At 43.8% G+C, this 144,179-nt stretch overlaps 1 protein-coding gene across 1 annotated transcript; it reads left to right on the top strand.

Annotated features, from left to right (window-relative positions):
• Positions 1-24,312: 24,312 nt before the first annotated feature.
• pudp (pseudouridine 5'-phosphatase) lies at positions 24,313-92,144 on the top strand. The gene is made up of 4 exons (XM_084335940.1): positions 24,313-24,401; positions 26,847-27,065; positions 40,195-40,424; positions 89,698-92,144. Exons 1-4 carry the CDS (start codon positions 24,332-24,334, stop codon positions 89,893-89,895), a joined length of 717 nt encoding a protein of 238 aa, XP_084192066.1. The 5' UTR covers positions 24,313-24,331; the 3' UTR covers positions 89,896-92,144.
• The last annotated feature ends 52,035 nt before the right edge of the window (positions 92,145-144,179 follow it).

Below are 144,179 nucleotides of genomic sequence, written 5' to 3'. Positions count from 1 at the left end.
ATATGGAATGACTCTGAGATCGCAACAAATACAATACAGCCGCCTTTCGGGACGCCCGATCCATTATGCTGTTGGGGGTTATGTCGTGGCCCAAATGGACATACGATCTAGCAGATGGCAATCAAATTATTGGAATATTCTTTTTGGAATCTCATCGGCCACAGGTAAGAGCAATTTAACGTAAAGTTCAGCTTGATTGTGCTTTGTTTTCATAGCCATCGCCCTGATTAGCGTATGCTATTGTATTAACGAATGCCGTTATTGACAATCAATTAATCAGAAACGACCCCCCCCCCCCAATTTCATGCATGCATGATGGAACATAATATACCGTGTATAGGGACTAAATGCCAATGTATAATATGTATCGCAGCCTAATACTAGCCTCCCAGGAATTACCCTAAACAAACCATACTTATATTCACCACGGTATAAAATGGGAATGTATGGATGGAAAAAATATTCCTTTTTCACATCTTGAACGATAGATAACTGCTGTCAGGAGAACAGCTCAGATCACCAGCGTCTGCACGTGGACATGGTCCTCGCCTGGACTGCTGTCAGGAGAACAGCTCAGATCACCAGCGTTTGCACGTAGACATGGCCTGAGCAGGCGGAGACACAGGTGGGATTTTATGCCAAAATGGAAACCAAGATTGTGCCCCGCCGGCAGAGATCTGTGTTGACACTGCAGACGTTTCAGAGTGCTGTGGTGTTCTACTCATACAGGTACATGAATATGTTAAAGGCCTGTGTTGAGGACTTTACCCGGATCAAAGATGTACTCAGTTAAATATAGACTTAGTTAAACACAGGTTTATTTAGCTTACAAATCAGGAGAATTGGCTTGAGATACCCGGCGAAACCCCTGACCGGGGGGGTCTCATAACGGGCTTCCTGAGACAAGGGAGACGCTGATCTTTATAGTCAAGGATGCGCCGTGCCCAGGTGAGATAGGACAGATTGGATTGGAGGAGTCAAGGAGTCAAGGGGGGTGAGTTAGGAGGAGGAAGGGGTAAACATGGGATGGGGGAGGCTGGAGAGGGTTGAAAGGGGTGGGGGAAGGTGAGAGACAAAGGGTGGATACATGGGGGAGGGTAGAAAGATTGGAGAGGTGTGGGGGAGAATAATAAGAATGGAAGGGGGGGTTGGAATGACTGGAAAATGTTTGTGGGGGGGGGTCATTATTTCACACCTGCTTAGGGGTCACTGTATGTCAGTCACGACACGGCGGGGCATCAAGCCAAGGGGCATAAAGAGCAGGCAAGTGTTTGTTTCTTCTGAGGCATAGTGGGCTGTTTATTGAGCAATGATTACCCTCTATTTTCTTTGTGACACACTGAAAGGTAATACATTGCACGCAGGCACATGCACGTGCACACTCACCTACACACACACAAATAAAGAGAGAGACGGTTGTCACAGTCTCTCGTACAATCCTCTTTGTCTCTCACACACACTCACACACACACACACACACAGTTTAAAATTGCGCTCATGAATAATGAGTTACATTTTGGCCATTGACTTTTGAAATTAGTATGGAAATATAAAGGTGATCGGTGACTTGAGAAAAGTTATGCTATAATATGAGTTCAAATCATATATATGATTTTGATCTGTTTTGTTCTTATGGACTGAATATGTAATTTGTATTTTATGGTTGAGAATTGTGATATCTAACTTATGAATATTGAATGAGCTTTTATTCACTGTTTTGTTCGTTGTGATGTTTTCTTGTGAGTACTTCAATGTTTGTGGTTTTATATTTTTATGTTATTTTTTTTGTGTGTGTTTGTATTTTTTATGTTTGGACCCCAGGAAGAGTAGTCTCACTTTGGTGTAGACTAATGGGGATCCACAATAAAACAATAAAAAAAAAAAAAAACACACACACACACAGTGTCAAACATTTCATGCAAAGTATTCTGTATTCTGTATGACAACTAATAAAGAAACTTGAACTTGAAACACACACACACACACAAAGAGAGGCGGTTGTCACAGTCTCTCGTACAATCCTCTTTGTCTCTCTCACACACACACACACACATACACACACTCACAGACACACATACACACATGAGGTGAAAAACGCTGACGGTTTCCCCTAAAGAGACTGTCAATGGAACTAATGTTTTTTCCCCCAGATTAATGATGAATGATAATGGCCCCTAATTAAACTGATTATGCCTCAAAACTACTTACATTTGGAACGTCTGCGTTGGAGCCGCTGTCAGAGACGAGCGCATGGGAAGCATTGTTTTTTTTTCTTTTCCGTGTTTTTGATCACGCGGCTCCTGATTTGTATTCATGGGACACATGGCCTCCTTGCTGCTGGCGGCTCACCTGCACGACTCAAGAACGCAATACTTTGTGTTTGTGTGCTGCGCTGCTCTTACCACACGTGTTTCCTTTTCATGCGACTGCCAGGCCCACAATCCTCCTCTGAAAGTGTTAATGAACTAACTACAGGCTTATAACACACACACACACACACACACACACACACACACACACACACACACACACACACACACACTCTAAAGGCTTAAAGGAACACGCCAACATTGTGGGAAATATACCCTTACTCTCTTCTCCAGACTCCAGAGTCAGACGATAGATACAAGAAGATAGATACCAATTTCCTTCCTGTGCCTTTAGTAAAAAGCTATCCGGCTGCAAGCTAGCCTAGCTTAGCACAAATTAATGGAAGCGGATACGGACTGGCTAGCCTAGCTGTTGGCCAAAAACATTCCATTAATTTGTGCTAATCTAGGCTAGCTTGCAGCCAGATAGCTTTCTACTGAACGTCGTTGCCTGGATACAGCCGTAATATAATTCATTGTTGACTCTTATTATCTCCATCAGGCAGTAGCGTCTGTCTGTCTGTCTGTCTGTCTGTCTGTCTGTCTGTCTGTCTGTCTGTCTGTCTGTCTGTCTGTCTGTCTGTCTGTCTGTCTGTCTGTCTGTCTGTCTGTCTGTCTGTCTGTCTGTCTGTCTGTCTGTCTGTCTGTCTGTCTGTCTGTCTGTCTGTCTGTCTGTCTGTCTGTCTGTCTGTCTGTCTGTCTGTCTGTCTGTCTGTCTGTCTGTCTGTCTGTCTGTCTGTCTGTCTGTCTGCCTGCCTGCCTGCCTGCCTGCCTGCCTGCCTGCCTGCCTGCCTGCCTGCCTGCCTGCCTGCCGTCCGTCCGTCCGTCCGTCCGTCTGTCTATCTATCTATCTATCTGGAGCTAATCTCGCCAAATACGAGTGGATGAAACGTGCCACATAGGCTCACAGCAGGCCAGGGACGTGAATGGTGAATTCTTTTTCACATCAGTCAATTACAAGTATTTTATTTGAATTAATTTCCATCACTCTCCAATGAAATACGTATGCAGGAATGGTTACACCTCCTGAACCCAAGGGGGCGATACTACACAGGTTTGCTGTTTCCATTCATTTGCAATAAGCTAGGCTAGCTTGCAGCCAGATAGCTGCATACTGTACAGTAGATTTTGGCGTGTTCCTATAAGTACAGTACGTTAGCTTGGTCTGTACACAGTACATTGTCGTGGGAAATATTATCATGTCATTATACATCTGTGTTACAATGAGTATTCTATCATAAAGGCCCAGACTATAGGTCACGGGATGTGTGTCTCTGCAGAGCCATAACCCAAGGTTATGGGAACTGTTAGACAAAGCTGTTTTTCTTCCAGGCTATAGCCATAACATAGTCGTATTATTAATTTATCTAACCAGCCCATTTTGTTCTTCTCCTTCATAGACGTCATTTCATGTATTTAATTGTATGTCTGACCAAAGCTCGCTCTCACTTCTTGGTCAGACACTTGTGTACACTGTTTCTGATTATGAACTGAACATTCCTTGTATGGCCATATGGGTGTAGCCACCTGAATATGTCTGGCTATTATTCAGGGTGGCTAACGTTAATCTTTTGCATTTCCTGTGTTCACGAGGACGTTGTAACCAGTTGGCCGCTCTTGATCATACCTACCTGGACATGGACACTTAACGTGCGGTTCTCTTTGATTACCACTACCCCGACATTGACTATTAACTTGCTGCTCTTTGATTCTCTTTCTTCAAAACATTGACGTTTCATAGCGAGACAGGACTGCAGGTGCCGGCAGGGGGTGGTGGTGGTCGCTGGGCAGGAAGGACATCAGGCAAAGAAGAATGGGTTCAACGCCAAGTGCAGCAGAGAGGAACTTCCTCTTTGACGTTCTACACAGAGGAAGAAGGACGTCTAAAACGGGAGCACCAGCGAGTCAGCATGCGAGGAACAGACTCAGCTTTCACTCAGGGTTATCCTAGAAATACATGCGGTAGTTGAGCGTTTGATTAATGCGCCAGATGAACTCAGTTACACAACGGGTTATCCTAGAAATATCTGCGGTAGCTTAGCGTTTGGTTAATGTGCCAGAGACACTGTGAATGAATCGACAGGCGAGCATCGCCGAAGACCAGGTGGTAGACATTGGCCACCTTGCGTTAGCTGTGTATAGGCGTCATAGCAGGAGGGTTCAACACGACCCACAGTTTAGCTGTGTTTAGGCGAGTACCACAGTTTAGCACGCGCGCCGGCCCACCTCTTCAGCCCAGCAGAGGACGCCACTACACTGCACGCTTCTCCAGCCCCTCCAAGCCGTTGCCCAGCAGCACCTGCCCCGGCGTCTACTCCGCCCCGCTGGCTGTTATCGTGGGATCTCTGACGGCCATCTTAGCACCCGGACTAGTGGTGCTGAGGTTGGGCCCGCCATCTTGGATAAGTACCCGCGGTGCTATGAGTGTTGAAACGTGTTCGGTAGACAGTCCACTGTGTGGCGCAGGCTCTGTAAGTGTGAAGATAAACGGTGCTTTGAACGAACGCTGGAGAGCAGTGTATAGGGGAGCCCCAACCATTTCAAGCCAGCTTTAGATAGGACTTTATTTGCTAAATGTGGGCCCACTGTTAATTTCTTTTGAGTGTAATAATAATTACATTGAACTCCTTTACTCTTTACCTGGTTCTCCCCTACCGCGAAGCGGAGCAGTAGATAACCCTTAAAGGGAAGAGGTTCTTACTGTGTCTGTAATATAGAGTGAGAGCACTAGGTGCCATTGAGGAAATAGCTTTTCTAATTGAGTGATCTTGTTACCTTGAACCAGGTTATATAAAAGGAGATGTAAATGGGAACACTGTGTGTGAGTCTTTAATGTGCACTTTGCCTAACCCTTTTCTCTCCGGGTAATGCTCATTATTATTTAACCCTTTCCCACCCCTGCCTATAATTTATGGTTAAAGGTCTCTACAGGTCATTAAGGAAGGGTACTGCTTTGGGGAGCGAATACATCATCCATCTTACTGCCATCAGGTGTGGGAGGGCTGAGGAAGTATTGGGGAAGTGGGGGTGTGTGGGGAGCTACTGCTGATCGCCCTGGAGGGCAAGAAGGACCAGAGTACCATCCCTAGGTCAGTGAATCCTAGGCCCCATCCGCTCCTGCTGCTCGACCTCCACTTTGACATTCCTGGCCTACAGTCGGGGATCCAGCTAGACTCAGCTCTGCTGTGTCCCGCTACCAGGTGGCCATGTACAACCACTCCCATAAAGCAGGGATAATCCACCCTGCTACATGGGGAAATAAATCTATGATCATTTTTATTCAGCTTTGGACTCAGAAATTGTTTACTGTCGCTCACTTTTCTGCTCTTATAATATTTTCCACCACAACATCAAACACGTCGCTTCAGACTCAATCAATATTTCATCTGGCCAAAAATTCTAAAGAAAACAAACAAAAAAGACAACTATTACAGAAATATAGCACAATAAATACAAAAGTGCAGAGGAAACTATCCTTTCAAACTATCAGTAAACAAGTGTGTCTTCAAGGTGCACTTCCTGTTTCTCCATTGTGTGGGAAATAAAATGCATCTTTTGCTAATTATGCCCCAGTAATTATACCACTTACAAAGATCACAATATAGACTCATAAACTTACTTACTTACTCATTCCATGATCACACCTTCTAATTTAAAATCAAGACGCTGCCAAACGAGCACTGTAATTACCATTATCATCAGCAAGGGAAACCACTTTGAAACCACTTCAGTTACGAGTGCTCACAGCCTCTCCGTGGGTAATTGGACCGTCGAAGAGAAACACAGGAGGGATGATGTTCACTCATCATCATCGTCGTCATCATCATCATCATCATCATCATCATCACCATCTTCATCATCATCATCATCATCATGGTCAAAGTCATTGTCGTCTTCATTTTGGTTCTAGTCTGACTGCAGGGATGTTGGTCGTGAATACACGCCTCTCATTGGCTGATTATTTCAGTCAGAATTATCCTCCCTTCTTGCCCACTGTATTTTATTTATTTATTTGTTTTTAACCGTTTACAGAATCCTTGTCCATAGGATAAACGACAACAAGTCTTCTAGCTGCTATGTTCTCACGATGGAAAACTTTGACAAAGAAACATTTCTCACCCCGACACTATTTTGCCAGGTCGATCTTGGGCTCAGTGCCTGCTTTGACGACTATCGTCGGGTTGAGAAATAGACCCATGAGTGCCAGATATCTGTCCGATTAACCAGCTGGCCGATGCATCGGTCTACCTCTATCAAATATGGATATCAAATAAGATCTTATAGTATGATTATGGTGCAAACTCATATATGAATGTATGTATTTATTTTAGGGCTGTCAGTTTATCGCGTTAATTAGATTAATTAATTACACAGCAAATTATCGCGTTATTAAAATTAACTAAAAATTAATTATAAAAAAAAGTTTTTTTTTTCTTTTTTTTTTATAATATTTTTTTTGTATCTCATTCATTCCATAAGAATGTAGAATACACATTTACAGATTTTTTTTAATATGGTCCATTTGCATGTTCTTGGTATCTGATTCTAGGGACATCTATGAATCTCAGGGAATGTATTCCCAGTGTCAGAAATACTGTGGGCTAGATCCACAAAGAATGGATTGCACAGTGCAAGTTGCACCCTTACTTACAATTCATTATGAATTGAAAATGGGGGACCCTGATGTAAACAAGACGAAAGTCTTTCTCTGATCTGCATCCCCTTAACAATTGTGTGTATTGAGCCGTACTGTATTGTACCCATTCTGCAATCTGTTAATAACATTTTCATTCAATCACTCAATCTGCGCTGTGATTGATTGAATGAAAATTTTATTTTGAGTAAATTGTAATGAACCAAATGAGAATATCAATATTTTTTTTGTTATCTTTGATTGTGAATAACACCATGCTCAAATTGACCAGACCTGAAAAATCGAAGCAAATTAATAGATGGAAGATGATTAAACAGAAGGTTTTGTAGATACAGTACTGAATTCTGCCATCCGGACACATGCAATTTGAAATATGATTATAGAATATAGAATATCAGGCATAAAATGGTTATGCGATTAAAATGCGATTAATTAGATTAATTAATTACAAATCCTGTAATTAATTAGATTAATTTTTTTAATCGCCTGACAGCACTAATTTATTTATATATTAATTTATTGTTTCATTTCCATGTTTTCCCCCCCTGTATTGCTGTCTACGTTGTTGTCGTATTTGTTTGTTGTGTATGTGTGTTTCACTAGAGATAAATTATTCTATCCCGGTTGTACTGAAAAAAAGCCAATAAAATACTAATTATAAAAGAAAATCCTGAATTGTAAAAAAAAAAAAAAAACTAAACAAATAAATGCAAAGTCCCAGTGCCATTTTGTTGTGCCTATGCAAAAACAAACATTGTTTACCTTTCCTGTATACCAGTAATGCTGTCCTTTCTACTGCATTTGACGTGTCTTTATCCCCTCCCTTTTGCAAAACCTCCAGTTTATGGTGCCCCCCCTCCCCTCTCCTGTGTATAAGTGGCTGAGGGAGGGGGTCGCTCTCTTCCTTCTTGGTGATAGAGCTGGTCACTGGGACGGGGGCCATCCAAGCCATATTGTCTGACTTTGTATTCGATACTTCCATTCTGAGTTAATAAATTGTATTAACCGGATCCATCGACTGAGTAAGTTATTATGTTTCTCAAATGGTAAATGGTAAATGGCTGCATTTATATAGTGTTTACTTTTTATCCAAAGCGCTTTACAATTTGTTCCTCACATTTGACCCATTCACTCACACATTCACACACCAACGGCGGAGGCAACCATGCAAGGTGCCAACCTGCTCATCGGGAGCAATTAGGGGTTAAGTGTCTTGCTCAAGGACACTTCGACACACTGCCCGGGAGGAGCGTGAATCGAACCGGGAACCTCCGGATTACCAGACAACTGCTCTACCTCCCGAGCCACTGTCGCCTCACAGGTGAGAGGTAAAAGTGACATTTTTACAGGAAGATTACGTTTAGCCAACTAGCCTATTTTTTCTCATGGTGCACAGGACTGACAAACTGCGGTCACTCACTCGCATGCGGACGTTCTGTAGAGGGGCATTTAGTGAGGGACAGGAACATAGATAATGTAGGCGGCTTCTAGCAACGTAAGCAGCAACTGGCAGCTCCTACACGTAACGTTAGCTGCGCTAGCTTGAGGTAGGTTGTTATGATTACCGTGTAAGGCCGTTGTAGACAGTGAAGGCAGTAGATAGATATAGATTAGTTATAGATTAGTTAGATTATGTATAGAGTATAGTCTTTGTAGGGCAGTATAGAAACAGCTCAGAATGTTTTTTTCATGATAGTGCTCAGTGTGGAGGTCTAGCAACAAGAGAGCGTTTTATTCCTGCCATCATTTTATCACCACATCCTGTTTGTTTGAGATGTTCTGATTACCTGACTGAAAAAATACATTCTCTTGTTCCCGGCACTTTCAGCAGCGCTCACATCCTCGGTGTATGAAGAGGGTTAAGGGTTAATAATGTCGCAGACACCATTTCCTGTTGAAGGAGAAAGAAAAGTGAGAATGAAAGGTCTGCATGTGCGCCACATATGTCTGTGTTTATGAATCACTCGCCAAACATAAAAAATACTTGCATTTGGCTAGTAAAGTGGCCTAATTTCCTCCCCTGTTCCCTTATTTCAATGTCCTTTTTTCTTTTTCTTTTTCTTCTTTCTCTGTCAGGTGCATTTCCCATCTCACCCTTTTCAAGTGGGTCCCATCTTTTTTCAAACACCGCGCAAATGTGGCCTGTTCGGTGTCCACTGTGAAGGGCTGACGAAGCAGGTGAATTACCTGATTGATGAAGGGATGTCGACTGGTAAGGGCAGCAACGCCGTTATCAGCTATGTGGATCATTACTTCACCAACTATGGAGTTGGAGAAAAGTACGTCGACCTGCACTGCGACAATTGCTCCGGGCAAAATAAAAACAACTATGTCTTGTGGTATTTTGCCTGGCGCACGATTCACAAACTCCACCTGCAGCTTGGCCTCCACTTCCTGATTGCAGGCCACACTAAGTTTGGCCCCGACTGGTGCTTCGGAGCAAGCAGGTCTACAGGAAGACTGCGGTCGACACCCTGGCAGGCATCGCGGACATCGTGAGGAAAAGCTCTGCAGTGAAAGGAGTCAATATCCCCCAGCTTGTGGGACTGGAAGATGGCACAGTGCTACGACTGGCAACAGCATCTGGGTGGCTTCTTCAAAAGATTCCCACAAATAAAGAAATACCAGCACTTCAGGTAATTATCTATATTCTATTGTATTAGTCTCTCTCTCTCTCCCTCTCTCTCTCTCTCTCTCTCACATTACCACACTTGCTCCTCTGTCTGTCTGTCTGTCTGTCTGTCTGTCTGTCTGTCTGTCTGTCTGTCTGTCTGTCTGTCTGTCTGTCTGTCTGTCTGTCTGTCTGTCTGTCTGTCTGTGTCTCTCTCTCTCTCACATAATTTAAATGTGTTGTTTATTCTATTACAGCTTCGATGCCAACAGTCCTGGCATGGTGACGGCGAAATTACACCGTGACAATCCAGAGCCATTCACGTTTCAGCTGTTGAAAGACCCAAAATGCTACCCAACCATCTCTGGTTTTCCAGTCCTCCCCCCACCTGGACTAGACAACGACCGACAGGAATATCTTTTTAAGGAGATAAGACAATACTATTCTGATGCCGCAAAAGATATTACATGCCCGCTCCCAACGTCTAGAGCACCTCAGAACAAGACTGTACGATGTTAGATACCATGGAGAAGACACATGGATGTAGAGAGCATTCCGTATACACGCAAAAAGAGCAGAGAGACACACAAACACACCATAGGTCACTTTGAAAAAGACACTTTAAGAAAATAACTTGTTGTGATTGTTGCATAGTGCATACTTTAACATGAACACACACACACACACTCATGCTGCACACGCTCACATGTAAGGTCACTTTAAAAAAAATAAACAAGAACAGGAGTGGTTCTTGTATAGTAAAAGCTTTTGTAAAACTCATGTGCATACATTATGTCTTACTCTTATTACTTGTATTATTGCACAAACGTCGCATTCTACATCCTGAACGATAGATAATCGATGTTGAATGGGCCATAGTAATGTCAATTTAGCAATACAATTTAAAAAGTTATAGCCCTGCAAAGAAGGTGAACATCTCCATAGGCTTAGACTGGTGGCAGTGATCATACATTGATGGATAGAAGCGTGGCAGTCAATGTGTTAAGAGGTATCGCGTAATTTCAACATGGAATTAAGGAATATCAAAATAAAAGCACACGTTGTTGAACTTGATCATGCATATTTATTAGAAAATTTTATTACAGCACTATGTTATCAATACACATTTATAAAACGAGGCATATTTAGCCAAAATATGTTGCCAGAACATCTTGCCAATGCGTGTCCCCACTGTCACTTACCCACGACCCCACTTTGGGTCGCGATCCATAGTTTGAGAACTGCTGGCCTAGAGGGAACAACAGGAACACACTTGCAATGTAGCCTATAGTCTACACATTGAAATAAAAGAAATTCAAGAATGAAACAATAGAAAAGAAGAAGAGAATAACAAATAACTTAAAATCAATCATCTATAATAGACAAAACCATAAAATGTAGTCTAATATAAATTGCATCTTCATATTTTTTACCTTTACCTTGACCTCTTACATTTGTACCACTCCCAAAACACAGATTTTTTAACCTTCAATACCAGATGAGGGTTTCAGCATGGAGAGTGCTTTGCACGTATAGGCATTTAGTGTTTGAGGTCTTGCTGGACTCTTCTGCTTCTAGTAGAGCCTTCTGACTAAGAGCATGTTTATAAAAGTCTTGACATGTCTAGGAGAGCCTTCTGACTAAATGTAAATGTAAATGTGAGCATGTTTATAAAAGTCTTGACATGTCTAGGAGAGCCTTCTGACTGAGAGCATGTTTATAAAAGTATTGACATGTCTAGGAGAGCCTTCTGACTGAGAGCATGTTTATAAAAGTCTTGACATGTCTAGGAGAGTCAACTTGAATCTCGTTCTTCACAAGCTCCACACCGTGTCGGTTTCTCTGGTCCGCACTGATCAAGTTGCTGTGTGCATGCCGACAACACAGCTCTAGCCAGCATTGTGTGCGCTGGTGTGTAGACTAGGCTATTTGCGGTGCATTAGTGCAGGGATGGTGACTAATAAGAGAACAAAAACAATAAGAACTCATAAATGTACTGTAACATTTTAAGGAAGAGTTTATTTAAATGTGTTATTGAAATACATCTCTCTTCTGGGCTAAAATGCGGGACGGTCTGCGCTGGATTGGTCACCCTAGCCTCAGAGGTGTGAACGTCTAGTATGATGTCATGCCTTTGCCGAGTGCTCAAGGACACCTGGAACTCGACTTTGAACCTCCCCCGGAGGGAAAAACAGTATTGATCTTAGCTGCTGAATTTGCATTTCATATCACTTTTCCTCATTTAAAATGGTGATTGCCGATATCTCACCGGGACAAATGGTTGACTGGGGAATTGCGGCGCAGGGCTGATAGTGATCATCCACTCTGTGTTAAACCGGCTCACCGTCCAGATGTAAATAGAGTGCCGTGTTGACGTCGCTCTGGGGGCCTGTCACCCACCCCTGCAGCCCCCGGTGCATAAGAGCTGTGGTTGGTAATTGGAAGGAAACACTGGGGGAGAATTTTAAAAGAAGCTATCTCATCTGGACGTGACAAAAACAAACAAACAAAAGAAAACGGGGCTATAGTAATCGCACCTCATGTGGATCTGATTTGCTAGGGATTTAACCACAGAGCAGTGGCACTTAGGTGCCTCAGAGAGTGTAAATACTGATGTAGAATAATCTTTTCTGTGAATACAATTAACGAGGTGGGAGGGGGGGGGGGGGGGGGGGTTGCTACACATGAGTGCTCCCAAGTACATTTTTTCAATATTTTCCCATACAGGAATCGTGTTAAAAGTATATTTCTAACCATATGTACCTAGAATGTTCTTGTAATGTATTTTTGGTGCTTGTTATGTGCTCTCATGTACTAATTCAAAGCACTTTAGTACGATAGTCATTAATATGCAATAACGACGACAGATGTTTACCATACTTAAGTTATAAACGTATTGAAAGTGTACTATTTTGTTAAGGAAACGTAACAACAACAATGTTTTAATTATACTTCAAATACAGTATATTTATCATCTACAGTAAGTACAACCTTAACACACTAAGTACAACTTAACTGGTTTCAATTTAGCACAACTTTAGTATACTTTCTGAATACATAAAAAGTATACTAAAGTATGCTTTCAGAAAATATGCTTAAAGGTGCTATAGATAATATTCAGCCACTAGATGTGAATGAATGAATGAATTAATGAAAACTTTATTTAACAGATTGCAGAATGGGTACAATACAGTACGGCTCAATACATACAATTGCTAAGGGGATGCAGACCAGAGAAAGACGTTTGTCTTGTTTACATCAGGGTCCCCCATTTTCAATTCATAGTGACATTTATGACATACACAACATACATGACATCATGACATTTATGGCATAGGGACATACATGACATACAGGTATATAGTACTGTTACATTTGTGACATATATGATATGCAAATATACAGTACTGTTACCCATAGATCCTGACAGAGTATATACATTTGATGGGGAGGAGACTGTACATTAGGAGGGGGTGGGTGGGAGAGAAATATACATACGGTGGGGAGAGAATATATACATACGGTGGGGAGGAGACTGTACATTAGGAGGGGGTGGGAGGGTGGGAGAGAAATATACATACGGTGGGGAGAGAATATATACATACGGAGGGGAGGAGACTGTCTGTTAGGAGGGGGTGGGGGGGTTTGGACATTTACGGTGGCCAGTTTCGAATTGCAGCCTCCCGTAGGTGCTCTTTTAAAGCGGTTTTGAATGTGGGTAGGGATTCACATTCCTTTACAGCTTTGGGTAGGGCGTTCCACATTGATGTGGCATAATTGCGAAACGTGTTTAGTCCCTTGTTTGAGCCGAATCTGGGTTTAACATGATTTGTTGAGCTTCCTCTGGTGTTGTGGTCGTGGTATTCACTGACCTTTGGGAAGTATTTTGACATGTACATGGGTACCTTAGTCGTATAGTCGTGACTCGTGTATCTTGTAGACCAGGCCCTTGCAAGTTGATGTACTTTGTCGTCTACTCTAAGCCATCCTAGGCAGTCAAAGTGGGCAGGGGTGAGGTGGGTTCTAGGAGTAAGGTCAAGTAGTAGTCTGACCAGTTTGTTTTGTGATGTTTGTAATCTTGTTTTTAGCGCCTTTGAGGTGCTTTGGTACCATGAGTTGCAAGCATAGTCGTAGTACCCTTGAACGAGTGCTCCTGCCAGAGTCTTCAGGGTATTCTTGTTTACCAGAGAGGAGATCCGGTACAAGAATCTAGTTTGTGGGTTGACTTTTTTTATTACCTTGGATGCCATTTTGTCACAGGAAAGATTAGCCTCTAGTCACACTAGAGTACCAGCATGTCATTTATTCAATCAAGTGCATTCCACGTGGGGAAACAGGAAGTAGGGACAACAACATACATTTTGGAGCCGCCAATTTCTTTTTATTTAATAAATATTGGTTAAGTCTTTGTGTCGTCTCCCTCCTTAATGATATACCTTCCCGAATTTCCCCAAGGGGATCAATAAAGGAATATCTTATCTTTGGGTTTATAACCGTAGATTGTACTAAGCAGTTGTTGGCTCATTTGTTTGTGATTCTCATGCACTAAAATTCACCAGAATGCAGGAAATTAAGTCTTTGTAACTAACATGTTTCTAGTAACTGTGGCTGTATTTCGTGCTGTATTTTCCAGCCTGAATGATGTTCCCAGTCCAGCCCTTGGGGCTACAGTAGAGGGGCTCCATAACAATGCTTTTGTTGTTTTTGTGTTGATTTGTGTGAGAGGAGGCCTCATATACTATAATCCTACCTACTGCTGTGTCCTCCGCAGTAAGGATGGGAGTGAATGAAAATAAAGGTTTCACGTCATTCTTTTGTACAAGCCCGGGGGTTTTGCCAATGTGTTCAGAGCGTTCAGTCAGTCCGAGCAATTCCCTAAACTATGCAATTTGGTACAAAGCACACTCGGTATGACTCAAAGCCTCCACTTCACTCTCACAGCAACCCAATTAGACCTGAAATCCATAGGCTCATTAGGCCCAGGTTGGAGGACATTCTCATTCCCCAGATATCTCTCCCTCACACTAACAAGATAAACTCCGTTAACATTGAGGTTCCAATTATTCAGGAAACATGTGTCAGAGGTGGTAACACTTGTGGTGAAAAGTATTTTGCTAATAATTTGCTGCAGCCCCCTCCCCAACGCTAACACACTGTCCAGAATGAAGATTCAGACTGAATTATAATGGAATAAAGAAAACAATAACAGGTTTGTTGTTAAAGGGATATTTCACTTTAGTACAACTGTCATCTATGTAAGCTAGCGATCACTGCTGCCTCTGTTGTCTGCTGTCAACACCAACATTCCTCCCAGGTGTCAGGCTCCTTATTCACTTCCATTCATTTTGAGGACCTAGTCTAAATATCATACCACAAAAAGGATTGACTTTTCTCTTATTTTTTGGAATTATCTCCCACAAACCTGAACGTTATTGACATGAAACAGAATGCAGTTCCTTTCTCTACCTTTCTGTGAACGTCTAGCAAAAAACAGTGTTGCAATCTGATGAAAAATGGCGGAGAAATTTACATTATAAAAAAGGAACTGATAGCGTCACGCTGGATTCAACCGGATAAAATGTGCCGGAAGGTATGGGTTCTTACCTATCTCGATGTGATTTATCTAGAGATATCTACTGCACAAATTTTAGGTGTTAATGAAGCCAGCATAGCAGTCTGGTTAGCTGTGGTGGAGAAGATAAAGGGAAGCATATAAACTTGTAATTTTCTGATGTTAAATGAAATAGTGGATGTATAGTCCAAGTGGGGGTCCTGAGGGGGCGGTGGAGGGGGAGGGAAGGGGAAGGAAAGAGCGAGGAAGAGCGAGTAAGAGCACATGTATTGTATTTATTATTTTTATGTCTTTTAATCTACATTAATTTTGATTTAATTACTGGACTGTCATTATTATTTCTGTCATTGTCCTGTGATTTATCATTGATTATTACTGTTACTGTATTGTTTGTCTAGTTTCATGTTAAAAAAGGGAAAATAAAAAACATTTGTTAAAAAAAAAAAAAAAGGGAACTGATTTCATTCACGGTTTGTGAATCACGCCTGGTGATACTAAATCCAGATTGAACTCTGCCATTGGAAAGGGGAGATTTGGCCCGATCCATAGATGTGCGACTTGGCCATAATAAGGTAATTTATAGGCCTGATATTCTATATTTTATAATCATATTTATTAATTTAACTTTATTGCCTTTATTAATTTGCTTCGATTTTTTGTACTTGTGATCTCAAGAAGGTGCTGAATGAGCATGCATTTTTCATGTCTGGTCATTTTTAGCATGGTGTTATTCACCGTCAAAGATGAGAACAAATTTATATTCTCCTTTGGTTCATCACAATTTACTCAAGCCTATATACAATATTTATGACACTGGGAATACATTCCCTGAGATCCATAGATGTCCCTAGATACCAATAACATGCTAATGGACCTTGTAAAAGTGGAGCAATCACCATTTACATGTCAAAATACTTCCCAAAGGTCAGTGAATACCACGACCACAACACCAGAGGGAGCTCCACAAATCATGTTAAACCCAGATTCGGCTCAAACAAGGGACTAAACACGTTTTGCAATTATGCCACATCAATGTGGAACGCCCTACCCACAGCTGTAAAGGAATGTGAATCACTAACCACTTTTAAAACCACTCTCAAGGAGCACCTACGGGAGACTGCAATTTGAAACTGGCCCCTGTAAATGTCCTAACCCAACCCCCTCCAATGTACAGTAAATGTCCTAACCCAGTAATACACGAGACCCTCTTCTTGGACCAAGTAAGGTTTTTTCGATAATCCAATGTACAGTTACCCCCACCCTGTTACGATTGGGGGTGCTAATGAAGGTGAGAACACAGTTTGCAGACAAGGGAGAAGGAACGAGGCAGAGACGAGGGGTGAAGCTTAAAGAAGGGATATTTACTAACAACCAAACTACAAAACAAAGGAGGCACAGCCGGGCTGGCTCTGGAACAAACATGAACTTATCACGAAAAACAAAGACCACCTGTTGACAGAATCCGGCTATAGGGCGACAATAATGTGGTCAAGAGGCATGGTTTCTATCTTTAGCCTTTAACTGGCGTGGTTTATTTATTCACATGGCAGAGCAGCAGTTCTATAGTTCTCCTCTCACTGAGAGGCTGGGGGGGGGGGGGGGTGGAAGAGTGGGAGGAGACATCTATATTTATACTCGCCACCTGGTGGTGTTCCTGAGTGGCTCCGCCTAGAGCGCCCTCTAGTGGAAACAGTTATATATGCAGTTAGACAGTTACTAACAATCCTACACAGAGACTCTGACTTCAACACTCCCACTTAGGGTTTGTATTAGCATACTGGATAACTTCTTTGAAAAACATTTTACAAAGGAAATAATATAATCCAAAACAGGGTATGACAGTCAATATTTACACATTAAACATGCAAATCCCTTCAATTTGAATTTGGAACAGGTTTCCTCATAGTGTCTGCTACCCTGTCGTCCGTTGGACAGTAAACCAGTGTCATTCTTTCTTCTCTGATGACAGATCTGATGAGATGATATTTTCTATTTTGACATGTTTACATCTATGTTGACACACTGGGTTCCTAGCAATCACAATGGTTCCCTGGTTGCCCTCATAAACAACAGCATTCACAGTGTCCATCATTTTTAAATGATGTTGACAAAACGCCTCTCATCTTCAAAAATCACCATATTTGGTATAGAGGATACACTCCAATTACCTATTACATATTAAGCAATATACTCATAATCTTATCTCCATCACTTCTAGCAGTTGTTCTGGATAAATACACTCCTGTATGGTCATAGCTAGAACCATATATTCGGCTTCACAAGTTGATAGTGCCACTGTGGGCTGCTTCTTTGTTTTCCACGAAACCAGTGAGCTGTCTGTGTTCAAACTCACACAATATCCTGTGGTACTCCTTCTACATGTGGTGTCAGCTGCCTAGTCTGCATCACTGTGGGCTTTAAGTCCTAGACCCTCGCTGCTCTTTCTGAAACACAGTTGTTTATCTGCTGTACCTTTATGATAACAAAAGACATGTTTGGCTGTAATCCAAATGCTCCCCTGTGGGGTCAGCAAAATGCTGTGACAGTCTACTCACTACAAACCATCGGTCACGGCGGGTACACATTGTTAAATAAATGAGGCTACCCACAGCTTCTCTGTAAATTGTTACATCTGTCAGTTTCTGAGCATCCTCCTGATAGTCTAGTTTTTGATCACATGGTGTTTCCCTTGATCTACATTCTTACATGTCTAAACGTTTCAGGGTCTTTCCCACATAGTTACATCATTGAGAACAGTTTCAGGGTCTTTCCCACATAGTTACATAATTGAGAACATGGTAAGTCATCCACCTCTGTACTTAAACATGGGATTAAACATAGGATCTATTTCAGTATTTAGACATGGACACCTCTGTACTTTAACCTGGAATTAAACATAGGATCCATTTCAGTATTTAGACATGGACTCTTAATCAGGTATTTAAACCTGGATTCTACTCCTCCCGTATTTAAACCTAGAGTATCATCCTCCTGCATCTAAGCAGTGTAGCCACCCTCCTTCAGTATTTAAACATGGAGTACCCTCCTTCAGCATTTAAGCAATTAGTCACCCTCCTTCAGTATTTAAACATGGAGTACCCTCCTTCAGCATTTAAGCAATTTTCTACGAACCATACTTTGTATTGGTCGTGGCCTTCAATACCCTCCTGGATTGAATACACCCATTTCCCTCCCACTGTCTGTCTGCCCTCTGGTAACTTGGTTGAATACACCCATTTCCCTCCCACTGTCTGTCTGCCCTCTTCGGGGGACAATGTGACCTCTTTAAGGTCGGGGTTACCCCACTGACTACCCTGTAGCAGTAATCAACAGGGATAGGTGTACTGTCCTCCTCGTCACTCCCTTTCCGGGCATAGTCTGTCAGATACTTTGGGGGTTTGTGTTCCCTTGAGGGATACCTCCCACTGCTTGGGGCACTTGACGTCACCCTCAGGTGCTCCTCGTCATCGCCCTCTGGGGGTGGCTGACTGTCTGCCTGCACGACCGTACTAAGTACACTGGGCTGATGTGTCTCTGTTTCTACACACCTTACTCTGGAGTCCAGCTCTGGCTCCTCTGTCTGTGTTTCGCTCTCACATGTTGCCTTTGTGGCAAACTTGACTAGCATGTGTTTCTGCACTCTCCCTTTACCGGGATGATAAACTAGGAAAGCGGGGCTTCCCTTGTCGTGTCCTACAAAAAGTCCTTTTACACATCTGGACTCTGGCTTTCCCCTGTCCTGTAGGTACGCATAACACACTGATCCAAATCGGTGCATTCTGGCTAGATTACACTTCTTTCCTGTCAGTGCTCGAGTGCTTATTAAAGCACCTGTTTCTGGTGTAAGCGGCTTCTTGCACCGCATAATGCCATAGGCTCTTAGGTAAGTTACTATCTACTAGCTTACACCTAGCCATTTCGAAAAGGGTGCGCCATTCCCTCTCTGCCACTCCGTTCTGGTGTGGGGGATATGGACATGACGTCTCGTGTCTTATCTTGTACCTTCTCAACAGTGATTGGAACTCTCCGTTTGTGAACTCGGTTTCGTTGTCGGACCTCAAGCATCCTACGTTACCATAAGGGGCTACGTCTGCCAGGAATTTCTCCGTGGCCTGGAGTGTGTCACTCTTTGCTTTGAGAAAGTAAACAAACACTGCCCCTGTGCACACATCTGTAAAAGACTGTACATATCTAAAGCCTCCTATGGACTTGTTGCTTACTGGGCCGGCTAATGCAAGTGGTACACTTACTTTTTCTGTGGGATTTCTGTATCTTGGTTGAGTAAACTTCCCCGTTTTGCACACTGCACAATTTTTGTCAGGTCTACGCTTTTCACCTTCAATGTGCATGCCTTCTGTCACTGCTTGCAGTTTCAGTAAATCCTCGTAATTACAATGACCCATAATCTTGTGCCATGTCTGTATATCGTGACTGGCCGTCACGCTACACATATCATTATTATCATTACACTTGTCGTTGTCATTACACTCCGTTTGCAGATAATATATTCTCTGGTACAGGGGTTCCCAACCTTTTTTCCCCCAGGGACCCCCAAACATCTCTGATGAAATTCCTGGACCCCCCTCCTAATAAAATACCATAAAATACACTGCAGTAAAAATATCCTCACCTCGAGTGGTGGTAGTAAGGTTGACTGACATGAGAATGTCCTGCTTCAGATCCTCATTTTTGATATACTGCACATAAACGATGAGCACAGCCTCGTCTGCGACAGTTGTAGTTTCATCAAGTTGTATGGCAAATGGACCCTTTCTAAGCTTTTCTGACAGCTGCTGCTCGCAATCACTTGACATCTTATCAATTCGGTCTTTCACTACATTGTTCGAGAGTGGTACTGATTTTAGTTTATCCGCCACCTGTGGGCCGCACAGTTTCTAAACCATTTTGATGCAGGCTGGTTTGATGAGCTGCTCACCAATATTGTGCGGTTTCTTTGCTTTTGCAATTAAAAGCGAACACTCAAAGGAGGCTTCGGTAGCCTTCTGTAAATCACTGCCACCCCTGCTCCACGCTACTATAACATCAACAGGCTTGTTCGCCTTGAGAGACTGTTCTTTCCTCCGAAAAAAGTCCGGATCCTTCCCAACGGTTTCTGGGTGCTTAGTAGGGGTGGGAATCACCAGTTTCATCATGATACGATACGATATAGATTCTTTGGACAACGATACGATATTTGCCGATATCACAAAGTCTCTCACGATACAATACGATTAGATTAGATTCAGGTGCCTGCAATCGATATGAGATGATATCATATGCCCATTTAACACAATCGGTAAGATTTAGATCAACTAAAAAAAGGTAACGAAAATATCATTTGACATTTGTATTTTTGAGCTCTTCCAGACATTTAAAGGAAAATCAATCTATTGTTTTTAATACAAATAGACCTCCTGTTCACTGTAAAGTGCCACGTTTTGATATATTGAGCTTTAAACTTTAAGCTCCATTTTTTGGAACTCAAAACTCAACCTAAAACCCCTCCCTACCTTCCTCTCCCAAACCGTTCCTACAACAATTTGTTGATGTTGCATGATCATGTATAGGCCTACATTTATTATGTATTATATTGTTTATGTTTAAATAACATTTAAACATCAAACTCCTCTGACCTCATCTGGTCTTTCCAAAGACGCGCACACACACACAGAAAGGGAGAATGCTATGCTGTAACGTCTACACACACGGAGCTACTGCTGTTGTTCTTGGGCGGATATGAGACTCGCCACAGGATTTTCAAAATAAGAGTATCGATATGAATCGATCTTATTACATTGCATCGATCCGATTCGATCGTTGATAATTACATCGATGTATCGATCTGGATCGATGTATCGTCCCACCCCTAGTGCTTAGACGCCTGATATCTCTTCAGCTTGCTGGGCTTCAGGCTCGAGTTTGCCAACCTTTCTCCACAAATCACACACTCAGGTTGTTTGTCTGGTCCCTCAGTGCTAACCTAGCCTATACTTTAGCTAAGCTTGCTACCCTTATTATTTCGCCCCGGCGTTATCTGGGCCCATAACCTGTTGACAGAATCCGGCTATAGGGCGACAATAATGTGGTCAAGAGGCATGGTTTCTATCTTTAGCCTTTAACTGGCGTGGTTTTTTTATTCACATGGCAGAGCAGCAGTTCTATAGTTCTCCTCTCACTGAGAGGCTGGGGGGGGGGGGGGGGGGGGGAAGAGTGGGAGGAGACATCTATATTTATACTCGCCACCTGGTGGTGTTCCCGAGTGGCTCCGCCTAGAGCGCCCTCTAGTGGACACAGTTATATATGCAGTTAGACAGTTACTAACAATCCTAGACAGAGCCTCTGACTTCAACAGCACAAAACAAAGCTAACGAAACAAACAGAAGAACAAGCTCACTTGACTGGACAACAACTCACATGATAGGACACAGGCACAATACAGGAACAACATAGGGTACTGGAGGAAATGACGCCACCAGGAAGTGAGGACAGACCCACACTTAAATACAAGGACTAATTACAATGAGCAACACCTGGCAAGGCCAGGCCAAGACACAGAATCAAATAAACACCAAACTAGACACAAAAAAACAATATCACACACAACAACCAGACAGGGAGACGACATCAAACAAAGGCAGGGATGGCCCAAGACAACAAATAAGTGGAGATTAACTCTATTATTTTAAACAAGACCAAAATGGCTGCATGCACCATCTGGCTCATCTGGCCACTAGAGGCAGGTAGGAGACCAGGTAGGGGACCACTGTCAGGAGGTAGGTAACGTCCAATGTCTTTATCATAACTAGGGATAGGTACCAAATTCGGTACTTTTGAGGTACCGAACCGAAACACGTCGGTAGGCTACTACCGAGTATCGAATCAAGTGAGATACCAAAAAAAAAAAATGTCAACGTTCACACGCACAATATATGCTTACCTAGGATTGGACTTGATTCAACAACAAAGCAGTCGGAGCAATGACAAGCCGAAAACTGTCGAAATTGTAGTTATTTGAAGTTTGGATTTTTCTTTTTTTACGACTGAGGTAGGTAAATGAAATTTCTTGAGACTAAAGTACCGAAAAAAAGGTACCGTTGGGTACCGGTATCGATTCACAGGTACCGGTACCGGTTCAAATGTGAAAGGTACCCATCCCTAATCATAACACGTTACACCACCCCGCCTACCCATCCCCCACCCACCCCACCACCTCCAATGTACAGTCCCCCCCCCCCCCACCTACCCACCCCACCTACCCAATCTATGATGAATAAAAAATGGGGGACCCTGATGTAAACAAGACAAAAGTCTTTCTCTGGTCTGCATCCCCTTAACAATTGTGTGTATTGAGCTGTACTGTATTGTACCCATTCTGCAATCTGTTAATAAAATGTTCAATCAATCAATCACCCCCCCCCCCACCTCCTCCAATGAACAGTTTCTTCGTCAAATTTATATACTCTCCTTTTTTTTTATTCATTTTTTACTCTTTTTGTATCACAAACAGTACTGTATTTGTAAATCTGGTATGTCATAAATGTATAGATGTAGCAGTACTGTCTATCTGTCATATATAGACCACCGCAACACTTCCGGGATTCTGAAATCGGGGAGGAGATTGCGGGGGGGGGGCAAATGAATGAATGTGGATGAGAGCCTTGACATTAAGTGATTGCAGATACGGCTGTGGGGGTGCTAGAGACATGATCGAATAGACTTGTATGCGCCTGAATCTCCTGAACACGGCGCGAGACATTCCTAATCGATCAGAACTAAATTGGCAGTGAAAAATACCGTTTTTAAGCATCGGTTCCCCATGCACATGCGCAGATTGGCCACGGTCCACGGAGTGTGACGCAACGCACATCCACCCTGGAATGTTTCATTAGAGGGGGTGTTGTGTTGTGAGAATGTGAGCGGCAATCGGAGCATCAACTACTAACAACAGAACAACAATGAATGAATGTTGGCCGAACAATTAACAACACAGCAACTTTTAGGCATGGCTGCTTGTTGTTCTGTTGTTAGTAGTTGATGCTCCGATTGCCGCTCACATTCTCACAACACAACACCCCCTCTAATGGAACATTCCAGGGTGGATGTGCATTGCGTCACACTCCGTGGCCAATCTGCGCATGTGCATGGGGAATCGATGCTTAAAAACGGTCTTTTTCGCTGCCAATTTAGTTCTGATCGATTAGGAATGTCTCGCGCCGTGTTCAGGAGATTCAGACGCATACAAGTCTATTCGATCATGTCTCTAGCACCCCCACAGCCGTATCTGCAATCACTTAATGTCAAGGCTCTCATCCACATTCATTCATTTGCCCCCCCCCCCCCCCCCCCCCCCCCCCCCCCCCCCCCCCCCGCAATCTCTTCCCCAATTTCAATGTAACGCGTAGTGGTCTATATGTTATGATGAATTGAAATGGGGGACCCTGATGTAAACAAGACGAAAGTCTTTCTCTGGTCTGCATCCCCTTAACAATTGTGTGTATTGAGTTGTACTGTATTGTTGTACCCATTCTGCAATCTGTTAATACAATTTTCAATCAATCAATCATGTATTTTAGGCGGATTTTCAGAAAATAGCGTAGGTCTGACCAAATGGCACCGTATTTTACATGACACTCACCTAGGTCATCAGCAATACATCACCACCTCCTGTATAGTGTAGTCTACGATTATAGCATGCCAGAAGAACACCAACTCTAGTTATGCCATTTCCCTGTACTAAAAATGTGTCTCCATGTTAGTACGCCAAACTATTAATGGAGATGACTCCAATTACCATCAGCCATTGCACCAGGATAACGATAAACGTACACTGGGGAAACCCTCAATTGCTCTAGTTTCGAGTTCTTTCTCCGTTTAGCTTTTGTTTCAAAACGTTTATTGTGATGACGTACATTTAACAGATAATATTGTTTCCTAACAGAAGTGCGAATAAACGCGTTATTGGTTTGACTCCGTTGCTTTATTAATGTTACTGCGACTGTTTTTTCACTCTGTGTTAGTTTTTGCTTGTCCACCACATTATAAACGGCAAATTTTTCCTGTTTCAAAGCGCGAGCTCGCTCTACTGCTGTTAGCGACCGAACGCACTATTACAGCAGCAAACAAGCATGTCTCTCTCAAGCAAGTCTTACAAACCTGTGAGCCATGTACTGTTCGACATGGATGGATTATTATTAGGTTTAAAAAACACGTTCTTACTTGGCATCTTGCGTTGTAATTTTAAAAACAAACTAAAATGCATTTTTTTTGTATTAGCTGCAACCAACCTGAAGCTGTTATGATTCATTCAGTCAATCAATGACTTGTTTTTTTAAGCTAACGTTAGCAATTAAGTGCATGTTAATTGTACGTGATGTTTACTTAGTCACAGACAGTTGACTAGACTACTGGGTTGTGTTGTTGACATTGTACCAATGCATTCGTAGGTGTGTGTGTGTTTGAGAGAGATCGTGTGTGTGTTTATTTGAAAGAGTGTTTTGAGACACCCCCTGACTGTTTGCCTGTAATGTTATGACACATGACTTTGATTAAAGGGGAACTATGCCAAATTGAATAATTCATAAATGTTATTACTACAGTCAAAGACAGTCCAAACATATTAGTGAATATAGTTGACCAATAAGGTTAGTTGAGTACAGATGGTAAATGTGACACATATGAGAGCAGCCAGGGGAATGTTCTGAGTTTACAGGTACATTTCTGTTTCAGAACTGAGAATACTAGAATGAAGCTCATCTCAAACAAACATCCTGAGGGTACACAAAATCAGTCTCCCATCCGTTGTCAAGAGGAGGATCTCCAGACGTTTATACCTGATTGGGAGCCAGTGTTTTGATATTGGGTCTAGTGTTTCTATATTAGGACTAGTGTTTTGATATTAGGAATAGGACTAGTGTTTTGATATTGGGTCTAGTGTTTTGATATTGGGACTAGTGTTTTGATATTAGGACTAGTGTTTTGATATAAGGACCATTGTTTTGATATTGGGACTAGTGTTTTGATATTGGGACTAGTGTTTTGAAACTTTTGATATAAGGACGGACACTTCCAAAGCCACAGTGTTCAATCTGGCTCACCTACGGTGCTCTAGTCTAAAGGTTTGTTTGTTGTGACATCCAAAGGGATGTGGTTGCTCTAAATTTCTGTAAAAGTTCTACTACTATTTACTGTTGCGATTTAGTTGTAATTTGGTGAATAATGGTCTAGTTGTTCTGGCCATATTTTAGCCAGATTGAACGCTGTGGCTTCGGAATAACGCTGGTCAACACCGCTTTATTTCCGGCATCAGGCAGCTAAAGCCACCAAACACACTCCAAATACAACTCCAAAACGTTCATGTAAACATGTTGTGACCTGTGTATTTACCACGTGGAGAAATAAAAAATAATTTAATTAGACAATTACGTTTTCTAAGCAAATATACTCTGAACTATTTTTTGCCTAAGCACTCGTCTCTGCGAGCAGCCAGTGATTTCTACGTGAAGCCGTGTTTGTGGACATTCTCATTAATTCAAAGGATCCGAACTGATTGAAGTTTATGAGGAGCAAGGGACTGTGGATTCACTCAGCCAAACCTTGTTGGCGTGCATCACAGTCACGAAAGGGGCTACCCAAATATCAAAACACTACCTCCAAAGCTGCTCTTGGAGCTAATACCTGATCACAGGTTTGAATCTTCTCTATTTTCTGGCGTTGGGAGAGAGTAGCTCATGTTCACAAATGTTGATTCAGCTTTTCCTAGGCCATGAAAATAACAATGGAATTCTTGATTTGGGTGGTGTTCCCCTTTAACATTAATGGACCCTTTTCACAGATGTGTCACAGCAGGGTAAACACTAGCAGCTAATACTAGTAAAATAGTAAAAGTAAATCATTCTTTTAGTGATTGCTCTACATACAAAAATTATCTATAGCACCTTTCATTTAGGTGTTCGCATTTACAATATTATGGACTATTGCCAATGCTGGCTCACTGGCACACCCAAACAGACCAACCCATCATTAAAGGTAGAATCTGTAATGCCATCAAACAGCGCCCTCTAGACAAAAGAGCCCACACTTGGTATTGCACTTTGTCTGGGTCTGATGTGTGTGTAGCTGAGTGGGGTCAGGAGATTTTTTGCTACTGCTGGCCACACCTCAGGCTCTGCCAAGAGAGGTCTGAATAAATCCACAGTATAATACGTTACTAAACTCCAACCCACACATCAGACAAAAAAGAAAGTTTAAACAAAGTGCAATACCAAGTTTGGCTCTGGGTATGGGTGGGTTAATTTTCCATGATGGGGATTTGATAGGTTGTTTTTAAATAAAGTGCGGCTGCAGGGTTAATAACGTTAACGTTTGGCCAGAGAAACAACTATACTAATTGAAATGGTTGGACCTGTGAGATTTGTACTTTGTACTTTGTAGGTCTGCATTTTAAATGTAAGGACTAAAAAGTATGTTTGTTTTCTCTGAAATGTAATTGAGTAAAAGTACAAGTATACAAACCTAATAATACTTGAGTAAAGTACAAATCCCCAAAAACAGTACTTAAGTATTGTAACGAAGTACAATTACTCAAGTACTTTACACCCCTGTTGAATAGTAAGTATTGCTGTGTTTTCCTTCTCTTTGTAGATACAGAGAGGCTGTACACCGTGTCCTTCCAGAGGATATGTGACCGCTTCGGAAAGCAGTACACGTGGGACGTGAAGTCCAGCGTCATGGGCAGAAAGGCGTTGGACGCCTGCCAAGTTATCCGCGACGCCCTTGAGCTCCCCATGACAGCCGAGCAACTCCTGGCTGAAGCCAGAGACATTCAACAGGAGCTGTTTCCCTCCGCCCAGCTGATGCCAGGTGCACCTCCACTTGTGCCTAAAGGCTCTCACATAGTCAGGCGAAACGTACACGGACCGGACTCCCCGCGGCATGTCCGCAGTCGTTTGAGCTTTCATAGTTGAGTGTACCTCCGCGTACCAATTTCCTACATGTCTCGCGGCAGTTTACAAAAAAAAATTCACGCTGTTTACACTTCTGGCATGGCGTTGTCATCCGATGTCAAAATAAAGAGTCTAGGTTATCTCCGTTTCCAAGATTTCGAAATAAAAAGTTTTACACACTTCATTTAGAAAAGCCATTCATACTTTTCAAGTTTCTTCAGATGATGAAAAAAGACATGGTCGAAATGTATATGAATTGGAATGGATGACGATTAGTGATAGTAAAACTAAATTTAGCGCCATCTACCTGCCAACGTTTTACCGGACCAATCCTACCCATTTAACCATGATCCTGCCCTACTCTCTCTTGGCACGGAGTGGGTGTTCAGAGTAAAATGCAGATTGTGTCACATTAAAGGTCCCATGCATTATAAATGGCCTTTTCCAGTGTTTAGCTAATTTTCCTAGCAATTGGGGATTATATCAATGTGGTCTGTGTCGTTAATTATCATATTGACTCATCAGTCTAGTCTCGAGTTCACGAGATCTTCCCTCACTCAACTAAGCTGTTCTGATTTGACTCGCAATGCGACATAGGAAGTAGCTGATTAAGCATTACATCACGAATTAGAGCATGCCTAGGGGTGGTCGTTAGACCCCCCTAGGCATGCTCTAATTCTCATAACGCACGACTGCGCGTGGTGTAATGTCTTTTATACAATTGGCGCATTCATCTAACCTTATTGCTATACAATAAACACATTAATTGAAGATTTATTGACAAAACCATCCGCAGAAAAAGTTGTTCCAAAAAAATAAAGAGAAGTTGCCTTCGTGTGTAGAAGCAGCTCGGAGGTGCGCTGTTTCAAGGCATTCCATCTAAGAATGAAGTGAGTGTGTGTTATTGGAATGATTGATTGATTGAACATTTTATTACAGATAGACAGTGCTACATCTTTTTACAATTGCCGAATTCATCCAACCTTATTGCTATACAATAAACACACATTAAATGAAGCATAATGGAGATTTATTCACAAAACCATCCGCAGAAAAAGTAGGTTAAAAAAAAGAAGAGAATTTGCCTCCCTATAGGAGGCACATATTTTTTTTTAACCTACTTTCTATAGAAGCAGCTCGGAGGTGCGCTGTTTTAAGTGAGCGTGTGTTATTGGATTGATTGATTGATTGAACATTTTATTAATGTCCGCCTTGTTTCCAACTGGTTATGTTTAGGCCCTCTTTCGAAGTCGCCCTCTTTCGAAGTCGGTTATGCTAGAGTTTGGAATCAGGGCTGGTGGTCTATCGCCCTGCTCTAAAGATAAACTCTTAAGCATAACCGACTTCGAAAGAGGGCCTAAGCATAACCAGTTTGAAACAAGGCAGACGTTAATAAAATGTTCAATCAATCAATCAATCATTCCAATAACACACGCTCACTTCATTCTTAGATGGCATGCACCTCCGAACTGCTTCAAAGCATGCCGTCTAACAGTGAAGTGAGCGTGTGTTATTGGATTGATTGATTGATTGCTTGAACATTTTATTAACAGTGAAATGAGAGTGTCTTTTTGACGAATGGCATCTAACAACAGACTTCCCGCGATTTATATTTTGTTTCACAATGAGTCATGACCAACCAATTTCATAATCCAACATTGTTTAAGCAACTAACACATTCCACGTGACAGAATCGTTTTTGAATGAGTCGTTATGACGCTATCAACACATCCATTCGTAAAGATTATTGTACGCCATCTTGGTTTCATTAAAAAAAAATAGTGATTGTAATTCGGTTGTGGGCGGGTTCCGGGATCACGAGCATGTGTTATGAGAAATAACCACGTCTAACTTGACTGTTTCAGCCAATCAGAATCAAGAAATTTGCATGTTGTATAATCTGCTTTAACGCCCCCTCTATGATTGTAGCGCATAGTGTAACCCGACACTTCCTCAAACGGGTTTTGACAGAGAACGAGCGAGCGAGAGAGAGGGGGAGAAAGAGATAGAGAGGCAGAGAGAGAGGGACCGGTGGGACCGTGCAGAAGTGTGTGTAAAAATGTGTGTGCGCCATCTCTCTCCCTCGTCGGAGCATTTACACACAAACTTGACTGCGTGTGTGTCGGGGACGCATCTCTCCTCTCTCTCTCCCTCGTCGGAGCATTTACACACAAACTTGACTGCGTGTGTGTCGGGGACACATCTCTCCTCTCTCCCTCTCTCTCTCGCTTGCTCGTTCTCTCTCTCGCTCTCTCTCGTATGTATCACGCTGTGTGGGTGACTGTCAGAGCGCTTATGGGCGGAGCCCATCCAATAACAGCCTGAAATCCTGAGGCTGAAAAATTATGCTTTTGAGTACTTCATTAGAAATATAAAACAATGAATTTCTTTGAAAAAAACCTTACAGATATCTTCCATAGACTCACAGGAATTGTGTAAAGTTGCCCAAATAGTGCAAGGAATAGCAATGCATGTCCCCTTTAAATGCAGGTCGATGTCAACTAAAACGGCGATCAGCCTTTTGTGTGACACCAAGTGAGCGGCGCGGGCGTCCGCGCGGTTAGAAAATTGGACATTCGCGCTTGGAGTCCGCTTTGAGTACGCTTTGAGTATGCACGGACCTCCGCAGAGTCCGGTCCGCTTACGTTCCCCCCAACTATGTAAGGGCCTTAACACATTGGGCGCTGTGCATTGTGCCAATCATTATGCCCTCTCTGCCACCGCTGTAAGCATATGGAGATGTTTACCTTCTTTGCAGGGCTATAACTTTTTAAATATTATAGCTATATCTGCATTACTATGGCCCATTCAACATCGGGTATCTATCATTCCAGATGTGGGAACGTTATATTTTTTCATTCATACATTGTTGTGTTAATACCGTCAAGAATATAAGTATGTTTTTATGCTTTTCTGCTGTAATTCCAAAAATGCTAGTTATAGGCCCTGAAGCATATGATAGATTATCGATTGGCGTTTCTTTCCTATACACGCTATATTAAAAAATTCAAATGTATATGATCGGTATACATTATGCTTCATCATGCGTGAAGAAAAGGGGGGGGGGGGTCGTTTATAATTCCTTGATCGTCAGTAACGGCTTTATTTAGTATGGTATATTGATCAGACTGATTGCAAACAAAGAAATGGACAATCAAGCTGTAAGTAACGTTAGTGTCCTTACCGTTCGCCGATGAGACTGGAGGAAAAATATCCCAATTATTTGACGTCGATCTGCTAGATCCATTTCCGGTTTGTATGTTTCAAGTTTCAAGTTTCTTTAATAGTTGTCATACAGAAGTACAGAATACTTTTATACAAAATGCTTCTTACTGTTACGCTCCAGAGACTGTGCTAGACAAGATAAGTATGAAATAAAATAGTATAGCATGTAAAAATAGAAGTAAAAATAGAAGTCACAGTGTTCAGTATACACATATGTACAATGTTCGATGCAGAATAGAAGTAACTGAGTTACCATACAATATACAATATACTATGCAATGTACTAATATACAATACTATATAGTGCAAAGCAGAAATGGGATGAGGTACAATTTAGGTACAGTTTACAAGTTTCAAGTTTCTTTAATAGTTGTCATACAGAAGTACAGAATACTTTTATACAAAATGCTTCTTACTGTTTCGCTCCAGAGACTGTTAGACAAGATAAGTATGAAATAAAATAGTATAGCATGTAAAATAGAAGTAAAAATAGAGGTCACAGTGTTCAGTATAGACATATGTACAATGTTCGATGCAGAATAGAAGTAACTGAGTTACCATACAATATACAATATACTATGCAATGTACTAATATACAATACTATATAGTGCAGAGCAGAAATGGGATGAGGTACAATTTAGGTACAATTTACAGTAAGGTGTACGAGTTGTAGTGCAAATCCTATACCAATAAATATAAAGTGTAAAGTGTGTTTAGGTGTTCTAAAGTGTGTAAAGTGGGTGCTGCAGTGAGTTGTTTGTTTAAGTGAGTGTGTGCGTGTATAGACAGGTCATGTTTTGTAAACTGACGTTATGTTTAGAATGGAATGAATACATGGGTCGGGAAAGATAGTTAGCTCAAAGCTAATCCGGAAGGGCAGCTAACAGTAGCTACTGTCTAACTGTGATGCATTTTCTGTTTGCAGTCCAATGTTCACAAAAACACACACCCACACACTTATAATTTGTTCCTCAACGTTATATAGACAGGTCATGTTTTGTAAACTGACGTTATGTTTAGAATGGAATGAATACATGGGTCGGGAAAGATAGTTAGCTCAAAGCTAATCCGGAGGGCAGCTAACAGTAGCTACTGTCTAACTGTGATGCATTTTCTGTTTGCAGTCCAATGTTCACCAAAACACACACCCACACACTTATAATTTGTTCCTCAACGTTATATAGACAGGTCATGTTTTGTAAACTAACGTTATGTTTAGAATGGAATGAATACATGGGTCGGGAAAGATAGTTAGCTCAAAGCTAATCCGGCCTGTTTAACCACTAGCTTCTGTTAGCTAATGAAGGCTAATGCTGGCTGAGCAAGGAAACTAACAGTAAACGTTTTTACATGAAATACAGCCCAAAAACCCTGCTGACAAACGTTTGCTTATTAAATACATTCTATACTATAATAATACAAACGTTTCATTGCCTCTCTGTGCCGACAAAGTTGTTTAAATAAGGGGAGAAAAGTAGCTAAAACCAATGTATTTGGATGGGACAGGAAGTACTATTGGCAACCGGAAGTCAGCCGGAAGTGCCTACTTTCAATTTGTGCAAGTGGAGAATTGAATGCTGAGCTGTAGTCAATGAACAGCATTCTCACATAGTTCCCCTGCCTCTTGTCCAGGTGTGATGCTGCTGTGTGCAGCACATGGGCTATGGCATCCTCCGTGGATCTGTTAGGGCGGTATGCAAATTGCAGGGGGTCCAGGTTGATGGGGAGGGAGGAACAGATGTAGCCCTTCACTAGCTTCTCAAAGCACTTCATGGCTATGGAGGTGAGGGCTACAGGGCGGTAGTCGTTGAGGCAAGCGGGCGTAGATTTTTTGGGTACAGGGATGATGGTGGACTTCTTCAGACAGGTGGGGATGACAGCCTGTTCTAAGGACAGGTTAAAGATGTCAGTGAATACCGGGGCCAGTTGGTCGGCACAGACTTTTAGGACGCGGCCGGGGATGCCGTCCGGTCCTGCTGCCTTCCTGATATTCACTTTTTTAAAGGTCCGCCTCACCTCATGCTCTGTTACCCTGAACACTGAGTCTCCATCAGCAGACCCCCCCCCCCCATTGCCGTGGCTTGTAGGCTGGTGTTGTTATTCACAGCCTCAAACCTTGCATAGAAGGTGTTGAGATCATTTGCTAAGGAGATGTCACTGTTCAGTTTGAGGGGGGTGCCTTTGTAATCTGTCATTGTTCTGAGGCCCTGCCACATACCTCTAGAGTCAGCCTGTTCAAACTGAAGTTCAACTTTATCCCTGTAATGCTGTTTTGCCTCTATTACTGCTCTCCTGACGTTGTATCTTGCCGTCTTGTGTTCTTCCATGTTGCCTGTCATCAGCCCGGTGTTGTAGGCTGAGGTGCGCACTTTCAGAGCCTCACGGACGGATTTATCTACCCAAGGCTTTTGATTTGGGTAGATTCTAATTGTGGTAGAGGGGATTGTTTCTTCTACCAGAGTACAGACAAAGTCAAGCACCGTTTCAGTGTATTCGTTAATATTGGCTGTTATCACGGAATACACTCCAGTCTGTGCATTCAAGTGCAGCTTGGAGCGTCTCCTCTGACGTCACAGTCCAACGCTTAACCTCTCGCGATACTACCGGCGTTCGCTTGAGACTCTGTCTATACTTTGGCAAAAGAAATATGGCGGCGTGGTCCGATTTACCGAATGGACTAAGAGCCTGTGACTTGTACCCATTCTTAAATTGCGAGTATACATGGTCTTAGGGGTGGACGGTATGGTCTAAAATTTATATCACGGTATAATTTGAAGCATAGACGGTAACGGTATATATCACGGTATCATCGTTTTTGATTAAAAAAAAATTATTTTATATAATTCTTTTTTTTTATAAAATATATATATTATATAATTAGACTTGTACTTGTATTATCTGCGAGACATCGCCACCACGCAACAAGCTCCACTGTCTGTGTGTACTCTAGTAGCCTCCAGCTATGGCCAGGATTCTCCGGAGCTGCACCTGGACCTATACTCGAGTAGCCTCGAGCAGAGCTACGGCCAGGATTCTCCGGCGCTGCACCTGGACCCAATTGTATTGGTATAACGTTAGCAAGCCCTCAGCTCGAATACGCATCGAATCAGTGTTATAAGACATTGATATCAGGAGCTATCTGTAGCTACTGCATATATAACGTTAATACAACGCCTCAGTGAATTATTTAGTTCAATGGGACATTTCGTTTTGAACGGTGAACTAACTTGCGTTAACGTGAGCTAACAGGTAGCATACACGTCTCTAGTACTAGACTTTGTGGAGCGTTTGTTGATGTCAGGAGCTATCGGTAGCTGGCCGACTAGATACCGTTCGGTTAGACAATGCCCCATCATGTATTAAACTAAAAGTGAATAGTTGACTGGGTCATTTTGTAACGGTAGCTAAGCTAACGTTAGCTCAGGGAGACGCCATCGTCCTCCCGACAGCTCCCGTGTCCCGTCCCACTAGACTACTAGACCCGTGTTTACATGCGTGCGGTAGGGGCTGGCACGCCCACTGCGCGAAGCCTCCTAAATAACTTTTTCCAGTTCGCACATATCTATTATCTATGACTAATTCTATCTATTTTTAGGGGCAAATGCGAGTGAAATAGTCGCGCTGTGGTTACATGACGTCATTGCTATTTTAGAGCTGCACTACCGGTTACACGGTATAGTCAAAATCCATACCGTAGAGCAAATTCATACCGTTTATACCGTATACCGTTTATACCGTCCACCCCTACATGGTCTAATATGTTCTCGCCTCTGGTGGGAGAGTAAGGTGTACAGGTTGTAGTGCAAATTCTTTACCAATAAATATAAAGTGTGTTTAGGTGTTCTAAAGTGTGGAGAGTGGGTGCTGCAGTGTGTTGTTTGTTTAAAGTGAGTGTGTGCGTGTGGATGTGTGTGCTGTGTGCATTTGATGGTTTTTGCATAGTGTTTATTGTTCGTTGAGCAGCCTGATGGCCTGGGGATAGAAGCTTCTTCTGAGTCTTTCTGTGCTTGCCATGAGACTCCGGTATCGCTTGCCTGACCGCAGCAGTTCAAAGAGGCAGTTGTTTGGGTGGCTGGAGTCCTTGATGATTCTCTTAGCCTTACCCCTGCACCGCTTGTTGTAAATGTTCTGGAGGGTGGGAAGCCCCCCTCCAATTGTGCGTTCGGCTGAACGTGTCACTCTCTGTAGTCTGCTTCGGTCTTGTGCGGTGCTATTCCCAAACCAGGAGGTGATATTGCCAGTCAGGATGCTCTCTATTGTACATGAGTAGAAGTTATTAAGGATCTTCTGACTGACTTGGAACTTCCTTAGGCGCCTGAGGAAGTAGAGGTGTTGTCGTGCCTTCTTCACAACACTGTCAATGTGTGTGGTCCATGTCAAGTCCTCGGATATGTGGGCTCCGAGGTACTTAAAACTGTTCACTCTCTCAACCGGTGCCCCGTCGATGCTGAGGGGGCTGTAGTCCCTGACCCCAGACCTCCTAAAGTCCACAATCATCTCCTTTGTTTTGCTGACGTTCAGGGAGAGGCTGTTCTCCTGGCACCATCCCGCCAGGACCTTGACCTCTTCCAGGTAGGCCCTCTCGTCGTTTGCAGAGATCAGGCCCACCACTACTGTGTCGTCAGCAAATTTGATGATTGTGTTGTTATTCCGCTGAGCCACACAGTCATGTGTGTACATGGAGTAGAGGAGGGGACTCAGAACACAGCCCTGGGGGGCCCCTATGTTGAGGGTGATGGATGAGGAGGTGCAGTTGCCTGCTCTCACCACCTGGGGTCTGCCCGTCAGGAAGTCCAAGACCCACTGGCAGAGGTCATAGTTCAAGCCCAGGTCCCTGAGCTTGGCTATGAGTTTGGAGGGGACTATGGTATTGAATGCTGAGCTGTAGTCGATGAATAGCATTCTCACATAGTTCCCCTGCCTCTTGTCCAGGTGTGATGCTGCTGTGTGCAGCACATGGGATATGGCGTCCTCCGTGGACCTGTTGGGGCGGTATGCAAATTGCAGGGGGTCCAGGTTGATGGGGAGGGAGGAGCAGTAAACGCCGAAATCATATTGATTATTGCGTTTCTAAAGCGATCCAAATGCACTCGAGTGTGTATATTGATCCACGCCACAATATATCTCTGGCGGAGGAATTTCCTCGATGCACCGATCGCCACTTCCGGTTTGGCGTGAGTGTAACTTGCCCGACCATCCACCAGGCGGCGGTATTTAGGCGTTGCAATGTCAGAACAGGGTGCAGCTGCAGTCCGGAGGCAGGCTGGATGAATTATGAATGCCATGGCGAAAAAATGAAATATTGATCCCAAACACGTGATACGCCGTTGTTGGCCAACGCATGGCGGACAATAACGATTTACGCCGTTCTATGTGTTAAGAGCTGTTATGTGATAATATTTTGGTTATCCTTGGTGTAGGTGTAAAGAAACACTCCAGAGAAAAAACTCCATGCCCTAGTTGGTATAATCTTGAAAATAATTTTTTGATTTTAGGTTAGGGTAGGGCGTGAGGTCTCTCCACTGAGGTTACATTTAAAGAGGCACGTCAACATTATGGGAAATGTGCTTACTTCTCCAGAGTCAGACGAGAAGATAGAAGACCAAGCGCATTTCCCATAATGTTGCTGTGTTCCTTTAAGTTTAGGTTTATAAACATTCTAGGTGTAAATGATGATGACCTATGGCATTGCTGATTGGTGTTAAAAATAAAAAACACTTGGTTTATAAGTGTTCTTCACTAACTTCAGGCCAGATAAGACTTCCACGTTGGTTCTATATCTCCACTGGTTTGAACATTTATAGTTCCGCTTGACCTTTTTGCTAATCACTCATCCACACAATGCGTAATGCGCAAACATTGTTGAAGGATATAAACATAATCATACATGTTAATGTGAAATATGTTCCAATGCCACAGTGCATTGGCTATTGTACGATTATCATTTAATGATAATCACCTGCTAGTTGATTACAATCATATATTGATTCCCAGCCAAGATGTCTGTGATGGAACACTATGAATTGGAGCATTTAAGGGGATATTTCAGATTTTTGGAACCCTAACCCTATTTGCTACTTACTTAATGCTGTTGATTGGTAGACTCCTTTCTCAACACAATCCATGTTGTTCCCCGTACTAGCTCTGGATAGTTAGCCACAAACCAATGCAAAGTCAATGGGGTCGAGTTCCTGTCTGTACAAGCTGAATGGACACTGAAATCTACCCCATAGTGCACACAAAGTAGATTTCAGTCCGTTTGTACAGCTTCATGTGGGGAATAAAGACTGCCAAGCAGGAATAAAGACTGTCAGGTTTTAAACAATGTGGGTATCAAGCAGGAATAAAGACTGTCCAGGGCTGTACACTGCGACGAGATGATCGCAAATTGCCCCTTAATTTGGCCCGTGCGAGTGGAAAATAATATTTGGGGGCAAGCTTGCGAGTAGTGATTGAGCGTAGGTTGGTCTTAATGTTCCTCATATGCAAGAATGACTGCCCACATGCATATGTAGAGCCAAACATGGTCAATATACGGCAATACTCACGCTGCATTGTGTGGTATGTCACAGGAAGCTCGTTCCAAGTTTTAAGAATCAGCTGGTCTTCAGGTTGAAGATTTTTAATTTCTGTCCACTTGTGTTCCCTCGCCAGCTCTGCTCGCTATATCTTCAGCTACAGATACTATTAGCTGTATCTTCAAAACTAATTTCTGTTTACTTTTAAATGACACAGTATTATTAAGAAATATCACAAGTACTAAAAATAGTAGTGAGTAGTGATTTCAACCCTTCATTCGCATTTCACTCCTAAATTAATTAGGGATGTCCCGATCGATCGGCCAGCGATCGGTATCAGTATTCAGTATAAATAATATATATAAATATATATAAAATATAAAACCGATCGAAAAACATGATCCAATTCTTAGCGGAGATCTCACTCGCTGTCGCTGACTTCTCTCTCAAGCACACACACAGCAGCAGCGCACGGCCCCTCCTCCTTCTCCACTGCCCCTCCCGCACTCATGTAAACAAGAGGCTCCTATGCCTCCGGCAGTCTGCTATAATCTGGTGCATGCGACCGTGAGCTAACGTTAGCTACCTAGCTATCGTTACTGTTTAAACAGAATGACCCAGTCAACTATTCACTTTTAGTTTAATACATGAGGCATTGTCTAACGGTATCTAGCCGGCTAGCTACTGATAGCTCCTGATATCAACAAATGCTCCAGCAATAGTCTAGTAGTAGTGCATGATACCTCCTGTTCAAAACGAAATGTCCCATTAAACTAAATAGTTCACTGAGGCGTTGTCTTAACGTTATCTAGCCGGCTAGCAGTAGCTACAGATAGCTCCTGATATCAATGTCTTATAACATTGATTCGATGCGTATTCGAGCCCCTGGCTTGCATCGCAGTCATGAAAGGGGCTAGCTGAGGGGGTAGGGTATATCTGCAGAGCCGCAGATACCCTGCTGAGGGCATGCTGAATGTGATTTGACCAAAGCAGAGTATACACACAGACAGATAGCGAGCATTTTGACATAACAAATACCGTAGTAGGCCTCTCAATTCGTATAAAAAAAAAAAAGTCCCGGATATACATAAAACATTAATTGGCATAGATCTCTATAAATGGCCCAACACATTGATTACTTTAGGCACACCCTGAAACCAGTAACATCACAAATATGAAGCAGGTAATTACCCATAAAAATAATAAATCTTTCATGGGGTTATTTACAATAATAATAATTCATTTTATTTATAAAGCACTTTTCATTGTGAAACAAAGGTATGCAGAGTTTCTTGTCCTCCTGATTAATGCAATGGTGTGTGTGTGTGTGTGTTGTGGTGATCTCATTCAAGGAGCACTACACAAGCGCCAGGGGCGGATTTAGGATTGTAGGAGATCCGGGGCTTAGCCCAGATGGCCCCCCCCCCCCCTTTTTTTTTGATATTTTTTTTGATTTTTTTTTGGATTTTTGATTTTTGATTTTTTTTGCAGGCAAGGGGTGGTTTGGATGGGCTCAGGCACGACCCCCTCCACGACAGATTTTTTTTGAATTTAATGAACCTGTACGTGCAATTTACTGCAATATAGAGCCTTCAATATTGACCAATAAAGCTGCTCTTTTCACTATAAAACTCAGTTAACCATAACGTAGTTATGGTTAGATTTATATATTGGGGGGGGATATATCATATTTTTCATATAATCAAAAAGTGGTGGAGCAAGATTATACCTTTGCTCCCCCAAGTTCAATAGTGGGAGAGCAGAGATGCTCCGAATGCTCTTATAGCCAGGCGTCTATGATTCACTGATACAAAGTAAAATAGTGCAGTGCAATAAAATAGTTAGTAAAATAGAATAAAATAATGCAATAGTGCATTGCAATAAAATAGTTATCATCGTATTTAATCGGGAGGCCGGTAAGGAGTGCATTACAGTAGTCGAGTTGGCTTGAGATAAAGGCATGGATCTGGTTTTCAGCGTCCTTTTGATTTATAAATGGCCGTACTTTAGCTATGTTTCTAAGGTGGAAGAATTAAGTTTTTGTCAACTTGTTGATTGTGATTTAAAGCTTAGGTCTGAGTCTACCATAACACCAAGACTTAACTCACTCAAATACAGTTAGCAGCTGGATAGACCACAGATGGAAATTAGCTTCTGCTAAATCTGGTGCAAACATATTTTCATGTAACAATGATGAATTGTAAAATTTTTTTTTTTTTTTTTTTTTTTAAATAGATTCGGGGCTTTTCAGAATACATCCGGGGCTTGAGCCCAGGTAGCCACCCCCTAGCTCCGCCCCTGACAAGCGCGCGCACATACACACACAGTTTGTTGTTTTTGTTCTATTAGTGATTTACACACTTTCTCAGTTGGTTCATTATAAAAGATACAAACCTGAAAACAAACGCACTTAAATGTTAAATAAAAGGACCACAGTAATGAGGCAGGAGGAACATATCTTTTTGCACTATAATGGTAAAATTGTTATTTAAAAATGTTCCCCTAGTGAAAAAGCTTAGTGTACAGCCCTGCTGTCAGGTTTTAAACAATGTGGGTATCAAGCAGGAAGAAAGACTGTCAGGTTTTAAACTGTGTGGGTATCAAACAGGGAATAAAGAATGTCAGGTTTTAAACTGTGTGGGTATCAAAGAGGAAGAAAGACTGTCAGGGTTTAAACTGTGTGGGTATCAAACATGGAATAAAGACTGTCAGGTTTTAAACTGTGTGGGTATCAAACAGGAAGAAATACTGTCAGGTTTTAAACTGTGTGGGTATCAAACAGGAAGAAATACTGTTAGGTTTTAAACTGTGTGGGTATCAAACAGGAAGAAAGACTGTCAGGTTTTAAACTGTGTGGGTATCAAATAGTCTTGTTGTATTGTTATTGGTTTATGCACATGTTATGTCTGTTACTGCTGTGAAGCACTTCTGGGCTGCAAATCTTGTAAGAAAGTGTATTATTATTATTATTATTATTATTATTATTATTATTATTATTATTATTATTATTATTATTATTATTATTATTATTATTATTATTATTATTATTATTATTATTATTATTATTATTATTATTATTATTATTATTATTATTATTATTATTATTATTATTATTATTATTATTATTATTATTATTATTATTATTATTATTATTATTATTATTATTATTATTATTATTATTATTATTATTATTATTACTACCAATCAACAACATCATTGATAGTAAGGGCTAGCATTCCAAAAACCATAACCATTCTTTTTAACCCAGTGTGCCAACTCAAATCTAACATACATGGTTTCAGGAGTGGAGAGACTGGTCAGACACCTGCTGAAACACAACGTCCCGATGGCCGTGGCGACCAGCTCGGCCGGCTCCTCCTTCCGTCTGAAGACCCAGCGCCACCACGACTTCTTTGATCTCTTCAGTCACATCGTCCTGGGAGACGACCCCGACGTGAAGAACAGCAAACCTCAGCCGGACTCCTTCCTGGTCTGCGCCGCTAGATTCCACCCCCCCGCCGCGCCGGAGACGGTAAGAAAAGCCTGTCGGGTCGGCGGTCGGTTCGCCCCTTTCACACACAGAGAACTCACAGTACAGGAGTGGACCTCAAAAGGTACATAGGCTTTATCGCCTATGTAGGGCTGTAGGGCTTTAATAGCAAATGTTGGCTATAGGGCAGATCTCACTCTCATTTGTTAGTTGACACATTAGGACTATTTGAGAGAGAGAGAGAGAGAGAGAGAGAGAGAGAGAGAGAGAGAGAGAGAGAGAGAGAGAGAGAGAGAGAGAGAGAGAGAGAGAGAGAGAGAGAGAGATGTAATTTCCCTGCCTGAAAAGCTTTTTCAAACTACAAAAGTATAAAAGGAAAAATATGCACAACTTGCTCTCCACAGTCTGGGTCATATATCACAGCTGATATATGAACAAACACTTGTGCGTTGCTTAGCAACACAAGAAGGATGGCTTTGTGTGTGAAAGGGGACATGCTGTTAAATTGGTGTCTTTCTTGCCACATTTCAAAATGCCACTAGTCATAATATATTGGACATTTATTTCTGTCTTTCTTTTGCTGAGCCGATCACATTCCTGAGTTAGTAATTGTCTTGCTCAAGGGCACCTTGGTACACTGCTGGGAGTCTTTCTTGAAATATGTGTACATTTGTATGAAAGTGTTAATTTAGCCTGGCAAGCCTAAATAAATCTTGCATGATAATTAGTATTAGTCCTTATTTACACTAGCGTCAAACTTTGATTGATTCTGATTCTGTCCATTAGGGACGTTTTAAGCTCTTGCAGTCTATTGTTTAAAATGGTGGCTTGTCTTTTAATTCGTGCCTCATTTTTACTCACATGTGGCTCCCAACTGGTAGGAGGAGCGCATTTTAATATCCGTCACTCAAAATTGCTCAAGGGCGCTTACATTTTCCCCATTCCGTGCATGCTGTGGCCTTGCCAAAGCCTCTTTACTATTATGCTGTTGTGGTTAAACATTTATATAGAAACGTTTATTTGTAATTTAATGTTCAAATTGTCACTTTTCCCACCCGTGGTCCACCTTTTACCTTCACGTTAGAGTTGATCTGGACAGAGGCTGAGCTCACTGCTCCTTGGGAAATGCGTGTGTGCATCTGCATTAGGGATGGGACAGAATATTCGAAAATTTGAATAGTCGTTTCTGTTATTAAAGGAAAACTCCAACATTTTGGGAAATTAGCTTATTTGCCATCTACCCTGGAGTTAGACAAGAAGATACATACCTTTTTTATTCTCTGTGCATGCAGTAGGAGTAGGAAGACACGCACAGTTAGCCTAGCTTAGCGTCAGTCACTGGAAGTAGGTTCCTCCATTAGCCTAGTTCCCAACGTCTTCCTACTCCTACTGCATGCACAGAGAAGAAAAAGGTATGTATCTTCTTGTCTAACTCCAGGGTAGATGGCAAATAAGCTAATTTCCCAAAATGTTGGAGTTTTCCTTTAACACTTTCTCCGCCAACAACGCCATAGAACGGGTTTCAAGTTCATGCGAATTCTGCCAGATCACGGCGTACAACGTTATTCTGATCATATTTCATATTTTCGCCATGGTATTCATATTTCACTCACGGATCCTTGTCTGAGCCGGCACAACTCTGCAACGCTTCAATACTGCCACCAGGTGGCTGATCGGCGAGTTGCCAAACCGGATATGCCCGCTGGAGCTCGGTCTGTCCCCTAAATCCGTCCGGCCACTCGTTTATCATCCCAGGACTCTAGCCACACACCGTGGATATGGATCGCTGCCATAACTCAATAATCCACATGATTTGGCCTGTTATTATTATTCTACAAACCGGAAATGGATCGCCTCGATCCCCATCACATAACTGGGATCTGTTTGCTCCAGTATCATCGCCCAACGCTAAGAGGAGGATGCCGTGAGTTTCAGCGTGAGTGTTTATCATTATCGATACAAACTGCTCTGATCTATATATCACCCATACTACATGAATCATTTAACGACGATCACGGAATTATAAACGACCCCCCCCCCCCCCCCCCCGTTCACCCGCACATGATCAGTCATAACGTTTAGGACCATGTACAGTTGAAATTTTTAATATAGCGTCGATCGGTATCAAACGGCATTTGATAATCTAATATATGCATTTATGCCTATATCTCACGTTCTAGGAATTACTGCAGAAAACGATAAAAACATATTTATACTCTGGGCGGTATTTTCGTATGAATGTGTGAATGAAAAAGTAAAACGTTCCTACATCCTGAACGATAGATAATCGATGTTGAATGGGCCATAGTAATGTCAATTTAGCAATACAATTTAAAAAGTTATAGCCCTGCAAAGAAGGTAAACATCTCCATAGACTTACGGTGCTGGCAGTGATCAAACATTGATGGATATAAGCGTGGCAGTTAATGTGTTAAGATCGATTAAAATGTTTTACTTTATTTTAATTTTTTGAAGCAAACATTCTTATTTAATTCCTTTTTATATTTAGAGGCAGCCTAATTTTCATAGCCTAATTGATCAAAAAGATGCACATGCTACTGTTTCTGTTTGTTTATTAAAGCCGGTTGATAGGCCAATGCAATGCTGTTATTATAGGCTACAATGGTGAATGGTGTCATTTTGATTTATTGTCGGTCAGCTGATAACTAAAAAAAAGGTTTTATATAATTTGTTTTGTTTTTTTGAATATTCGATATTATGAAACACAAATTTTCGAATGGCACTTTTGCTAGAAAGTCCCATCCCTAATCTGCATCTGCATTGCCATTATCAATCCAATAGCAAGATTATGATCAACAACCTGCACCTCATCACCTGATCTGTTTATCCTACATTTTAATTTGTATAATTTTTACAGCTCAGTAAAGTAGGCTACCATGCTTTTACGGAGACTGTACTGTAATAATATAACACATAGCACTTCTAGTTCTAGTTAGGGAATTTTAGCAAGATGTTTGGACCAGCTGTGAAAAAATTTATTACCAATAGCTTTCTTCACCAAAGTGTTCCTATAGGTGTCTACTAACACCTCTCAATTTATTCAAACCCAAATCCTCTGGGAGAATTCTGGAGAGCCAATCAAAGTTAAGGAGCCCAGGGGGCTTGGGCGAAAAATATGAAAAAATAAAAATCAAATATTAACGTGTGGGGTGACTAACTAGGGGTTTTCAGGGGTGCTGAATCTATTCCAACCATTAGTTTTGAGTAAGAATGGCTCCCTGGCCATAAAATATTGGTATATTATATATATAGTATAATATATTTTAAGCTATAATGTACAGCAAAGGGTATAATCAACGGTATGGGACTGAGGTGTTGTTGGTTTGATTCTATTCTGGAAAATAAAATATGAAAATAAAAACTAAGTGTTCACCTACTGTGCACATGCTCAGTAGGATACACTGTCTGCATGTGGGGAAGGAGCAGGAGTGCTGCATCATGGCAAATATTTCTGCACAACAAAAACGATTTTAACTACTCTTTGGGAGCGTAATTGGTTTTCCTCTGCTGGCAAAAGGTTTTGATAACTGTAAATGTAGCACAATGGACACACCAAGGATAGTCACTGTCTTCCAGGAGAGGATGGCGGAGCTGTTGAAGACCTTGGCAGAGGGAGGAAGGACACCATTACTATGGGTGTGGTACTACTACTACTATTTTTTGAAAGATTTAAATAGAATAGAGTTAAGAACAGCAACAACAAGAGAGAAAGCATAGGGAGACGAGCACTAGTGTGATAATATGATAAAGGCTAAATGTCAAGGCTCGGAGCTCAAATTATTAGTCATATTCCGTTTGCACATGAGTATGTATTCCATTCGGATCCATTTGGCGTATGGGGGCGACGTAGAGAGGATCACATCAACTTGGCCATCACCACGAGACATCCACCACCTTGGCCATCACCACGAGACATCCACCACCTTGGTCATCACCACGAGACATCCACTCACAGGGAGACAGGGACAGGCGTTAGACAGTTTGCGTGTTTGTGGTGGGCGGACATAGCAATAGATACATGTAGTAAGCATATATGTGAATAGAATAGATACATGTACAATAGTTTCCCCACCGGATCCCCCTCCCTTCCCACCCAGGTCCCCCGTGGTTGAAGCGTCTCACAGCCAGCTCACGGCCCACGTCTCTCACGATGGATTCACGGCCAGCCCACCTCGGCTACAGGTTCAGCCTGCTATCTGATTTCTATGCAGTATGGCAGGAGAAATGCCATATGCCAGAACCGATGGACAGAACGTTGAGACAGGGGCATGTAATGCAATTCACATCCCTCCATCCTCATTTCTCAGGGGGGAATCGTACCGTCCTGTCAGATATGACTGCAGTGGCTGCTCTCACATACGGGATTCAGACACTGCTATGGTCAGAGGACACTGAATCCTTACAGCTCAATGGAATGATGTATCTGAAAAAAAAGGATTGCAATAGGGATTGCTATTTATTTCATCTACATCATTTCATTGAGCTGTAATTAAAACAACACAAGGATTCAGTGTCCTCTGATGACATCACGGGAGGAGATATTCAATCTCTTTAACTGTCAAACTAAATGAATGTGTGCAGAACTGTTCAGAGCCTTGGGATATGTGTGAGATTATGTGCAAAATAACCTTTTCTGTGAAGTGCCCCTTTATGTAATACACTTGTTTGCATTCATTGTTTGGCTGATAGGACTGAGGCTCATCTGGTACCAGGTTCGTTTGGTAATTGGAAGGTTCCCAGTTTGATTCCAGCAGTGGGTCCCTGAGCAAGACACTTATCCCTTATCTGCGCCCTATAAGCAGGTTGGCACCTTGGCTGCCTCTGCCGTCTGTGTGTGAATGTGTGAGTGAATGAGGCAGAAGTTGTAAAGTGCATTGGATAAAAGCTGTTGTATAAATGCATCCATTTACCATTCGTCATTTACTGATGTCGGCATTTGTTAACAGTAGGCATGCGTTTTTTCAAAATGTTGATTGTTGTACTTTTCCCAGGCAGGATATAGATCTACTAACTAGCCCATTCCTACTCTAAAACTACAAGTACATTTAGGAATCAACCCAGGAATTGAAATGGCACCCCCCCCCACCTCCCCGTATAACACAATACAGTATGTTCTAGTGCAGGAGACCCCTGCAGCAAGCAAACAGCTGGCGTGATATGATATAGGAAGAATGCCACAGGGGGGTGGGGTGTCTCTGAACTAGCCTACGACGAAGCCCCCCTAAATATAGTGAGTAATGTGTCACAACAACATCAGAAGTGACCAAAAACAAAAGGAAAAAGCCCCCCCCCCCCCTCCTCCCTAGGTAACCAAGACATTATTCACTTTCAACACCTCTTTTGAGGAGAGAGGGGGTTTTACTAAAGGTGGACTCTGCAGCACGAGTAAGATTAATGAAACATGAGAGAGCACAGGTTCATGTTCACAGAGATAGAGAGAGAAAGAAAGAGAGACTAGTTCCCTCCCTGTCATTAATCATACGTGACATTAACACCAGGGGAAGGCATTATAACCTAGATATTCAAATAAGGTACAATTAAAACATGAACCTTCATATCAGAACATGAAATTGGCTTATTAACTTTTCGGTCCTCTATTAATTAAAAGCACAGTCTATATATAGTAGACCTTTCCAGGTAGAAGTCTGGTTTTAGGCTGCAGTTTCATAAAACCAAGACTTGTAATTTACAGGTTTTATCCAAGGAGTGTGTTTCCCCCATATTGTTCAGCAGCATTTCTCAGGGCCGACAAGTAGGATTCCAGTTTTGTCCTCATTTCATTTTAAGAAATGATTGCTCATCCATTTATTTATTGCTAAGAGACAATGGAGTTAATAGCTGTAGCATCATTCGTTTCAGCAGAACTGCGTGTCTTCCACATAGCTATGGAAACATACATTGTGTTCTCTAATGATGTCCCCAAGTGGCAGCATGTATAGCGAGAATAACAGTGGACAGAGGCAGCTCCCTTGTGGACCTTCAAACTAGGTGTTGTGTTTCTCAGAAACATGATCTCCAAGCCTGATGTAATATTTTCTCCCTTTGATATACAGTATGTTCTGAACCAGTTTAATACACAGTCATATAGACCAACTCACCTTTCCAGGAAAATAATTAGGATATCATGCTCAACCGGGTGGAACGCAGGATGAAAAGTGTTTATTTGGACTGAAACTTACTTGGACTTCAGCCACTGTCAAATATCTGCTTAAGAATGCTGTACTGTAGGTATAGGGTCAATACAAGAGGTGGAGGAGTTACACTCCATAGCAGTTTTATGGACCTCAGTTGATTCAGTCAGATGACTTCTTTTTAACCTTCAGTGGAGCAACACCATCTAAAGTAAATGACAAGGTGTTCATACATTTTCAACCATGCAATTTAAAGAACATTCCAAACTGCATGGCTCAAACGTTTCCTCTGCTATGTCATCTAGTACCCTTTTTTTAAACTATGGTCTCTCTTTTGGTCTTTGTTGGCATCAAACATCACAGTGATGGTCAGATATAGGTAATTTGATTACTGAGACCATATCAATGTTCACCGTGTCGTTATCACTAAGTCCAGAGTGTTACCATGCTGATGAGTGGGTTAATTTACATGTTGCGTGAGCTCAAAGCTGTCCAATAGGTTCATAAGCTCAATAGCCCTTGGGGTCATTCTTCTTATTAACATGAATATTCAGGTCTCCAAGTGGGATTAATCTTTCACATCTAATGTGAGTATTTTGGTGGTCTGTATAATGTGATGATGATAAAAGAGAGCTTTGAGCTCAATAGCTCAAATATATTCAAATTATCTAAATTTGCCCAGGTCAATGTCATACATGTATTGCAAGTGATGTGGATCAAATAGTGGTAACCCCTCCTCCCCCTTTTTTACTTTGTCTGACTGATCATATTTATAATTTGGAGGACATGTCTCAAGGTCTCAACGTTTTTTGCATGTTCTTTTTTTCTTCAGTTATTTCGCCTGGTAGTAGTCAAAACTATTGGAATAGTTTGATGGCCAAGTTGTTGTGAGCAGGTTATGTCCTTGGACGCATGTTTGGCACAGGGTGAGGGGGAAGTGGCGGGGGGGGGGGGGGGGGGGGGGGTGGCGAGTGTATGCTTCACTCTTGGAGTAGGCTGGGGGGGAATATGGGGAGGATTGAGGTCCATTGGGTTGTAGCTGGGGGCAGAGTGGTAAACATGGGATCGTTAGCTTAGCGTTGTCGGCTAGTGGCATCCTCACCTTTGGGGACCATAGTATGGTTGTGTCGTTTTCTACAGCATGAAATATCTTTGTTTTAAGTACTGCAACCATCTGTAGATGTCCACAGCAGTGCTTGCAGGGGGACATATCCATGGCGAGGGAATGTCCATGCCAGTCCCAGGTTAGTCCCAGGTTACTTATGGGGCTAGGTGGCTAAGCTAGTGATAGTTAAACCAGCTGTTAGTCCCAGGTTACTTATGGGGCTAGGTGGCTAAGCTAGTGATAGTTAAGCCAAGCTAAACTAGGTTAATGGTAGGTGACGCTCCGGTTTATGGAATGTATATTGTATAATAGAAAATTCCAGGGAGGCATCATAGGAACTAGAAACCAGCCTAGCGAGTCATACAAGTTAAAAGAGCATTGAAGCAGTAATGTAAGAAATAGCAGGATCAGCAGTGAAAAGCAGCTTGCGGCGTCAGAAGCAGGAAGTAACTCTGGTTGGGGGAACTCTATAACAGGGCTGAGTGATATGGCCAAAATAATATCACAACATCACAATAATATACGATTGGCTGGGCACACTCATTGCCCATAGAGGAAGAAGCCTATTGATTTTGGTGACCACGTGACCTTTCCTCTAGCGCCACCATCAGGCCCAATGTTTAATTTCAGAATTAGTGTCTCTTGAATACCTTTCGTTCCAATCTGTTCTCATGTGCTGTGCACATTCATGACCCATATAGGAAGAAGCATTTAGCTTGTGGCTCTGTCTTTCAGACACAAAAGAGAAGGCTCAGTATACTCCCTCTCTGGATCCTGCAGATAATGGTGCTGCAGCAACAAGGCAATGCTGCTGATTCAGGGGACCAACCCCCACCCTTCCTGTATGATTGATTGATTGATTGATTATTTGAATGCTGTGTCATGCACACAAAGTTCCCAACCCTCATGGGGTTATAAGACACCAAAAATACTGTTTCAGTTTACATTACATTTAGGTAATTTAATTACATAAATACAGATTACAGCTTGGATTTAAACTAAAATTATTCTGCCTTCTCTCCCAAGCTTGGCAAATACAATCTGCTACAAAAAGGTTCCCTTTCTGAAGCACAACTCCAGTTCATATCAGTGGAGGTTTCTCTATGACAACACGTGAAACACAAATTCACTCATAATTCATAATTATTATTAATTTACATATACCTATATATTAAAAAAAAAAAAAAAAAAAAAACTATATATATATATATATATATATTTTTAATTTTTTTTTATTATAAATGTTTTCCTCTGTAAAAAAAATGCCAGTGAATTGACAGCTCTGAGCAGGCCTGCACTGCAGTATTGCCTGCAGTAATTATTCGTGAAGAAAACTTCACAGGTGTGACCCATTGTTAAATAAATAATAAATAACAGCGAATCAAAATAGGCTATTAACTTCATCTAAGCACGGTCTGTGCAGTTAAACTCTTGCCATTGAATGGAGGATTGATTGATTGACAGCCCTTGACATCCAATACACGGAGGTTGAATATGATTGGCAGCCTTGCAAATCCAATCAGAGATTGCTGCATTGCAAAGTCAAAATGGGTCCAGCTGCATGTCCGGAGGATAGGTTTAGCTTGGGCCAATCTCAAGTTTCTCAAGTTTCTTTATTAGTTGTCATACAGAAGTACAGAATACTTTTATACAAAATGTAACATAAAGAAGCATTTTGTATAAAAGTATTCTCTACTTCTGTATGACAACTAATAAAGAAACTTGAGAAACTTGAGATTGGCCCGAGCTAAACCTATCCTCCGGACATGCAGCTGGACCCATTTTGACTATGTGAAAGTTGAGACTATGAGAAAGTTGTTGTTTAGTAGTTAGTAAGCTGTACAGCTATAACAAGTCAGGCTAAATTAAACTTTGCGCCAACATTAGGACCGAAGTATAAACCAGCAACTGAGCAACATGAAGAAGTGGATTTATGCATCTGGATCAGAAAAAACGTTGTGGATGAAAAAGTAAGTAGGCTACAGTGCTTGTATGCTAACAGTAGAATGAATGAATGAATGAATGAATGAATGAATGAATGAATGAAAACTTTATTTAACAGATTGCAGAATGGGTACAATACAGTACGGCTCAATACATACAATTGTTAAGGGGATGCAGACCTGAGAAAGACGTTTGTCTTGTTTCCATCAGGGTCCCCCATTTTCAATTCATATAGCATATAGCTAGGCAGCTTAGCCTACATCACAATGATAATCACCAAGCTAACTTACTGTACACACTGTAGGGCTGGGCAATTAATCGAAACAGAATCTAGCCCCAGTTCTCACCACCATCTTCAACCTGTCTCTGGGCTCATCCTGGGTTCCCGCATGTCTTAAAGCAGCCACAATAGTCCCGGTTCCAAAGAAACCTAAAGTCACAGGCCTGAACGACTACAGACCTGTGGCACTCACCCCCATCGTCGCAAAATGCTTTGAGAGACTGGTCATGAAACATATGAAAGCCTCCATACCGCCATCATTAGACCACAACCAGTTTGCCTACCGGAAGAACAGGTCAACAGAGGATGCTATTGCCATTGTGTTGCACACTCTACTGGAACACCTAGAGCACAGGCACACATATGGTAGACTCCTTTTTGTTGACTTCAGTTCAGCTTTCAACACCATTTTACCCAACAAGCTCCACAGTAAACTGCACAAACTCGGACTGAACACCACACTATGCAACTGGATCTTGGACTTTCTCACAAATCGCACACAACATGTCAGGATTGGCAAGCACACATCCCCCACCCTGCCCATTAGCACCGGGGCCCCTCAGGGGTGTGTACTCAGCCCACTTCTCTACACACTTTTCACACACGACTGTTGTTCCTCCTCTCCATCTAACCTCATAGTAAAATTTGCAGATGACACAACAGTGCTTGGCCTCATCAGAGGGAATGATGAGACCTCATACAGGAGGGAGGTTGAGCAACTAGTGGAGTGGTGCGATGGTCATAACCTTGCTCTCAACCCCACGAAGACCAAGGAGATGATCATCGATTTCCGCAGGACTGGTGACCTCAGCCACTCTCCACTCCTCATTGGGAATGAGGAGGTGGAGAGGGTTTCAAAATTTAGGTTTCTGGGCGTGACAATGTCTGATGACCTGTCCTGGGGGGTCAGCATTGCCTCTGCTGTGGGCAAAGCACAGCAGCGCCTTTTCTATCTCAGGAAGCTTAAATGGGCTAAACTCCCACAGGGACTGATGGCCAACTTCTACCACTGCGCAGTAGAGAGTGTACTCACGTACGGACTACTGGTGTGGTTTACTGGCTGCACCAGGGCAGAGAAGGAGGCCCTCCACAGAGTGGTCAAGGCTGCGAGGAGGATCACTGGAGCTAGCCTCCCAGATATCTCCACAGTCTTTACCTCCCGCTGCCTACGGCGTATAAATAACATCTTACTAGACCAGTACCATCCAGCAAACCATCTCTTTCAACTGCTGCCCTCTGGTCGAAGGTACAGATCCATCCAGTCCGGAACCAGCAGACTGACCAACAGCCTCTACCCACGGGCTGTCAGGCTGCTCAACGACGAACATCAACTTGCCCCCCCCCGCATCCCACCCCCGGTGACATAACTCCCACTCCCACATTACAACAATAACTGTGAACCGGACTTGCATTGCTGCACTATACAATACTTCATCCTTTGCAAGTCAACGCCCCCCCCCCCCCTCCTTCCATCAACTCACTGGACTGAAATATTTATATTTATTAATTTATTTGCACAAGCACTAGATGCACTTGGGACAATGATGGTATGTTATATATTGGGACATTGGGACATTGATACTCTATTACTTTATTACTATATTACTATTATTATTGACATTATTATTTTGCACATGTTATATCTTATGTTGTATGCCAGTGGTGATGTTCCTAACAAATTTCGTTGTACCAACAATGACAAATAAAGATCTATTCTATTCTATTCTATTCAATTAATCGAAACAGAATCGCGATATCGATTCATAGACCTATGCAATCTAATTTCTAAGTTATGACTATTTTCTTTTATTAAAAAAAAACGTTTTTTTTTTTTTTTTTTTATACTTTTTAAATTATTTTATCTGGGTTGAACATGATTTGTGGAACTCCCTCTGGTGTTGTGGTCGTGGTATTCACTGACCTTTGGGAAGTATTTCGACATGCACATGGGTATCTTAGTGGTGTAGTGTATCTTGTAGACCAGGCCCATTGCAAGTTGCTGTACTCTGTCGTCTACTCTAAGCCATCCTAGGTTGTCAAAGTGGACAGGGGTGAGGTGGGTTTTAGGAGTAAGGTCAAGCAGTAGTCTGACCAGTTTGTTTTGTGATGTTTGTAATCTTGTTTTTAGTGCCTTTGAGGTGCTTTGGTACCATGAGGTGCAAGCATAGTCGTAGTACCCTTGAATGAGTGCTCCTGTTAGAGTCTTCAAGGTATTCTTGTTTACCAGAGAGGAGATCCGGTACAGGAATCTAGTTCGTTGGTTGACTTAGTTTTATTACATTGGATCCCATTTTGTCACAGGAAAGATTTGCCTCTATAGGATGGAACCCAGGTAGGTAATTTCATCTTTCCTTTTAAGATAAGATAAGATATTCCTTTATTGATCCCCTTGGGGAAATTCAGGCATCATAGCAGCATGGGGGAAGGGGGGGGGGGGGTACAGGTAGTGAAAACAACACAAGCAGTGTAAACAAATAGGTCAATATAATTTACTATCTAACTAACTGAAATATACATTATTCATTATTCACAGTATCACAGTATCCACATAAGGTGCAGTATGTATAAGGTAGTGTTATTGTCCTACTTGGGTTCCTATTAGTTCTAGGTCGATGTCTGGCAGCAGTCGCTGCCCACTGTTGTGGAGCCTGATGGCCACTGGTATGAAGGACTGTCCGAGGCGGTTAGTTGAGTGTCGGGGGGGTATGAGTCTGTGGCTTCCTTGTCACCTTCACCTAATATGTTTTGATCTGGTCAGGTGCGCTGTCACCTAAAATGTTTTGATCTGATCAGGTGCGCTGTCACCTAATATGTTTTGATCTGGTCAGGTGCGCTGTCACCTAATATGATTTCATCTGGTCAGGTGCGCTGTCACCTAATATGATTTCATCTGGTCAGGTGCGCTGTCACCTAATATGTTTTCATCTGGTCAGGTCCGCTGTCACCTAATGTTAATATGTTTTCATCTGTGTCCACTGACCACTGACACACAGTGGGGGATGTTTTAAAAATATTATTTAATATATAATATAATATAATAATTTGTGCTTCACCTAAAAATTTGGTCAGCAGCCTCCACTGGTTCATATCCATTCTGCTCAAGAAAATCAACATAAATCGAGGACATTTTGCTCAAAAGTACATCCCTTACGTCCTCATAAGCACGACAGAAAAACAATAAATGAACCTTATTCTCAATTTTTCCTACAGTAGCTCAAAGTCTGTCCTCGTCTGGGGTGGCAATACATCTGCCCGTCTCTAGGGCTAGTGGTCATGTCCCTGACCGAATCTGTGCACATAGGGATATGATATGTTATTGTCTCCTCAGTCTGTGCAACACGCTAGTATCCACATAATAAACTCTATATGTTATTGTCTCCTAAGGAAAACTGGGCATTTTCCAAGAAGGCTATGTTCAGATTGTTGATCCCTTCGTGACGTCTTTTGGATGGTAACAATATGTATTATTTACGTCGATGAGCCCCAGCTTCAGAAGAACACACGGTAAACAGCATGCAATGTGTTACGCTTCGATTTGCACCAAACCTGACAATTAGGTTTGTTCTACAGCTGTTTGTGCTGTGAAGTAGTATTACCATCGATGATACATAAATCATGGTTAAGGCTAGGTATGTTTAGACTAGCAATGAGGCATCTCTGGTTTCTGTCATCTACCCAGTATACTGTTGAGTGTGAAGGTCAGGTGTGGAGACTGTTGAGCCTTAGTGGAGGTCTGCGCTCTACTGGGTGCATTATTTTTATTAAAACATTTTCTTCTACACAGGAGAGGAAAGGAGAGAATGTTTTCCCCTCGGGCCCCAGCGCCTCACAGTTTGACACTCGAGCTGTGCCAGGTTGTGCCGAATCAAAACAGTCGCCTGGAAGTTGTGTAGTAAGAGACGGGAGCAATGTTTTAAAATCGGTTCTGCCGAAATGCTTCCAGAACAGACATAGGGGCAGAGAGGAGCACTTTATAACGAGATCTCTGAAGAGGCGCTAAGGCAGAGAGGAGCACCTTAGAATGAGAGCTCTGAAGAGGCGCTAAGGCACAGAGGAGCACCTTAGAATGAGAGCTCTGAAGAGGCGCTAAGGCAGAGAGGAGCACCTCAGAATGAGAGCTCTGAAGAGTCGCTGAGGCAGAGAGGAGCACCTCAGAACGAGAGCTCTGAAGAGGCTGTCTTTTTTTTGTTGCCAGTTTCCATGAAATATTCAAGACATTCTAAGCTTTAGAGTAAACTTCCCCCCCAACAGAAACACAGACAGAGTTGGTGAATGCGTTAAGTGCATGGAGGGCTTGACTTGACTTAAAACCAATTGGCCCACACTCAGCAGTCCGCCCCCCATCTCCTTATCTCGTTATGTTGAGCCACGTTTGTCTCTCTTCTCTGTTTATATTTTCCCTAGCCGGATGCGTTTATTTAAAAAAAAATGTATCCACTTTTTCTCCTCTTTTTCTATTTTTCTCCCATCCCAATTCCACTGTGCCAATTCTCCCCTCCCCTGTCTTGAACGTTGCTTGCATATGTCCCCCACTGGCCGGTTGTAGGGAGGATAGAAGCCTTGCATCACGTGTCCCCTCCGATACACGAGGAGGCAGCCTGTCACATCTTTTCACCTGCCAGCGTGGACTCTCATTGGCGAGGTGTAACGTGCGGGGGGCTCACACTACCTCCGCCATTTCCTGTCTCTGCTGTGCAGGCGTCCCCAACCAACCTGTAGGAGTTGCTGTCCACAACGTCCAGATTACCACCCATCGACTTCCACCCGCTAACTCTGCCAATTGAGTTAGTATGACGACTGGCCCAAGCCGGAGGCAACGCCAACAGCCGGAGTCAAACCTGGTGTCTCTTGCGTTGGTGACGAGCGCAATGTCCGCTGCGCCACCCAGCCGCCCTGATGCTTTTTTTTTTTTTATCATCACAGACTTGAAATGTGCCAGGGTTAAGCCGGCTGTAGGGCTCCCAGATCACAAGCGAAGGGACGGGAGGCCTGAGCGGGTGTGAGATCTGCAGACACTCCCTCTGGCTCAACAGAGATGTTTCATGAAGGCCTCAGGCTGCCTGTTGGCTTTTATTTGAGGAAATAGCAATCAGTTTAGCATGCCGTTCTGCAGCAGGTTGTCTCGTGATGAGAGTGTGTTGGGCTCACACACTTTGAAGATCCCCTCCGCACATGCTTTCAAAAAGGAACTGTGTTTTGCATTGTTTTTGGGTTGGGTTGTCCCAACACTGAGAACATTTTGAATGTGTGCATTGTGCATTTTCTGCAGTTCTCAGCAGTGACAAGAACCCTCCTTGAAATAAGCCATGTGCAGCCACAATCGGCGTAATTAATACTGTGTGCGTGCGCCTGTGAAGATATCTTGATAGAATGCGCGTGTACAAGATGGCAGCTCACGAGATGTATCAACTTATAATACGAGTTTCACGTTAGCAGTTCTGTTCCGTTAGGGGCTCTGCTTGGCATCACTACTGCACTATCTCGCATATGTGCATGCGCACTGAATAAAGACCACAATGTACCTTTAATCCCAATATTCGTCTGACCACACCCCTCATCAGCTTACCTTCATAAGCAGGTGTGTGGTCACCTGCTCTCCTCCTTCTCGCTTTCACCACAAGGAAGAAGTGCCTCGGTAGATCCCCACACTTGACACCATGATGGAAGAAAGGATTAGGAGCAGCTTTGGGAAACAAGGATACGTTGACATCATATCTTTATTTTCTCTCTCACTATTTTCGAGAAAATACGGCGATATTGTCTTCGTACTGGAGTGTCTAGAAGATGATGATCATTCTAAAAACCCTCCACTGGTTTTCGTATTGGGAGCACGCCGCTGCATGCTTCTCAACTGCAGTTCCTTGCTGTGTTTGTTGGGGTGAAACCTGTCAGGCCACAGCTGAACTGTCGGACATGCCGCTGTTGTGAGAAGCGGTGCGTTCCAGGTTGGGTGAGTAGTGTTTTGCTGGCAGGCTCCACTTGTCTGTTAGTGCTATGGGGGCTACTTGACAATGTTTATGGAAACCGGCCCCAGGCTAGGGTCTTTTGTTCAGCCACCTAGGCGACAGAAGGCCTTGGTCTGAAGACCATTATAGTTTTAACTAGTGGGCCGCGACCATTAACACTGGTGATCCCTGTGTGTTTTGGACGAGTGGACATCTCTCTGTCACCGTGTTAAGGCCCCATCTTTCATATCCAAATGAGAGTATTCCTTCACGAGGGGATATGTGCATGGATGTGCGATAGCGGCAGATCCATGTTCAAGTCAGCTACACAGGCCAGTTTGGTATTGTGCTGATTCCGTCGGGTGTTGGTAAAATCACTGTTGTAAAGCAGTGTTGACATCTTGTTTTTCTTTTCTCTTAAAAAGTGAGGAGAGGTTCAGAACGGCGGCCTGTCTAGGTGAGTGTTATGTCATTGTTTACATGTTCAGGTGATAGCTGCTTAGCTTACGGTTAGCCAGTCAGCTGTTAACTGCTGCGTTAGCCTGCTGGGATCGCTGCATGGCCTGCTTAGTGGGCCTACTGTTAGCCAGTCAGCTGTTAGCTGCGGGGCTAGCATGTCGTGATCACTAGGTAACGTTAGCTTGCTGCTATAGGCCATGGCCTGGCGCGGGGTAGCTTTGGCTTCTCGCGCGCCGCCGTGAGCTCGCTTCTGGTCGCGTGCGCCGTTAGCTCGGCGTCTCGCGAGCAGGAGCAGTAGCGCCCGAACGGTTGGAGCGGCCGTTAGCTTGATGCTATTCTGTTGAACGTGCTTTGATTTTAACATGTTTTACACTCTTGACTACGACGTCATCCTTGACAGGGGATGTTTCGTCGACCCTGCCCTGAGCCAGGACGGCAAGGTTGCGTCAACAAAGAGGACTGTAGTGCGGGTTGGAGCGGCGACGCTGCCCAGTTCGAACAACACAGGAGCGGCTGTGTTCCTACGGTGTCTGTGACTGCACTTCGCTGATCTACGTTCCGGGTAGGATCAGGTTTGACCAGACCTTATAACGTCTTCTGGTTTTACTTTTCTAAATGTATTGTGAATAACGATGTTTTTCCCAAAACGTGTGTTGCTGCAATAATAATAATAATAACTTTATTTGTATAGCACTTTTCATACAGAGGTTGCAGTTCAAAGTGCTTCACAACAGCAAAAAATACAGGCATAAGCGAGCATAAAAAGATAGACAGGTAGAATCACAGTGTTTCACATTAGGATCTAGCATCCCAATAGGCTCTCCGCTTACAGTTTTCAGTAACACAAATAGTAAAAATAGTTTAAAATGATTCAGTTTAAAAATAGTCAAAAAATTATAAAATAGAACGGACATAAAAAATACAGGCATGAGCGAGCATAGCAAGATATGGCAAATCACAGTGTTTCATATTAGGATCTAGCATCCTAATAGGCTCTCTATTCAGTAATACTCCTGTAATTCATGAACAAATAATCACAGTGTTTCACATTTGGATCTAGCAAATAATAAGAATAAAATGATTCAGTTTAAAAATAGTCATAAATAATCAGTGTTTCACATTTGGATCTAGCAAATAATAAGAATAGTTTAAAATGATTCAGTTTAAAAATAGTCATCAGTAAGAAGTAAAAAGTGCAATAACCGACACATGAATTTGATAGGCAGTGTAAAAGAGTAGGCAGGGTAAGAATAAATACAAGTTGTGTCAGGATATCCCTGATGTTTCCTCTTGCCACTAGGTGGTAGCAGATATCTATCAGTGAAATGCCTGAGCAAAGAGATAGGTTTTAAGCTGTCTTTTAAAGATGTCTAGCGAGTTGGCTTCCCTGATGTTTTGGGGTAGTTTGTTCCATAGTTTTGGGGCATAGTTGATAAAGGCTGCATTACCGATCCTCTTTTGACTGCTTCTGGGAGCCTCTAGTAGTCCAGCAGCTGATGATCGTAGTGTTCTTGCTGGTGTGTAATTTATTAGAGTGTTGGCGATGTAGCTAGGTCCCTGTCCATTTAGAGCTTTGTATGTAAGGAGAAGGACCTTAAAATTGTTGCAGCAACAATGCATTGCATTGTTGCTGCAATGCATTTTAGGATACGACGCGGGTTATGTGTGAGCTGTTTTTGTCACTGGCAGTTAGCTTCTCCGTGCAAATCGGGATGTAATGATCTGGTTGTTGTGTGAGAAACATCATGGTGTTTATATGTACCGTGTACTCACAACTAAGGTAACTAACCTATGAAGCTATGCTTGGTGACAAGTGAGTAAAAGAATGTTCTTTTCTCAGCCTGTGATGACAATGAACAGTGTGTTCACATATTAACAGGTTTTCCTGTTTTAACTGGCCGTATTGAGGGTAAAATAAGAGGATTGTGTTTCCCCCCGGTTCCCTGGGGACTTTTTCATCCTTCTATCAGACATGTTGTGCACTAATTGTGTCTTTTGTGTGGTAGGGATGCGATGTAACCCTTAGCTTGATTGCTGAGGTTGTGCTAAAACTGCTGGAGAAACTTTATTTTCCTAAAAGAAAAGATGGTTTGGTCGCTGTCGTGTGTGCTTAGCAAGGCCTGTGGCCGATACTAATCGAGAATGATGTATTCTCACATTGTGAAAAACGGCGTTCCTCTGTAGAGTGTTTTTGCCATTTTTTGTAGGTGATGATGGGTTGTGTGTGTCATGTGACCTACAACTGGGTTGGACTGGCCACAGAAGCACATGTGTATGTTGGACCGGGGCTCTTAGAGCCCTCTCTATTCTGTGTTTTTTCCTTAGTAAAAATCAGATAGCAGGTTAGCTCATGCGCTGTGTGGAGCTGTCAAACGCTTCATAGAGCTGACTATGACTGTGTCATATTCTCTTTTTGTCATTACATCGTATCATGGGTGTGGGGTCGTAAAGGGGTGAACTGGTAACCTTTCCTCTCCCCCTTGTTTCTGTCGGTCAGGGGTACACCCCCTGTCCTTCAAGGTTCCCGTCACGTGGCGGTTCGGCACGTTACAGGGGGGGGGGGGGGGGGAGTTTCCTGGTCCCACGGCCTGGTATATTGGGCGTGTGCACCGCAGGAATTCCCCCGCCATAGAGTACGTCACTGTGCGCGTCTCTGTTGGTAGGACTTCCGTGTGCTGTTCAGGTCCATGTGATGGGTCTGTTTCAGGGGGGTGGTCAGGGCTCCTCCTCACCAAGCGCCTATTCGGGCCTTCTGTGAGTTCGGATTCCTTCTTCCATGTGAGGGAGCCTCCATCAGAGTACAGAGCCTTCCTCCTCAGATTGTCAAAGTGAGTGGACCCTCTAGAAGGGTCCTATTCTATTGTATATGTATTCGATTCAATTCGATTATTGAGTGTGTATGGGTTCAGTGCCTCTTCCCCGGAGAGCCCTAAAACCAATTTTTTACATGGCTCAAGGTGCAATATATTCTTTTCAATCTGTACAGCTCGCGTGGGCAGTCTCTCTGGGGATCCCCGTCTCCTTCCTATGGGAGGGTGGTGGGGTGTAAAAATGTGAATTTTTTTTACCCCTGGCTGTGTAGACTGGGATACATACTGTTGATGCTTCCTTCTTTTCTATTCACAAAGTGTTGGAGTTAGGAAGTGTCACACCCCTCTTGTCGTTCCCCTGGGCGCCTTGGGGATTCACTGACAGGTCTAAATAGCCTGTTCATTGATGGGGGTGTGTCCCGACGCACGTATAGTGCTAGCTCGCTGTAAACAGGCGACTGACTGGCACGCCTTGGTTGCTTGTGGTTGAAACAGCGTTTTTATAAAGCAACTGAGATGGGGGTTTTTCCTCTTCCGACGACCAAATCCCACGACCTGGGTTGGTTTTTCGACGGATTCTCGTTCATGTCTGGGGGATGATGACGGAATGGATCTGAACATATGTAGAGGGGTCTCACGCCCTTGGGGTGGGCCACCAGGTGCGGTTCGCCCGAACGTCTGGGTGGCGCCTTCTTTTCATGTTAAGATCGACACGCATATCTGCCCTTCTCCTGGAGTAGGCATGTCGGCGTGGTTAGGGCACGGGACTGGTTCTGGTCGCGCTGGTCCGGATCAGTTGAACCCGTTGTCCGCCGGGGATGCAGATCTGCTGTTCTGGTACCCTGAGGGACTTGGGCTTTTTTCAGGGGGAAAAATGCCAGGTCGGTCCGGGTGTCACAGGGTTAAGCGCTATGGAGACCCTGGTTGAGTACGTTTTTACTCAGCGCTGTCGTAATGGCTTACAGCCATGCCATTCTGTACACGCTCGATCTCGTCGGATCTCGGCCGCTACACAGGTTGGTCCTGGTTAGTACTTGGTTGGGAGACCGCCTGGGAATACCAAGTACGGTGTGCTTAGGGGCTGGTTCTCCATTCTTTTTCGCTCCTCTCTCACGCATGGCGAAGAGGGGCCTGTGGGGGTGGTTTTTGACCTCCTCTGGTGACCCTGTGCTTCCCGTACCGCCAGGCCCGGTCCGAAGTAATGTTTCGTCGACCCGTAGGCCTGGGTTAACCCTTTTTTGAAAACTGAAACACTTGTACTGCGGTATAGCCGGTGTATACCCGCAGGTGTGTTTTGGAGTTTTTTCTTGAGGGGTTATAGGAACAACCACCGCATTGGGTAACACAGAGGTGGTTGATTCCCTGGTGTGTTGGAGCAGTGTCAACTCCCGGGTTCACCGTTTGAGGGTGCCCCTGCACGTTCATGACGTCTGCCAATCGTGTCAGCCTTCTCTGCCTCGACCCCTCTGGGTGGGGGTTTTTAAATGGAGGCTTGGTCATGCAACACCGCCAGCTTACGCTCCTTCCGCCGGTGCGGCTGTGTTCAGCTGTCCCCTCTGGCGCCTGTCTAGTCCGCAGTCTCCAGGCTAGGGTTAACAGCCTGTTGCCTGGTTTTTCCCCGGTGCGCTGCCTGCTTCCGTTGGTTAACCTTTTTTGTGTGCTTACGGCCATGCTGATTACCTGTTCTGCAGGGTCAGTGTGCCAGGCGGTGTACTATTGGGGGGACAGGGCCCGCTCGGCTTACGGCCATACCAATCTGAACACGCCCGATCTCGTCCGATCTCGGAAGCTAAGCAGGTTCTGGCCTGGTTAGTACTTGGATGGGATTCCGCCTGGGAATACCAGGTGCAGTACCTGAGGGGCCTTTGTCCGAATACGCTGGCGATGTGGGGGGCGGGGCACTACGTGCCCACCTGGTGGGGTCTTGATGCTGGCATCATGGACTTCTCCGGGCCCCCATTCTAGGGAGTCCAGTCCTTTTGGTGGGTCTGGGTCTTCCTTCGTGCTCCGCTGCTACGGCCTTGCCACGGGGTTGGGTTTGCCCTTGACCCCGTGATTCTGGGGGCAGTAACGAGGTTGTTCCTCCGTTCGTTCCCGGGTGGCATGCGGGTTGTGCGTGTGTGTAGTCGTGGGGTCAAGCCACGGTCTGCTCACCCTGTGCGTTGAGTTGCTTGAGTGCCTCTTCGCACGGTCGGGTCCGTCGCCCTCCCGTGAAGCCCCTAATAGGGGGGATACCCTCCATTAGGGGGGGTCGGGGGGGCTCGGCCCTCCCTGTTCTGATGGTTGTGGGGGGCTGTCAGCGGGGTGTATTTGTCAGCCAGCGGCTCCGCTTGGCCTCCCCTTGTGCAGTAGTGATGCCAAGCAGAGCCCCTAACGGAACAGAACGTTAGGTTATGGCTATAACCAAGTTCTGTTAGTTAGGGGTGACGCTTGGCATCAGACGGCCGCTGCATCCCTTGATCTCACCTTATGGTGAAAGCTTGGGAAGGAGGAGAGCAGGTGACCACACACCTGCTTATGAAGGTAAGCTGATGAGGGGTGTGGTCAGACGAATATTGGGATTAAAGGTACATTGTGGTCTTTATTCAGTGCGCGTGCACATATGCGAGATAGTGCAGTAGTGATGCCAAGCGTCACCCCTAACTAACAGAACTTGGTTATAGCCATAACCTAACGTTAGCATTTCCTGGATGACAGTGTGGCCAGCTGGGCAATAGCGACCATGATATGTTCCCAGGATTAATTTGCGTTGTACAGCCGGCTCAGTACAGAGAAATCGTCGTCGTCGTCCTCCCCCCTCCAGTGGAAGAATGTGAAAAGGGCTTTCTGGTGTTCGACAGACATAACAATCTGTATAGCCGAAGCCGTGTCTCCAAGATGAGTTAACTGTAGAACTAGGTTTTTGAGTGGAGGGGACCTTTAATATCTTTGATGGAGCGCTTTTATTGAAAGCATTCACATTCACCCATTCACACACACATGCACGCACTTGACGGCGGAGGCAACCATGGAAGGTGCCAACCTGCTCATCAGGAGCAGTTAGGGGTTAAGTGTCTTGCTCAAGGACACTTCGACATGCTCCCAGAAGGGGCCGGAATTGAACCGGGAACCTTCTGATTACTGAGGACCACTCTACCTCCTAAGCCACTGTCGCCCCCATCTTTGAGTCCCCTTAACACATTGAGTGCCACGCCCCTTCCGGGAAGTGACCACTTCCGTGCCGCCCATTAACCCCATGTAAACGTAGTTGTAGTTTGTAGAACTAAACCTATAATTTATGGTATCGCTATGGGTCTAATAACGCCCTCGAGTCTCATTGAGCTACTTCTGGTCAACGTGCAAAAAACAGATTCTTTTTTCATCCGTACATTTCAGTTTGATACCGTTTTGAATATGAACATAGCCCGGCCGCTTCTGAGCAATTCCAGGGAAAAGACACGAAAACAGCGTTTCTTGTGTAATTCAATAAACACGTTGTCATTTTTCGCCTGATCATCGGATCTTCCTGAAATCAACGCTAGATCATCACTATTATCCAATGTGGTTTAGACCGGCGCCCCCCCCCCCCCCCCCCCCCCCCCCTCCTGCATCCCAACGGCAGAACAGCCAGACACATAAACACATATAGCTTCAATCGCAGTCGAAATAAATATCAGATCAACGTAAGCTTTCATATATAGTGTCCTTACCTGGTCTCTGAAGTAATGAAAAAAAAAAGAATCCAATAATCTCATCGCCATTCCAGTTATCCACAGCGATCGTGCCTCTGGCGTTATTGGGCATTGCTCTTTAACGGGCGGGCGGGGTCAGTTGTCCAAGCCATCCCTATAAGCGTGTGTTTTGCCGGAGTGTTTAGGACCCGCCCCCACGCCGCAGCTCGGTATAGAAAATAAACAAACCCGTTTCTAACCGGGTGCATTACTGGCCGAAGGCGTTAGAGGGCGGTATAATACCGTCTGCCAGCTCAGACACACTCAGAACAGTATGCACACGGTGCCACGCTGAATTATGAATGGACATAGATAATAAAAGAAATACCGTGACAGAAACGTAGATCTACGTTTCCGGCACTCAACGATCGGACGACAGAAACGTAGTTCTACGTGAACGGCACTGAAAGTGTTAAAGGGATGGTTCAGTTGTCTTTTACATTAACTCATTCAACGCCAGTCACGAGTATAGTCGGGTTAACTCGCCAACCGCTCAGTGCCAATCACGAGTATAGTCGGGTTTTGGTCCTTATTTCTTTTATTAGCTATATCCATTAATTTTCATCCATCCAGCCTGATGTTATCATTGGGAATGGGTCTGAGCTCGCAAAAGGGCAAATACCGCCGCCTACGCCTTCCAGCTGGTATTGCACTCCATTAGAAATGGTGTAGTTTCTTTTCTGGGATGATCCGAGCCGTGCGGGCGGGGTTTAAATACTCAGGCATGGTAGGCCTTTACAACGATGGCATGGAACAGTAACCCCGCCCGCCCGTTCATGTGTAACGCTCTGTAATGTGGGACGGACCTCCACGAGCAGTATTTGGAATGGCGATCAGATAATTGGATAATTTCTTTTGCATTACATCAGATACCAGGTAAGGACTCTATATATAAAATCTTGCGTTGATCTGATATTTATTTCTACCCCGATCGAAGCTGTCTCTGTCTGTGTGGCTGTTTACCGTTGAGTGGGAGGAGGTGGCGGGGGAGCCCCGCGCTACGACGGCCATTTCATTCTTGCATGAGGAAGGATAATAATGATAATCTAGCATTGATTTCAGGAAGATTCGATAATCAGGCGAAAAATTACAACGTGATGATAAGTGTATTCCACTAAAACGCTATTATCGCGTCTTTTCCTGGAATTACACAGAAGCACCCAAACTATATTCATATTCAAAACGGTATAAAACGGAAATGTACGGATGAAGAAACAATCCGTTTTGTACATGTTGACTGGAAGCAACTCACTGACAATCGACGGGTGTATTAGACCCATAGCTATAATATAAGATCTATATATTTTAAGCACTCGCAAATCTTGCAGTCTTGATTAAAGCGATGGCGTACTAGCGCCCTCTGGTGCATTAAGCGATGACGCAGAATGAGTTAAGGAGTATGAAATACTTGCCAGTAGTGTACTAGATACATAAGCATTAGCTGATATACTGAGACCCATGGTGGGAGCTCTGGCCTGGTTTCCGAGCAAACTGGGAAACTTCAGAGAGGCAGCAAACTGGGTCTCAAAACAAAAAGTGTTAATCCACATCCACAACACACAGACACAAGTTTTAACAATCAACAACAGAAAACAGTGGTCCTCCATCATTTCCTATGCTTCAGGCCGACATGATGAGCATAGTGACTGTGTCAGCCTGAGGGGAGAATTTTCTATTGTGGATAGACCTTTGTCTGCATGTTGTGGTGTGGATGAACTTTTTATTTATTTATTTCGAGACCCAGTTTGCTGCCAGTCTGAAGCTTCCTGGTTCACTCAGAACCCGGCCAGAACAGCACTCTGTAACTAAACGGCTCTGCATCGACTACACTATTGGCAAGTATTTCATACCACTTTAATGTCAAACTATCCAAACTATCCATTGAAGTTGCATGCAGAGATAGTACTCGTGGGTTTTGGATACTATACCCTGCAGCCTGTTGATCTGACATCTGCACAGTATTTCTGCTCCATTGTTAGGAAGAGGTGACAGTAGTGTGCTGCTATGCGCCCGCAGCTGGGGTGAAGGGATGGACAGGATGCCACTCAGTTGTCGAAAGCTTTAATTTTTTCCCCCCAACAGGTTACAAACCTTGAAACAAAACACACATTCAGTCAATAACCACCACAACACTACTATCATTCTTAAAACAAATCGCTTACTCTCACATCCACTCACCAGTTCCCACTTGTATCCCTTCTCTGCTGTCAAATTCCCTGCAACTTCCTGTTTACCACTTTCACTGACACCACGTGACGTATCTCGACCAATTACAGCCCACACCCCGCTAAGTCCCCGGATCACACGTGAATTATAAATACATCTCCATTCACAACCTTAACCAAGCATACAGCGCCTCCATACATCCGACATGAAAACATAATTATAATCATAGCTCAACTACCACTAATCAACATTCACATAAACGCATAGCATAAAAAACAACACTTAACATTACTTATTCACATCACACAGAACTAAAGTGCACCTAAATTCCACCACCCCATAGAAAGCTACACACCTCCCACTTGGTATCCTGGACTCTAGACCCTAGGAGACCACAAACAAATAACCGCTCTCCTTTGGCGGTGGAATCTTCGGATCAACCTTCTCATGGGGTGCCGTTATTGCTCTTCTACAGGTAAGAGCACCACGAGCCTTCGGATGTCTCTGCTGAGGACCATAGAGAGTCTCTGATCGCTGCTGATCTTCTCCGGACGCTTGCCCGAGGCTACTGGACAGCTGGGGCACGTTCTCACTTTGACATCACGGACGACCCCATTCACGTCAGGGGCCACCTCCACAACCCGGCCCAGTCTGAACTGACCGCTTAGCGCATTCTGATCGGCAAGCCAAACAAGATCTCCGACTGCCACATTGCGAGCCTTACTATGCCACTTAGGCCTGATAAACAAGCCTGGTCCAGCAAGCTGGCTCCACCGCTGCCAGAACTTGTTTACTTCAGTCTGGACTGCTCTCAATCTCACAAATGGGTAGCCCTGGAACTCGTAGCTCCGTGAGTCTTGGGTGTTGGGGGTGATCACCTCTACTGCGTCGTCTTGGACCTGGAGTCTGGCGCCGATTGGCCTCTCATTCGATAAGTTGGCTGCCATGTAGAGCATAGTTTGGAACTCTAGTCCTGTGAGGTCCCCGCCACCCCCCACATTACTCAGCGGATGCTTGAGGATGCGGACCGCTGCTTCCGCCGCACCATTCCTGTGAGGTGAGTCGGCTGGGTGGAACACCCAGACCCACTCGGTTCCTTGCCTGGCAGCCTTTCCCCTTACTTCCTCCTTGTCGAGACTTTCTAGGAAAACATAGAGTTCCTTCAGTGCAGGCCGAGCTCCAACAAAGTTTGTGCCCCGGTCTGACCAGATTTTCTTCAGGTGTCCTCTGAGCGCTGTGAATCTCTGGTAAGTGCCCATGAAGCTCTCTGTGGACAGGCCCTCCACCATATCGGCGTGCATAGCTCTAGAAGCCATACAAGAGAACACCACACCCCAGACCTTCTTTGCTACATCCCTGACCATGTATGGGCCAAACAGATCCAGAGTTGTAAACTCAAATGGGGCAGCCGGCTCAGTCCGCTCAGAGGGAAGGTCAGCCATAACCTGCTGGCACATCTTTGCTCTGGTCTTCCGGCAGGAGACGCAACAATCCCCAACCTTACTTGCAACCCGCTGAGCCTGAACCACCCAAGCCTTCCTCCTCATCCGTAACATAGTACCAGCGACTTCCTCATCGTTGGCTTCATGAGACTCTCGCGCCACGAGGGTACTGACCAAAGCTCTATAGGGAACCAGAGGCACTCCTGACTCTCCCGCTGCCCGGGCCCTTCCAAAGCACACCAGAAGCTCTGATACCTCCTCCCTGACTACCACAAGCCTGTTCAGTGTTGACTCAGGGAATGCTACCCCTTTTTGAGCTGCCAAACAAAGTTCTCGGAAAGCGGCCCCAAGCTCCCATGCGTCGAGGACAGGCTTGCTTTCTTTCTCCTTCGAGTGCTTGGCCTCCCACTCTGCTCTCTCTATGGCTCTTCCTCAGATTAGCCACTTGTTCACCGTTCGGCGGACCCAGCTGATCACTCCACAAGTAGTTTGAATAGGACTAGCTAGGGGCTACGGGGGCACAGTTACATGTTGGTTGCCTACAGTAGTTGATCTCTGGCTGTTCTTTTTTGTTTTTGTTTTATTTTTTAATACTTTTTTACTCTTTCATAATAATAATTAATTACATTTATATAGAGCTTTTCTAGACACTCAAAGCACTCCCCACAATGTAGGGTGGAAATTGCCTCCTTCACCACCACTGGTAGTGCCCAGCCTTGGGCTATGCAGGCTCAATGGCTGCCATACACTGGCACCAGGCACACATCACACTACACAATAGCTGAAAGGCTCAGGAGACAGGGATTGATCAGCCAATTAAGGGGGGAGGGATAGGTGGCCTTGATGTCACAGACCTGATTGGGAATTTGGCCAGGAATGTTGGGGAATTTAATGACCGAGATTTAGTCAGGACCTTGGTTTAGCGTCTCATCCGAAGGACGGCACTCGCAGCTATACGGTGTCCCTATCACCGTAACAGAGGCATTGTTACTGACTAGTCCAGAGGACAAGAGTGCCCCCTGCTGTAGGGTGGAAATTGCCTCCTTCACCACCACTGGTAGTGCCCAGCCTTGGGCTATGCAGGCTCAATGGCTGCCATACACTGGCACCAGGCACACATCACACTACACAATAGCTGAAAGGCTCAGGAGACAGGGATTGATCAGCCAATTAAGGGGGGAGGGATAGGTGGCCTTGATGTCACAGACCTGATTGGGAATTTGGCCAGGAATGTTGGGGAATTTAATGACCGAGATTTAGTCAGGACCTTGGTTTAGCGTCTCATCCGAAGGACGGCACTCGCAGCTATACGGTGTCCCTATCACCGTAACAGAGGCATTGTTACTGACTAGTCCAGAGGACAAGAGTGCCCCCTGCTGGACAACAACACCACTTTCCGACAACAGCCTTGACCGGGGCTCAACTCATGAGTAGAGCTCCGATCATGAGTCCGGAGCTCTACTCATGTAGCCACGCTGCCGGTCATTATTGTTTGACTGATATTGAGCTACTGTAGGTCCTAGACTACATACTTCTTCAAATTACATTATGCATAGCGTAGGGCTGGGCAATTAATCAAATATAGATTTTCTTTTGTTATGGCTTCCAACGATTATGAAAACAAGATACTGTAATCGACTTTTAGCCTGGCGATGTTTTAGTTTTTCAGTTGAATTATATAGTTCAAGGACATCCACTGTTAAATAGACAAGTGTTTTGTTTATTGTTCAATAAATGCATGATGTTTCCAAAGTCAATGAATAATCATGTTAAATAATCATGATCACAAAATTATTTTTGTCACAATCGAGCAACCCTGGCATAGCATAGTCTAATACTGTATGTGAGGAAACTGGCCGTATGCCATTGTTATCTGACTGTGCCTGTTCCAGGCTAGTTTCTATATATATTGTCAGTTCCTATAGGCATGACAAGGCTATTAGGCTACAGTGTAGGGAATGACATGGCTATTAGGCTACAGTGTAGGGAATGACATGGCTATTCAGCTACAGTGTAGGGAATGACATGGCTATTAGGCTACAGTGTAGGGAATGACACATTCACAGATACTTTACAACATACTCTTCTCATGGATCCATCCGCTTGACATGCTTTGGCTGGTTTACAATGTCGCTCATTAGAGGACGGACGGACGGACGGACGTCCTGGTTTCCTGTTTCCAAGGGTCCTTCTGGCTTTATTTCCCCTCTCCATATCAGCGATGATGAAGCGTTACACGTCCCTCGCTCAGGCCGCCTCAGGCTCCACGATCGTTTAGGAGATGTAGGGGACAAATCCCTCACTGTTGCTTAGTCACTATAGTGATACACACACACTTAGTGAGTGATACACACACATGTAGTGATACACACTTAATGAGTGATACACACACATGTAGTGATACACACACATGTAAGGATACACACACATGTAGGGATACACACACATGTAGTGATACACACACATGTAGTGATACACACACACTTTGTGATACACACACATGTAGTGATACACACACACACTTAGTGATACACACACATGTAGTGATACACACATGTAGTCATACACATGTATTGATACACATTACACACACATGTAGTGATACACACAGACATAGTGATACACATACATGTAGTGATACACACACATGTATTGATACACACATGTATTGATACACACACATGTAGTGATACACATACACGTAGTGATACACACATACATAGTGATACACACATGTATTGATACACACACATGTAGTGATACACACACAAGTAGTGATACACACACATGTAGTGATACACAGCACAGGGCTGTATGCTAAGCTTTTTCACTAGGGGCACACTTGCCCCTAAATTAGAAATTTAGGGGCAAAAAATATGTTTTAGGGGCAAATTTTTAAATAACAATTTTACCATTATAGTGCAAAAAAATATGTTCCTCCTGCCTCATTACTGTGGTCCTTTTATTTAACATTTAAGTGCTTTTGTTGTCAGGTTTGTATCTTTTATAATGAACCAACTAGGGCTGGGCGATATGGCCTAAATATGATATCACGATATTTTCTGACCTTTCGGCGATACACGATACACATCACGATGTTTTTCTTTTTTACCCCAAACAATTCATTATGAGGCTTACCAAGACAGTATGAGTTTGCAAGCTAACATTAAAGACAAAATAAAATACCCATGCATTTAGCATTTTTATATTATATATTAGATTTAGATTATTGGATTATTAGATTATATATTGCATATATTTAGCAATGAGATATTATATGATTTAGATGTGAAATATGATGAATTGAAAATGGGGGACCCTGATGTAAACAAGACAAAAGTCTTTCTCTGGTCTGCATCCCCTTAACAATTGTATGTATTGAGCTGTACTGTACCCATTCTGCAATATGTTAATAAAGTTTTAAATCAATCAATCAATAGCATTTTAGCATTTTTATGAAACTACTGTATATTTGTATGTCTCTAAATGTTTTGATGAATTGAAAATGGAGGACCCTTATGTAAAAAAGCCGAAAGTCTTTCTCTGGTCTTCATCCTCCTGTACTGTATTGTACCCATTATGCAATCTGTTAATAAAGTTCTCATTCATTCATTCTGACGGAAAACAGAATAATTTTGATTGACAGTAGAGTCTGCCAATTACGTCACAACGCTTGCACCCGCCCTGCTGTTCTTAGCACCAATCGGCAAGCGCATTAGTTTTTGACTTCCTGAATGCCCTGTGTGTTGACAACAACAAAGCTACTAACATTAGCTCCCCGCGGCCCACGAGTAGGAGACCAGTGCTCTGCAGGATGACAAAATGAGGCATAATGATTTTACCTCAACGAATGTTATAATAAACGCCTTTCCATACATCTGTCTGATTGAAAACTTTATTAACAGACCGCGGAATGGGCATATCTCAGCACGGGCTGAGATATGAACGAGTAACGTGTGGACCAGATTGACGCGACACAAGGTTTACACAACAGCCCCCACCCCTTGTTTTATTGTATTTGTACCTGTACTACCTGCTGTCAGCTGTTTATCTCTCTCTGTGAGCTTGATTAGCTCACGTTAGCTAGCATTAGCTCCGCGGCTAACCCTGAACTAAATCAATGACTAGGTTCTAAAGCATTTCGAGTAGTTTTCACTGCACATAGAAGCAGCCAAACAGCGGGAGAATTTCGGGAGCATATGGCCAAAACCCAGTTAGGAACCATCGATTCCCATCCCTACTACTAACTTTACTTTTCTTCATAGCTAAATCAGACAGTCAGCCAGTCTATCAGAGTGAGTGCTCAGTTGATTTTCCCCGCTGATCATACCTGAGTGCTCAGCGTCATCACACGCCTTGGATCATTTAGGAGTGAAATGCGAATGCAAGGCTTGAAATCCCTACTCGCAAGCCCGCCCCCAAATATTATTTACCAATCGCAACGGCCAATTAAAGGGGCAATTTGCGACGAGATCATCGCAGCATACAGCCCTGATGTAGGGACACACACACACATAGTGATACACACACACATGTAGTCATACACACGTAGTGATACACACACATGAAGATTCAGTCACAACAAATTTTTGCTTGTCAACTTTCACCTACTTCCTCTATTCGCACCACTCCACGTGGGGTATCGTTGGAAGCGAACACTCGTTGCCTACAATGCTGACCAATCATTTGCACCATCAGCGGTGATTGGTCAGTTCTCGAGCGTATACAGTCAGACGTGGTCATTTGACGCACGGCCTGTAAAAAGATGCTCGCCTGACATATCGTCATGTAACTCGAGAACCGAGGCACGGAATTGGTCGAGTGAGGTGGCGTTCGAAAGGCGGCAAATTCAAGTTTCGAACGAAAAATGCAGACCCGAGCCGGTAGACGCTCGCAACCAGCGACTGTTGGCAGGGAGTTGTAACTGCAAGGCCACATCAATTTATTGACACATCAATAAAAAACGTTTCCTTTTTTGAGTTACGATTTTACTGTAAGCAGTCTAAAACATTGTTGTTTTTTAAATGGTTGAAATCCACCCTCTGTTTTTTTTTTTTTTATTATATTTTCTGTGTATCTGATTCTGACCTGACGCACAAACGCAACGCACACAGATCGCATGACGTGGATTGGGCGCGAAGGATCACGGTTGAGGTTGAACACAACAGTAATGGGTAACTTACCGTACTTTTCGGACTATAAGCCGCGGCTTTTTCCCCCATTTTTCGACCCTGCGGCTTATATAACGGTGCGGCTTATATGTGGACAAAACCCGAAAATCGAAATATTGCTTTTTTTACTGCAGTGAAATGTTATTTATCTGTTCCCTTATTTGCTAAACTTAATACAAATGAGTTAATTCTTGTTATTTGTCCGACAGTATTGTGTCCCAATGGGAGTCATTCTCTGTAGAGGTGGGAGTCATTCTCTGTAGAGGTGGGAACTTAAAGCTCAATATAAGAACGGCCATGCACCACCACCCACAGAATCGAGAAAGAGCAATCAATCTGTCAATCCTTTCCGTGTCCGGGCCGGGTGAGGTTTCCCGTGTTGAGTCAAATTAAGCCGCAGTCTCCACTCCTTACATATGGTAATTAAACATTAAAACACATGCGGCTTATAGTCCAGTGCGGCTTATATATGTACACATCATTCAATTTAGCTGCTGCGGCTTATAGTCAGGTGCGGCTTATAGTGCGAAAAGTACGGTACTTGCGTCTCAAAACATTTCTAAAAAAAGAATATTATGATTTCTTTAATGACCCCAAAGCAAAATGGATATACAGTATTTTTCCAAGGCATATAAACAAAGTAATTTAGAAGCTGCACCGGGCTGCCCCTGGGCATAACTACGGATCACCTGAGGCCAGGGGAGGAAACAAACTTTTTGGCTTACCAGCCAACTGGCGAGTAGCTGATTTTTTTTACCAGCCAAACAGATTTTTTACCAGCCAAAAAAAAATCGCTAATTGTGATAATTACTTCTTTGTATGTCTTCGTCTAAATTGATTTTCAATCATAGTAATAGTAATCACACCGTGTCTCTACTCTTTAAGATATTTATTAGCATAAAACATTAATAACAGTGTCTCTACTCTTCACAATATTAGCATAAAATATATTAACATGAAAGAGGGATCTATTCTGGACTGGGTTGGGCTGAACTGGGCAGTGAAAGATGCTGGGTTGGACTGGGTTGGGCAGTGAAAGAAAAAAACCGAAGTATGTTGTGAAGTGTATAGATAGATGTGAAATGTATAGATGTAGCAGTACTGTCTATCTGTATGTTGTGTATGTCATATGTTATGATGAATTGAAAATGGGGGACCCTGATGTAAACCAGATGAAAGTCTTTCTCTGGTCTGCATCCCCTTAACAATTGTGTGTATTGAGCCGTACTGTATTGTACCCATTCTGCAATCTGTTAATAAAGTTTTCAATCAATCAATCAAGTTAACTTTGAACCTCGGTTGTCAAGCCGCGTCAATGTTGTGTATGCATCTGGGTAGGCATCACAACAGTGTTCACTGTGCCTTTAAGACGGCACGGTGGGCTGGACGACAGGGCTGTGAAATACCGTCAGTATTGTGGTATCGTCAGTTCGGTTGGTGTGTTGTTGTGCACTGGTTGAGCATGCAATAAAACATATAACCTTACGTTGTAGTCCGGTGCGTTTTTGGAAACATTATAGTCATAACAGATGCACCTAGCTAACATGGGGCTGGCTGCTTTGAGCACACACACACAGGGCTAACGTTAGCTAGCAAGCAGCTATATAGCTAAAACGCTAACTAGAAGCTAACTACTGTATACTGTTCCAATAGACTAACATACACCTCTGTGATTTAAATGTGTCCTCGAGGGTTGTACTAGGGTTGGATGCAGTTCCCCGTTGGTCAGTCTGTCTGTTTTCCATCTTCTGCTGTGTTTAACGTTATCTGTTTGCGAGTGCTCCCTTGACTGATGGCTAGTACCGCGGGACTTTTATTCAACATTATATATGTCCGCCGCAGGTTGGCCAGTACTGCGGGAACTTTTATTCAACATTATATATGTCCGCCGCAGGTTGGCCAGTACTGCGGGAACTTTTATTAAACATTCTATATGTCCGCGGGTCTTGTGCAGTGCTCTCGTGGCACTGTCAACTAAAGCGAGCACTCAGAAGACGCGCACCGTTTGCCAGTGACCGTGATTGCAGAATGTTTTTTTTTGTTTTGTTTACTAGTCGCCAGACTGGCGAGTGGTCTTCATGAATCACTCGCCAAACCTAAAAAATACTCTCATTTGGTGAGTAAAGTGGCCTAATTTCCTCCCCTGCCTGAGGCTGTATGTTGCTTTATCTTGGCATACAAGGGCTTGCTCTAAGAGGACATGATGAGAGTCCGAGTTCATCAAATCGTGGAAAACTTTTAGAGCTACTGTATGTACAATGAGGCACATCACATCCAAACCTGACTAAGAACAACAATGCGCCAGGAGAGTCTGCTTCACGTTGAAAGTTAAAGCACAAAAGATCATTGATGCCAAGACGAAACGTCGCATTTTGCTGCATTAAGGTAAGACAATGGTTTATCTATTATTGGATGCCTTCATTTGAACACTTAATTTGCACTATATATTAAATGAGTGGGGCTTGCCTCGCATAGCCTAGTCACCCTAGTGGGTGTGTGTATTGACAAAAAAGGAAAATATTTGCGCGCTGCGCGCGACATTGCCTCCTGTTCAGCTCAACGCCTATGACGTTATTATATGACTTATCTCCACACCCCCAACTCTGACTGACTTCCCGCGTCCCTGCTCGCAACGTGACGTGCGTGCAAGTGCGAAACGGGACGTATACGACCCAGTGCACATTATTGAAGCAGCACAACTTTATGGTGGGAAACTCGTATGTATCCCATAATTCTGACACCACATGCACACTTAGAGTGACAGAGCTACAGATCATCAGTCTACATCAGCCTTTGGGAAAACAAAGTCAAAACACAAGAAAGTGACAATACTGCAAAATAATGAAGTCCGTACTGGACTCGACAAAGCAGAATATATCAACAATGCAAAGAATAGGCTAATAATATATGTAAAATAGAGATAATATATCAATAAGCCAAGATCATCTTTAGGGATCCTATGTCCTGGAAAACACATAGGGGCAAATTCACAAAGGGATTGTGCGGCTTGTTCTGACGCTAAGCTGGCGCAAATCGCTCTGAAACACAGTTTGCTATTCACAGAGGAGGCGCAACGGGTGAAATGAGGTGGTAACTGCGTTCCATCAGCATTGTGTCCGGTGCAATTAACGCGTATTTAAGCATGTTTCCCTTTCTATGCAAAAGAGCCTTGTCCAAAAACTCTTAATTCACAACGGCCGGCGCAAATTGCACCGCGCAATTAAATGCACACTCCTAACGTCTTCACAGACCTGGTAGTAACTAAGCGCAAAGCCCTAAGCGCATCTATTAAGGGGCATCATTGCCAGCGTCACAGGTGATCATGGCAGCAGTACTTGTTGCCAGACGCAGGCATCGTAATGCCAGGCGTGCCCGTGAAAGAATATTTCGAAGGAGAATATAACTTTTTTATTTAACCTAGCCCTATTTTCTGAAAATCCGCCTAAAAATACATACCCAAGTAAATGGAAGATTGCTCCACTTCTACAAGGGCCATTTGCATGTTCTTGGTATCTAGGGACATCTATGGATCTCATGGAATGTATTCCCAGTGTCAGCAATATTGTGTCTGTTACTAGGCTTGAGTAAATTGTGATGAAACAAGTAGTACAAGTATTCTCACTATATTAGGGGCCCACTGCATTACTTTTCCCTTTTTTCCCTCTGGAGTGATGCCTCTGCATGCAGATTGCATGGATGAGAGACTTTTGAGATTGAATACAGAATGTCCTTGCACGGTTCAACAACGTCCTTGAATGTGTGTGTGTGGGAACCATGATCGTTTTAACATCCCTCTCGTCTCCGTAATATGTATCTAACGTTGAATATCAAACAGAAGATACATTTCCCCACGAGTCATCAGGCAAGAATGTCCCATTTTAGCACAAACGCTAGCTATTGTCCCTTTTATTCCATAATAATCTTTCAACCAGTTTTGTTTACAGCAAGGGCCTCTCAAAAGATAAATAAAAAAGTTTGTGTCTGCAAACCACTTGGCCATGACAGATCTCATTCCAGAGTCATGTCAGAGTTGTCAGACAGACAGACACTGAGTGACCTCTGTGACACACGCTGACAAAGAAGCTTAGGTTGAACAAACCGGGAAGACAGGAGGAGGGTTTGTCTACTATCAATCCAGCAGGGCCTGAGGACAGGTTGTGGATCCTGTATGTGTTTTGAGTGTAGCAGGGCAGGGAAATACTAGAGTCACGATATTGTAATATCACTTATTATATTGCGATATATATATATTCCCCCCCCGACAAAATTATGTCCCCAACGGAAAACGTATGGAATAAAAATATATCATCTCTTTTATCTAATAAGATAACATTTTTAGTCTGTTCACCTCATTCCAATCATTTGTATTGAAATACAATGTGATTGTCAAGCTAAAAAATATATGTATATTAATTTAAATATCATTACTTTGCGTCACTGTTAGGGATGTCCGATATTGGCATACAAATGTGATATCGGAATAGCGGTATCGGTAAAAAAGCCAATATCGAGCATCCCTAGTCACTGTATTAATATAATATTGGCATGTGCTATCAACCCACTTAGCCATGTTATCAACCCACTTAGCCGTGCTATCAACCCAGCTAGCCGTACTATCAATCCAGCCAGCCATGCTATCAACTCATTAGCCTTACTATCAATCCAGCCAGCCGTGCTATCAACCCAGCCAGCCATGCTATCAACCCATCAGCCTTACTATCAACCCATCAGCCTTACTATCAATCCAGCCAGCCGTGCTATCAATCCAGCCAGCCATGCTATCAACCCATCAGCCTTACTATCAACCCATCAGTCTTACTATCAACCCAGCCAGCCTTACTATCAATCCAGCCGGCCGTGCTATCAACCCAGCCAGCCTTACTATCAATCAAGCCAGCCATGCTATCAACCCATCAGCATGAGCCTCGATGCATCCCTCGATGCATCATCCATTACAATGCGGGGCCTTGGTAGCAGATTAAAGGGTAATTTCGTCAGCTCATTGGGTAATTACCAGTTTTGACTGCTCGCGCGCTCTTAGTATTTCCGGCGTCAGGCTTTGTGACATCACAACAATCAATTAAGATCTGAAGTGGACTCCAGGAGTATGAGAGTTGAGAGGAACAAAGGATCGCACCCAGCTCACAGACCTGGCGTGTAGAGCTATAAGCATCTTTTCTACAGTATATACTGTACTACAATGCACCCGGTCAAAGATCAGGTGCCTAAAAGGGCTCATGGACACTCAAAGTCAACTTTATTTATAGACAAGGCAAGGCAAGGTGGGTTTATTTATATAGCACATTTAATACACTTTGAATTGCCTTACATGACATAGATAATAGATACAAAGAAATACAAGAAGATCATGAAGAACATAAAAAAAGGATAAAAGTCAAAGTGAATACAGAATGTCCTTGCACGGCTTCACTCACAGTAACTCAGTTTTACTTTCATCTTCCATAAGTTCATTATTTTGTTCCAACTATGTGCAGCATAATAACTGAACACTGCTTCATCATGTTCTGTTTTAACTCTAGGAACAGCTGCCAGACCACTCCCTAATGACCTAAGACATCTAGAGGGTTCATATAGTAGAAGCAAGTCAGAGATGTATTTTGGCACTAAAATTATGAGTTTATTTAGGATCCCCATTCGCTTTTGTACTTGACAAAAGCTACTCTTCCTGGGGTCCGACACTTAAAACAATACAACAATATTCAAGACATTACATCATTATCAACATCATTAACAATATCATCCTGTACAAGGTACTTATCAGTATAAAAATAAAATAAAAATAAATAGTGCTACCTGAGCAGCACTCACTGCCATCAACATAAATTAACAAACAGTCAATTGGTTTTCACAGCTATGCCATAAGGGTTCAGTGCATGCTTGTTAGTAGATGGTATTTCAATAGTTTCTTGATTGTATTTTTGGATTCTATTTCAGCGAAGTAGCTTGGCAATGAGTTCCATTCCATGATAGCTCTGTAAGTCACAGAAGATTTGAGTAGATTTGTCCTGGGTTTAGGTGCCAGTAGATGGCCTGACGTAGCTTGTCTGGTCATATGGTCATGTTCTTCTCTTGTGTAAACTATTTGATCATAAAAATACTGTGGTTTTTTGACAACTTGAACATTTCTGAGAAAAGTAATTAGACAAGATTGCAGACGTCAATTGCCGAAGGAGTGATGTATAGACAAGCAGCAGTATTTTATAGTCAGTTACATGACACACTGGTAGCCAATGCAGAGACAACTGGTGTAATATCTTCAGCTTTCTTAGTCTTTGTTTGAACTCTAGCAGCAACCTTCTGAATGAGCTGTAGCTTCCTGTAGGGGCAAATTCACAAAGGGATTCCACAGCTTTTTCTGACGCAATGTCTGTGCAAATTGCGCCAAAACAAACCTTGCTATTTTAGACAGTGACATCACAACGACACAGACAGTAACGTCATAACCACACAGACAGTAACGTCACAACGACACAGACAGTAACGTCACAGTGACAGAGACAGTAACGTTACAGTCACAACGACAGTAACGTCACAGTCACACAGACAGTAACGTCACAGTCACACAGACAGTAACATCACAGCCACACAGGCAGTAACATCACAGTCACACAGACAGTAACATCAAAGTCACACAGACAGTAACATCACAGTCACCCAGACAGTAACATCACAGTCACACAGACAGTAACATCACAGTCACACAGACAGTAACATCACAGCCACACAGACAGTAACATCACAGCCACACAGGCAGTAACATCACAGTCACACAGACAGTAGCGTCACAGTCACACAGACAGTAACGTCACAGCCACACAGACAGTAACGTCACAGTCACACAGACAGTAACGTCACAGTCACACAGACAGTAACATCACAGCCACACAGACAGTAACATCACAGCCACACAGACAGTAACATCACAGCCACACAGACAGTAACATCACAGCCACACAGACAGTAACATCACAGCCACACAGACAGTAACGTCACAGTCACACAGACAGTAACATCACAGTCACACAGACAGTAACGTCACAGTCACACAGACAGTAATGTCACAGTCACACAGGCAGTAACATCACAGCCACACAGACAGTAATGTCACAGTCACACAGACAGTAACGTCACAGTCACACAGACAGTAACATCACAGTCACACAGACAGTAACGTCACAGCCACACAGACAGTAACTAACGTCACAGCCACACACACATCGTAATATTTTATTACGTAGTAGCAATGAGATAACTACTTTTTACTTGTTCAGAATGTACCTAATGTACCTTAAAGGGATATTTTCAAATGTTTAATACTCTTATCAACATGGGAGTGGACAGATATGCTTGCTTTATGCAAATGTATGTTTATTAAATGAAATAAATAAACCAATATTGTCCAGGAAGATACTGCATTTAGCATAAGATGAATATGCTGCAAATAATCACAAGATGGCAAAGCCCAGTAGGCAACAACAGATGGCCATATTGACCTGCTAAATATAACTCAGTAATATGAGTACTCCACGATGTAGCATCCAACTCTACTATTAGAAAGGTTCGCTAAAACATCCCCCGTTTCTTTTAAGCATTATACCCAAACAATGGACCTCAATGCATCCCAACAACAGACACATTGTACAACAGGTACATTGGTAAGCAACATTTTCCATTACTCAAACATCATTCCATGGATCCCTCGCACTTCTAAAGCAAATCACACACCATACATGCTATGCGCCAAAAAGAAAGAATGGCGTTAATATGCATTCACGTTCGTTTTCTTTTTTAATCCAAACTGGCAATAATCCAATACAGCAAAGTATTTTCAAGTGAAGTGGATAGAAGAGAGGAGACAAGATAACTGGGTACTATGAATTGGAGGAGGCTCTGTGTGTGCGTGCGTGCGTGTGCACGCGCGTGTGTGTGTGTGTGTGTGTGTGCGTGCGTGCATGTGTGTGCCTGTGTAGCGCCTAGTGAGCATGTCGGAGCGAGAAAAATGTAGGCAGCTGGTAAAAGAAATCTATATTTTTGACAATAATAAGTTATGGTACAGTCTGGGATGTATACTGCATCATTTTCAGTTGGATTTTATGCTCTGTCCAGTAACCTGGAGCACTTTATCTTCACCGAGATTTGTTTGTGTGAAAGAAGGTCCCTGTAACCTGCTGCAGTTTTGGATAAAATGGAAAAGTTATTTCAATGTTTTGTTATGAACATACAATGGAATTTTCCATTAAAGAAATTCCATACAAAAATGTGTACATGCTATGCTGTCCATTATAGTTCTTAGAAAGAAAGAACATTGGAATCGACCAAAATCGGCAAGTCAGACTTATCACAAATCGGAATTGCCAAGAGAATTGCAATCGGTGTACCCATAAATATAAGCCATCCATCTTTTCATCAAGCATCTTCTCAAAGTCACTGTGCATTCCAGTAATATTTGTTTGTTTTGTTTATTAAAATGATCCCCATTAGCTGGACGCCTTGACGTCAAGCTAGTCTTCCTGGGGTCCAAGACAGACATACACAAACATAAAACATAAACACATACATAATCAAGCAATCCATGATCCTAATAACAAAAAGTCCATTTCATTGGTCATATAAAATTTTTTAATTCAAAGACAGAAAATAAGACAATCATTTACATTTAGTCATTTAGCTGACACTTTTATCCAAAGCGACTTACAAGTTCTGTACGACAAGTCATCAGGAAGGGCACAACTCTTATCAGCTGAGTAACAATGTTCATCAAAGTGTTGAGTGCTACAGTGTAGGTTAGTTTATTAGGACAAGTGCATGACAGTAAGGTTAGTTAGGGTTAGATATATATATATATATATATATATATATATATTGGACGGGTTTCGGCTGTCCTAACTGGGGTGGGTAGTTCATTCTACCATTGTGGGGCAAGGACTGAGAAAAGGCGGCTTCTCCTTGATGACCCTCCCGGAGCTCGGATAGGAGTGGGTCTGAGACGGCCAGAAGATGCAGAGCGTAGGGGTCTTGAGGGTGTGTAGTTAGAGACCATTGACCGGAGGTAGGCGGGAGCGGTTCCCTTTGCCGCACAGTATGCCAGGTCGAGGGCTGATTTCGGTAGGTTTGAGATCAGGCGGGCCACTGCAATCATGTTCATTCTATTTAAACTAAAGAATGTAGGTAGATTCTGATTTTTTTTTACATGCCTTTCCACTGATATAACTAATGTTACTTGGAAGGTTATTCCATGACCACACAGCCCTGTAATTTACAGTATTCTTTTCAGGCTATTTGTGCTAGGTAGGGGTAGGGGTAGAGTCATCTGCCCTCTGCTGACCGCTCTGGTAACATGCATGTGTGTCTCTGAACTGTAGCTAATAGTCTTAAAGATCAATTAATTCTGGGGTCTGAGTATGAATTACCTTGTGAAAGTAAATTGCAGGTTGAAAAAGACCTCAGCTTGGCAGAATCTGCACCTGGCTCGCTAATAACAAACTATCATTACACCCAGTGTGCGAACCATACCATGATTTTCGGGGGAGCTCCCGAAAAGCTCAGACCGTTTTCCTGGGTCTCGCGACTGCCGCGGCTCCGCCACTTCCTCGATGTTGATTGGTCGGTCGAAAAAAGTGACCTTGATAAACGCGCTCCTCTCCAAAAGTTGAACTAGTTTAGTCGGGAGCACTCCGCCCAAAAATGCGAGGCACGGCGCTGGGAAAAGGAATGGGCCGGTCGCGTCTGTAGCATAGAAATGAATGACAGACAGGAGCTGACAACTCATAAAACGTCCCCGGTCGACACAGGCCCTATTAGGCTATAGGTATGATCAGAGTCATAGAATATGACTCTGGGTATGAGTAACGTTACAGAACCACACATAGTCCACACCACACAGGTCTGCAGGCATAATGAAGACGCACATATTAAAATACACATGCTCAGATTAACCCCTCTGATCCAACACTAAAATTCACACACAACAGTCCTATTTACACATAAACACACGGATGAACCAATACCGAACAACAAGTCCACGACCAAACACATTGAGTCTAACATTATTATAGTAGTAGGCAAATGCAACATTATTGCCACCGACCTGATGGTGAAGATCTGCCCAATTCTCAAAATCTGCATGTGACAGAAGTAGCCCCCGCAGCAGGCTACTTTCGCATTCTTTGTAAAACCTAAATTGGTTAGAAGGCTTACTTCTTTGATATTTCGTTTAACTTTCGACATTACGCTTGTTTGATGAAGTTTGATTTGTGCCTGCAGGCTGCAGCGCCGCCACGCTCCGAATGGTAAACGCAAGAATAGCATGTTGCCATCTATTACGAGTAGGGTAATATCTGCAGTGCAGATTTATGCTATTGTCTATTACAGTGAATTAGTGCGCAAATCATTAATCATACATCAAAATAGCATAATTTTATTATTATACACGATGATGATACAGAAAATTACAGAAAAATGAGAAATGCATGGCAAAAATAGCATTTATTTTCAGTAATTTAGAGACCCCCCAAAAATTCGCAAATCATGTTTTCAGTGGAGCTGATGTCTGATCTAGGGGAGCCATGGCTCACCGAGCTCCCCCATGATTCGCACCCTGATTACACCTGGGTAAAACAGAGTCCATTCTCTTTGAATCAAATAACAAACTCAGTAAGGCCAACAGCTTCTCTGTTACAGTGGGTGACAATATTGTCACAAGGAAAGATGAAATTACCTACCTGGGTCAGTGGCGTCGCGTGGGTAAAATAACGGGAAGCCAAAAAAATTTATTAAAAAAAAAAGTATTAAATATTTTTATTAATATTCTTTTTTAATTTTAATTTTTTTTTAAGTCAAGCAGTCACCATGTACACTACAGTATGGCTCGGCGGCCAGTCAAACTTTCTTTTTATTTATTTAACAGATTGCAGAATGGGTACAATACAGTACGGCTCAATACACACAATTGTATAAGGGGATGCAGACCAGAGAAAGACGTTTGTCTTGTTTACATCAGGGTTTACATCAGGGTCATACTGCTGGAGCATTGGTTCATTTTTGGTCAGATCTTTCCTTGCACGATTTTGCGCGCCGCGTGGGAGCAAATTCGAGACACATATTCGGTTGCAAAAAGGTGTCCCACGGTCTCCCCTATGGCCGTGAATATTTTCACGCGGATCGGAATCACGGCGCGCCCGTGGGACACTTTTCCGTTTTGGCGAGTTTATTCCACGCTTTCGGCTTTCCTTTTCTAAGCATTTTCGGGGCTATATGTGAATGAGTAAAAGTTGCGGGACGCCCAGATGTTTCCACGATAGAAAGCTCGAGTGGATCCCATAATAGGCTCACTTAATACAGCGTTTTTAAAATCACGCGACATATTCAGGGTCGCAAGCCGACCTTTTCCCCTCGTTTTCGATGATGGAAGTGATTTAGGAAAAGCTTCGGCACGCCGAGAGGTACTCGTGGATTTAATCTCGCGAGGATCAGGGCAATATTCGGCCCATGGGAGCAGTCACGGGTTAATACAATTTTCAGAGTGCAGAGGGGAGGTGTGCAGAGGGGATGCCAGACTAATTATTCTGCTCACAGCCCCGTTTTAAACTTTTTAGGTGTGGCAGTCAGCTCGAATCTGATTGGCTAGTATCGGTTTTGGACTCTACATACATGAATCACATGGTTGAGGCTGGAGAAAGACACCTACCCCAGAGTCGGCGCCAGAATCCATTTAACGGGGGGGCATATGGTAATTTCGGGGGGGCATACATTCCCTAAATAAAATATAGGCTTCACGAATTTCCCGCAAACCAACACACATTTCAAAACATGAGTGCGCACACCCCTTCCTGACATAGAGCGACACGAGCGAGAAAAAGTTATTAAAATGTATTCGTTTCAATCCTGACCTGCCGGCTGCCGCGAGCGACAGTAAACTGAGCAGCGATGTCGTTCACCCCTCAAATATTCGCTCACTGTGTCTCTAGTTGAGCGATTACGCTGCAGAGTCCCGCCCCTAAACACTTTTTATTGGTTGAGAATCGCAGGCTGCTTTGCCCCTGTGTGCTTCCAACCCAGGTAACACACACACAGACACACTCGGACACGCGCTGCGTCATATCAGGACAGTGTCGTGCGCGATTTCGTCTCCAATTCGCTCGCTCTCTTTCTCACGTCACAAACACACTCGCGTCTCGCGCACACACACACACACATTAAACAGTATGAAATATAATAATTGCCCATGACGTTTGGAGGGGCACAGTGCGCCATCTGGGGGGGCATGGCCCGCGAATGCCCCCCCATGGCGCCGACACTGACCTACCCCCTGCCTCTCCTCTAGCTGCAGTGAGCATAGTGAGTCTGACAGTGTGTTAGAGAGAGTGAGAAGGAGAAGAAGGAGACATAAAAAATAAATAAAAAATTATAACACAGATGCACAGATGAAAAAGAATGTAAACTATATTAAAAAGAAATTATATATATATATATATTTTTTTTTTTTTTTTTTTTTCATATTTCATATTTGATATTAATTCATATTTTGATAGGGAGGCCTGGCTTCCGTTGGCTTCCATAAGGATTCGCCACTGACCTGGGTTCCATCCTAGAGGAAAATCTTTCCTGTGACAAAATGGCAACCAATGTAATCAAAAAAGTCAACCAACGAACAAGATTCTTGTACCGGATCTCCTCTCTGGTAAACAAGAATACCCTGAAGACTCTAACAGGAGCAATCATTTAAGGGTACTACATCTAGAAATATGCTCATTACTGTACATCTTCTCAAAGTCACAGTGCATTCCAGCAATATGCTCATTACTGTACATGTTCTCAAAGTCACTGTGCATTCCAGCAATACGCTCATTTCATCTTCAACTGTACATAGTACGAACGTTCAGACCTTTGTTCGTTACGTTGGCATACAAATCTTAATTAATAGAGTAGAACCTCCGTTTTTTTATTTATAATTTTTTTTTAATTTCATTTAATTTATTTTACACAAAAAATATATATCAGAATGTGATATGTATCAGAATATCACAGTAGGCCTACTATGTTGTGTTTACAATAATTCGAATGTCACACGCAAACACAGACAACAACAAAGTCGTCGATGATGACTTTGACCGTCATACATTATCAGGAAATGAATCAATCATGTACAAAAGAGCGAGTTTAGTGACTCACACTCACCCGTCTTATTTCATAATGCAGCGTTTCCGAATGGACGTTTGGATTAAACCAAGTGTATCCAGTGATGCTGAAGTTTCCCAGCAGAACACAAGTTACTTAACGTTACACAGGTATGTTATGCATGTTAATTAACTGTTTCAGCACCAATGACGAAAAAAGTTATCTCGGTTATCTCGCCGGTGGTTGAGCGCCAATCACGAGAAAAGTCGGGTTTTAATCGTTAATTCTTTTATTTGCTATATCCATTCATAATTCATCCATCCAGCCTGATGTTATCATTGGAAATGGCTCTGAGATCGCAAACGGCCAATACCGCCGCCTAACGCCTTGCGGCCGGTATTGCACATCATTGGAATCCCTCTGGTTTGGGCTGTGCATCGATCTAAGAAGTCCGGTCCGGGTTTTCCTTCTTGGGCAGGAGTAACGTTATAACACGGATTGGGGACTCTGGAACACCGTGGATTCATGTGTTTTGGTGGATAAACGTTGGACAGACGACTGCAATCAATATTTGGAATGGCGATCAGGAATTGGATCAGGGTTCGAAATTAACGGGGGCTTGGGGCATAATGCCCTTGAAAATGGACAAAATGCCCTCGAAAATCAGTTAAGGGGGGCACTTAATGCCCCCGACAGTTTACTAATTATATATATATTTATCCGGTAATGGAGCGTCTGTGTATCGTACGGTTCAGATGACGCGCAAATAAAAAAATTAATTTGGCGGAGCCGGTGTTCTGCACTGGCTGCAGGCAGCAGCAGCAGCAGCACTGCAGCCCAATAGGGTGCTAGTCAGTTTGTGTAAAAATGGCATGCACAATATAAATCAATCTTCATTACGACTTTAAAAACATAGCCATTAACATTACATAGGCATACACACATCTTGCCATAGCGTTAGCAGTTTGTACAAAACAACGCACGTTTTAACTATGGTAGCCCGACGCAGCCCGCAAGCTAATACTGTACAGTCAATGAAATGTCACCGTAGCTACTAGCTACTGTAGCAGAGGAGGAAATGGGAGTCTGAGAGGCGGGGTGTTTAAAGACAATGATAGGCGTTTATTCAACATCCAAGAAGGCTAACATACAACTGTGTTTTACTAACTCCAACCGGGACTATTACCGCTGTCCCACTGCATGTTGATGCTATAGATATCTATGGTTATGAACTCCTAACGTTACCGGAGCTGAAGGTGCCACACGCTAAAATGTCCGTGGGGACCCGCGCCAACCCATAGATAGTTCCAACTCACCGAATTACGTAATCCACCACAGTTGCACTCAATATTTAAATAATGTTAGTCTAAATAAATGTAGACAGAAACATAATAATTTCAAGCAGAAAACGAATCTTTCCATTAAGAACTGTCAATCAGGGAATTTAAACATGGTTGACATTGTTTTTGTGTGTTTATATTAAAGAAAGGAAAGTCTAGTGCTGGCTGAGCATATTGTTTGTTTGCACTAAGTTAATACTTTGACAATATATTTTTCAGTCAGTTCGGTCTTTGTGTGCCAAACATTATTTAAGGCTGTAAACACTGTAAACCTTTTATTTTATTTTTAATAAATGAGAAGCATGTTTAGATTTGAGTGTTAAATTTTTTTTTAATAAAAATTAACGTATATCGAACTGAAAACCGTGACCCCAAAATCGTGATACGAACCAAACCGTCCATTTTGTGAACCGTCCCACCCCTACCGTTTATCATAAAAATTCAGTGCCCCCGAAATACAAAAAAAAGCCCCCGAAAATCAATTAAGGGGGGCAAAAAAAGCCCTTAAAAAAAATGTTAATTTCTAACCCTGAATTGGATTATTCTTTTTGCAGTACATAAGAGACGAGGTAAGGACTATATGTTACCAATCTTGCGTTGATTTTTTCGCCACCATTGCAGCGTGTGTCTGTAATGTACTGTGTAATATAAGCCGTTGGTGGCGCTCGAAGCATATAACCCCCCCCGCCCCCCACACACACACACACCCTTTCGTGCATGCATGATGAAACATAATACCGATAATCTAGCATTTATTTCAGAATGATTCATAAATCGGGCGCGAAATGGCACGATTTCTAAGGAAATGCATTGAAGCGCTGTTTGCTGGAGTTTCTTAGGATTAGACAGGATCACTCTAAAACTATACTCATATTCACCACGGTATAAAACGGAAATGTATGTATGAAAAAATTATCTGTTTTTTGCATGTTGACCGGAAGAAACTCACTGACAATCGACGTGTTTATTAGATCCATAGCTATAATATTTAATATAGTTTTTAGCCCTGCAAACACTGCCATGTATCCCTATTCTTTAAAGCGCTGGCCTTCTTACCACACGGTAAACAGCGACAAAGATGTTGTTTCAACAAATGTATTCACAAAATGGATTACCATCTAAACGTTATTGAAGCCTCCCATGACTAGTAAGTAGGTACTACTACTCTTAATAACCGCAGCAATTTGCGCATATGTGCTACGTTATATGCGTAAATGTGCCCTATGTGCCTAAAGTCAAGACTCGACAGTACTGAACCAGAAACATTATTGAGGAGCAACTTTTTGCATGATTAAAAACGATGGTTTGAACGTCCGTTTGAAAAACCCTGGCGAATGTTCGAATCCCAAAAACAGGCTCCGGGGACAGCTCTAGTGCATTCCAGCAATACGCTAATTGAATCTTCTCAAAGTTACAGTGCATTCCAGCAATATGCTCATTTCATCTTCTCAAAGTCACAGTGCATTCCAGAAATACGCTCATTCCATTCAACAATTAAATTACTCTTACCTGTCATTGTTGCATTAAATTGAATGATTGTGCTTCAATTTACAGAAAATAAGATTGAGATTTAAAAAGATTTATCCAATATTTTTTTGTTTTACATATGTATCGCTTCTAAAACGTTTGATATGAAGGTTCCAAAAGGCATATAGTATATTAGACATATCGTTAGCCTCATACGATAATTGCCTGAGTAATTCTTTAAGATTTTTGGAAAAGAGGAAAAAATTACTCAGGTAATTATCGTATGAGGCTAACGATTATGTGGCCAGCCATAGACAGTAGGGTCTTGTTGAGGCATCTTCAAATTTTTTTTTTTTTTTTTTTTACATATTATGAAAGTACAGATTCATACCTTCAAAATAAGCCATCACTTGAACACTTTGGTGGGATACTTTTCAAGCTACTTCCTATGAATCATGGTGATATCACAAAACGTATTCAGAGAAAAATGGTCTTGACAGTTTACACTTACAGTGTTAAAAAACTACAACCCTACCCAGAATGCATTGTAATCCATGGCCCCCCTCTCTCTGGGGCAATTAACACCTGGCAGCGTTCTAGTCAGGCTCTTTTGTTATGACAATGACTGTCTTGTGGCACTGCAAACACAACACCCATAGAGGAAAAAAGAAAAGTCATGATAGTTTATTTAAAAATGTGTGTGGTAGTGAAAGGTTAACCTTCTGTAGTGTGGTAGTGACAAGTTAACCTTCTGTAGTGTGGTAGTGAAAGGTTAATCTTCTGTAGTGTGGTAGTGAAAGGTTAACCTTCTGTAGTGTGGTAGTGAAAGGTTAACCTTCTGTAGTGTGGTAGTGAAAGGTTAACCTTCTGTAGTGTGGTAGTGAAAGGATTATGTCTGTTTTAATTTAATAAGTGGTCTTAAAATGTCAGTAGTGTACCAGAGCAGACTATATTTTTAGGAAGGAGGTTGAAGAGGTTAAAGAGGAGTATCTTCTTTAGTTAAAGGTATAGTTTTGATTTTTGGTTCCTATTTCCTACTTACCAAAGTCAATGGGGTCAAGCTCCTTACTTTCACAGTGCACACAAAGTAGATTTCAGTGTGACCCAGTTAGTTTGTACAGACAGGTGCTTGACTTTGACTTTGCATTCGTTTGTGGTTAACTATCCAGAGCATGTATGAGGAACAGCATGGGTTGTGGCAAGAAATTATATTATATTTCCCTGCTATGTAAGTGCAACTCTATGCCATTACACTGTCTTCTATATGACATGCCCCAGTGATGAGCAATCTCCAAGTATTAGGCCTATATGGACCTAGTATTTATATAATGTATTATATACCTATATCCTAATATACTAACCTACACTGTAGCACTCAACACGTTGATGAACATTGTTACTCAGCTGATAGAGTTGTGCCCATCCTGATGACTTGTCGTACAGACCTTGTAAGTCTAAAAGTGGATAAAAGCATCAGCAAAATTACTAAATGTAAATGTATTATAAGGAGGACCTAGTATTTATATACTGTATTATGTGGACCAGGACCTAGTATTCATATGATGTATTATATGGACCTATGATTTATATAATGTATTATATGGACCCAGTATATATATACTGTATACCGGTATACTGTATTATACTGTATAGACCTACTGTAGTATTTATATGATGTAATGTATTGGTATACTGTATGGACCTATTATTTATATAATGTATTATATGGACCTAGTATTTATATACTGTATTATATGGACCTATTATGTATATTATGTATTATGAATTGAAAATGGAGGACCCTGATGTAAACAAGACGAAAGTCTTTCTCTGGTCTGCATCCCCTTAACAATTGTGTGTATTGAGCCAGCATAACCCCCTCAACCCCCCCTAGGGTGACCAAACGTCCCGTCGCGATTTCTGAGCAATGTTATTTGCCGCAACAAGTCGGGTTTGGTCACGTCGGGTCACATATATAGAATCGAAGTACATATTGAATGTATAGGCAGCCGCTCCAGCAGCAGATCCTCCATGATGTCTCCCTCTATCGCTCTGTTGTTGTTTCCTTCCGTGCTCGAGGGGGAAGTGTGTCTGGCTTGTGTGTGTGTTGGTGAAATCCTGTCAACCTAATAGGCTTAGAGGATAATACTATCACTTTGTTCCTCTCCCGTCTTTGTCCTTGTCCAGTGTTTGGTGTTCGAGGACGCGCCCAACGGGGTGAAGGCGGGCCTGGCGGCCGGCATGCAGGTGGTGATGGTTCCCGACGGCAACCTAGATCCCGGCCTCACCCGGGAGGCCACGCTGAGGCTCAGCAGCATCGAGGACTTCAAGCCACAGCTGTTTGGCCTGCCCCCCCTGGACACCGTGCAGCCCAGACTCGTATAGAAACGTTCAGACACGCTCAATGGCAATCTCCCACTTACTAGGTATCGACGAGTTGTCGGTGTTCCGGGTTAGGTAGAATCGGCAATGCTGTCAAACCAGCGACCCCTGGTGCTAAAGAGAGCGCCACTTGATATTGCACTTTGTTTGCATTTTTTTTATTTTTGGTCCGATTACATTTTGTTGGAGTTGAGTGGGGATAGGAGGGAGAGGTTGCTACTGCTGGCCACCACACCTCAGGCTCTGCCAACAGAGGTCTGGAGAAATCCACAGTATAATACGTTACTATATAGCTATGATATATATATAATATAACATAATGTATAATAATATAATATGTATAGCTATAGTAACTCATCAAACAAGGGTATAGCCGTCAGTGCTTTAAATGGAAAACCGAATTGTGACCTAAAATATATATATTTATTAGGGCTGTCAAAATGAATGCTTTAACTCTGGAGATTACTGTAATTTAAATTATTTAAAGTGTTAAAAAAATTATCTAGATTAATCTATGGAGTGAACAACGTTCTGAACTTTCAGCAGTATATTTGCTTGTTCTTTTTTTGCATTGACTCATGCACCTTTTTGAAAATCATCTGACATGAAGATGGAACACATTTTTGTTGTTAATATGATTTATATTACTGGTAGTTCATACAAGACATTATCGTCCTCTAAGCCAATCTGCACTTTAACATAGGCCTGGGTTGTTTTTATTTCTGTTAGCGCTGCGGATATAAGAAAGCGGTCTAGCTGAGTCAATGTTGATGGTTTTGGTGAACATTTGTATTTCACAGGAGATAAACTGTATTCAAAGAAAGCTATTCAAATAGTCTTTGAATCTAAATATACTTTCTTTGTGTTGATTTTACATTAATTCCATGATTTTACTCAAGTAAATATCTATTACAAGCTTCGGTCTTAAATAGAAAAATGTGATTTTTAATCTAGATACATCTAGATTAATTACAGAAAACTGTGAGATTAATTAGTTAAATGTTTGTAATCTATTGACAGCACTAATATTTATATATATATATAAAACCCATACCCCTCTCCTATCTCCACTCAACTCCAACCCACACATCCAAACAAAACAAAGTGCAGTACCAAGTGGGGCTCTCTTGTCTAGAGGTTGCTGTTTGCCGGCATTACAGAGTCTACCTCCTAAGGCCTGAATGTCAGTATAATTGGCAAATGTCAGTGTATTTTCTAAGAAACTCCATGGTGATTAAACAGCCTTTTCATCTATAGGCTACTACCAAGTCATGCATACCTGTATGTATACTAAGTAAGTCTTTTGTTTCGAAGCATTTAAAGTGGCTTGTCACCAGCCGCCGAAACAATCACTCGGGTCTCATTATTTGCAATGAAACAGTGAGACAATGAATTTGATTCAGCCGGACGCCCCGATCCGAGTCGAGAGCTAATATTGACATTTGTTTTCACGCCAATTACCGAGACTTAATTGTTTTCCTTTGAATGGTAATGAGATGTCACGTCTTCGCTCGCGCTCCCGCTTGTCATTTGTCGTTGAAAGCGTGTTCGTTCCTTTGTTACTCACTCCCATTTTGTCCAGGTGAGTTGTTTACCTTGAATGCTTTCAAAGACGCAGTCTCCCTTTGCATCTAAACGCCCCCCACCACCACAAAAAATATTATGTTAAACGTCCCTTTGCTTTAAGCCGACTGAACACGTCCTGTTTCCTTTCTTGTGCCTCTACCTTTTCAGCCCTCACCCCCCCCCCCCGTACCCCCACCCCGACCCCCCTCCACTTTGAACAGGCCTATTGAAACGGCAAAGCCGGCGTTCCGCCGTGTATTGTAAACCAGCATAAGAGGGTTGCGAGTCATCCTCTCTCTTTCATCTTCACTCATGTCTGCTGCCTCTCCACTTGCTACAATTCACGTACCCCCCCCACACACACACACACACACACACACACACACACAAACACACCCTTACCCGCCACCCCACCCCCCACCCTCCCAACCGGAATAAAAAGCTTCAACACAGGAGACTGCTGAGAAAGCCCTGCTCTGTGTCACCCTCCGGCAGAAGAAACAGGATTTCACCGCACTCCTATCGACTTCCCCTCCGTGTCCCCCTGGCCTTTCATCCTGAAGGAGGGGTAATCTCTTTGGCTCCCCCTCAGCCACAAGCCCCCCTGCCACCCATCCACCCTGTAGCTCACACTCAGCTCTTTAAATAAATATTACTGTATCCACACTGTTGGTAGAAATGTGTGTTAACGCTCTTATCAAATAAAAATAAATTGCAGCACACACAAGGGATTATTTTTGGGATTGTTTTTATTTAATTTCTTTGAATTTGCTTCACCTTGGGCTTTGATTTAAAAAGCAGTTTGGTTTCAGTGAGTTTTCATGCAGGCAACGCATGGTTGTCATACTATACACAAAACATTGTAAAGCGCTTTGGATAAAAGCTCTATATAAATGCGCCATTTACCATTTTTACCATTTAGTTGGAAAATTATCAATTAAATAACCATTAGGTACAAATGAATGTTAGTTGGTTGCCCATAATCAAAACAAATAATAACATGATTCCACTTTACAAGTGTCAAAAGAGTATAATGTAGTGCTAACCAGAGGATTATTTAACCAGTGGAGTATTTAACCAGAGGATTATTTAACGGTTAACCAGTGGATTATTTAACCAGATGATTATTTAACCAGAGGATTATTTAGCCAGTGGATTATTTAACCAGTGGATTATTTAACCGGAGGATTATTTAGCCAGTGGATAATTTAACCAGTGGATTATTTAACCAGAGGAGTAATTAACCAGAGGGGGATTTAACCAGTGGATTATTTAACAAAAGGATTATTTAACCAGAGGGGGATTTAACCAGTGGATTATTTAACAAAAGGATTATTTAACCAGAGGGGTATTTAACCAGAGGGGTATTTAACCAGTGGGTTATTTAACCAGAGGGGTATTTAACCAGTGGGTTATTTAACCAGAAGGTTATTTAACCAAAGTGTTATTTAACCAGAGGATTATTTAACCAGTGGATTATTTAACCAGATGATTATTTAACCAGTGGGTTATTTAACCAGTGGATTATTTAACCAGAGGGTTATTTAACCAGATGATTATTTAACCAGTGGATTATTTAACCAGAGGAGTAATTAACCAGAGGAGTATTTAACCAGAAGGTTATTTAACCAAAGTGTCATTTAACCAGAGGATTATTGAACCAGTGGATTATTTAACCAGAGGAGTAATTAACCAGAGGAGTAATTAACCAGAGTGGTATTTAACCAGAGGGTTATTTAACCAGAGGGGTATTTAACCAGAGGGTTATTTAACCAAAGGATTATTTAACCAGATGGTTATTTAACCAGAGGATTATTTAACCAGAGCGTTATTTAAACAAATTATTATTTAACCAGATGGTTATTTAACCAGAGGAGTATTTAACCAGAAGATTATTTAACCAGACGTGTATTTAAACAGAGGGTCATTTAACCAGAGGGTTATTTAAACAGAGGGTCATTTAACCAGAGTGTTATTTCATGAAAGAAAGAATTGTAGTTTTGTTGACTTGTTTGTTGGTACTGCTGCCATTGGGTCTCATTCCCGAACGAAGTTACGACAAAATATTTCGTTTTAGCCAGATTTCGGCCCATTTAAGACATATTAGGGCTGGGAGTGGGAGTCCCCAAACTTTCCTGAGATCTTATTTGATCGTGGCTGAGAGCAGATTTAAGAGTGCTGAGGAGCACACTTAAATATGCTCTCAGCCCACGATCAAATCTCATGATTGATTGACTAATTTAAAATGTTATTATAACTTGACAGACTGTGTTCTCATAGTGATTCCTTCACGTCAACGCTACAGGCCTCCTTGGAATTAATTACTTAATCATAATTAAAATAAATATGACAATATTTGTACGATAAGAAATTACGCATTTGATGTCGGAAAAATAAATAATATGGATTCATCTGATCACAGGGCAGCTGGATTAACCATATCTGAACCAGCTATTTTGGACAAATAATTACTCAGATATTCAAACACAATTATGCACTTATTGTGAAATGATTGAAAATAATAATAATTTGTTGCCTTCTGTGGAATTTATATTTCTTATTTGTTACACATCTGTTTTAATGATTAATTATATACATTTGAAAGAATGCAGGTCAACATGCAATGTATCCCATTGATTGGTATACAATGGGACAGACCTTTGTTTGATTGATTGATTGATTGAAAACTTTATTAACAGATTGCAGAATGGGTACAGTACAGTACAGCTCAATTGTTAAGGGGATGCAGACCAGAGAAAGAATTTCGTCTTGTTTACATCAGGGTCCCCCATTTTCAATTCATCATAACATATATGACACACATGACACAGATAGACAGTACTGCTACATCTATACATTTATGACATACCAGATTTGCAAATACAGTACTGTTTGTGATACAAAAAGAGTCCAGAAAAGAGAGTACATTTGACGTAGAAACTGTTGGAGGAGGTTGGGTAGGAGGGGTGGGTGGGGGATAGACTTACACTGTACAAGCAAAACTGTACATTGGAATATTGACAAAACCATACTTGGTCATTTACTGTACATTGGAGGGGGTTGATATAGCTATAAACCTGCATTCCTTCGAATATATCATTAATCAATTAAACTTATATTGAAATACACTATATAGCCTATACACGAACACTGAAATGACAGTGGATAAATAAATAAGAACAAAAGCTAATCGGTGGAAATAGACTGCATTAATATTCCATAACAAGTCTTGTGTGCGCCTACGAATGAACAGTAGCCTATAGGCTTAATTATGGAATAATAAGCCATACTGCGTTCATTCATTACGCCCGCCGTAGGCTATATATATTATATGTCATTCATTCATTCATATACAGTACTGCGCGCGTGTGTGTCTGTGTGCGCGCGCGCTGCGGCAGGTGTGTACCGCGAGCTGTATATGATGCCAATACATTCATCTAATCTAGTTTTGATGGGCGCAACCGTGATTACGAAACCTAGCCGCATTTCTCGGAGACGCTCTCTGATTGGCACTGACTGACGCTAGGTTTCGTAATCACGCGGCTCGCAAAGCACTTCCGCCATTCCATTTCACACAGCTGCGTCACCAGTTGCCTTATAAGGAGCTATGGAGGCGTTGTTCTGTATGCAAATGAGCTGAACGGGAACACGCTTTAGAGTTTAAGACAGAATGCCATTCTCCAAGCAGATATCAGATAATATAATTTGTGCGACCTTTTCAGCCACTTAAGACATATTACCAGCACGTTCAGGACTCAGAGTGTACTTGTCATAGATTATGTCTCAGTGGTTCCAAGATAAGTCTTCCAGAATATATCTTTGAAAAATGTTCGGGAATGAGACCCATTGTCTTTCCTCACCAAGGCCTCCTGAGTAATTTTTTTTTATCCCTAAGAATACTTTCTGAAAGTATACTTTGTGTACTTTTTATGTATTCAGAAAGTATACTAAAGCTGTGTTAAATTTAAACCACTTAAGTTGTACTTAATTGACTAAAAGTGGTACTTAACACATTCAAAGCCAGCCGGATATGACCAAATTAGGGCTTGTAGGCCAGCGCTTTAATCAATGGGAGGACGGGGAAATTTGCGAGTGCTTAAAATATATCTTAAATTATGGCTATGGGTCTAATAGGGCCTCCACGGGTTGCGTTTGATAGAGCTGGCGGACACTATGGGGTTGTAACTCCGATTAAAGAATCACACAGAGGCGTGCTACAGTTACTGGTTGTATTTGGGAACAGAAGGTGTGTGTGGTTGTCTACAAGGGAATACAATACAGTATACATTAGTAAACACAAAGGAATACAATACAGTATACATTAGTAAACACAGTAGTGGCGCACATAAACATAATGTCATAAACATGTGGTCTATAGCTGCAATAATATTCATTAGCAATACAGTGCAACTAGTAACCAAGACATTCACTTAACCGGAGTTATTATATATAACCTACATAGCCTATGCAAGGGGATTACTCATGCAGTGCATGTAAACAATATATAGGTAGGCGGACTGTAAACCGGGTGTAAAGATACATTCTATTCACTAGAGGTAGTGAGTGAGTTATATAGCCTAGGCTAGCTCACGTGCGGCTAAGCTAACCACGCAGCATATCACTAGCAGGCAGCATAGGCTGGCTAACCTGCGGCTAAGCTAACGGCGCAGCCTCTCGTGAACAGAGAGAAACAGCGTCGACAGGAATAGATCAATGTGAACATACTGTAAGGGTAGAGTATGCTGAAGGAATTAATTAGGCAGGACTAGACATAGGTACCGTACTCGCGTGTCATTTACGCACACGTTCCTCAAAGGGACAGATCTTAATACTGCCGCAGCCGCACCATCAAACAGCAGCACAGAGAACAGCTTGCGCAGACGTTCGAAAGGAGAAACTCTTAAAGGGCCAGTAACGTTATCAGAAAACTAGAGTGCAACACTAGCTGGGCACATCACGCTGGACGATTACACTGGCATAAATCAATTACCCTTTCCTGTCAACAACAACATATTAAAGGGCTATTACAGAACAAAGTAGTCTTATTAACAGGGCTTTCCTACACAGCCGCACCCAAAAGTCTACTTAGACCTTTTGAACTAAACAGGAAAGTCTCTGGGGTCCTCTGTATCCGGGAGACTCGAGAGCTGCACCGGCCGGGACACAGGGCGCAGGTATGTTCTGTCCTTCACCTGGACAGCTGCGGTGCGGATGCGCCCGTCAGTTCCAGGGTACGTCTGAGTGACCTTCCCAACGGGCCAGAGTGCCCGAGGAAGCCGCGGGTCAACGATGAGGGCCACCTGGCCGAGCGACTGTTTCTTGCCGTCCTTCCTCCACTTCTGCCTCTCCGGAGCCCTATCTTGGTGTGAAATGGCCCAAAACAGTCTACTCTGGTGGGATAGAATGGGGGCTTGTAGAGACGCAGGCGACAGGGCAGAAAGGCGGCCATTTTAGGCATGTCGGGCTTTGCTCGCCGCAGATGGCGTTCTCGGCAGGTGTGCTGATGCTTGCGGATTGCTTCTCTTCCAGAACCCAGAATCGGGATTGAAGATCAGCGAATACCCTCTCAGGCCCGGGGTGGAGAAGAGTTTGATCATAATCTTGGATGATCAGCTTTGTCAGGGGGTGATGTGGATCCAAGACGATTGGGTGAATGTCATCCATCTCCAAGTTCTCGGCCCTGTGCGGCCTACCGCCTACTCTGAGGAGACGTGTAGCCTTGTCATACTCCGGAGATAGAGAGCCCAAACGACTGTCTGGGGGAAGAGGTCGGTCAGACTTGAGGGCCTTGATCTCCTCTGGGAATGAGTCCAGCGGGGCTCGTTTAAGGAGGACCTTCTCAGCGTTGAGGAAGTCGGCTGCTTCATAAGGCTGATCAGTGGTCTGGGCATCAGCCGCACCGTGAAGGGACCTGACTGTTGCTTGGACGAGATCTTTCCATGAAGAGAGGTCTTCAACGGCAGGGAGCGGAGGACTGGGAGAGGTCCTAGGTTGAGTGCTAGGCTGAGTACTAGGTTGAGTACTAGGTTGAGTACTAGGTTGAGTACTAGGTTGAGTACTAGGTTGAGTACTAGGCTGAGTACTAGGTTGAGTACTAGGTTGGGTGCTAGGTTGAGTACTAGGCTGAGTACTAGGTTGAGTACTAGGTTGAGTACTAGGTTGAGTACTAGGCTGAGTACTAGGTTGAGTACTAGGTTGAGTACTAGATTGAGTACTAGGTTGAGTACTAGGCTGGGTGCTAGGTTGAGTACTAGGCTGAGTACTAGGTTGAGTACTAGGTTGAGTACTGAGTTGCGTACTAGGTTGGGTACTAGGTTGAGTACTAGGTTGAGTACTAGGTTGAGTACTAGGTTGAGTACTAGGCTGGGTACTAGGTTGAGTACTAGGTTGAGTACTAGGTTGAGTACTAGGTTGTGTACTAGGTTGAGTACTAGGTTGAGTACTAGGCTGGGTGCTAGGTTGAGTACTAGGTTGAGTACTAGGCTGAGTACTAGGTTGAGTACTAGGTTGAGTACTAGGTTGGGTACTGAGTTGAGTACTAGGTTGGGTACTGAGTTGAGTACTAGGTTGGGTACTGAGTTGAGTACTAGGTTGGGTACTGAGTTGAGTACTAGGTTGGGTACTGAGTTGAGTACTAGGTTGGGTACTGAGTTGAGTACTGGGTTGGGTACTGAGTTGAGTACTAGGTTGGGTACTGAGTTGAGTACTAGGGATGGTCGCACCATTGGTAGGTCTCTGGGTACTGTGTGTAGCTACAGGAGCCCCGTGTGAGATTGTAGGTTGCTCAATTGAACCAGGCATGTTGGGAGCTGGGTACCATGACACAGGGGGAGCAGCAGAGCGAGGCGTCGCCTGTGCTGGATGGTGTATCACTGGAGTGATGGCGGCTGGATTAGCCGGCGGGGGATGCACGCTCTGTGGTACGGTAGGAAGGGCTAGAGGCACAGGTGCCACTACGTGGTGCTGTTGTCCAGGTGGTGAATAGGTCGGCTCAGATGCTGCTGCACGCACAAGAGCCCTCATCTTTGACTCTTGAAGAAGTGAGGTGACCAGTTTGGCTACTTGAAGTTCCTTCTCCTTCTTCTTAAGCCGCCTCTGCCTGTCCAGGCGTTTAACGATAGCTTCCCGTGCACCTTGTGCTTCCTGCTGTAGGCGTTGTAAGCGTTGGCACTCGCGTTGTAAGCGTTGGCGCTCCAGGTCGGCGTTGCAGTCTTCTTGTACCTGGCGCTGTAGCTCCTCAAGCTCCAGGGAGTGGATGTGCTCCTGAAGGATAGCTTCCTGGACTGGTGAGAGAGCATGTGGTCGGTGTACACTCCCAGATGAACGATGGGAGCCAACACCTGACCTTATGGTGGGTCTAGGAATTGACAGATGTGAGAACCTACTACCTTCAGACGGAGCCCTTGCTTCACTCGCCGGGTATGAACGATGGGGGCCGACACCTGACCTTATGGTGGGTCTAGGAATTGACTGATCCGAGTACTGACTGGTCCGAGTACTGACTGATCCGAGTACTGACTGATCCGAGTACTGACTGATCCGAGTACTGACTGATCTGAGTACTGAGTTCAGGTTCATATCCCACTTCGAGGTCACGTAGGTGGCTTGGTAGGTGGCGCTCTCTCTGCGGGTGAGCGGTGGTCTCTGTGGTGTCCTGGTCTGCCATAGCGTCTTGAAGGAGCTCTATCCGGCTCGAAGGGCCATGAAACGGAGGGCTAGGGCCTCCACGGGTTGCGTTTGATAGAGCTGGCGGACACTATGGGGTTGTAACTCCGATTAAAGAATCACACAGAGGCGTGCTGCAGTTACTGGTTGTATTTGGGAACAGAAGGTGTGTGTGGTTGTCTACAAGGGAATACAATACAGTATACATTAGTAAACACAAAGGAATACAATACAGTATACATTAGTAAACACAGTAGTGGCGCACATAAACATAATGTCATAAACATGTGGTCTATAGCTGCAATAATATTCATTAGCAATACAGTGCAACTAGTAACCAAGACATTCACTTAACCGGAGTTATTATATATAACCTACATAGCCTATGCAAGGGGGTTACTCATGCAGTGCATGTAAACAATATATAGGTAGGCGGACTGTAAACCGGGTGTAAAGATACATTGTATTCACTAGAGGTAGTGAGTGAGTTATTTTTTTTTATCCACTTTTTCTCCCATTTTTCTATATTTTCTCCCATCCCAATTTCGTATAATCCAATTCAACCCTCCCCTGTCACGAACGCTGTTTCTTGCCTCCCACAAGCCGGCTGCAATGTGGACTAAGTCATACATAGCACAAGTCCCCTCCGGTACTTGAGGTAACAGCAGTCGCATCTTTTCATCTGCGCAGCTCGACCTCTCAGTGGCGAGGAGTAACGCGTGGGAGGCTCACGCTGCCCCCGACACTTCCTGATTCTACTGCGCAGGCGCACCAACCGACCTGTAGGAGTCGCTGTCCACAACGCCCGATCCCCACCCATCAGTTTCCCACTCCCTGATACGGCCAATGTGTATCAGTACGGACGACCAGCTAAACTGAAAGCAATGTGGAGCGCTGGGATCGAACAGGCGATCCCAGCGTCTCCGCATTCGTGGCGAGCGCCTTGCCCACTACGCCACGTAGCCGCCCAGGTAGTGAGTGAGTTATATAGCCTAGGCTAGCTCACGTGCGGCTAAGCTAACCACGCAGCATATCACTAGCAGGCAGCATAGGCTGGCTAACCTGCGGCTAAGCTAACGGCGCAGCCTCTCGAGAACAGAGAGAAACAGCGTCGACAGGAATAGATCAATGTGAACATACTGTAAGGGTAGAGTAAGCTGAAGGAATTAATTAGGCAGGACTAAACATAGGTACCGTACTCACGTGTCATTTACGCACACGTTCCTCAAAGGGACAGATCTTAATACTGCCGCAGCCGCACCATCAAACAGCAGCACAGAGAACAGCTTGCGCAGACGTTCGAAAGGAGAAACTCTTAAAGGGCCAGTAACGTTATCAGACACATCACGCTGGACGATTACACTGGCTTAAATCAATTACCCTTTCCTGTCAACAACAACATATTAAAGGGCTATTACAGAACAAAGTAGTCTTATTAACAGGGCTTTCCTACATCCGCGATAATAGCCCTTTAGTGGAATACACAAAACACGTTGTAATTTTTCGGCTGAATGAATGAATGATGAATGAATGAATGAATGAATGAATGAATGAATGAAAACTTTATTTAACAGATTGCAGAATGGGTACAATACAGTACGGCTCAATACATACAATTGTTAAGGGGATGCAGACCTGAGAAAGACGTTTGTCTTGTTTCCATCAGGGTCCCCCATTTTCAATTCATATAGACATTTATGACATACACAACATACATGCCATTTATGGCATAGGGACATATAGGTATTTAGTACTGATACATTTGTGACATAAGCGGTATTCAAATATACAGTACTGTTACCCCTAGATCCTGACAGAGTATATACATATGATGGGGAGGGGACTGTACATTAGGAGGGGGTGGGTGGGTGGGAGAGAAATATACATACGGCGGGGAGGGAATATATAATGAAACGCTCTAGACCACATTGCTTAGCAGAGTTCGGTGATGTGAATGGAAACTGTCAAGTTGATCAACCGATTTTGAGTATATGGGGCATGGGACTTGAGCAATTTTTTTTTTTTTTTTTTTTTTAATAACTAAATAGTTACTTTTCACAGTAACTCATTACTTTTGGGTGTAAGTAACTAGTACAGTAACGAAGTTACTTTGAAATGAAGTAACTAGTAAAGTAACTGAGTTACTATTTTTCAGTAACTAGCACAACACTGGTTATAGCTGATTATAGCTGATTATCGAATCTTCCTGAAATCAACGCTAGATCATCATTATTATCCTTGCTCGTGCATACATGAAATGGCCCTCGTAGCGCGCCCCCCCCCCCCCCCCCACCTCCTGCACCCAACGGAAAACAGCCACACATACACACACAGATACAGCGTTGATCGGGGTAGAAATACATATCAGATCAACAATCAAATTTATATATAATGTTCTTACCTTGTATCTGATGTAATGGAAAAAGATGAATCCAATTCCTGATCGCCATTCCAAATATTGATCGCGTTTATTGATCCAACGTTATAGTCCAAAACACATAATCCACGCTCCTCCCAGCCTCCCCACTCAATGTGGTAACACGATACTGCTTGCCCGAGAAGGGAAACCCGGACTGGAGTTCTTTTTCTGATGCACATTCCCAGCCAATCCAATGATCCGGGAGACGATAGGCGGCGGTATTTGCCCTTTTGTGAGCTCAGACCCATTCCCAACGATAACATCAGGTTGGATGGATGAAAATGAATGGATATCGCTAATAAAATAAATAACGATTAAAACCCGACTATACTCGTAATTGGCACTCAAGCGATGGCGTGTTAACCCGACTATACTTGTGGTTGGCACTGAATGGGTTAAGATGTGCTTAAATATATTGTAATTATACTTTTATACATTGGTTACTTTTGATCACCAAATTAGTACACTTTTAATAAGTTTACTAAAGTACAAGTTAAGTTTGGTAAATATTTCTGCAGGTTTTTCCAGTGAACTTAGATTATACCTACAACAGCATATTAATGCTGTCATACATACTGTGTGCTTTGAATTATTACATGAAAGCACATAAGAAGTACCAAAAATACATTGGACGTATTATTATACTCTCAGGTGCTATAAATAACACTGAGCCACTAGATGTCCCACTAGAGCACCAGCATGTCTCAACTAGCAGCATGTTCATCCAATCAGGTGCATTCCATGTGGGGAAATGGGAAGTAGATGCAACATGTAAACAACAACATTCATTTTGGCCAACATTTTTACATCAATAATCAATCAATAATGTATTTGAGGATAAAGCAATACTTTTATTCTGCACCTTTCTAAAACCTCTGTGGATGTTTTCATTTTTAACACTTTAATCGCCATGGGTTAAATTCTTAATATACCATCCTCCGCCAGCTCTATTTGTCTATGGAGAAGTTCCCCTTCTTTGCAGGGCTATAACTTTTTAAATTCTATTGCTACATTGCCATTATTATGGCCCATTCAATGTCCTATATGTATTGTTCAGGGTGTAGCAACGTTAAACTTTTTCATTCACATATTCATACTAAAATATGGTCTAAAGTATAAGTATGTTTTTATCGTTTTCTGCAGCTTTCTTCAGAACGTGATTTATAGCCCCAAATGCATTATATTGATGATCAAATACAGTTTGGTAGGAATCTGTGAGAGATAAAAAATTTCAACTGCATGTACTTCTAGAAGTTTCTACGCATCATCTGATGTTGACCGGATGGGCGGGGGATCGTTTATAATTCCGTGGGCAGCGTTAGATGATTCATCCAGAGTGTGTCATATGTTCATCAGATCAGTTAGTATAGAATACGTTAGAAAATAACGCTGAATCTTACCGTGGTTTCCTTGCGCCGCTGGCAGATGAGCGTGGAACAGATTTTTTTCTATTATGGGATGTAGAAATGCCCGATCCATTTCCAGGTTGTATAATAGTATATACGTCCAAATAACGTTGTTTATTGAGTTAGGGCGAGCAATCTATTATCCAGTGTTTCAAGATGGAGAGCTATAGCGAGTGGCCGGACCACATTTGGATGAGTACTACCAGTTCAAAGGTTAATATCCGGTTGGCGATCTGCGATCGGCCACCAGATGGCGCTCTTGAACCGCTAGAGAGTTGAGAGGAGATCAGCACTGTGTCTCAGGGCTCCGGAAAGGAAATATGATTTCGATGACAGATTTTTGAAATATTGACATCAAAGACGAGTTACGGCGTCTTCGGCAGAATGAGCATGGCTCGGAATGACGTGAAAACTTGTTCCCGGCGATCATAGTGTTAATGATTAGTCTACATAATGTTTTTTTTTTTTTTTTTTTTTTTACATCTATAGCACTTTCAGTATGTGGACAAAAAATATATTAACTTGGGATTTCAGGATTGGAAAGAGAATTGCAGTGCAGTAGAACTGTAAGATACTTCCTTCACCAGCGCCCGGGTACACGGTGCACGGTGACAGAGAGAGAAGGAAAACATGCAGCCCACGTCGTCTCTTCTGTGTTGCCACAGCCCCGCCACTGTGCATCTTTCATGTGCATCTGAGACTGAAGCATGTGAGTAATGTTGACAGAGGCTATTCATCTCCGCTCAGTCCTGTGAGCTGCAACCCCTTGCAAGGGACTTCCAGTGGAGTGTAAAACATGTTCTTCTTTCTCCATCTAGTTTATTGTAATAAAACAACCGTCTGACTTTACCAATCGTTGCCTTCAGGCAGCCCCGCTGGTTATGGCCTGCGAGTGGCTCGGTGTCGTGGAGGCGCTGGAGGTTCTGTGTGCGCGCCTGCACTGCTGGCTCGTAGGCCAAAGCCCAACAGCCAGACATCAGAGCCTGGAGTGTCTCTGAGCAGACGTTTAATATGGATAAACCTGAACGCTTGAGGCCAGGCCCTGTAGTCCCACCAACACCTCTCTAAAGAAGATAATAATATAATAACATGAACATTCTCAGCCAATCCACCGCTTCCTTTTTATCCTCCACCACTAACCTTTTCAACTGTAATTCTGCCAGTGAGCCCAAGTAAAAATAAATGTATAAAAAGTATTTACATTTGGTCATTTAGCTGACGCTTTTATCCAAAGCGACTTCTGTACAACAAGTCAGCAGGAAGGGTACAACTATTTCAACTGAGTAACAATGTTCATAAAACAGTGTTGAAACTTCTATACTTCCAAGTATACTTCAAAGTGCTATAAATAACATTTGTATGTAGATAATGTAGAGTGATTTTTTATTATTATTATATAGAATACATCCACAGAGCTTTAGAAAGGAGTGGAATAAAATTATTGCTCCCCCCCCCCCCCCCCCCCCCCCCCCCCCGCAAAAAAGTATTGATTAATTAATTTATCATTAAAATCCAAAATGAATGTTTATGTAGCCGGTCGGAATTGGCATGCCCCGAGGGAGTCTCGAACCCGGATCGGCCGCACCGCGGGTGACATCACAGACCGCTATACCAAGAGGTGAATTCACTTCTTGATAACGTGTCCTCGCAGTACCGCTACATGCCACAGTCACTTCACAACGCTTGAAGTCCATCGTGACTGTGGATATACTCACAGACCTCCGTTACATTTACATGTTGCATGCTGTAGTTCCCTACAGTCACAAAATACACTCCAACATGTTTTCTAAGCAGAGTATACTCTGAAATCTTACGAACCACTGCTGCATGGGCGCAATGATTTCACGCATCACCTGAAAAGCCCCAATGATATCCACTTCACTCAATGAAAGCGGGTTTCCTGGTAAACAGAGCTTTTCAGGCGATGCGTGAAATCACTGCACTCAGTGTATTTTGTGACTGTTGGGAACTAGGCTAGCTGGACTAACCTACTTCCAGTGAATGAGAGATAGAGGGTATGAGAGAGATAGAGAGGGCAGGAGAGAGATAGAGGTTATGAGAGAGATAGAGATGGCAGGAGAGAGATAGAGGGTATGAGAGAGATAGAGAGGGCAGGAGAGAGATAGAGGGTATGAGAGATAGAGGGCAGGAGAGTGAGATAGAAGCAGTGTTAATTTTGGCAGCTATTTTAGTTTTAGTCTTAGTCATGTGTCAAATGCTCCTTTTTTGTTTTCATCATATTTAGTCACCTTCATTTATTTTTAGTTTAGTCAGTTTTAGTCAACTACAGGTCTAAGCATTTTAGTCTTAGTCAGTTTTAGTCTCGATTTTGTCTTTTTTGTTTTAGTCTAGATTTAGTCGCAGAAAACGGATGACATTTTTGTCTAGTTTTCGTTAATGAAAAAAAGGCATTTTATTCTCTTGTAATGCAATTCTATGTACCACTACAGCAGTCCCGGCGCCATGGGCGGGCATTAGGGGGCCGGGCCCGCCCACTGAGTCAGCTGTGCCCACCCTGGTTATTTTTTTTTTTTTGTCAATCAAAGTCAACTATCCAAATCCTTAGTCTGGGACAGCCCTAGTGGGCACTGATGTCAACAACAACACTAGTACTGAAGCTAGCATGGCACTCTGTGAGAATTCGTTTTATACCCTCAAGAACGTCTTTACAGAACATCGCCTTAGTATGCTTCATCGACGCAACTAAGGCCAATTTAATTCAATTGGCATTTGAGAAGGTCTTAACAAAAAAGTTCAGGAATGAGTGGAGGGGCAGTGTTTTAAGAAGATTTCACTCTGTCCCCAAACACCGCTTGCCTCTACTTATGATGGTGGTGAGTAGCATGTGGAGGAATTTTGTTTGCTTTTTTAAACACCTTATTTTTGTCAGTTCAGTTCAGTTTGTCAGTGAATACAGAAGTGTTGAATAAATGGAGACTTTTCAAAGATATAGAATAGAATAGAATAGAATAGAAATGTATTATCCTGAGGGAAATTTGACACTGCAAATCAATCAACATTAAACATTTAGACAGAACAAGTCACAAATAAGAATAAAAAAACAAATGGCCTAAGAATTGAATAAAATGAAATAGAATAAAAATAGAATAAAATATACAGTAAATAAATACAGTAAAAATATACTGAAGTCTACAGGTGTAATATTGCACAGTGCTGTTTAAAAAGTAAGAGTCCAGGAAGATGATAACTGTCACTCTGTGCTCAGTGATGCAGTGAGGCACAGTGATGCATTGTATAGTCTGATGGCTGTTGGAATGAAGGACTTCGTGTGCCGTTCAGTGCTGCATTTAGGCAGTGTGAGCCTATAACATGCTCCTCCTGTCAGCCAAGTCTGTGTATAGTGGGTGGGAGGGGTTTTCCCTGATGGCCTGGAGCTTAGCAAGGTTCCTCCTCTCCGCCACCCTCGCTAGAGTCCAGCTCCACCCCAACCACGCTACTGGCCTTCTTGACCATCTTATCCAGCCTGTTTGTGTCCCCTGCTCTCAGTCCGCTGCCCCAGCAGGTCTGTTATATATATCCGTTCAGTCTGTTTTTGTATAAGTGAAGGTTCTTAAGATAGAGAGAAATTAGATTTTTCAATTGCCTCTCTGCTGTTTAGTTCAGCACCGTGGGCAGCGCCAAGCAAGCCACAGCGCCGCTGTCCCAGCTGAAACGTATAAAAGGGAACCTGTGTTGAAAAATCATTGTGCCCCCCCGAGAACATTTTATGCCCCCCCGCTAATTAGTTTCTGCAGCCTGGTCTGCACTACAGTCAGTCAAATTCACATTAATTTCTATTGGGATCATAGATTCATGTAGACGCCCCTCTCCCCACTCCCCCCATAACGTAATGAGTTAAAGATGTAAACAGTTAAAGACCCTCACCAGTCTTAAAATAACAAAAACAGTAAAGTGAACCGAACGTTTCCACAGCCCATGTGAAGCAGACATGACCTCTAGTTGTACAAAAATAATATTATATATACATATAGAACATAGAAGTGCTCCACATAAATACACCATAAGTGTTGTGAAGGATCAGATTAAACCGAATATATATATTTATTTATGGATATATATTTAATAGTATTTGTATATCGTTTGATATCCCTTGTATATTCTTTGTACATATACACTGAATATCCCTTTAGTCTACTACAGCCCATAATAGTTCATTCTCTCATTGGACAAGAACCTGGCGCCAGCAGACAGGCCCCTTGAGTCAAGTTCAATAGTGCCGACGAACATGTCCCAACTAGCCCCGGTTCCGCGTAGGAATACGGCTACCGAAATACGAATGGTACTATTTGTTCACCGTGCATATAAATAGGGCGCAAGTAAAGTAGAACTTTCTTTTAGTCCATTAGTCCTTTACCCTCCAACCTAGTAACAGACGCGAAGCCTCACCCACGACCCACGTGTGGTGCAGTATGGCCTATTTTGGCCCCAGAATAGGCATTGAGACCTCGTGTAAATTCATAGCTGAATTGTCATAGTTTGGCACTGTACCGTCGAGTGGGACGTATTTCTATTAAGTTAATAATAGTCTATTATGTATGGTGCATCGTTCGGTTAAAGTTCTAAAGTGAGCAGCACCCCCATCGTTTCCTCGCGTCATCTAGAGTCTTAACCAGGCTGGGCAGACCACGCGTGGTGCTTTCATCCGAGGAGTTCTGGGCGAGGACGAGTGGACCTGCACATTGGATTACCTACCCGGACGACTGCTGAGCCTATACGGCATGGAATATCTATTTGCTTTGGGTGCTTTGATTTGTGGAGCGGATAACAGCCAACGTCAGTGAGTGTTGGAATTACCCCCGAGAGGAGCCCAGGTGAGACGGCGCTCAACCCAGACCGAGGCCGCCTCGCTTCTCCTTCGTTGTGGACCTACAGCTACCGTCTACAAGAGGGCCCAAGTGTATTCATCTGTGGATCAAGATCCTGCGGGCACTGTTTTCTGTACCTGAATTCTCCCCAGGAATCGTTGGCCAGATGAGATGCAGCTGACGGCTCTCCAAACCCCCCCCCCCCCCCCTTACTGACTTACAACCAGCAGGACCCCTTTAGTATCCCGCTATAATCCTTAAGTACCATCGCTATAGTTTCCCTAAAGAACCAGGTTGTATACTTGCTTCCTGCGTAACCAGAGATTGGACATTCAGTGTTGATTTGCCTACGAATACTCATTTGCCTTACAAGTGCATTCAAATCATAAATGTAATTAAGTGAATGTTGTATATACCTTTTGCTATATTAAACCTTCGACTGTTATATTTTTGTGGACCTGATTTCATATGTGGGAAAGTGTTCATCATACTTAGATATCGTGTACTGGATGGCCAGAAGTTAAAGTACATCAAGCGGTAGTGGTTTAATGATACCATACTTATCAATACAGTCAGGGAATTGTACCCCTCAGTTACAATAAGACATAATCAAACCAATAGTTTTAGTCTTAGTCATGTGTCAAATGCTCCTTTTTCGTTTATCATATTTAGTCACCTTCATTTATTTTTCATTTTAGTCTTAGTCAGTTTTAGTCAACTACAGGTCTGAGCATTTTAGTCTTAGTCAGTTTTAGTCTCGATTTTGTCTTTTTTGTTTGTCTAGATTTAGTCCGCGGAAAAAGCGTCGTTGACGACCATATTTAGTCATCATTTTCGTTGACAATATTAACACTGGATAGAAGGCAGGAGAGAGATTCAAGAGATGTATTCGTCACATACATACACGAGACATGTAGTGAGATGAAGGTGGCCATGCCCGCCTTGATTGTGCAAAAATACAAATAATAGAATAGATAATAAAATAGACATGATAAAAAGTAATAAGAATAAAATACAATACAATGCTAAGCTTAAGAAACAAAGGTAATTGGTACTATATACAATAATATACAAATATACAGTTATGTTTTTAACACATTGATTGCCAGCCATGCGGAGCGCTAAAAGCCTCTGTATGCCAGCGTCCACTTCAATGATAGAGCTCTCATATTTGCAAATGCATAAACTATGTCTTAAATTATGGATATGTGTCTAATCTGGCCGTTGCTTATCAATGACTTGTTTGCAGTCAACATTGTCGAAACGAATTGTTTTTTAATCGGTTAATTTCCATTGTATACCATTTTGAAAGACGCTATTTTTTTTTAAGTTTCAGGAAAATATAAAGATTCTGTGATAATCGCCCTTTACTGGAATATTCTGGAATACACAAAAAACTTTGTCATTTTTCGGCCTATTTATGAATCGTTTTCAAATAAACGCTAGATTATCGATAGTATATGTGTACTTATGCACGCTATAGAAGCGAGCTGAAAAATCGATTCTCTCATTTCCTGATCAGCACACACACACACATAGGGCACACGTTGATATCTCTGTGAAAAAAGTTCTAATTATCCTAAGACTGGTAAAATAGATTCCTTACCTCAGATGTTCTCCAAAAAGATTATTCCAATTCCTGATCGCCATTCTAAATATCGATCGCGTTTATTGATCCAACGCTGGGTACTGAAAATATGTATTCCACGCTGTTTTGGGGCTCGGCAATGAATCCGATCCTCTCGGGTGACTTGCCCGAGAAGTAAAATGAGGAAGCAGGATCCCCCCCCCCCCCCATGTGTTTCATTCAATCCATTCCAAAGGGGTGCAGTACAACAGGGAGAGACGATAGGGGGCGGTATTTTCCCAATGGAGCTCAGAGAGAGTTTGCAGCACTAACGTGAGACTAGATTGATGAAATAAAAAAAAAAGCGAGATATCTCGTCGCTGGCACTCAACGATCGGCATGAACTAACGATAAATGTCGTCGCTGGCACTCAAAGTGTTAAAGTGACCTTTTTTGTAGTGTGTTTGTGTGTCGGGTGTGTGAGTGCAAATGAGGATGTGGTGTGTGTGTTCATGTGTGCTTGTGTGTGGAGAGATCATAGAGGGTAGGAGTGAGATAGATGGCAGGAGAGAGAGAGACAGAAGGCAGGCAAGATAGAGGATGGAGAGAGAGAGGGTAGGAGAGAGAGATAGAGGGTAGGAGTGAGGTAGATAGAGAGATGGAGTGAGGTTAGGAGAGAGATGGAGGATCGGGGAGAGATATAGAGGGTAGGAGAGAGAGATAGATTATATGATAGGGAGGACAGGAGAGAGAGACAGGGGTAGGAGAGCAATAGAGAGAGGTATATAGGATAGGAGAGAGAGAGGGTAGGAGAGATGGGGGTTCCCAAAGCCGCAGGGGGGGTCGCCAGATGATTTAAAAAAGAAATAATAATAATATTCAAAAAATAAAAATAAATATGTATGCAGTCAGGCCACTGAACTTAGAAGCAGGCCAGGCCAGTGTTTCTAGTTGCAGCAGCGCAATAGTTAGATAACCTAGATGGGGAACAACCAGGAGATCACTGCAACTCACACAAGTTGGAGAACTCTCTCTCTCACACACACACAAAGGGAGCTGCATGTGATTGGTGGAGGCGGGACCCTTACAAAAAACAAAAAATCCATCAAAATCTGTGTTGTTGCTAATCATTGACACATGCTAGCCTGTAATAATCCCCCCCAGAAAAATCGACTTAGCATTTTATATATTGCAAATATATGCCATCACACACACTAGCATTTAAAGGGTTAGAATTATAAAATGAATATGTGGTGTTATGATCAGGGCTGAAGTTGAATAAAAGATTGTATTTTTTTCAATCTGACATTACAAAAAACAGAAAATCCATCAAAATCAGTGTTGTTGTTGTTGAGGGCGGTCAGGTGGCGTAGCGGAGATTGCGTTTGTCACCAACGCCGGAGACGCTGGATTCGCCTGTTCGAATCCAGCTCCCGGCGTGTCACCAGCTTGGCTGGCCATTCACACTAATACAATTGGCAGTATTAGAGGGTGGGAAAGCTGGCGGGGTGGGTCCGGGTCGTTGTAAACAGCGACTCCTACAGTTCGGTCGGGGCGCCTGCTCAGCGCGGATAGGATCTAAGGGGGGTAGTGTGATCCTTCCACACGTTACACCCTCTCAGTGAGAGTCCGCGCTGCCAGATGAAAAGAAGCGGTTGATTGGCTAGACGTGTGTCGGAGGAAGCACGTGATAGCCTCCACTGTCCCAGACTGACTGTGGGGAGTAAGTGCGCAGCGACCAGGAAGGGGATTGGGAATTGGCATAACGACTAACATAGGGATGAGAGAAAATCGGAGGAAAAAGGAGGGGGAAAAAGATTAAAAAATAAATAAAAAATCAGTGTTGTTGCTAATCATACATATGCTAGCCTGTTTTTTAACAATAATTTGTGATGCCATCACAAACACTGGCATTTAAAGGGTACAAATAAAAAATGTCCTGCACCAGAATGCAGGAAATGAAATCTTTGTAACAAAAAAATTCCTGGTGGGGGACCCCCAGACCTGGCCTGACTGGCCTGACTGGGGCTATATTTTGCACTATATTTCCTGGCCTGAATGATTTCCCCAGTCCGGCCCTGGTTAAAAGCCTCCAATGCTTATTAGTGTGTGTGCGTTTGAACGCTTGCATGTTTCAATCATACATTTCCATTTATAAAAAAAAAATATATATATATTTTATTTTTTTATTTTATTTTTTTTGTCTCCTATAATAGTGGGGGTCGCGGCTCTCTGACACCGTTATTTGGGGGTCGCGGTCTGAAAAGTTTGGGAACCCCTGATATAGACAGAGGACAGGAGAAAGATAACAGGGTAGGAGAGAGAGAGGATAGGAGAGAGAGATGGTAGGAGAGAGATAGATAGAGGGAAGGAGAAAGGGAGATATAGAGAGGGCAGGAGAAAGAGATAGAGGGGGGAGATAGAGAGAGAGCTTGTTGACATGTCTCCCAGGTCCCCTTCCTCCCCCACTCTGATTGGTATTGCTAGGCAGGAAGCTCCTCAGGACACATTCATCCTCAACGCCACAAGGTTTCTATATATATTTTTTTACATCAGCCCATCATTTGGAACAACACTCAGCAGAGGGACGCTAGACATATTGATGACCTCATTTTAAACATGAAAGTGCTCCCCATCTACTTAAGGGCCCCTGTCGGAACCTCGCTGTGATGTGAAGGTGGAGACAGAGTGAGCTCATCAGATAACAGACAGAGACCTTCTTCTCTTTTCATTCAGACGCCTCTCAGATGTACATTTATCAAACGCCACTGACTGGATCTCTGAGCAGGCAGGGGGCAGGTTTTAGTTTAGCTTCTCTCTCTCTCTCTCTCTCTCTCTCTCTCTCTCTCTCTCTCTCTCTTTCTCTCTCTCTTGCTCGCTCGCTCAAGAGATTAGGATGTCTCCCAACATGAGAGAGACAATGGTACCTTAGCAAATGGCTGAGCAGGGGATTAAATTTACAGGAACTATAGTGTTCCTTGTTGTTCTTTTATCAGAGCGAGGGGAACTATCAAAAGAACAACGATATGTTCGAATGATTCGCGGTATTTGTAATGACATGGGTCAAGGGTCAAACATCCAAAACTTTTTGTGTGTGTGTGTGTGTGTGTGTGTGTGTGTGTGTGTGTGTGTGTGTGTGTGTGTGTGTGTGTGTGTGTGTGTGTTTGTGTGTGTGTGTGTGTGTGTCTGTGTCTGTCTGCGTGTGTGTGTGTGCCAAGTTCTGTGCTATACTGTAAACGGTCTTAAGAAAATCCTCTTTGTTCATACTTGGGGAGAAGACTTAAAGCAAAACAAATAGCTTGCACTATGTGCAGGGGGGGGGGGGGTTCACTTGATTTCTCTATTCCTCAGCGCAGGGCGAGAGGGACGTCTAAAGTCTGCCTATCTCCCGAGCGCAGGCTGTGGTTCAGTTGCCAAAGGAGGGCCAAGCACAAAAGAACACAGAGATCTTATCCCGGGTGCCGTGTCTGTATTCCCGCCGTTTCCTCCCAGAGCCCAAAAAAGGATCTGAGATGTGAGATACGGACGACCTCTGACCCCGCGGGAGGCGTTCGTCCCGTTGCCGGATAGAAGACGGGAGTTGCTGCTGGGGGGCGAGGCTGGATATTCCTTCACAAATAGACGTAAGTTAGTCATGTTTTATTCAGCTTCGACTGAGGAGAGAATACATGTGATTACAGGAGCAGCACTATGCAAGGGGGGAGTTAAAGGCACGTCTAAAAGGACTGAAGGGTTTTGCGACTTTGTATAATTAAGTTTAAGTTTATTTATTTTGTACCCAGGGACAGTGCACATTAATTAACATATTCAGTTTCCACATCAATGTAAATGTGCCAGAGTTAGCTAATGAGCTAGTTTCCATCTGTAGTCCCTGCCTACCATGCATGTCTTTATGGTGTTGGAGTACGAATTACTTTATTTGACAATATATAAAATAACATGTCTGGAAATACTGCCAAGGATAGACACCAAAAAGCTCAGAGCTTATTTCCATTGTGGTCCTTGTAGGAGGGTAGGGGTACGAAGTGTTCAGACATGCATCGTACAGACACGTAAAGACACATGACATCACAACACATCACATAACATAGACACATAAAAACATGTAACGGTGAGGAAACCGGAGTACCCGGAGGAAACCCATGCGAACACAGGGAGAACATGCAAACTCCACACATGCTGGAGTTTGAACCCAGGACCTTCGTGCTCTTAGGCTATCAGTGCTTCTGATATTATCAAACTTTTAAATATTATTGTAGGCTTTTAATTTGAGCCAGCATAGGTCTACTATGCCATTTATAATTAAATTGATTCAGATTTTACTCATGTATATAATTAGCTACATATACACAAAGTATAACTGCACAGGAATAGTCACATTCACATGCTACGACACGCACTGTGGCTCAGCTGTTGTGTCAGAAATTGGCTCATCATTACTGCCTACTCGGATGACTTTCTGCAGAGGTGCGCTATAGAGTCAATAGTGATGTAATAAAGAAATAAACTCAGGAATATGTCAAGTGTAAAGGCAATCCAAGGTAACATTTTACAGATCAATTACTTTGGCGAGCTGACAAAACGTCAAGATCCTCTTCTTTCCATGGTCCTCACTCATTCTTAATAAAATAATAATACACTTTATTTGTATAGCACCTTTCATACAAGAATAGCAGCCCAAAATGCTTCACAGTGGTAAAATAGAATAAAAGCAATGCAGAGAATAAGAAAATGGGTAAAAGCAATGCAAATAATAACAATACAAATATTGACCTGTCTTTCTGCCTGTTTGATACCGACACAGTTTAAAACCTGATGGTCTCTCTTTTTGTTTGATAACTAAACAGTGTACAACCTGACGGTCTTTCTGCCTGTTTGATACCCACACAGTTTAAAACCTGACAGTCTTTCTGCCTGTTTGATACCCACAGTTTAAAACCTGACAGTCTTCTTCCTGTTTGATACCCACACATTTTAACCTCTTAAGCATCGACGGTCTAAGTGGACGCCCATTTTGGATAATCACGCTGAATTTTTACCGGTAGGCCTACACACATTACAAAAACCTTTCAGGTTTCTTCCCAGTTTAAAACCTGACAGTCTTTCTTCCAGTGTGATAACCACACAGTTTAAATCGTTCTTCCCTTAAAACTCTCTCTCTGTAGCTGTGTCTCCACACACGGCACCGAAGCGGCCTGTCCTCCCGTCAAAGACCTCTTGCCATTTAAAGAGATGAGGAAATACAAATATGTGTAAATATATATATTATATATTATATATCAAGTTCAAGTTCAAGTTCTTTAATAGTTGTCATACAGAAGTACAGAATACTTTCATACAAAATGCTTCTTACTGTTACGCTCCAGAGACTGTGCTAGACAAGATAGTATCAAATAACATAATAACATAATATAGCATGAATTTAGAAGAAGAAAATGAGGTCACAGTGTTCGGTATAGACATATGTACAATGTTCTGAGTTACCATATAATATACAATACACAATACTATGCAGTGTACTAATGTACAGTACTATCTAGTGCAAAGCAGAAATGGGATGAGGTACAATTTTAGGTACAATTTACAGTAAGGTGTACGAGTTGTAGTGCAATCCTTCATCCATAAATATAAAGTGTGGGGAGTGGGTGCTACAGTGTGTTTGTTTAAAGTGGGTGTGTGCTATAAGTGTGTGGAGTGGGTGCTACAGTGTGTTTGTTTAAAGTGAGTGTGTGCGTGTGGATGTGTGTGCTATGTGCGTTTGGTGGTTGTTGTTGTGTAGTGTTCATTCATTGTTCGTTTAGCAGCCTGATGGCCTGGGGATAGAAGCTTCTTCTGAGTCTTTCTGTGCTCGCCTTGAGACTCCTGTATCGCTTGCCTGACGGCAGCAGTTCAAAGAGGCAGTTGTTCGGGTGACTGGAGTCTTTAATGATTCTCTTAGCCTTGCCCTTGCAACGCTTGTAGTAAATGTTCTGGAGGGTGGGGAGCCCCCCTCCAATTGTGCGTTCGGCTGAACGTGTCACTCTTTGTAGTCTGCTTTGGTCTTGTGCAGTGCTATTCCCAAACCAGGAGGTGATGTTGCCGGTCAAGATGCTCTCTATTGTACATGAGTAGAAGTTCTTAAGGATCTTCTGGCTGACTTGGAACTTCCTTAGGCGCCTGAGGAAGTAGAGGCGTTGTCGTGCCTTCTTCACAACACTGTTAATGTGTGTGGTCCATGTCAAGTCCTCGGATATGTAGGCTCCGAGGTACTTAAAGCTGTTGACTCTCTCAACCGGTGCCCCGTCGATGCTGAGGGGGCTGTAGTCCTTGACCCCCGACCTCCTGAAGTCCACAATCATCTCCTTTGTTTTGCTGACGTTCAGGGAGAGGCTGTTTTCCTGGCACCATCCCGCCAGGACCTTGACCTCTTCCAGGTAGGCCCTCTCGTCGTTGGCAGAGATCAGGCCCACCACCACTGTGTCGTCAGCAAATTTGACGATTGTATTGCTACTCCGCTGAGCCACACAGTCGTGTGTGTACAGGGAGTAGAGGAGGGGACTCAGAACACAGCCCTGGGGGGCCCCTATGTTGAGGGTGATGGATGAGGAGGTGCAGTTGCCTGCTCTCACCACCTGGGGTCTGCCAGTCAGGAAGTCCAAGACCCACTGGCAGAGGTCATAGCCCAAGCCCAGGTCCCTGAGCTTGGCTATGAGTATGGAGGGGACTATGGTATTGAATGCCGAGCTGTAGTCGATGAATAGCATTCTCACATAGTTCCCCTGCCTCTTGTCCAGGTGTGATGCTGCTGTGTGCAGCACATGGGATATGGCGTCCTCCGTGGACTTCTTCAGGCAGGTGGGGATGACAGCCTGTTCTAAGGACAGGTTAAATATGTCAGTGAATACTGGGGCCAGTTGGTCGGCACAGACTTTTAGGACGCGGCCGGGGATGCCGTCTGGACCTGCTGCCTTCCTGATATTCACTTTTTTAAAGGTCCGCCTCACCTCATGCTCTGTTACCCTGAACACTGCGCCTCCATCAGCAGCCGACCCCCCCCCCCCCCCATTGCCGAGGCTTGTGAGCTGGTGTTGTTATTACCAGCATCAAACCTCGCATAGAAGGTATTGAGGTCATTTGCTAAGGAGATGTCACTGTTCAGTTTGAGGGAGGCGCCTTTGTAGTCTGTCATCGTTTTGAGCCCCTGCCACATAGCTCTAGAGTCAGCTTGTTCAAACTGGAGTTCAATTTTATCCCTGTAGCGTCGTTTGGCCTCTGACACAGTCCTCCTTACGTTGTATCGCGCCACCTTGTGGTCATTCATGTTGCCTGCCTCTAGGCCGTCGTTGTATGCTTTGGTGCGCTCTCTCAGAGCTTCACGGACGGATTTGTCTACCCAGGGTTTTTGATTTGGGTAAACTTTCATTTTGGTAGTGGGGATTGTTTCTTTCACCCTAGTACAAACATAGTCCAGCACTGTCTCCGTGTAGGCATTAATGTTATCTGTGTCGCGGAACACATTCCAGTCTGTGTTGTGAAACACTGACCGGATCGTATCCTCTGACGTCACATCCCATTTCTGCACCTCTCGCGAGACTACGGGAGTACTTTTAATTTTCTGTCTGTACTTCGGTGTAAGAAAAATTGATGCGTGATCTGACTTACCGAAGCCACTATCAGAATGAGCCTTGTAGCCACCTTTAAATTGCGTGTAACAGTGATCTAGGATGTTACCGCCTCTGGTGTTGCAAGTCACATGCTGATAGAAGTCGGGCAATACCTTTCTCAGATTGGCGCTATTGAAATCTCCCAGAACTAAAATGGCGGCGTTAACATTCGCCTCTTGGATTCTATTTACCTCGTCGTGTAGTCTGGAGAGCGCAACCTTGTTGCTGGCTTCAGCTTGCGGTGGAATATACACTCCGACCAGGACGATCGCCGTTAACTCCCTCGGGAGGAAGAAAGGACGACACTTGATGGTTATATATTCCAGTTCTGGGGAGCAGTGGTTGGATAGTTCCTTCACATTAGTTGGGTCACTCCAATTTTTGTTCAACATGAAGGCAATACCTCCTCCACGTTGTTTACCGGATTCTGCTGTTCTATCCTTGCGGTGAATGAAGAAATGATCGGCCGGTAGGATGGCGTGGTCTGGGACTTCTGGCGCCAGCCACGTCTCGATGAAGCAGAGAACGTTACAGTCCCTAACGTCTCTCTGGAATTGAATCCTTGCTCGGATGTCGTCTAGTTTATTGTCTATTGATTGTACATTGGCTAGCAATATACTGGGTAGTGGTGTCCTGTGCCGCCTGGTTCTCAGCCTGTTACGGACTCCAGCTCTCTTTCCTCGCCGTCTGGGTCCTTTGTCCCTGGGGGCGAGATCCGGTCCTGATGTCCTCAAGATCTCAACGGGCCATTGTTGCGGTTCAGAGAGCTGATCCAGAGAGTAATCCAGTCGGTAAGTTTCCCGTAATCCAATGTCTATTAGTGACTGACGGTCATACACATTAATTGCACCTACTGTTGGTACAGACAAAACTCTTAAAACTATAAATATTAACAAAAGTATGCACAGTCTCGACGGAGCGCACAGACAGGCAGCCGGACGTAGCGGCGCCATCTTTTCTGTTATATTATATATATATATATATATAATATATATTTAAAGGCGTGCGGGTGTCACAGTAAAAGAGTCCTCTGGGTTCTCCGCCCCTGGCATCACATAAACAATGTGTTAAGAGCACTGGCTGCTCTTGGTTTGCTGCATTATGTATGGATGTCAGTCTCAAGCACCCAGGAGCAACGCTTCCATCTTGCAGTGGTACAGGCACATGCACACACACACAGACACACACGGCACGGCACACACACACCATTTCTCCACAGCACTGCACTGCCTCTCTCTTCTCCCCTACTCATGCTATTACTAGCAATGTTCCCCAACTTGACAAAATGGAGAATTATAGGGGGCGGGGTGGCGGGGTTCTTCCTGGTTTCACCGACCGGTCTCACACCTAGCAGCTGATCCGGAGTCAGCCCCCCTGTAGGACAAAATAAACGCCCTCTCCCTTTTGCTCAGGATTTTACGGACGGTCTGTCAGGAGCGATTAAACATGAATCAACATTAACGTTAGCGTTTTACTGCACTCATCAGATCACAGCGTTTTTCACTCATCACCCCTCACCGCCCCCTCCCTGCCCCCTCCCTCTCACGTCGTACCAAACGGGGATTCAGTCCAAATCATTTGACACATGACTAATTCTCTGCGTACACGCTTGCCAGACCAACGGTGGTAGAGTCTCCATTTAACAACCCCCTTATGTTAACGCAGTGCCTTTAACGACCCGGGCTCCGTGTCTCCCCCCTAGGGGGGGGGGGGGGGGGGGGGGGGGGGGGTCTAATGGACAGTGAGGGATGCCCTGTGTCGTTCCTCTCTAATGGGCATGTCACAACTTTTGCTGACTGGCCTGGGAGAGCCCCCCCCCCCCCCCCCCCCCCAGGGCTGAGGTCAGTCAAGCCGTCGTGCCTCCCTGTGATCAGGCAGCGCGGCTCTGGAGGCCGCCGGTCGATACCAGTGTTTTCTCTTCTAAGCCGTCACCTGCTGGGATGTCAATAGCGTGCGAAGCCCCGGGAACACACAGCATTAAACAACTACAGCTGTTCCCTTCTCTCTCTTCTGCACCGGTGGCTTTGAAGAGGAAAGTATCGCTTTAATCTCCTCTTTTTTCTATCTCGTAATTTACCAGACGGTTGGACGGAGGGACGGAGGCAGATGAGGGACGAGGCGCAGATGAAGAGCGAGAGTGAAGAGCGAGAGTGGTCCCTAGTGGCAGCTTGTTGTGATATACGTTATAGTCCGTGCAGGATTAGTGGTTAAGAGTCAGACATCTCTAATAGTTATAGTCTGTGCAGGGTTTAGTGGTTAAGAGTCAGACATCTCTAATAGTTATAGTCTGTGCAGGGTTTAGTGGTTGAGACTGAGAGTCAGACATCTCTAATAGTTATAGTCTGTGCAGGGTTTAGTGGTTAAGAGTCAGACATCTCTAATAGTTATAGGCCGTGCAGGGTTTAGTGGTTAAGAGTCAGACATCTCTAATAGTTATAGTATATAGTGCAGGGCTCTTCTTGCCTCTCCTGAAGTCTACCACCAGCTTGGTCTCGCCGGTGTTGAGTTGTCAGTGGTTGCTGTTGTCACTCGACCCTGCAACGCTCTCCACCAGGGTCCCACCAGGGTTCTCAAAAGCATTTGGTGAAGACACGTTCAATTTGTTCCAACATTAGAATATTTCCATACCTTCGCAATGTCATTATTGTCTTTGCTCTAGCATCGTATCGCCATGGAGGTTATGTTTTCGCTGTGCGTGTGTGTGTTTTCGCGACCTATCTTGAAAAGTAACGGCCAGATTGTCATGAAATTTGCTTTGTACATTCATGATACAGAAGAGGGAGAAACCTCTTGATTTTGGACCTTTCCGCCAGCGACCACCATTAGGACAAACCTTCGTACCCTATACCCTTAGTTGTACAGTCAAAACATTTGCTGTGAATATTCATGACCCCTAGAGGAAGAAGCCTGTTGATACTGGAGACCATGTGACCTTCATGTGACCTTCACTCTGGCGCCACCATGTGGACTTATAGCGTAGGTCTGTTGAGAATGGCAATATGGGTGACTATTGTTGTTGTAAGGGCCAAAATGGATTTAAGGTGCAATGGATTTATGTGACCATGGGGTGGCGCTTCTGTTATTTAAGCACCAGGTACATTGTAAGAGGTAGGAGTTTGACCCGGAAAGGGCAATGGTTTTTTACTGAAACACACGCAGGTCGTAGGTCACAGGTCGCTGTTTGAACACGCCGCAGGGCGAAATGTTTGTAGTCAATTAGTCATTCTATTCATTATTATTTAATCAGTTTAAGGAACAAAAGCCAAGATATCCTGTTTGCACGGTGAAGCAAATAAATATCATTTTCCAAGTAGAGCTGCCTGCATTGTATCATTGGGATAAGGACAGTTTGGTATCAGATCAGACAAATAGAACGGCATATCTTCTTAAGGAACATTTTGGAAACCAGTATAAAATAGGAAATGCTTACATGCAAAAGGCCTTGGCATAGCAAACAATAAAATCGGAGGATGTCAAGGCACTTTAAGCCTACTCCTTATTCTTGCGTGGCTGCTGCAATGCAATGGAGGAGCTTCAGTACATGCAGGAGTTGGACATGCCTGTCAACATGAGAGCCATAATATCTAAATTGCCATTCAAGATGAGGGAGCAATGGAGGAGTACGGCTCATGGCATCATGGAAAATACCCAGGAAAGAGCTCACTTCGAGGATATGATCAAGTTTGTGGAGCGACGCGTCAGTATTCTTTCTGACCCTCTGTTTGGTGACATACAGGATCCAAATTCTGGTGTGGTTGGCACAAAATCTCTCACCAGGTTTAAATCATATCCACCCAACAGAGTGAAAGGAAATATTGTCGCCACCACAGTAACAACCATGGACATATCTGAGAGAGCCAAGGCACTGACATCACCAACATCAGGTACAGTGAATGCTAGGAGAGTTGGATGCCTTTTTCTGTGCTCGCAGTCACTCATTGGAGGAGTGCAAACAACTTCAGGAAAAGAGGCACAAGGAGAAAATACACTTTTTGAGGGAAAAGGGAGTTTGCTTTGCATGCTTATGTGTTGGTCACATGAGCAGAGATTGCGAAAAGCGCTTGATATGCGCTTGTGGTCAAACTCACCCCACCCTGCTTCACATAAAAAGGCAACCATCTTCTCCAGAACAGTTAAAGGAACCATCCAATAAGCAACCAACTTCACTGCAAACATGTGGACATACAGGGGCCGGTAAGGACCGTTGTGTATTAGCCATTCTCCCTGTACGTGTGAAAGCAGCAAACGGAAACATCATACAAACCTACGCCTTCTTAGACCCTGGTAGCTCAACCACATTCTGCTCCGAACATCTAATGCAGAGGCTGAATATCACAGGCAGAAGAACCAACTTCCTGTTGAGCACCATGGGGCAAGAGACAGTTGTTCCAGCTTACACCTTGACTGGGTTGGAGGTAGCTGATTTGGACAGCAATGACTTTCATGTTCTTCCTGAAGTTCTCACACAGAAGAAAATGCCAGTCAAGGCTGAGAACATGGTGACACCTGAAGAACTGTCGAAATGGCCATATTTGTCCAACGTACACATCCCACGCCTAAAAGCAAATGTTGACCTGTTGATTGGAACCAACATTCCCAAGATATTGGAACCTTGGGAGGTCATCAACAGTCACGGGAATGGCCCGTATGCTATAAGGACAGTGCTGGGATGGGTCGTTAGTGGTCCACTGAATGGAAACAGTGGTGTTGTGGAGTCAGAGTTTCCCTCTGCTACGGTGAACAGGATCTCAGTGTGCAGATGGGAAGAAATGCTGGCCAATCAGGACAATCACGACTTCAAAGAAGTAGCTGTGAAGGAGAAGGAAGTGTCCAGAGAAGACCTAAGCCATCTGTAAAAATTGAAAAACTGAAGGAGGCTTTGGCGGTTTTGAATCAAGACAAGATTCATGGAGTTCTGGCACAGTTTGGAATCCGTTGGAGCTTTAATCCACCAGCAGGTTCACATCACGGTGGCGTCTGGGAACGGATGATCCGCCTGGTGAGAAGGGTTCTCAGTTCCGTCCTACGTCAGCAGAGGTTGGATGATGATGGACTTCATACAGTGTTCTGTGAAGTGGAGGCCATTTTGAATGACCGTCCAATAACCAAACTCTCGGATGATCCCAACGACCTGGAGCCACTTACACCGAACCATCTTCTTATCTTTTTTTTTTATCTACTTTTTTCTCCCATTTTCTATTTTTCTCCCATCCCAATTTCATATCGTCCAATTCTACCCTCCCCTGTCTCGAACGCTGTTAGGCCATGCCTCCCACAAGCCGGCTGCAATGTGGACAAAGCCTTACATCACGTGTCCCCTCCGGTACTCGAGGAAGCAGCCGTCGCATCTTTTCACCTGCACAGCGCGATCTCTCAGCGGCGGGGGTCTGCGTGAGAGGGACACGCCGCCCCCGTCGCTTCCTGATTCTGCTGCGCAGGCGCACCAACCGACCTGTAGGAGTCGCTGTCCACAACGTCCGACCCCCACCCATCAGCTTTCCCACCCCTAACACTGCCAATTGTGTTAGTATGAACGACCAGCCAAGCTGATAGCAATGCGGAGAGCTGGGCTCGAACCCAGCGTCTCCTGCATTGGTGGCGAGCGCCTTGCCCACTACACCACCTAGCCGCCTACCATCTTCTTCTCTTGAAGGGTAAACCAGCTTTACCACCTGGAGTGTTCGATCCACATGACCAGTATGTAAGAAGACGATGGCGACAAGTACAGTATCTCTCAGATATTTTCTGGAAAAGATGGGTACAGGAGTACTTGCCCTTGCTTCAAGAGAGGCAAAAATGGAACCAGAGGAAAAGGAGTTTGGCCGCTGGAGATATTGTGGTCATCATGTACTGTTCAGCTCCTCGTGGGTCCTGGCCACTTGGCAGGGTTCTGGAGGTCTTTCCAGACAAACAAGGTCTTGTGCGTTCTGTGAAATTGCAGACTAAATGTAGCACCATTGTAAGGCCATTGTTCTGGTCAAGATGCAATAAAGAGATAATTTTTCCATGCATACATTCCTGTGTTATACCATGGTGAATATAAGTATGGTTTTACAGCGGTATGGGGTAATTCCTGAAAGGCTGCGTAATAGCCATATAGGTAAATTCTACTATTTGTGTTGGTGTTTCTTGCCTATACACGCTAGTATTCCCGAATCAAATAGTAGGTATTATGTTTCATCATGAATGCATGAAATGGGCCGGTATGAAAACCTTGCACAATCACGCCAGAATTTACGTCAGATGATCCTTACCTTTGATCGGGAGTATTCCAATAATAATATTCCAATTGTTTGATCGATATCTGCTCCATCTGATGTCCATTTGGCCCACAACATAACCCACCACAGCATATGCATCGGATGTCCCGTAGACGTTTGAATGCGACCGATTGAACCTTGCCGTCTATTGAAAATCTGCGCACGGAGACCTTTCATTGTAACACAGGGTCTGGAACAGGGTTTACTGCACTCTTGATACCGCCACCTGGGAGAATCTGGCCGGTACTGCACCCTTGGCGTCGCAGTAGGCCTTCTAGCGGCAACATATGGGTCCCTGGCATTGAATAGGATATTAAAAAAAATATATATATATACATATATATATATATATATATATATATATATATATATATATATATATATATATATATATAATATATATATATATATATATATATATTACGTGTCTGGCACCCAACCGCTGGCGAGCAAACACGTAATATTACGTGAATGGCACCCAACGTTTCATATTTTCGTATCCGTTTCTGTGTTCTCTGGCTAATTTGCTAATCCTCCTTGGGTCATCTTGACCCCATGGCTTGGAAATACAAATCCAACGTACTGTGATATTACCATAGTCAAGCGCCGCACGGCAAACGGCTCTGAATCCCAGGTCTGCAGGGTGCACTCAGCTGTCCATGGATTGCATAGAGAAATCAATAGCTGCAAATTACCCGGCCGAGCATTCATGATGCACACGGGAGCTCGTCAGAATTGTCAAACACTGCTCAGAGATATGTCGTCATGCGAGGAGGCACGGGGGGCTGCTCGCTAGATTTACAGACGGGTGACAAATTAAAGGAAAAAGCGACAGTGACTTAGTACGGTTGTCGGTCCACGAGCCCCCAGAACGGTGTTACAACTTGGAGACTCGGGAGACGCCGAACAAAGACAACTAACAGGAGACGTGTAACAGCTGACAACGGACGAGGACAGAGGAGGGAATGACTAACGAGAGACGCCTGGGACGGGGAAACAGACCAACAAAGAACTACAGGAAACTAACAATGAACTACAACTATGGACAACAAGACTGGGAACTGAATACAAAATACAGGAGCAAACAAGAAAAACACAAAGACTAATACTAAACAGAGAACATAATACAAGAAGACCAAGACAATAAAAACATAATACATGACTAAACTAAACACTAAACCAGGGATGGGAGAGACCGCAAAGTAAGAGAGAGAGAGAGAGAGAGAGAGAGAGAGAGAGAGAGAGAGAGAGAGAGAGAGAGAGAGAGAGAGAGAGAGAGAGAGAGAGAGAGAGAGAGAGAGAGAGAGAGAGAGAGAGAGAGAGAGAGAGAGTGACCACATGCATCAATAACATAAACCTTGACCACACACATCAATAACATACACCATGACCACACACATCAATAATATACACCTTGACCACACACATCAATAATATACTGTTCTGATTAGAGGTTATGTTAAAGTGGTATGTGGTCCAGTTCTGCTGCTCTGAAGTTAAACGGGCTCATAGTTGCACCATTCTCACAAAACTAAAAACATGGAACAGGTGTTACTTCTTGTTCATCTCAAACTAAATGCAAATAAAACAAAGTTCAAGCTGTTCTCTTGAGCCAAAGGTACTGTTTGTGATAATTAGCAAATATCCACTCTAATTCTTTAAAGAATACAGAAACAAAACCAATTTTCCAATGTTTAGCAGAAGGAAGGTCGTTTTGGATTATGGAGACACTTTTACTAGGTGACTTTTACTGTGACTAACTGAAATATGCCACACAAAAAAAGGAAAATGGACATACAGAAGTTTTTTTAATCAAAGGGCAGCAGAGACAAGTGATGGCTTAGTGATTATAACAGTGCAGTTCAGCATTCAGTAACCCATACTTTTTGTGAACGTGTTTTTGATACTACATTCTGTTGAACACACACCTCAAAACCGTACCTAAGGAAAATTGGCTCAATTGCAAGAAAAATAATAGACACTTATGATATTACATTCTGCATAATTTGTATGCAAAATATTGTGGTTCCATGCTTTAGTCTGTTGACACATTTCTATACTAAAAATGCTTGTGTAGTCCTGTGTCATACCTAAATGGCATATAAGTGAATTGTATAGAAACAACTCACCAAAAGTGACTATTGCACAACTGATTTGACAAAAATCCGACACCCCCCCTCCTCGCCATACCTTGGCTTTTACTGAAATGACGCCACTGGCCTTGAAGCGGATTTGTGCGGATTCATGTGGCAATGGGGAGCCAGTGCAGGTCCCTAAGACCTGCAACATTCTAAGACTGGTGCTATTCTCACAAATGTACAAACACAAACTCAAGAACTTGTCCGATCCTGATAGCATTGAAAATGTGTTGTCCCTTTGTGATACTCATGGTCTAAATATATATGATTTCGATAATTGATGAGCCAAACTGTGATGTCCGGCTCCAATCAAGAATGATACCAAGAATGCATGGTAAACAGAAAGTCAGATTTGCACCAAATATATTTGTCATACAACAGTGTTTGAGTTTGCTCGGAAAAGGGACATCTGCGTTCTACAATGATGCACCTTAGCTCATGGAACTCCCAACAGTCCTTACAGATTGAGATTCTCCCCTCTGGTGCAGAATTTAAGACCTTGATCACTAACCTTTGTCAAGTTGTACATGTTTTAATTGATTTGTTATCCTTGCTTTTGTCTACCCTTGTCTTGTTGTCTTATTGTTGTGATTTTATATGCTGTGATTTCTGTGCTGTTCTTTATGATCGCTTACCTCTGTATGTAAACTCGACACAACTATAAACGAGGGAGACCTCGATTGTCTTTTGAGTATAAATAAACGTTTGAAATAAAATAAAGTGAAGTCGTATCACCGTTGTTGATACATAAAACATGGATTTACAGCCTGGGCCAGTTACAGGGGTTAGAGGTAAATGGGAAGCGGAGCTTGAGCTCGACCTGGCTGATGGACAGTGGGACGAGGCAGTCTTTAGGGTCAATAACACATCATCGTGTGCTCGTCTAAGTTTAATTCAGTTTAAGATCTTGCACAGGGTCCACTTTACAAAAGCTAGACTTAACAACCTTTTTCCAGACACACCCGATATCTGTGACAGGTGTGGCCTGTCACCAGCCAATCACACCCATATGTTCTTCTCCTGCCCCAAGCTGGCTGAGTTCTGGTCTTGTTTTTTCGATACGCTAGGCAAAGCCCTAAACATCAACCTAGAGCCATGCCCCTTGGTAGCCATCTTTGCGGTGCCCCTTACACCTGCTGGTTTCTCCAGGAAGGAACTAGATGTCATAGCTTTCGCTTCACTCATAGCCCGTAGACGTATCCTCCTGCAGTGGAAAAGCCCAAGCTCACCGTCCACCACCTCCTGGCTCAAGGACTTGATGTCATATCTTTCATCGGAAAAGGTAAAGTACTCTCTAAGAGGCTCAATTGCCAATTTTTATGACAGATGGCAACCTCTAATCACATTCACAAACACTCTCACATCCCTTGACCCTGACTGATCCTAAAGAAATACTGATCCTAAAGAAATACTTCTTCTCTGAGGTGAGCACCTTAGATACCCTGTTTTAAACTCCGCCCCACTGTATATTCTATCCTGGTTATTTATTATTATCATCACCATTATTATTTTTATTTTTAATTTCACTTATTATCATTTTTTTTTTTTTTTTTTTTGCTTTCTTTTTGCTTTCTTTTTGCCTGTTTTCGACTCTTGTTTAGTTCTTGTCTTTATTGTTTTTCGTCGTCCCTGTTCAATTTCAGTCCTGTCCGTGTCTCGTCATGTCCCATAAAAGCAAAAAAAGAAACATGGTGATATGTTATACATTGATAACTAACTTTTGCTAATGTTTCACCAATAAAAGATATATAATAAGGTAAGGTATATTCTATTTTACCGAACCTGAAACATGTTTATCTAACGATCACAGTTTTGTGTTTTACCGACCCCGACATGCTCGTCAAACACGATTTTTTTTTTGTTCAAACTATGATTTTGTGAAGGTATGGTATATACCTCTGATTTGGGAGTATTTGGTGTTTCAGGGGATCAACCAGAACGGTTTGGGCTTATTGCACATAGCACGTTTTATCTCGCGATCTATGGAAAAAGACTGGATTATCTTGGAAATGCGCGATGTTTAGCGTGTAATAAACTACAAACTACAGTGTGTAGAAAAAAACTTGGACTACAAGTAGTGTCTGTCAAATGAGCCACACCATTGTCTCCACAGCTATAATACAGAACACACACACAGCTCTGCAAACATCGTGAAGTTACCTTTGAGAACCGATGGTTCTCGAGCCGTAACGGCACATGGGGCAGGAGCCTATCTCCTGCTTCCGTAGCGTGAGGCAGCTTGATGTACAAGTACACCCCTTGGACATGACGCTAGTATGTCGCAAGGACTTCCCCCCCAAACCAACCCTTGATGCTGAGTGTCAAGCAGGGAGGCTATGGGTACCATTTTTAAATAGTCTTTGGTATGACTCGGCCGGGGCTTGAACTCCCAGCCTCCCGAACTCAGGGCGGACACGCTACCCACGAGGCCACTGAGCAAACATCGTGAAACACCGCGAAAATGACCATTTTAAGCTGGCCTTGAAGCGGCAGAGATGGGGACAGTTTATGGTGCTGAAAGTGTTAAGGTACAACTACCTGAAATGAAAATAAAAGAGAAGAATGAATCGCACTGATGAGGGCTCACTCATGTGTGTGTGCTAAAGGTGTGCACTGCTGTGTCATTAACACATCAAGTGCCGTTCAGCAGGGGGCACTGTGGGCCGCCAGTGCCAACGCTCTGTTCAATGAGTTAAATGCCGGTGTTTTGCAGTGTTAAACCTATATTAATATTATAGCTCTCGATCTAATAACGCTGTCGATTGTCAGTGAGTTTCTTCCTGTCAACATGCAAAAAACATAATTCTCTCATCAATACATTGCCGTTTTATACCGTGGTGAATACGAGCATAGTTCCAGAGCGATTCTGTGTAATCCCAGGAAACGCAGCCAAAACAACGTTTATCTGCATTTCATTTTAAATCGTTTAATTTCTCGCCTGATTATTGAATCGATCTGAAATCAACGCTAGATTATCGGTATTATGTTCCATCATGCATCCACGAAAGCGTGTGTGGGGGGGAGGGGGGGTACTATGCTTTGAGCACCACCAACGCAAACGCTACACAGTACATTACAGACACAACCTGTGATTGCAGCGAAAGAAATCATTGGATCAATGCAAGATTGGTAACATATAGTCCTTACCTTGTTTCTGATGTACTGCAAAAACAATAATCCAATTATCTGATCGCCATTCCAAATATTCATTGCGATCGTTTGTCCGACGAGCATTGCAGATGATCTGGCGATCGGGGACCCTTGTCGAGGCAACTGTGGTGACCGCTTGTCTTGCCGGAGTGTTTAGAACCCGCCCCCACGCCGCAGCTCGGCCAAGAAAACAAACCACAGCGTTTCAAATGGAGTGCAATAGCGGCTGCAAGGCGTTAGGCGGCGGTATTGGCAGTTTGCGATCTCAGACACATTCAGGACAGCCTGCACAAGGTGCCTCGATATATTATGAATGGCAATAGCGAATGAAAGAAATAACGAACCGCTGGGCCACAGGAACGTAGATCTACGTTAACGGCACCCAATGTGTTAACTTACAATATTTGGGTTTCTAGATGCCTTTTCAATTGTCTTTTGAAACTTGATTTAGTTTTTTCTTTAGAGATGTGATCTGGCAACGTGTTCCATTCAGTCATGGAGGTCTGCGCACTTGTTCTGGCTGCTGTTGAATTTGAAAAGCAAACCAAAACAAGCGCCGGGTTGGAAAAGGTGACACTGAGCCAATTTTCCAATTTGGTGTTTTCCTTCTTCCACTTTTCTTTTCTTTTCACTGGAACCACTGGCTGTTGTGCATAGAGGATAGGACTGCAGTTACTACTGCAGCATCAAAGCATAGTGTTATAGACTGCTGTTTGACTGACTTCTAAAGCAGACGTTTTATGGGAATAGATTAAATGTGATTGTATATTACATCGGTGGTCTTTTCTTACATCATATGATGAAGGGCTTGTAGAGAATCAGTTTGAATTGATTTTGAGTTTTCCTTTTAAAGCCCCAATCCTTGATTTCATATCAATGTGGGTTATATTCACATCCATTATTGAAGACTTTGATCTTAACCTCTTAAACCCTAGCCATATTTTCAGAAAATTTGCCTAAAAGTAAATGGAAGATTGCTCCACTTCTACAAGGTCCATTGCATGTTCCTGGTATCTAGGGGACATACGATAAGATATTCCTTTATTGATCCCCTTGGGGAAATTCAGGCATCATAGCAGCATGGGGGAGGGGAGGTACAGGTAGTAAAAAAGGAGTGTAAACAATATAACAAATCAATATAATTAACTCTGGACATGTGCATATGGGCAACAAGGTGCGAGATGAGGGTATGTATGCCCTCTCAGGAATGTATAGCCAGTATCAGAAATATTGTGTCGTTACTTACTATATGTTTGAGTAAATTGTAATGAACCAATTTACCAAAGGAACCAAAGGAGAATATAAATTATTATTATTTGGGTTTTGTTTGATCTTTGACTGTGAATAACACCATGCTAACATTGACCAGACGTGAAAAAAGCTCATTCAGCACCTTCTTGAGATCAAGTGTACATAAAATCTAAGCAAATGAATAAAGGGCAGATGATTTACAGCGGGTTTTGTAGATACAGTACTGAGTTGTGCCATCCGGACACATGCAATTTGAAATATGAATATAGAATATCAGGCCTATAAATTACCTTATAATGGCCAAGTCATACATCTATGGACCAAATCTCCTCTTTCCAATGGTAGAGTTAAATCTGGATTTAGTACCACCAGGCACCCGTTACAGGGCAGCAAAGACCGTGAATGAAATCGAATTACTAAGTACAGTTACTTTTGTATAATGTCAATTTTTTTAGGTTTTTTCATTTGTTGTTATGATTGTTTGGTTTGACGGAACAATCAGTGAGTTGTTTGGAGAAATATGGAGAATAACATGTTCAAAAATAAACGTTTCATTCATTCATTCATGCATTCATGCATTCATTCATTCATTCATTCATTCATTCATTCATAGCTCTGCTAATTTTCACTAGATTGCGACACGTTTTTTTTATGTAAATATGTGTATGACATTCACAGAAAGGTAAAGAAACTATTTACGTTGTCTTTTATGGCAATAACGTTCAGGTTTGTTTGACCCGTGAGATGTACCCATGACCTGTGAGCTTCTAGGCTTCTAAACTTCTCCTACACAATATGGTTATTATGTATTTTTTGACTTTTGTTTAACCCTTTGTGTTAATAAATAAATACTTTTAAAGACTTTTGGAGACTGACTGAGGTTCTTACTCTTCTCAACAAGCAGTGGCTGCTGCCGTGGGCCCCTCCCCCATCCCAAAGCACTCACCCTAACCCTAACCAGTCCCCACAGCAGTCCCGCCCAGCAGCAGTCAGAGCAGAAGATGTTCCCCCCTCCGCGTCCAGACTGCAAATGAATCATGCATGTGCGAAGCCGCCTTTTAGGACAGCCAATATATACTTTTCTTACTGAGGAGTTGGCAACACTGGGGGCTACCCATTTGTGTACATTTGGATCACTCATTGGGTCTTTAACACTTTGAGTGCCAGCCACGAGAAATCTCGTTATTTCATGCCATGCGTTGAGTGCCAATGACGAGAAGTCTCGTTTTTTTATTGTTATTGCTTTTATTAGCGATATCCATTCATTTTTCATCAAACTAGCCTCACGTTACCATTGGGACTGCAGCTCGAACAGGGAACATACCGCCCCCTATCGTCTCCCGGATGGTAATGCATCCATTGGATTGGACTCAATGGAAATGGATGAGAAAAGAAAACTCCGGAATCCACATTTTACTTCTCAGGCATGTAACCCGGGCCGATCCCATTCATTGTAGACACTCAGAACAGCGTGGAATATGTGTTTCGAGTACCCAGCGTTGGATCAATAAACACGATCGATATTTGGAATGGCGATCAGGAATTGGAATAATCTTTTTGGAGAACATCTGATAAGGTAAGGAATCTATTTGACCAGTCTTGGGGTAATCAGAGTTTTTTTCACGTCTATCTCAACGTGTCCCCTATATGTGTATGTGTGTGTGTGTGTGTGTGTGTGTGTGTGTGTGTGTGTGTGTGTGTGTGTGCTGACCAGGAAATAGATAATCGATTTTTCAGCCCGCTTCTCTAGCGTGTATAAGTACACATATACTATCGATAATCTAGCGTTTATTTGAAAACTATTCATAAATCGTAAAGGCTGTATTCCACTAAAGGGCGTTGTGAGGAGGGGAATTGGCGGAGCCCAATAGCAAACACATGCAGGAGGAGAGAGAATGGAGCGGTTTAGGGTTGTTTAATGTAGTTCTCCCCAAGCAGACAGTTTTGACAGAACGGAATGTGCGACAGACAGGGATGGAAATGTTCTTGGGGGTTTAGTACAGGTGCACTCCTTGTGCAGTACGGGAGAAGGTAGACACAGGCTGTGTCGGGGGTGAGAGCAGGAGCACTCCTTTGTGCGGAATCAGCACGGGATGTCCAGGTAGGAGGGACACTGGAACGGAGGTCCTGGGCACATGGAGAACAAAGGTTAGATCAGGAAATTTCAACGAGTACAGCAAGGCTTAGGTTCAGTCTTCTTACTTGGAAGGTAGTTTAACACTCCCACGACGAGGAGACAGGATCCGGTAGCTGAAGTACCTTCTGGCTGATGAGTGGATGAGTGACAGCTGTGTTGATGAGGGGATGGGTGACAGCTGTGTTGAATGGAGAGCTGGCGGCGTGTGAGGGTGTGGGAGAGGATGAGGAGGAGTCAAGAAGGTGTGTGGAGGATGTGAAGGGATTATGAGGAGGAATGAGGAAGGCCCCTGCTGTGATTACAACAGGACCCCCCCCCTCTACGGGCACCTCCTGGTGACCCCCCGGGCTTGCCAGGGTTGGCCCGATGGAAATCCCGGGCGAGGTCTGGATCCAGGATCAACCCGCGGGAGACCCAGCTGCGCTGCTCTGAGCCGTAGCCCTCCCAGTCAACGAGGTATTGGAAGCCGCGGCTGCGGCGATGCACGTCCAGCAGCTGCCGGACGATGTAGGCCGGGTGGACGTTGATGACCAGCGGAGGGGGAGGCTCCGGAGCTGGGGGAGACAGGGGACTGGAGACCACCGGCTTCAACTGGGAAACATGAAACGAGGGGTGAATGCGCATGATGGAGGAAAGCTGGAGTTTGACGACTGAGGGGTTAATAATGGATAGAATTTTATAGGGACCAACAAAACGGGGGGTGAGTTTGCAAGACACAGACTTGAGCGGCAGGTCCCGGGACGAGAGCCAAACCATCTGACTTGGTTGATAGTCGGGAGCTGGGGTCCGGTGGCGGTCGGCGAACCGGCGGTTCTGCTCCACGGAGCAGAGCAGTGTGGCCCTTGTGTCCTCCCATATCCTCCTGCAGCGGCAAAGGTGGTCCTGCACCGATGGAACAGCGATCTCCTCCTCCTGTGCAGGGAACAGTGGGGGTTGGTAGCCCAGAGAGGACTCGAAGGGGGACTGACCTGCGGAGGACAGAGAGTTGTGGGCGTACTCAATCCACGGCAGGAAAACACTCCAGCCGGAGGGGTCCCAGGTCCTCACGCAGCGAAGGGTGGACCCCAGGTCCTGGTTGGCCCGCTCCAACTGGCCGTTGGTCTGCGGGTGGTAACCGGAGGAGAGACTGACCGTGGCCCCCAGGGTCTGACAGAAGGCCTTCCAGACTTGGGAGATGAATTGCGGGCCCCTGTCGGAGACGATGTCCACCGGGATCCCGTGGAGGCGGAAGACATGGAGCACCATCAGGTCCGCGGTTTCTGAAGCAGAGGGGAGTTTGGGGAGAGCAACAAAGTGCACGGCCTTCGAGAAACGGTCAACGATAGTGAGAATGACTGTGTTACTGTGTGAGAGGGGCAGACCGGTGACGAAGTCCAGGGCGACATGCGACCAGGGCCGACCGGGAACAGGGAGCGGACGGAGGAGCCCGGCGGGTGGTCGGTGGGAAGCCTTACCACGAGCACAGACGGTGCATGCAAGGACGAAGGCGCGGGTGTCCTCCCTCATGGAGACCCACCAGAAGTGCCGCCTCAGCAGGGACAGGGTACGGTCGATCCCAGGATGACAGGCGAACCGGGAGGCGTGGACCCACTGGAGCACCTGGGAGCGGACAAGGTCGGGGACAAAAAGCCGGTTAGGTGGGCCATTACCTGAATCAGGCTGGACGCGCTGGGCCTCCCGGACGACAGACTGGATCTCCCAGGTGGCGGCGGCCACCAAGCAGGAGGAGGGGAGGATAGTGTCAGGGTGCGCGAAACCCTCTTCGGAGACAAACTGCCGGGAGAGGGCGTCTGGCTTGGTATTCTTGGAGCCTGGCCTGTAGGTCAGGGTGAAATTGAACCTGGCGAAGAACAGAGCCCAGCGGGCCTGGCGGGAGATCAGGCGCTTGGCTGTCTGGACGTAGGCGATGTTCTTATGGTCCGTCCAGACCAGGAAGGGGATCTCTGAGCCCTCCAGCCAGTGCCTCCATTCCTCCAGGGCCAGCTTGACTGCCAGGAGCTCCAGTTTTCCAATATCGTAGTTGACCTCCGCTGGGGTCAGGAGGCGAGAGAAAAAGGCGCAGGGATGCAGTCTCTGGTCGAGAGCGGAGCGTTGTGAGAGGACCGCCCCTACTCCGGTACTACAGGCGTCTACCTCCACCACGAACTGGCGGGACGCGTCCGGCTGGACGAGGATGGGCGCGGAGGTGAAGCGCTGGCGCAGCTCGGCGAAGGCGGAGTCCACCTTGTCAGACCAGACGAAGGGCACGGAGGGCGAGGTGAGTTGGGTAAGAGGTGCAGCGACCCAGCTGTAGTCCCTGATGAAACGACGGTAGAAGTTAGCAAACCCCAGGAAGCGTTGGAGCTGCTTGCCGTTGGTGGGACGTGGCCAGTCGGATACCGCCTTGATCTTCTCGGGGTCCCCCCAGATCCGGCCGCTCTCCATGATGTATGCCGAGGAACCCGATGGAGGAGACGTGGAACTCACACTTCTCCGCCTTGACGAACAGCTTGTTCTCTAGTAGGCGTTGGAGGACCCGGCGGACATGCTGGACGTGCTCATCCATAGAGTGGGAAAAAATCAGAATGACAGAGCGGTTAAGGACATCACAGAGAACGCCCAAAAGCCATTACCTTGTACTCGAAGTGACCGAGCGGGGTCTTAAAGGCTGTCTTCCACTCGGACAAGGTGATAGGCATTTCTGAGGTCCAGCTTCGTGAAAATGGTGGCACCTTGCAGGGGTTCGAAAGCAGAGTTAATCAATGGCAGGGGGTACTTGTTCTTGACGGTGATGTTGTTGAGACCCCGGTAATCAATACAGAGGTGAAGGGAGCCATCCTTCTTGGAAACAAAAAAGAACCCCGCGCTGACAGGAGAGGAGGAGGGGGTAATAATGCCTGAGGCCAGGGACTCGTGGTCGTATTTCTCCATGGACTCCCTCTCTGGGCGTGAGAGGTTAAACAGGCGACTAGCGGGGAGCGTAGCTCCCGGGAGCAGATAAATAGCACAGTCGTACTGGCGATGAGGTGGCAGGGAGAGAGCCTGTTGTTTACTAAAAACAGCCTCTAAATCGTGATAGATTGGAGGAACAGCTGAAAGGTCAATAGGTTCGTTGGGAACGGGAGAACCAGCGACTCCCAGTGGCGACCGAGCTGACTGTAGACAAGAGGCGTGGCAGTGAGCACTCCAGCTTGTGACTGAGCCCGTTGGCCAGTTTATTACAGGGTTGTGTAGCTTTAGCCAAGGCATGCCAAGAACGATGGGATTATGGGGGGAATTAGTGACGTGGAAACGGATGTCCTCGCTATGATTCCCTGAGAGTTGGAGGTGGAGAGGCTTGGTGTGGCGGGTTATTCGCGAGAGCAACCTCCCGTTTAGACCTTGAGCATCGCGGGGAATTGGCACCCCACGTGGAAGCGGGACACTACCCCAGCGTCAATGAGGTTTTCGTCTGTGCCTGAATCGACCAGCGCGGACAGAGGGAGCGATTGACCATTGTGACAAAGCGTGGCGCTGAATTGCATGTTTGGGCCGGAGCTGGGAGCATAATTAGGGCTCATACATGCGCCCAGCGTCACTGTCGAGCCCTGTCGTTTGGGCGAATCGAGCATGAAGCGATGGAGTGGCCGAGTTGCCCGCAGTACAAACATGCCCCCGTCCTGAGTCTATGACGGCGTTCGCTGAGAGGGAGGCGAGATCGGTCGAGTTCCATAGGCTCCGAGTCTTCGGCTCTGCGGCTCTGCAGCGGCACACTATTGACGGCGCGCTCCGAGTCTTCGGCTCTGCGGCACTGCAGCGGTACCCTATTGACGGCACTAGCCTTTTCACGGCGGCATTTGCGGAGGCGCGTGTCCAATTCTCTGGCTAAATTAATTAACTCGTCAAGGGAAGATGGCTTCTCCTTAGACGCTAATTCATCCTTTAGGACATCGCTGAGGCCTTGGCGAAAAGCCCCTCGTAACGGCCTGTCATTCCACTCGGAACCTGCTGCTAGGATACGGAATTCAATTGCATATTCGCTCATACTGCGATTACCTTGGCGGATTGTAAACAAGTCGGCAGTGCTGTCCGAACCCCCGGGGGGATGGTCGAAGACCTTTCGCATGTCGCCGACATAAGCAGAGTATGAATCGCAGAGGGGGGAACGACTAAAGTGGAGGGCGGTTGCCCATTCTAGTGCGGGACCCGTGAGCAGACCTGACAGGTAGGAGACTTTGGATCTTTCACTCTGGAAGGTGTGTGGCTGTTGCCCGAATACTAATGAACATTGAAAAAGAAAGGCTCGACACCTAGAGACATTTCCGTCATAATGTTCTGGTGCAGGGACATGGGGCTCCCGGTGCGAGGATATAACAGGTGGGGATACAACAGGTGGGGCGACTAGCTGGGCAGTGACATATGCATCAAAACGCTCAAATTGTCTGTCTCGTTCCTGGGAGCGAAGCACGAGGGCGCCGAGTTGGGAAATGGTGTCGTCTAGTAGTTGTGAGTGTTGATTTACCAGAATGGCGTGTCCATTGACGGCAGCCTGGATGTTGTTGCTCCATTCCCCGACGTACGGTGGTTGCTGGGTTCGTCATCTTGGTGAGAGTGTTCTGTGAGGAGGGGATTTGGCGGAGCCCAATAGCAAACACAGGAGGAGAGAGAATGGAGCGGTTTAGGGTTATTTAATGTAGTTCTCCCCAAGCAGACAGTTTTGACAGAACGGAATGTGCGACAGACAGGGATGGAAATGTTCTTGGGGGTTTAGTACAGGTGCACTCCTTGTGCAGTACGGGAGAAGGTAGACACAGGCTGTGTCGGGGGTGAGAGCAGGAGCACTCCTTTGTGTGGAATCAGCATGGGATGTCTGGGTAGGAGGGACACTGGAGCGGAGGATATTCTTCAATAAAATATAAACAGACAGTGACATCAACTCGGCGAGGCCTGCTGAGAATAATTGAGTTTGCTATTGCTGCTTTTCCTTTCTTCTTTTGCTGCTTTTCCTTTCTTATTTTGCTGCTTTTCCTTTCTTATATTGCTGCTGTTCCTTTATGGACATGAGTATGACAGAGAAACTCAAGGATGAGTTGCAGTTACATAAACCCTACATACTCAGTTACATAAACACTACATACTCAGTTACATAAACTCTACATACTCAGTTACATAAACCATACATAATCAGTTACATAAACCCTACATACTCAGTTACATAAACACTACATACTCAGTTTATTGATCAAACTAAATAGAGTAACGAACAATTATATTGAAATAAGAAAATAAAACTATACTATGACGTGACGTGGGGTGACAACGGTGATAACACTGATCAAGTGGCTAACATGGTAGCAATGGCTTGTTTACATAGTGTGGTTTTTCGTTTCCCCTTGATGACAGACTACCGCCACCTGCTGGTGTGGAGTTATTTAATCTCACGCAGGTGCAGAAACGTACACGCTCAACGCTGCCTGAGGTAGTCTGGGAGGTGTGAGTGGTGTGAAATTTGTCGACCCTGAGTACAGGCGACAGGAGATGATGCCTTTTGTCTGTGGTAGTTCTTTGATGTCGGATTGGTGTGTTCTGGCCTTTAGCGACATTGCCGGTCACAGACGTGCTTGGCATAAACGTCAAATGCTGATGATGACATGGTATTTGCACCAGTTCAGCTGATGTGTAACACTGCTTTAATAAGGGATTGGTCAAACCATTAATTACTTGTGTCTTTTTGGCTTTTAATGCATTTAGTATAGAGGGAATCGAAGGAATTGTGATAATGGAATTCAGTGCTTTAAGAACTTCAGTAATTTTGTCTGGAATATCCTGTAGTCCTTCAATTAAGCAGCCAAGCATCAAATGGGTACTACGTTGTAAATGTATTTGGGTTCAGCCCAAGCTTTTGGAAATGTCAGATAGCATATTTATTCCCACAAGGCAAAACCTGGAGGGGGATTATGCATTTTGTTGTGTCTGTGTGTGTGTGTGTGTGTGTGTGTGTGTGTGTGTGTGTGTGTGTGTGTGTGTGTGTGTGTGTGTGTGTGTGTGTGTGTGTGTGTGTGTGTGTGTGTGTGTGTGTGTGTGTGTGTGTGTGTGTGTGTGTGTGTGTGTGTGTATTGGGCGACTTCAACCTGCCTGACTCATCTCAGTCGGTCCCAGTGATCTCCCCCCTACAACAATTTGACCTGACTCCCACTGCCATGCCTCCCACCCACAAAGCAGGCAACCTCGTTGAGAAACCTGCCCGCCGTTCCCCACCCAGTCCATGGCTGACGGATGCAGTGAGAGAACAAAGACAGGTCCTGAGAGCGGCTGAGAGGAAGTATAGAAAGTCACGCCTCACTGCTGACATCGACACATATCACAACCTCTTGTTAACATTCTCCAAAACCATTACTAATGCCAAAGCTTCTTTCTTTCACCATAGGATCGAGGCCTCTGCCAAGAATCTTCGCAAACTGCATGCTACCATGTCCTCCCTCCTCACTCCCCCCCACCCCCTCCTCCCTCATCTTTTTCTGCCGAAGACTTTGCGATCTTCTTTGAGGAAAAAGTGGAGAACATCCGCAGCTCCTTTTCCCAACCCCAACCCATTCCAAACACTGAATCGAGAACCTCATCCTTCACTCTGTCATCTTTCTCTCCCATTACAGAAGCCGAGACCCTGACACTGGTAACGTCGAACCGTCCGACTACATGCCAGCTGGACCAGCTACCCTCCCCACTCCTCCAGACCATAGCACCGGACATCCTCCCATTCCTAACTGCAACCATCAACTCCTCACTCAACTCGGGGGTGGTCCCCACCTCCCTGAAACAAGCCAGAGTCACGCCCCTCATAAAAAAAAAAAACCTGAACCCCACCGTCATAGGCAACTATCGTCCTGTCTCTCTTCTCTCCTTCCTTTCTAAAACACTTGAACGTGCTGTATCCAACCAACTTACTGATTATCTCATACAGAATGACCTCCTAGACCCCAATCAGTCTGGCTTCTGGACTGGCCACTCCACAGAAACGGCCCTCATTGCGGTCACAGAGGCACTTCACTTAGCAAAAGCGAAAGGCCTCTCCTCTGTCCTGATTCTCCTAGATCTATCTGCAGCCTTCGACACAGTCAACCATCAGATCCTCCTCGCAGGAATGGGAGTGGCTGGATCTGCGCTGACATGGCTGTCATCATACCTCAACGACCGCTCCTACCAAGTGTCATGGAGAGGGACTCTGTCGGCCACCCGCCCCCTGCGGACGGGTGTCCCCCAGGGCTCGGTCCCAGGACCCCTTCTCTTCTCCCTCTACACTAAATCACTGGGTAACATTATCACGTCTCATGGCTTCTCATATCATTGTTATGCCGATGATACTCAACTCTTCCTCTCCTTCCCTCCCTCAGATATCCACGTCTCTGAGCGGATCTCGGCCTGTCTGTCCGACATCTCCGCCTGGATGACGACCAACCACCTCAAACTGAACCTAAGCAAAACAGAATTGCTCCACCTGCCGGCCAAATCCTCCCCCCTGACCGACCTCTCCATCACAGTCGAGAATGCAGCTGTGACCGCGTCCCAGACCGCCAAGAACCTTGGTGTTGTCCTCGACGACCAGTTGAACTTCTCTGCTCACACCGCAGCGACAACCAGAACCTGCAGATTCCTCCTGAGCAACGTCAGAAGGATACGCCTCTTCCTGACAAAAGAAGCCACCCAACTCCTCGTCCAATCAACAGTCATCTCCCGCCTCGACTACTGCAACGCACTGCTAGCTGGCCTCCCGGCCACTGCCACCAAGCCTCTTCAACTCATTCAAAACGCAGCGGCCCGCCTGATCTCAAACCTACCGAAGTCGGCCCATGTCACCCCACTTATTAGGGACCTGCACTGGCTCCCCATTGCTGCACATATCCGCTTCAAGGCCCTCGACCTAGCATACCGTGCGGCAAAGGGAATCGCTCCTGCCTACCTCTGGTCAATGGAGGTAAAAAAAAATCGAACCATGACTAACCTTACTGTCATGCACTTGTCCTATTGTCCTAATAAACTAACCTACACTGTAACACGCAACACTTTGATAAACATTGTTACTCAGCTGATAGAGTTGTACCCTTCTTGCTGTCTTGTCGTACAGAACTTGTAAGTCGCTTTGGATAAAAGCGTCAGCTAAATGTAAATGTAAATGTGTGCGTGCGTGTGCATGTGTGTGCATGTGCGCGTGTGTGCCTGTGTGTAATCTCACCAACTACAAGGCCGTTGTGGATTAAACTGGCCACACAGGCTGACAGCAGGCCAGGGACATGAATTAATTTGTATCATTGTCCATTCAAATAGATATTCAGTATAAAGTTACACCATTTTAACACAAGAGGGCGATATTGCACAGGTTTGCTGCTCAGAGCCTCAAGGAATCAGCTCTCTGGCCCCTGTTTACAACATGGAAATGCCACAGTGAACCTATTGTTGCTGCAATACCTATGCATTAAAAACATTTATGCACACATTCATTTCCATCATTGCCCATTGCAATAAGGCCCGCCCACTCATGATTGGAACCGGCTTCCTATGCTTCCTATCACCCTTCCTATGCTATCTGTTAGGAGTGAGAAGAACATGAGGGGTTTCTCTAATTTCCTTTTCCATTTTCCTGGATTGATACATGTGTGGGAAGCATGTGCATGTGTACACTGGGATGCGGAACTAATCAACTTAATAAAGCAGCTAGTGTTCCCAGATGGAATTTGAAGCTTGTGGGACATAGTGGAATGAGGAAGTGGAGTGAGGGAGTCTTGGCGTGTGATTTTGTCCCGTAGCCTATGTTTGCGAAGACGCTCTCTGATTAGCTAGCCGCGTACAGCGAAGACCCTCTCTGATTGGTTTAGCGCCGAAGGGTCTTTTCCGCCTTGTACATATATATTCTCTGCTTCAAAGTGGTTATGCTTTGGCCCTCTTTCGAAGTGGGTTATGCTTAGAGCTAGGGTTAGGGTTAAGGTTAGGGTTAGGGTTAGGGTTAGGGTTAAGGTTAGGGTTAGGGAACAACATATCAATTGTTGTTGATTATGCGGAAGAGACCCTTCGGCGCTAAACCAATCAGAGAGGGTCTTCCGCTGTACGCGGCTAGCCAATCAGAGATCGTCTTCGCAAACATAGGCTACGGAAAAAAATCACGCAGTCTTGGCACATGGAGGATGCCATTTTACCTCGAAATAAATCGACTCATCGTGAACACCCATGAACTTTGTTTCTTTAGAAAACCAGACCAATCAACTATACATTATACAGAAAAAGTTATTGGAGGGACTGCCACCCAGGAGGGCCTGGACAGTGCTATCCCATACTGGTGATCTTGATGAGTTGGTAAGCAAACCTTACTGTTGTATCTCTGTCTTCTTTGAAAACCTTTTCTCATATTTTCCTCAATACTACACTCAACCCCTTAACCTCTTAAACCCTAGACATATTTTCAGAACATTTATAAATAAAGGACAGATGATTTACAGGGGTTTTTGTAGATACAGTACAGAATGTTGCCACCCGGACACATGCAATTTAAAATATGAATATAGAATATCAGGCAATTAAATGACCTTATAATAACCACGTCATACTTCTACGGATCGGGCCAAATCTCCTCTTTCCAATGACAGAGTTCAATCTGGATTTAGTACCACCAAGTGCCCGTAACAGGGCAGCAAAGACCGTGAATGAAATCTACTGTAAGTACAGTTACTTTTTTATAATGTAAATAGCTCCGCTATTTTTCATCAGATTGAGATGCGTTTTTTTCTAGATGTTCACAGAAAGGTAAAGAAACAAACTACGTTCTATTTTATTGCAATAACATTCAGGTTTGTTCGACCCAGCTCCTACCTCTCAGCTGGAACTTAAAAACAGGCATCTGGAAACCAGTAAAAAGAAACGTGAGTACAACTTTTATTTCAGTGTAAGAAACTTCAGAATGTTACCTTTCAAAAGATACCAGACTCATGCATGTGTTATACTGTAAGTATAAAGTATAATAAATGGCTAATTACTTTGGGTATGCAATAAAAAAAAAAGGCAAACCAGCCCCATTTTTGTCCGATGCTTAACTCTTTCTGCGCCATACCCGAGATTTCTCGGGTTTCAAATCCAAGCGTTGAGCGCCAACCCCTCGATTTTCCCATTCTAAACACTCGCACGGACCTGCCTGTGTCTCCCTGGCACTGCTGCCTATGTTATAATTGCAATGACGATTGAATCCCGACAGGTGGCAGTATCGCCTACCTTTTGAACTGGGTCTCTAAGGTGTCTTTCAGTACTGAGGTACCTCCGGCTGCAGGAATCCCTTCCCCTCAAAGTGAATCAGCACACAGCTATCTGTCGCCGATCTGCTTGCCTGAAACCTATTGTTTCCCGTATTATAGCCAGACCCAATGCACACAAGTAATGGCGATCGTGAAGGAACTACACAGATTATTCATTTTGGAGTACCTTCTGACTATGGTAAGGTCTATTTTATGTATATTTTACCGAACCTAAAACATGCTTTTGTATTGATCACAGCGTCATATTTTACCGAACCTAAAACATGCTTTTGGTAATGATTGCAGCTTCGTGAACCCACCTCGTGAACCCACCTCTGGGTTAGTATCAGGGGTAATATACTGCAATAGGTTTGGCTCCTCACCCACGTCTGGGTCGCCCTGCATAATACCTCTGTCAGGCTTTAATTATACGGCAAGAATAATACCTCTCTAGGCTTTACTTGTAATGCAACAGGTCTGTAACCTCCCCACAGGGAAAGGGTTACTTAGATGGGAAAATATTATTAAACACAAACACGGTATCACACTCAAAGAAAATTAAAAGAAATCAAAAGGTGGGCCCACAAATACCTTACAAAAGTCCTATCTTAATGCCGGCATATATTGTTTGGGGTTCCCCTTATGAACTGTAGTAGCAACGTTAACTTCGCCCGCAGGCTGCACCACACTGTGTACGGTGTAATAGCTCCGGAGCATAGATGCTCATTTGTACTCATCCAAAATGGCGGCCTCGCCGCGCCACCGTCGTCCGGAAGGCAAGATGGCGTCGAACGCTCTCGGCGGGGTTGGAGCAGAGGGCAGTGTTGGGCTGAGAGCGTGTGCTGGGTGGTAGCGACCTCTGTCGGTCTCTGAAGGCAGCCGGGTGCAGATCTGGTTGTAGACACCGGGGCGGACTGGTTGTAGAGTTGGTGCTGGGTCGACACGCGGATCTAACTTGCCCTCACTCACACTGCAGCTAAACTCTGGGTCCCAAACAGCCCTTCTGCTAGACGGGATATATTATAACGCAGGGTGCTCCTAAACACCGGTTCTCTTCGCACCACGCTGGCGGGGTGCCTCGCTAGAGGGAATAACTTTAACTTAAGCCCAACTCGGCTATACCGTTCTTATTCTAGGATAACTCGTGGTATATCACTAGGGATATTCAGGGAGAAACATGCAAGGCTCCACTACGAGTACATTCATAGGATAACCCGTAATATACTCAGGTTCAATACGGGGCTCTCCAGACACGACCGAACCGGTCCAAGTCCAATGTCGAAGAGGCTGCTTCCTCGCACTTCCGTCCACTTCCTTCTCCGTCTCTCACGTACGCTCTCTGCCTGCCACCGCCCCCTGCTGGCACCGCCAACTAGTCACAAGGAAAAGGCTGATAGAGTAGGGTCCAGTAATCCTGTTCATAATCCATATTCCAGTGAGTAGAACAAGGAGGGGCGAGCATCATTGTTCGAGAGAATATTAGCGGAGACTAATTAGAATGTCTTGGTGCATCAGGGGAGATAGAAAGGCAAGTCAGCACATCTGGATAATAGGTATATTTTCCAGGTTGCTACATATTGATGACATTAGTGATGCACGATATATCGGCCGCCGATATAATATCGGCCGATATGGCAGTTTTTTTACACATCGATATCGGTCCGATATCAAGATAGGGCCGATATGGGCCTTTATTTTTTTTTTACTTTTTTTTACATGTTTTGGCCTTAAATTTCGAAATATCAGTCATTTCTGTACAAGCAAAACTGTACATTGGAATATTGACAACCATACTTGGTCATTTACTGTACATTGGAGGGGGTTGGGTTAGGACATTTACATGGGCCAGTTTCGAATTGCAGTCTCCCATAGGTGTTCTTTGAGAGTGTTTTTGAAAGTGGGTAGTGATTCACATTCCTTTACTGCTTTGGGTAGGGCGTTCCACATTGATGTGGCATAATTGCGAAACGTGTTTAGTCCCTTGTTTGAGCCGAATCTGGGTTTAACATGATTTGTGGAGCTCCCTC

The sequence above is a fragment of the Notolepis coatsorum genome (genome assembly GCF_963971535.1).
Source record: "Notolepis coatsorum genome assembly, chromosome: 1".
In the NCBI taxonomy this organism is placed as follows: Eukaryota; Metazoa; Chordata; class Actinopteri; order Aulopiformes; family Paralepididae; genus Notolepis; species Notolepis coatsorum.
Note: the sequence above shows the minus strand (reverse complement) of the source record. Positions and strands in the feature narration are given on the sequence as shown.

Bases quoted from the DNA above. Each gene is read 5' to 3' on its own strand.
- pudp (XM_084335940.1), top strand. From the start codon at position 24,332: ATGTCTCTCTCAAGCAAGTCTTACAAACCTGTGAGCCATGTACTGTTC. The intron at 24,402-26,846 runs GTTTAAAAAACA...TTCTCTTTGTAG, and splicing joins CATGGATGGATTATTATTAG to ATACAGAGAGGCTGTACACC. The intron at 27,066-40,194 runs GTGCACCTCCAC...ACATGGTTTCAG, and splicing joins CTCCGCCCAGCTGATGCCAG to GAGTGGAGAGACTGGTCAGA.